A 144,179-nucleotide genomic window follows, 5' to 3' on the forward strand; every position below is an offset into this window, starting at 1 on the left:
TATGTAAATGTATTTTAATGCACACTTTTCATTATTTTGTAAAATAAAACTATGAAAGTTGACCTCTTGTGAAAAAACTAATAGGGGTTAATTATTTCAGTTTCTATTATTACAACAGTTCTGACTGATGTTCAGTTTTGTGTGTGTGTGTGTGTGTGTGTGTGTGTGTGTGTGTGTGTGTGCCAGTCCTGGGACTTGAACACTATCCCTGAACTTTTCTGCTCAAGTGGAGCCATGGATCTACTTCTGGCTTGTTTTTTGTTTGTTTGTTTGTTTTGGGGGGTTTTTTGGTAGTTAATTAGAGATAAGACTCTCATGGCTTTCCCACTCCTGCTGGCTTCAAACCACAATCCTCAGATCTGAGTCTCTTGAGTAACTAGGATTACAGGTGTGAGCCACAGGTGGCCTGGCTGATGTTCAACTTAAAAAAAAAATTAGTCTTTTATTAACTAGAATTATTTTTAACTTATAAACATAAAATATATACTTTAATATGTACTATATGATGCTTCAGAATGTATACACATTTTGTAATGTTTGTCACATTAAATATGTGTGTCCTAGAAATTATTTCATTATGGTGGAAACATATCACAATCCTTTCTTCTAGCACAGCCTCTAATAACTGCAATTCTAATTTCACCTTGTATGAGATTAACTGTTTTTATCTTACATATATATCACTTATTATTTTTCATTCTGATCCTGGTTTATTATACTTATCTCCAATTCAATCCTTATTGTCACAAATGACAAGATTTCTTCTTTTACATGACTGAGGAATATTCTACTGTGTATGCCTCACATTTTCATTATCCCATTATTTGATAGACACAGGTTGATTTCATAACTTGGCTAGTTTGAATGCTCTGCAATGAGCATTGGCATGTCGATGTCTCCTCACATAAATTCATTTCTTTTATTACACTCTAGTGAGAATGCTAGATCATATGTAGTTCTGTTTTTATGAACTTCCTATTTTTCATAATGGCTGTACTAATTTGCATTTCCAGTAACAATGTATGTTTTGTTTTTTGAAAATAGTCATTCTACCTAGAGTGTGGATTTGCATTTCCTTGATGAATGGTGACACCGAATTTTTTTTTTCATATAGCTGTTGGCCATTCATGTTTTGTTTTGAGAAATGCCAATATTAGTCTATTAGATACTTTTTCATTGATTACTGGGGGGGTTGCTATGAAGTTGAATTTCTTATACATTCTCTAATCACATATATAATTTAAAAATACTATCGCTCACTCTATATGGAATTTCTATTCTCCTTTGGTTGTTTCCTTCACTGAACAGATGCTGTTGAATATGATGTAATCCTACTGGTCAAATTTCGTTTTGTTGTCTTACCTTCTGGATGCTATCAAAATCATTTCCCATTGCAACGTCCTGGAGAATTTGCCTATGTTTGGTCCCTATGGTTTCATTTTCTCATGTCTTTTGTTTTTAATACTTGTCGGTCGTGGGGCAGGCCTGGGCACTGTCCCTCAGCTCTTTAGCACAAAGCAAATACTCTACAACTAGAGCCACAGCTCCACTTCTGGTTTTCTGAGTGGTTTATTGGAGATAAGAGTCTCTCGGACTTTCCTGCCCGGGCTGGTTTTGAACCTCGATCTCAGTCTCCTGAGTAGCTAGGATTACAGGCCAGAGCCACCAACACTCAGTGATTGTTTTCAATCCATTTTTGATTAACATTTATGTATAATGAAAGATAGTAGCCTAGTTTTATTCATTTTCCTGTAAACATGCAATTTTCCCAGCAACATTAATTGGAAACATCAGTCTTTCTCCAATGTGTATTATTAACATTATTGTCAAATACCAATTGACTGTAGATGCGTGGATTTACTTCTAGGTATTTTTTTAAGATAGTACTATATAAAATATATTTGCAGTATAAAGCTTCCTCCTTTCTTTCTTTTTTTAAATTCCTTTATTTCTTTCCATTCAAGATCACTGTCTATTTGGGTTTATTTTGTTGTTGTTTTGTGGAAATCCTCGGACAATTTTTCCATCTTTTCAAGAAAAATGTCCTTAGTATTTTGATAGGGATTGCAGTGAATCTGAAGATTTCTTTCAGAAGTACAAACAGTTTAATTTGAATTAATTTTTGACCAAACCTTTATTATTTCCACTGTGATTTTACTTATATGCTGGATTATGGTATTGCTTTAAATTTAATCTTATAGCTCTGGCAATTGTAGCTACTATAATAAAAAAATTTTCATGTAAAAACTTATAAAAATTTTTCTGTAGGTCTCATGATAGCAAATTAATATTGAAAAACCACTAAAGAATGACTGAGCATACTTCCTTGGTTGCTAATATTATTCACATTATACTAACAATGTTTATGTATTTTAATATAAATTAATTCATTGGTATTCTTGGAGATTTTCCTCACTAGAATTATTTTTTAAAAGAATGACTGAAACACAAATTTCTCACAAAACTATTCAGAAATCTCTCATTTGATCTAAAAGCATTTGAATAAATAAAATTATTTATCTGCAATCCTTTAAAAATTAGAGTAAAAGAACTATGTTAGAGTTTGCTACATAACTAAAGGTTATGTGTTTCAGAAGACATTTATTACAAAGAATTGGCTCCTGTAATTACTGAGAGTGAAAATTTCGCAATCTGCTATCTCTAATGATCCAAGAATGAATGCTGGCTGTGTAATTCAGTTAGACAACAGACACATGATAAAATAGATGTCTCAGCTAAGTAATCCAGTAAGAACGAAAGGAGGAATGTTCGTCTGTCCATTCCCTCCTCACCACCCTTCCCCCCACCACCACTTCCTCAGTTTTGGTGGTGGTTGCTATATTTGGATCTAAAGATGATCTACTACATTGGAATCATATAGTAAAAAAAATGATTAAAACTTGACACCCTTGATATGGTCAAATCGAAGCCAAACTATCACAAAACCAAAATTTTTAGCCCATCTGAGATTCTATTTGACAGAAATTAGCCATATTTTTTAAGATAACATCCAAGTGTGAAAAAAGTATATTTTATCATTTCTCAATATTTGAAAAATGGTGTGCTAACTCAAAAATACGTAAAATTACATATTACATAAAAGTCAGTAGTTCTATTTTTGAGAAAAATGTTTGGCATATGGTTAAATTCTATCATATTCAAATTTTTCCTAACAGTTATTCTGAGAGATCTTAATAATAGTAACAATCAAAAGTAAAATGTTATAGTTGCACAGTTTTGTGGAATAATTATAGTAAGGATTGTAAAGAAAATAGTTTTAGCTTTCAGAATTCTGGTATTCTATGAAATTTTAGAAAATATAAATCATCAGTTGGCATTTTCAAAACAATAAGACATTGTAGAACTAAGTTTTATTTACAAAAATGACATAAATTTTATTATTTAAATCAGCAAAAAAGAAACTATCAAAAAACAAAAAAAAACTAATTTAACAGTTCTTCAATCTCCCTGTAAATCTCCCCATATATACATGCAACTATAGATGCAAACATGCATGTATAGGTGCAGACATGTACACAATGAATATTTGTGTACATATTTACACATGTGCATATATGTATAAACACATATGTACATACACATAAGGGGGACTGAGTGTGTTTGCATGTGTGTGTTTTGTTTTGTTTTTGGTAGCACTAGGTTTTAAATCCAGGTCTTAATATATGTATATATATATTCATGTAAAGATAGATACATATACATAGATGTAAATTTTAGAGACAGGCAAGCAGACAGAGACAGACAGACAGAAAATTTTAAATTAAGGTCTCTAGATGGGCAATGGATCACTTGAGCCAGACACCCAATCCTTTCTAATTTAGTTTTTTTGTTTTAATAGGGTCTTGTAGGGTTTATTTCAGGAAATATAATTGGTTGATTTTGGATCTTTTTTGTTGTTGATTTTTCTTTCTGGGGCTGGCTTAGCCCACACTTCCTATTTATGCTTCCCACATAGCTAGGAGTGCAACTAACACCCAGGTTATTGATTGAGATAGGCCTTGCTAACTTTTTGCGTGGAAGCCTTAGATCCTCTTGATTTCCATCCTCTCTGTAGATGAAGGCATATGTTTTTTTTTTTAATTTCTTTGGTAAAGATGCTATACAAAGAGGTTACATTATACATAAGGTAATGAGTACATTTCTTGTCGAACATCCTTACCCACCCCCTTGTTTTTCTCCCACTATCCCTTCCCTCTCATACTCCTTCCCCCACTTGAAGTTGTAAAGCTCATTTCTGACATAGTGTCTTGTGAGTAACATTGTTGTAATAGGTAATCATTGGTCCTTGTTTCAGCATTTTGTTATTCCCCTTCCCTTCTCCAAGTTAGATACATGTACATACAAGACACAGGGTACTAAAACCAAAGACTATGATTGCCAGGGGTAAACCAATGGCAAAAGAATTAAATTAAATTAAAAGAAAGAACTAGATACAGTACACTGGCAACAACAAGGTCAACAACCAAAAACCAACCTGTTGTTTCCATGTCTTGGAGTTCATTTCAATTAGCATCATTTTGTATGCTCATATGCATATAGCTATTGAGCTGTTATGATTCTCTGCCAGGACTATCTTAGACATATACTAATTATTACAAATGAGGGACACCATAGAGCCTAGGGGTTTATTTTGTTTTTTGTTTTCCATTTCCTTATGAAAGGGGCAATGATAGGGCTGGGAAGGTGGCTCAGTGGTAGAGCGCTTGCCTTGCATGCATGAGGCCTTGGGTTTGATTCCTCAGCACCACATAAGCAAAAAGAAAAAAGCCGGAAGTGGCGCTGTGGCTCAAATGGTAGAGCACTAGCCTTGAGCTGAAGAGCTGAGGGACAGTGCCCAGGCCCAGAGTTCAGGCCCCACGACCGGACACCCCTCCCCCACAAAAAAAGAAAGGGGCAATGATAGAAACATAAAAATCCATTGTGTTTATATACCAAATTTTTTCGATCAATTCATCTCTTGAGGGGCATCTGGGTTGGTTCCATGTCTTAGATCTGGTAAATAATGCTGCAATGAACACAGTGGTGCTAGTGGCTTTAGTGTGGCCTTGCTTGTGATCATTTGGATAAATGCCCAGGAATGGGATTGCTGGATCTTAAGGTAGTTCTATGCTTAGCTTTTGAGGAACCTCCATATGGCTTTCCAGAGTTGTTGAAACAGCTTACATACCAACCAATAGTGTAGTAGCATTCCCTTTTGGCCAAATCCCCACCAGCACCTGTTAATATTCGTTTTCTTGATAATAAGGTCTATGCTTTTGAAGTCACATATAACCAGTAGAAAATAAAATAGGTGAAGTGGCAAAAATAATAGTCTTCCTTCAGATTACAGTGTTTAAATAGACTCCCAGAGAATAGACTGACCTGAGACAAGGCAATTCTGTTCTAGGATTGTGTAAAAGCTATGATGTTGCTGTACTTTTTTTTTTATTGTGAAAATACCATACAGAGGGGTTACAATTACATGGGCAAGATAATTAGTACATTTTTTTTATCAAGCATTGTTGCCTTGATAAGAAGGCAACATTGTTGCCTCCTCCTTTGTTTCCCCTTCCCATCCCTTCCTATCTCCACGTACCCCCCCAGCCTTGCCCCTCTCCCTAGCTAGAATAGCTATAATCAAGAACTCTAATAACAACAGATGCTGGAGGGGATGTGGACAGAAGGGAACCTTACTGCATTGTTGGTGGGAGTGTAAACTTGTTCAACCACTTTGGAAAGCAATATGGAGGTTCCTCAAAAGACTTCACATAGAGCTCCCCTATTACCCAGCAATCCCACTTTTGAGCATTTACCCAAATGATCACAAACAAGACCATACTAAAGCTACTAGCACAACTATGTTTACTGCAGCATTATTTACCATAGCTGCTGTAATTTTTAACTAGAATTCACAGAATTACTGGGTAGAGTGGTCATTATGAAGTTGGATACAAAAATTAATTTTCAATTTGTTCCTGTTGCCATTCCTAAACAACTATAAAGCAATTGTTCTGTGTCAGGGGAAAAAAACAGTAAAAATTTTAACAGAAGCATAGAATTCTCTATTATTGGCTTGCTAATGTTCATTTATATAGAATGAATCATTTAAACGCTATTTACAATTTAAAAAAATAATCTAATTTAGTTTAAACTTTTGGCTACTTTGGAACTAGAATATTTTTGGAAACAAAATACTTGAGAGAGAGGAAGGATAGGCAAATGCAGTCAGACTATTCAATATACCGAAATGAAAATGGAATCAAATAAACAGGGCATGTATGGGGTTAGGAGTGGTGGGGGAGATTGATGAAAGGGGGATACTAATCAAGATGCACTGTACTTACAAACTGATTTTTGAATAGTACAATTACTTAAAGCCAATGAAAAAATACAAAAAAATTAACCACAGTATTTGAAACCCTAATATTGGACTCTAGATATATATTCTATTTACTTAAAGCCAGATCCAATCAAATTTATACTTTCTAGTATCTGAAAATAAAAAATATAAATTCATGGGTTGGAAGGTGACACAGTGGTAGAGTGCTTGCCTTGCATGCATGAGGCCCTGAGTTCGATTCCTCAGCACCACATAAGCAAAAAGAAAAAAGCCGGAAGTGGTGCTGTGGCTCAAGTGGTAGAATGCTAGCCTTGAGCTGAAGAGCTGAGGGATAGCACCCAGGCCCAGAGTTCAGGCTCCACTACCGGACCCAAAAAACAATTTTAAATGACTCTATTAATCATTTTAATTCTAAGTGTGAAATTAATTTTTTAGCAGATTAGCAATTTAATGGCAAATCTTAAAAGATTGACCACTGAGATAGATGTTTTGAAAAATATCATCTTAAAAATTTAATTGAATAATAAATACTCAAAATATTTTACCTATTTTATCTGTATTATATCATAAATTTAATGATTATTTGCTGAGAAAATAAAAGTTTTTATAATAAAACCTGAAAACATTGGTTAGTGATCTAACTAGTTTTCATTTGCACCTTTGGAGCAATTTATGTTTGTTATGGTAAACACTTGTTTTTGAAACCTGTATTTTGAATCTTATACTGTAAAATATGATAAACTTTACTAATCAGCCTTACAATAATTAAATTAGTGTCATTATCTTTACTCTGAAATTTCTCATAGATGTTATGATTTGCTGGCTAGAAAGCATCAACTCTTTTATTACTTTATGTCTTGCTGTGAAGGTATCTGTAAAAACCACCATATCTTGAATGATTCATTTTTTTTAAACAGCAAACAAATCTAAGATTTTCTTTATCAAACAGATCTCAGCTATTTTAAAATGGCATACATATTTAGCTTTGTTGTTCATTTGTATAATTTCTTGTGCTTATAAAATATAAATGGATATTTTTATTTCATACAAATGTTTTGCCAATTTCCTACTTACTCCTGTAGAATTGACATTCTTTTTTTGGAGGGGGGTCCGGTGGTGGGGCCTGAACTCTGGGCCTGGGCGCTGTCCCTCAGCTCTTCAGTTCAAGGCTAGCGCTCTACCACTTGAGCCTCAGCGCCACTTCCGGCTTTTTTCTTTTTGCTTATGTGGTGCTGAGGAATCGAACCCAGGGCCTCATGCATGCAAGGCAAGTGTTCTACCACTGAGCTACCTTCCCAGCCCAGAATTGGATTCTTTAGATAATCTAAAGTGAGAAATACAAAGTTACCTTCCTTTTCAAACTTGATTTCAGTCCATTTCTCATATCTCACCACAAATTGTATTTATAATTTTTAGTAGAAAATCTCCTGAAGAATGAGACTATTTTATACTGTCTAATAAAGAAAAGTTATGCCTCATTCTATTTCAATTGGTATAAATTTTTTGTATGTTTTTATTGTAAAAATAGTGTACAGAGGGTTTACAGTTACATGAGCAAGGTAATGAGTACATTTCCTGTGAGGCATTTTGCCTCCTCCTTTGTTTTTCCCCTACCATCTCTTCCCTCCCACCTCCACAACTAACTCCCCCCACCAACACAAAGTTGTAAAGTTTGTTTTCAACATAGTGTTTTGTACATCTCATTGGTACATTGGGTCAACCTGTATTCCTATTTAAGCATTTTGTTTTTTCCCTTCCTCTTCCCGAATTAGAGAAGTGTATATACAAGATGCAAGGCACCAACATCAAATATAGTGAAAACAGGCATTATACTGTAGGGGAGGAACATACAAAGAAACAACAAAATAATCACATGGTACATTATAAATATATTAGGAACAACAGCAAGCAAGCAAGAAAAAACACTTGTGTACTTACCTTGGGGTTCATTTTGCTTAACATCATCTTATATGGTCATATGCTTTTGACCTTTACTACTTGTCCTACACATGTACTAGTTATTGCAAATAAATGAAACCACGGGACCTATGTTTCTTTGGGCCTGGCTTACTTCACTTAAGTAGAAACTTCTCTGAAGAGGAAATAAGAATGACCAATAGACACATGAAGAAATGCTCAACCTCCCTAGCCATAAAACAAATGCAAATAAAAATACCATTCAGATTCCACCTCACCCCAGTTAGAATGGCTATAATAAGAACTCTAATAACAACAGATGCTGGAGGAGATATGGACAGAAGGGAACCCTACTGCATTGTTGGTGGGAGTGTAAATTTGTACAACCACTTTGGAAAGCAGTATGGAAGTTCCTCAAAAGACTACACATAGAGCTCCCCTATGACCCAGCAATCCCACTTTTGGGCATTTACCCAAATGATCACAAACAAGACCACACTAAAGCTACCAGCACGACTATGTTTATTGCAGCATTATTTACCATAGCCAAGATATGGAACCAACCCAGATGCCCCTCAGTAGATGAATGCATCAAGAAAATGTGGTATATATACACAATGGAATTCTATGCCTCCATCAGAAAGAATGACATTGCCCCCTTTGTTAGGAACTGGACAGACTTGGAAAAAATTATAGCAAGTGAAATAAGTCAGGCCCAAAGAAACATAGGTCCCATGGTTTCCCTTATTTGCAATAAGTAGTATATGTCTGAGTCAAACAGAAAAGGTTAGATAAGCTGATGTTAGGGGAACGAACCCAAGATAAATATTCAAATGTTTTTTTTCCTTTCATGCAATTGTTTCTAACATATTTATAAGATAATTTCTTTGTTGCTTTGTATGTCCCTCCCCCATGTTATAACCCATGCTTTCACTGTATTTGATGTTGGTATAATTTGTGGAGGGGAAGGGGAAAAACACATCATTTAAATAGGGATACAGGTGGACCCATTGCAACAATGAGATGTACATGTCGTTATGTCGAAAAACGAACCTTACAACTTTGGTGGGGGGTGGGGAGGATGATCAGGTAGGCGGAGGGAGGGAGTATGGGAAGGGATGGGAAGGGGAAACAAAGAGGAGGCAACAATGCTTGAGAAGAAATATATTCGTTATCTTGCCCAAGTAATTGTAACTCTTCTGTACGGTATTCTCACAATAAAAAAAAAAAAAAAGACTACACATAGAGCTCCCCTATGACTCAGCAATCCCACTTTTGGACATTTACGCAAAGGATCACAAACAAGGCCATACTAAAGCTACCAGCACAACCATGTTTATCACAGCATTATTTACCATAGCTGAGATATAGAACCAACCCAGATGCCCCTCAGTAGATGAATGGATCAAGAGTAAGTGGCATATATATATGTATATATATAAAATGAAATTATATGCCTTCATCAGAAAGAATGACACTACCCCATTTGTTAGAAAATGGAAAGACTTGGAATCAATTGGTATAACTTTAAATGTTAGAAAACTGTGTATAGTTGATGCTTTATTATTGTAGTCATTGATCTTAAATTAGGTAAAATAGACTGAAAAAACATGCTATTAAGCATATATTACATATAATTGTTAAATATTTAGTTTCTATTATAAATATATTTCTATATCAGATGTATCTAATGGAAAAAATATATTTCCCTGGTTTCCTCAGACATATTTCTAAGATGATTGCCCAAATACAACATGAACAAAGTACCATTGCTTTTTTTTTGTTCTACTTACAAGTGCTGTGAACTCTTTCTTTGAGAGATGTACTTTAACTTTCTTCTTTAGCTATCTTAGAAAATGACACCTTCTGTATCATTATTTTGCATATTTTAAATTATACTGAATAATAAGAGCAATCACTGTAAAGTAGAATGTCATACCCTTTATATATCATTTGAAAACTTTGTGCCTAGATTGTATTATATCTTCTCTTCCTTATCCATTTAAAGATAAGGATTTTAGGATGTAAATAAGGGCGTGATTCTAACACAGTAAAATTAGTGGCTTTGTAGAGGAAGAGACCAGTCTCTCATTTTCTGTCACGTAAGGAAACAATGAACAGATAGTTTTCTACAATTTGCAAAGAGATCACTTGTTCATAATTGCTCATACTTAGTCCTTGATGTTGAACTTTCAGCCTATATTACTGTAGCTTAGTTTATTGCAGTACATATTTTATGGCGCTCAACCAAGCTTTATTGTAGTTCTATTGAAAAGTTATTAGACTTTAGCCCACCAATAAGAAAAATAATCCTCTGTTTTACATATATGCTACTGTTTCTCAAACTTTAAGTTAATCCACTAGTAGCTGAGTAATTGGCAAGGATAAATGTGTACACTCGTGCCCAAAATAATTATAATATCAAATATTATCAACATTTGGAGCTAACGTTACTAGCAACAAACAAGACCATTAACACACAACAAGTATTCATCACGTCCTTTTTAAATGGTTATTCTTCTTATTGTCACTGCCAAATACAGCTATTCAATTTTTTAAAATTTAAACTTTATTGTAAAGATGATGTACACAGCAGTTACAGTTACACAAGTCAGGTAATCAGTACATTTGTTTTTGAACAATGTTATCTCCTCCATAATTTTCTCCCACTTTCCTCCTGTAAATTGTGTTTTTAAAAGTAACATTTGTTCTGTTCAGGAATGATCAAAGCTGAAGATACATCATTTTCTGTGAAATAAATTTTAAGTCAAATGTCTAGCACTAATAACCTTCTGTAGCTTGGGCTTAATTTAAATTTCCCACATATAATAAGGAACCAGCACAAATTTATATATATAGTTTTAATCTTTCACGTTTTCACTCTCATGTAAACTTGCCATTATCATGCCTTCTTTTCTGCCTTTGTTCATATTATGATCAATAATCAAAACGTCTGTTATAATCACACATAATTCAAGGAAAAATACAAGATCCATCTCCTAAGAGAAACTAGTTCCAAAACATGAGGATATTTATTCTAATTTTTCTACTCCATTTGACTAGCAGTGCATAAGTTGAATATTACCAGCATGGATTCCTCTGAATCTTCCATATCTTTATGATTTGATTTAGACTGTAAATCTCTATAGGACTTCCATTCTATGTTCAATTTTGTTCATTAATCTGCTTCCCTGGAACTCAAATCAAAATAATCTATCAGATTTAAATATTTAGTAATTTTTTTCTTTTGTCTTTTAGCTATATCTGATATGGTATTTATTTGCTATTTGTAATATATTATTATGATTGCATTCTTGCTGAATTAACTAAATTGGGGGGGGGGGCGTGCATGCCTGTGCACCTGCGCATGTACTACCCAATCCTGGGCACTGTTCCTGAGCTTTTTGGCTCAGGACAAACTCTCTTCCAATTCAACCACAGCTTTGCTTCTGGCTTTTTGGTGGTTAATTGGTAATGAGTTTTTTGCCCAGACTGGCTTTTAACCATAATCCTCAGATCTCAGCCTCCTTAGTAGCTAGGAGTATAGGCATTAGCTACAGGATCCTGGCTTCAATTAACCACAGTTTAATTTCCAAGAGCTGAGAGTCTTAAAATAGCCTACAACTTGATTATGTAAAAAAATTAATGTGTAAAATGACACATGAAGCCAGGAGCTGGTGGCTCATGATTGTAATTCTAGCTACTCATGAGGCTGACATCTGAAGATCATGGTTCAAGCCAGTCTGGGCAGATGAAGTCTGTGAACTCTTACCTCCAATAAACTACTCAGAGAAGGCCCGAAGTGGTAGAGCAATAGCCTTGAATGCAAAAACGCTCAGGGACAGTGTTCAGTCCCTGAGTTAAAGCTCCAGGACTGGCAAAAAATAAAAATAAAAAAGACATATGTTCAGCCTGAACAAAAAAGGGTCAGAGGTGAAAAGACTGTTTTAGTCTTGCATAACCAACAATCTCTCATATTGAGCAGAATTTCAGTAAATATGTCTAGAGGAGAGTTGTGATACTAGACTATTAAGGTCATAATATTTGTATTCTGAGAAAATGGTCTTTATGGTATTTTGTGATTCCCAGGGATTAGTTATACCTCTACCCAACTTAGTACAGTGTATTCTTTAGCGAAACAGAAATCTCTCTCTCACACACACATACACGTGTGTGTGTGTGTGTGTGTGTGTGTGTGTGTGTGTGTGTGTGTGTGTGTGTGTGTGTGTGTGTATATATATATATATATATATATATATGGAGAGAGAGAGAGAGAGAGCGCTAGCAATGAACTGGCTTATGTGATTATGGACATTGTAAAGTCCACAATCTGCAGAGTAAGGCCATCAAACAGGAGATTCAAGGAGAATTTGGAGAATTTTCTGTTTGAAACCAAAGGAAGTTTGCTGACAGAATATATTGTTCTTTGGGAAGTCTTTATATATTTTACTAAAGGTAATCAAGTTCCAAGTCTGTTTGCTAAAATATTAATTGCCTACCAAAACACCTTCACAGAAGTATCCTGAATAATGAATGTTCCAGCAAACCCTGCTAGGGTATTACATAACACTATCACAGAAATGTTATCACTGAAGGAAATAAAGAATAATAGGAATTACATGCTTTTACTTCAGTCCTCTGGTTCCATGATCTGCCCACAAAAAAATGACTACTATCCAATATAATTCTTCATGGTATCAAAGTTCTCTGAAAACTAATGCTTTCTAATTATATATAAATTGTTTCAATTATTGTAAATATTTGATTATTTAGAATTTTACTTATAAAGACATAACTTTATAATATTTTATAAAAAGAACTAGTAGAGATTATTATTTGTCTTTTGTTGATCATCCTTTAGCTGCTATGAAACACAATGTACATAGGTTTCAGAAACCACATCTCTTAGAAACAGCAGGCAAACAAACATTGGATTCATGTGACTGAAATTAGAGAATATGCCAAACGTATAACTTTGATATGCATAGTGAGTAGGAAGCAAATAGAATAGTATATTTTAATGTATAAAATGCAAATAGGCTATTCAGAAAGATATGTTTGTAAATGCAAGCATTTTGTTAAATATTTGAAGAGATGTAATTATAACTTCATATGTATCTGCAATAAAAATTACAGCTTTGGGGTTGGGAAGGTGGCTCAGTGGTAGAGCGCATGCCTTGCATGCCAGAGGCCCTGGGTTCGATTCCTCAGCACCACATAAGCAAAAAGAAAAAAGCCGGAAGTGGCGCTGTGGCTCAAGTGGTAGAGCGCTAGCCTTGAGCTGAAGAGCTGAGGGACAGCGCCCAGGCCCAAAGTTCAGGTCCCATGACAGGACCCCCCACTCCAAAAAAAAAATTACAGCTTTAGCTTTCTACTGTAAGTTGGTTGTTCTTAAGGAAAAAGCAAGTAGTCCCTTATATTAGTAATAAGCATCTATCTATAAGGTAAATTCAAAAATGTCACTTTCCATTAAAAAGCAGCTACAAAAACTGTATTAGATGTTTTAGGAAAGTAGCCAGAAGCTTTTTAAAGCATGAAGAAATGCCCAGACATTCATGTAGGTAACTTATAATTAAGTAGAGTTTTCCTGGTTTGTTCTTACACCACCAGCATCACCACTGTCATTTTCATAATCAAATACTTACTTGTAATATTTTATAGCATTTTAAAGCAAGTTTAAAGGGCCCAGGAAGGGTCCTAGTTAATAAAATGGAAAAAACAATACTACTGATAATTTTCTTCTTGTCTGTATATCTGGATTTTTCTTACTAGAAAACATTTTGCTTTCCTGAAGGCAATAGGCAACACTGGATAAAACTAAACTACATAACTTCTCCAAATCAGTTCAGGATATTGGTATAAATTCATATTGTTAGATACAATGTAAAGATACTAGAACAATTTTTATTTTTGTCTAATTCTCTTTCTTTCTAAATCATTTCTCTGTTTTCAAGATTAGATTTGGCTGCAAATACTCAAGTCTTCTTATTCTTTTCATACTCTCAAAAAATAGATGCCATGGAATTTGAAATAGTCCCCTTTTTTTCAAATTACTGATTTAACAGAATTAAACTGAAAAAAATACTGTCAATAAATGACATCATAGACAAAATTATCAAATGTTTGACAAACTGAGAAAAAAATACTTGTAATTAGCAAAGATTTAACATCTAGGAGATAAAGAATTTGCAAGTCCATAAGAAAAACTGTGAGAAGAACAACTGAAACAACTGGGAAATAAGGAAAGTCAAATCTGAATTAGCAAGTGTATAAAGAAATCACCAACAATTAACTCTGAACAAATGGGCAAAAAATTGTAGGTAAGCCAGCTATTAATGAAATTTAGATAAGTATATTCTTTATGTAGTTTTATGTGAGTGTATACTGTACATTGTAGAGAGAAATCTGGTAATACTTACCTTAAATAAATATGACCCAGTAAGCTCTTCCAGGGATACATCCCAAAGGAACTCAAGGCTAGGTTCAGAAGGGGACAGGCACAAAGATGCTCATTGTGGCAGCAAGGTAGTTGCAAGAGGCAACTCTTTAGTAAAATACATGTATGCATACAGTAAGATATTAACCAGCACTAGTAAACAGCAAACTAGCATTGCATACAGTAACATGAGTATATTTCTGGATGAGTGGTAAAAATTAAAATTAAAAGTTAAAATATAAAGATTACAAGTAGAGTAAAACCCATAGTATATTACCTAGACAAATTAATAATAAGCATATACAAAATAGTTCTGTATTTATTTCAAGTAATAATATATATCCAAAGGTATCTGAGAGTTTAGGGCAATATAATGGTTCCCCACAGTGAAAATGCTGGCAAAGAGAGATAAAATGGAGAATAAGTGGCAAGATGACATCTTTAAAATACATTTTTTGCATGGACAATTGAATTACATAGGTATATGATATGCAAACAGTGGTATGTACACAGAAAGAAAGAAAGTCAACAAGTATCTTACTAGGCCTTCCGGTGCAATTAAAAATCTATTTGGAATTGTAGTGATAAGTGAGAGATAAAATCATAATAGAACATTGAAAAATTATTGTTCAATCAGGTGTGAGAGTGGGGGTTTTCGAGGTTCCTTCCACAATTGAAAGTCTCTTTTGTAACTAGATAATAAAAACAGAATAATCTATATCACACTGTGAATAAATAAGCTCTCCAGTGGCAGAAGAAAGTTTGCTTGAGGTTTCTCTTTCTGTTTTAATATTTTTTTTCCTTTTCTTCTTATTTTTAGACATTTTTCTTTCAACAGATATCTGCTTTTAGCAGTCACTCAATCTATTTTTGCTTTATGATTGTCCTAGGCCATAGTGAATTATCACTTGTTTATCCCTGAACACCAAAGGAATTTTTATTTTATTTCAATCTAAAAAATAAAACCACTAAAAACCAACTCAAAATTTCTTCCTCAGTCTAGAACATTGCTCAAGAGTCTCTTTTCTCAAATTTTAAGCCCAATATATTTGCTTTCTTACAGATGAAAATTGTTATTATCAACTAATAATATCACTTGCCAACTGAAATAAATTATACACAGATAGAAGATAGAACTTAATTGTAGGAGAGAAGAAAGTTTCATTCATTTTGGTACATGACTGGTGATGAAATAAACAGGAGGCATAGAAGGGAATTAAATACTTGCTGAAAAGTAGAACAGATTAGACAAAAGTTGTCAGAAAAGCACCAAGTAAAGTAACTCACAAGCTAGTCATTTAGGAAACAAAAAAAGGTATGAAAGCAGACTCTCTCTACTCAGGAGTCTGTTCTTGTACCTGCAGAAGACAAAGAGGCTGTATAAGTGTTGTGAGCCTAATACCTGTACAGCACAAAAATGAACATGATTTAGAGTATTAAGATTCATATGCCTATCTAAACACATATTAAACAAAATACCTGAACATTTGAGTTTACATATAAGGCAGCAGGAAGACAAAACACGGGAATAAGAAGCACATTAGACACAGCAATTTAAAAGCAAACTATCATTCACTAATGGAATAAATGTTGGCAAAAATAAAATATGAGACATCTACAATATTAATATTTTAATGCCAAAAATGAGAAATGTAGAACCTACTTTGTAGAATGATTTTGAAAACTGCATAACTGAATTTTTATGAACAAGACCAAAGCATGTTTAATATAATGAAATCTTCATTGCTTCATCATTACTGTTGTTACTATAGATTTTATGTCTAGTAAGGTGTCTTAATTTCAGTTCAAGAATTATAATTTGTAGAGTTAATGGCTTCTCTTTTATATGTTCTGCATTATATGCTTTTTTCTCCATAATGTTCTTTTTGGAAGCTTTTTCTTTTTATTATTGTTTTTCTTCATGTATTTTTATTGTTATTATAAACAGGAGTTTATAGTCATATATTTTATATATATAGTTATATGTCAGATAGAGTACATTTCTTTTGGAACAATGTCAAGAGTTTTTTCTAACTAACTATATATACATATACATATATATATATGTATATGTTGACTGTCTTAGCTCTAAAGAGGTAAAAGGAAATTCTATATATTCAGCCCAGATTAGTGATGTCATCTATACAACTATCAGCTAGCCAGTGAGGCTCAAGAACTCAGCAGAGCAGAAAAGCCACAGTAAAACCAGGGAAAGGATAGAAAGAGGCAATTATTCAGATATGGATGAAGTTTTCTTTACTTCACCCCATACAAAAGATGGACTATATCACAACCAGAAAACAGGCACTTATAGCAACTTTCCAAAGAAAGATAAGACCCCCTCAAGTGTGCTTACTTGTTTAAGCAGTACTTTCACTAAAAGTAGCTTTTTGTGATTAAAATGATTTTAAGTAATTTATAATTTTAATTAAATTTTGACTCTTGCGTCAAAGAACAGTACTGTTTGCCATGGATAATTCAACTTTTCCAAGAAACTTAGTTTGGATGAAATGTGTTAGCTTGCTAAAATGATGAAAATGGCTTGAGGTGTTTGAAAACGTTTTCACTCTGACTGACACGAGCCTCCTCTGGTGTTTAGGTCTCCCTCATCAAGCACAGGTGTGCTAGGACTTCCTTAGATAGCAGGCCAGCAGGCTGTTTTGGTGGGAGGATGATCACGTCCAGGGTAGGCCAAGATTAGAAGATGGTGAGAGGACCTTGTTTCACTTCTGATTTGGGCCCGGGGTTTTATGCTGAGCAAGTTGTTTCCTAGGGTTTAGAGCAATCTCAGTTTCACAATCCCAGATAGAAATAAAACAACAACAAAAAAAGATTTCCCCCTAGGAAAACAGCTGCAGTTCAGCTCGGGGCTGCGTGTGAAGACACAGTGAGGGACACACCGTGCTAAAGTCGGTGACCGCAGTGGGGCAAGCGCGCGGGGAGGACGTGGGCTTGCTCCACGTCGCCCCAAGGGAATAGACGTACTTGCGTTCACTCGTTAAAGAGGAGTTCCTGAGGTGCTGGAATAGTCTACAAATAGGAGAATGACCTGGCTGGAGGCGAACCAAGGCGCTGCTGGGTAGCAGAATGCAGTCAGAGAGGCTTGGGACTCCCGGCAGGGTAACCGGAACAGCCGCGAACCTGAGGGAGCCGGGTTTACACCACCAGAGGCTCGGCCGCGCCTCATAAGCCCCGCCCTTCCACAACCCCGCCTTCTTCTGCTCGGGCCAATAGGAAGCCACGATGTTAGCGGGTGGGAGGCGCGGCCGGGTTGCTACAGCCAGAGCTGGGCGGCGGCGGCGGCGGCAGCAGCAGCGGCGGCGGCGGGCGCTGGAGGAGCGGACTCGCGGATTCGGAGGCGGGGGCGCAATGGAGGGACCGGAAGGTAAGGAAATGAAGGATGCAGGCTTAGGGCCCAGAGCATTCGGGGGTCCCGGATACCGATATTCCGGAGAGGCGGAGGGGGGTCCAGAGCGGCGGACCCCTCCTAGGCCTGGGTGGGCTGCAGCCGGACAGCTCCCCACGCCGAGGAGGGGTGACTCCCGGAGCCCCGCCTCAGCCCGGCTCGGGCTGGGCTCTCTACCCAGCCGGCGCCCGCGCCAGCCCACACGACCTTTCCTTCTGTTTTCTGATCCTGCCTAACTCCCGCGGTCCCGTAGTTAATCGGTCTCTTGGCCAGGTTTTTTGTTTGTTTTGTTTTCCTTCTTCTCCTTAAAAACTGGAGTCTAGGTTGCTGCCCACGGCCTCTCCACTGCCTGTCTTTGCTGGTCCTTCAGGGTGTATCTCCTACCATAAGCCACTTTGCCTTGGCCAGTTGCCTCTGCATAGCTGTTTTCACATTTCTGCAGCATCCTCCATGGGAGAGATGCCAGAGCATCTCCTAAGGAAGTGTCTGTCACTGGCAAGCTGTCCGACCGAGACAATAGGTTTCCAGATGGATTAGATGGTTTATTCACGATGAATTGTGAGAGAGAGCTAGCCTTGGTCCTTCAGCTTTGGGCTTATCCTTGTGTTGTAACTATGACTCCAGATTTTGCTTTGTTCCCAAATCCTTCACTTTTCCTCCATTCTCTTAACACATTCTGTGCAGGGACTACATTAGTTTAAAAACAAAGGAATGAAGGGGAAATAAAAATAGCATAAGCAAAAGCAGTTTAAAGATTTAAATTGTGTTTTATCCTTCGGATGAAGAACAAGTCTTCAGAATTGAAAGATCTTGTTAGGATGTAACTCCTTTTTTTTTCTCCTTTACTTATATTCAGGTCGATGGAATAAAGAACGAGCCATTGAGCGCTGTGTATTGTTAAATGATGCAGAGTAAAATATTTCAGGTTTTGTTTCGAAGTGAAAAGTGATATTTGGTGACTTTTCCAGTGTTCTACACTCACCAGAAAGCAAGTGGCAATAATGAGTTTATTTCATATATTTGCTTTGAGTGAAAGCCTTCATGTTAAGCACCTTGAAAATGACTGATAATTCTGATAATTTGTCAACTTCAGTGTGCTATTTCCTGTGAAGATCATATTTAATTTAAGAGTACCAGTCTGAAGATTTTACTATTTAACGTTTATGGTGAAAGCAGGTGTCTTCATCTAGGTTTTCCCTTACATATCCTAAACACTTTTCTATCTTGAGGATGCAACAAAGAATAAAAAAGTCAAAGCTTTAGCCATTTCAGTAGTCTTTTCATTTTAAGTTGTGTTGACATAACTAGTGAAGCTGTACTTAAGAATGCATTTAGTAATGGAACCCTATTATACTCAATTACAAGGGTGGAGTATGCATGAATTCTATGTGATAAGGCTGTGGGCATTACGGGTTCCACTGATGTATCATGATAAACAATACCGGATTTTTCATCTATTTTTAAATAAAACAATATTATCATTAATGGTGTGTTTTGTTGCAATGAATTAGGTTGAAATACATGAAATGGTTCTCTTTCTGGAAAACAGTAAACATTCGAATATTGGTAATTGCAAATGGTACAAACTAATAAAAGTTTTTGAGAATTTTATGTTGAATGAAGAATAGAGATTTTCTTCCTCCAGGCCCTTCCTGTTCCCCTTACTCATTTTTAAAAATAAATTATTTCATCACATTTGGCAAAGATCAAAACTTTGAATCTTTTTTTTTTTTATTGTGAAAATACTGTACATAGGGGTTACAATTACATGGGCAAGATAATGAGTACATTTCTTATCAAGCATTGTAGCCTCCTCCTTTGTTTTCCCTTCCCATCCCGTCTTTCCTCCACCCAACCCTCTCCCCCCACCCCCAAAGTTGTAAAGTTTGTTTTCAACATAACGTCTTGTACGTCTCATTGTTGCAATGGGTCCACCTGTATCCCTATTTAAACGATTTTTTTCCCCTTCCCCTCCACAAATTATAACAACATCAAATACAGTGAAAGCAGGGGTTATACCATGGGGGAGGGACATACAAAGCATCAAAGAAATAATCTTAGAATTCTATGCCTCCATCAGAAAACTTTGAATCTTGAAGTTGCTATTCATTAATTTATTCATCTGTGTCTTCAGATAATAAACATTCATACAGTGATAGTTTCTTTTCTGTGTTGGAAGTCTCCATCTAATATTTTGAAGGTGTGGGGTTACCTTACGTTTCAGTATCTAGTATGAAATTTTGAAGTTTGCTCAATGTGTAATAGTAGTTGAGTAAATATTGTGCTCTGTGTAATTAGACTTGCATTTCTGTTTGAAACCAGTTACCAAGTTCTGGCTTTACAAGCTTCTGTGAAGACAAACTATAGATTCTTGAAAAGCTCTACTGATGATAATCTTATTCTCTTCTTTATGAGGTTATTATTTGTATGTTAATCATACAAATTATTTTTGATCTTATGGGACTTATAATTCCTGAATTTTCAAAGGTATAAGCATTTATACTGAACAATTTAATTTGAAGCCAAATGTAAGTCTTTGCTTAAAATTGTGTAATTGATAAAAGTATGGTTTGAATATTTAAAGATTTTCCTTTTCACCCAAATGTCATACAGATGTATCCAAAGACAACAGAAGTAGTTTTAGACCTGAATTATAAGCTTTTAGAGAGGTATTATAGAATTAAGAGGTGATAAACATTTTTTAAGATTTCTCTTATATATATATATGGATATATATATCCATATATATATATATCCATATATATATAGTACTTCATTGCCTTCATAATATCCTAAAAAGTAGTTACAACAATGGTAGATATCAGCTGCCTGTTTCTCTTTTGGGCTTCTAAAATTACTAGATCTTAATATTGTCTTCTGAAACTTGATTAGGAGTGGAATTGCTATTTTCCAGTGTAGCATTGCCTGCCTTAAAGGCAGGCAATATATCTCATTAATGTTTCTACTGTGTTTTCCCATAGTATAACTGTATACTAGTTCATTAAATAATTTTTCTAGCATTGTTGTTTGGGGGGGGATGATACTGATTCGATGGGAGATATTTTTTATAGTCAATGCATTGGAAAGGCTTGTATTTTAATTTGTGCTTTGTTTCATTTTAGCTATATGATTTGGGCAGTTATTGAATACTATAATGTCTTAAATTAGATAACATACACTGAGAATTTAGCTGACTGTCTAATGTATTAAACCCCATGTTTATTAGGTTTATTGGGTGAACCCATAGGAGGCATAAGTACTTGAAACAGTCCAGGATAAACAGAGCATATGGTCTATACAGAGCCCTAAATAATCTGAAAAGGGAGAAATTGGAACTAGAAATTGGAACATATATGTATGTATGTATATATATGTATATATGTATGTATGTATGTTTGTATATCTATATATATGTATATAAAATAGGCATTGGAACTAAGGCAAAGATGGGGAAATTGAAAGGAAGGATAGATTTAGAAGTTACTTCTCTTTTAAGAGGAAGAAAAGTTTGAGTGATCGAGTAATGAGTTTGGCTTTAGAAGTGTGTTTATACAATACTTGAAGTATCTGGTGGAAAAGTCTCAGAAAAAAAGTCTCATGGAACTGTAGACATAGACATTTTAGTAGTTATCAAACATATATGACAACAAATGAGTGTAATCACTAAAGCAAACTGTTTAGCATAAAAGAAAAGTTACTTAGGAGAATCTAATGTTTTAGGGTTTAATAGAACAGGAAATTGGAATAAGGAGCACCTTTAAAGAAGTTTAAAATTTTGTCAAAGAGGAATGTGGGAGCAAAATAATTTTCATGGAGTAGGAGGTAAAAAGCTGATAGTATCTCATATTTAAACATAGGTAGCCTAAGCACTCATCTTCTCAAATCCTGCTTCATTTGTGAAACCTAGACAACTTGTGTATAAAATAAATACAGTAGAAGTCAGAAGATGAAGGATTTTAAAAGTTGAAGGAAGTTATCAATGGTTTCTCATGTTATGGAAAGGTCCTATAAAATAATCTAAGAGAAGGCTTCAAATTTGGCAATTATGGTAATGAGCAGTCATCTCTATTTCACAAAATTGTTTATCTCTATTTTAGCACATTTCCCTGATCTACTTCCCAAAGATGTTGTTATGATGTTCTCTTTTACCCTATTCTTTTGTTTATCCATTGTGTTTATCAGTACTTGACATATATATGTGTACACATATATATACATATATGTGTACATATATATACTTATAAGGAAGTTTCACTTATATGCACAATAAGAGATTGACAACAATAATAAAATATAGCAGTTGTGATCATTGTAATAAGAGTTACGAGAATGGAGTCTTTTTTGAAAGTCAAGACAAGTACTTGTATTTTTAACTACAGTTGACCATCAGTAAATTAAACTACATAAATCAAAAGCATGAGTGAGAGAGAGAGAACTGAATTTTTCTTTTTTTGCAGGATTAAAGTTATTAACTTAGAACCTGGTGCTTGATAGGTTGGCTCTCTACTGCTTAAGCCTCCAGTCTGCTTTTTGATGGTTACTTTATTCCCTAGCCTAGCCTTGAACCTATATCTTCTAGATTTTAGCCTATTGAGTGCAAGGATTTACAAGTGCAAACCTTTAAGAGTCCAGAGGGGGACTTTCTAAAGCTGTTTTGGCTGAGGCTATTGTTTTGAACTAGAGTGCAAGTAAAAAGAGAGTGAAGGCTAGGTGTTGTAATATGTAACTTATCCAATGAAATCTTGTTAAGTTAGCTGAAAAGAAAAATATCCTTGATATTTTCAAGATTGATAACAACAAGATTTTGTAAAAGGTCTTGGGAAGAAAATAGTATTGTGGGTGATATGTACTTCAAAAGAGAATTTTGTTGAGTTATGTAAAGGTTAGATTCAGATCAAGTGTGGTGCAAGGTAAGGCTAACTATCAGTAATCAAATAGACATGCTCGCGTTGGGAAGAATTATTCTTGGATTTTAAGATGTCTTTTTTTTGGAGAAGATTCTCTCCTTTTTTATTAAATATACATATCTTTTAAATGTTATGTTTCATCTATATATAATAGCAAATTCTTTCACATTACCTATATTGTATAATAGTATTACACAAGAATAAAATTGTAAGCCTTATTCATGTTCTGAAATCATTATTATCTACTTACAACAGAATCAAGGCCTTACTAGATAAATTTGCTAAGGACAGATTGGCTTCTCCACAGTTCTGGAATGGTAAAATATTTTATTGATTGAATGTTTTCCATTATATTATTGTTCCTTTTGCTCGCTGCTACAATCTTACCTTCTTTGAATAAGAACTCTTGGTTATTTTTTTATATGCATCAATATTTGCTAGTTTGGGCCCCTTAGGAGAGGTTTGTCAGGTAGATTGAACAAATATTAACTCATATAATAGATTTTTTAAAAGTAATTTAGCAAACTTCTTTATTTTATAGAAGAGGAATCCAAATTTTAGAAAAGTTTGATTTTTTTTTTTTGTTATCTAAAACTCAAGTCTTCAGTAAAGACTTTTCAAAAATATTTTTATCTTTTTATTAAGATGATTATGTTTTCTTTAAGCTGTGTATTCCAGGGTAAACTGAACTCATGATCTTTCTCCCTCACCCTCCAGAGTTCTGTGATTGCAGGAGTGACTAATATCTTACTTTTCATTTACTTATTCTTTTTGTGACAATGAATTTAAAGAGATTTAAGTCAATTACATGGCTTGTGTGAATTTCGATTCCTATAATTGGATTTTATCACTTGCTAATATTCTGCTGCTCTTAAGTTGTATGGTTTTTGTTTTTGTTTTTTTATAAAATGGGAGATGATTTGAATCTTAGATTGAGTATTTAAATCAAATACATTATGGTGGCATTCTGGGAGCAATGATTGTATGATTGTATTGTTTTGTCTTTGTGCCACCATTATTACATGGTATGTGCTTAGCAATTACTAGGTGCTCAGTAGGCAATTGGATTATTTTAATGTATCAAACTGGCTTTTCTCAACATTTATTTTTAGTACTCTAGATTGATACAGTTCTTCATATATGCCCCATGTGCTCTACCACTGGCTTATTCCTCAATAGCGGTAGCCTCAGTAGTTAGTTTTTATAAGTAGATACTGAAATGTACTTTAAAGCAAGTAAAGCATGCAATACTTTTAAACATTATGTTTGACAGAGTTTTAAATCACTGCTTAGTATTTAAAGTATTACACAAAAACTGTAAGCAAGTCTAATGGCTTATTCAGCATGTGGTTTCACTTGGACCATCTTTTTAAAAGCATTCTTAGTGAATTTAATGGATTCCACATGGCAAGTACTTCACCTTTCTGAATTGTTGGTGAAGTTATGTGATCCTTATAAATGAGACTTCTCTCCTTAAGTAACCTATCTCCTGATATTAGAGAAGGACAAATCAGGCAAGTCTTAGCTTTGCCATTGTAATGTCCACTGTTAAAGTGCCACTGTACAGACATTGCCTCCCGTTTGAGATGACAAATAGCCACTATTTGCTAGTAAATAGGGCACTGGAGTACTAGAACAGTAAGGGGGGAAAAAAGTTCTTCTGTTACGATATTTGAATATATTCTCTAATGTCTATTTTGGTTCACTTGATTAGTTTTCTGCAAGCTCAGCAGATGCTATATAATGTACATTATGGAATCCAAAAAAATCCATTTTCCATGAGTTAATGTTACTTCTAAAAGAAAATGTTTTTCTATTTGTCTTTCATATAGTAAAAGAATTTGAACCACAGTAAATTAATCAAAGTATGGGAAAATATTACAAGTTAACAAATTACTTTTGGAAATTAAAATATGAAAATAAATTTAGATTTGATATTTACCTAGTAAATAAAATGATAGATTAATTCAGTTCAGTCCTGAGAAGTGTAGGTTTCTATTGCATTTGTAGTATTTGTTATATCCAGACATATCAGATGAATATATTAAGTTTAGTTGAATACCTCAATTTCCTGGTTCACTGAATCTTAATACCATATATACGTAACAGAGTAAACATGGATGTATGTAGTTAATATGACTAGGTGCTTTTGAGAGTCTTATGCTTTCTATTATCTGGTAACAAACAGTGCAAGATTTTTTTTTTCTAGATTCTCTATGTCATCACAGGAGGTCACTTAACCAACGATAATTCTTTAGAGCTATTAGGATATATGTGTGTTCTAAAGTATAGTGATTTACAACAGAGATAGGTTATAAGATAAGAGACATGATTACGTTATTTGGTTACATCATTACAAGAAACCTAGATATTTCCAACTATATCAGTTTACATATTATGGCATGTTGATCACAGCTAACTTGAAGCATTCAGTAATTTTAATAATTTTGCTTATGTTAATATGAAACAAAGTGCTTTTTGTAAGAACTGACAACTTATCTATGAAGCTAACAAAAAATGTAAAAAGATTGAGTTTACAATTTGATCTATAGAAATTATTTATTGTTTTCTGTTTCAGATAATGGAAGTGTTGTCCAAGTTGGAGAATTACTGCCTTGCAAGATTTGTGGAAGAACATTTTTTCCAGTGGCATTAGTTAGTAGACTGATTCTGTGCCTTTTCCCTTCTGGGTTTAATGTGATAATTAATACTCTAGAACAGCTCTTATGGGAAGAACTTAATATGGAATAATGTTTGAACGGTTACTGCATAATATTCTTGTTCAAGAGTCTCAGTTTTATCTGCATCATTTTTCCACAATGTTCTTCTGAACTCCTCCATTTAAGTATTAAATTCTTTGTAGTAAAAGGGAAAATATTACCAGAAACAAACACACTCTGATAAAAACAAACAAAACACCTCTTAAGTACACATAACAATAGACTTACAGATACAAAATGAGATGATACCTAGGATGTGCTTTCAAGTCATTCAGAGGGAAAAAAGTAGAGAACAATGATTAAAATGCTTTTAATTGTTGGGTAGGATGATAAGTAAATGGGAGTTCATTATGCTATTTTCAAGTGTAAAAAAAAATCTAAAGAAAAATGTTTCTTTCTATTAAAAAATATGTTACTTTTAGATATTTGTAACTACTTACCTACAAATAAAAGACTTTAATTGATCTTAATTAAAAGTAGCCATTCAAATAATGAATAATAAAAATTATGCTTTTGTGCCAAGCATCAGTGGCTTATGCCTGCAATCCTAGCTGTTAAGGAACATAGTATATATTTATAGGTGCATTAGCATATTTTTAAAATTTAAACATAAATTATTCAAAATTCATACATTTATTGAGATGATTTATTAGTATTGTTAATAAGCAATGTTGTTGTTGTTTTTTTTGGTCCAGTCATGGGGCCTGAACTCTGGCCCTGGGCGCTGTCCCTCAGCTCTTCAGCTCAATGCTAGCGCTCTACCACTTGAGCCACAGCACTACTTCCGGCTTTTTTCTTTTTTTGCTTATGTGGTGCTGAGTAATGGAACCCAGGGCCTCAGGCATTTACAAGGCAAGCGCTCTACCACTGAGCCACCTTCCCAGCCCTAAGCAATATGGATCTGCTCATTAGTGTTCTGGCTCCACTTATATTCTAAATTATTTTTAACTAAGTTTTGTTAAAGTAAAACTCGTACTACAACTATTTCCAGAAAATAAAAAAAATTAAATTAAAAAATGAAAGTTCTGAGACCAGAAGCTCACCGTGTGATCCCAATTACTCAAGAAACTTTGATCTGAGGATTATGGTTTGAAGCCAACCTTAACTATTAAAAATTCAGAGTGGAACTGTGGCTCAAGTGGTAATGTACTAGCCTTGAGCAAAATAGCTCAGGGACAGTGCCCAGGTCATGAGTTCAACCTTCCCCTTCTTAACAAAGAATGATAAAAGAGAGGAATTAGTGATCAAAAAGGTTCTTAACAACAGTTACCTCTGCTAGCCTTTTTGTAATACTTTAGAAACATCTTTCCAACATGTTTTTTTTTAATACTTTATTGTAAAAATACTGTACAGAGGGGTTACAGTTACATGAGTAAGGTAATGAGTACATTACCTATTGAGCATTGTTGCCTCCTCCTTTGTTTTTCCCCTAGCATCCTTTCCTTCCCCACCTCCCTATCTATCCCCACCCCTCCTCAAGTTGTAAAATTCGTTTTCAATGTAGTTACATTGTTATAATGGGTCAACCTGTATCACTATTTAAGCATTTGGTTTTTTCCCTCCCCTCCCCAAATTAGAAAAGTGAAGTATATATAGATACAGGGCACCGGAATCAAATATAGTGAAAATGAGTTAAACCACTGGGGAAACATACACAAAAGAAATTTTAAAAAATCACATAGTGTACAGTATAAGTACATTAAGAAGAACAGCGACAAAGATAAAACCTCTTGTGTCCCTGTATTGGGGTTTATTTCACATACCATCATCATCTTATATGGTCAAATGTACATAGCTTTTGACCTTTTCTGCTTATCCCAGACATATACTAGTTATTGTACATAAGGAAAACCATGGGGCCTATGTTTCTTTGGGCCTGGCTTACTTAATATAATTTTTTCCAATTCTTTCCATTTCCTAACAAATGAGGTGATGTCATTCTTTCTGATGGAGGCAAAAAATTCCATTGTAGGGTCTGGGAAGGTGGCTTAGTGGTAGAGTGCTTGCCTTGAATGCATAAGGCCTTGGGTTCAATTCCTCAGCACCACATAAGCAGAAAAATCTGGAAGTGGCGCTGTGGCTCAAGTGGTAGAGTGCTAGCCTTGAGCTAAAGAGCTGAGGGACAGTGCCCAGGCCCAGAGTTCAAGCCCCACGACCACCAAAAAAAAAAAATCCATTTTATACATATGTATTATATACACCACATTTTCTTGATCCATTCATCTACTGGGGGGCATCTGGGTTGGTTACATATCTTAGTATAGTAAATAATGCTACCATAAGCATAGTTGTGCTGGTAACTTTATTATACTCTTGTTTGTGGTTGTTTGGGTAAATGCCCAAAAGTGGGATTACTGGGTCATAGAGGAGCTCTATGTGTAATCTTTTGAGGAACCTCCATACTGCTTTCCAAAGTAGCCCAATACATGTTTGAGTTGTATTTTTTAATCATTTTTCAAAGCTTTCAGTTTAGTTTTTACAAATAAACTTTTATTGTTTAATATCTAAGTAATGTTAATGTAAATATTACACCTTTTACAATGGTTTGGAAATAAAAGCTACCTATTCTTGACATATTACTAAACTCATAAACATGGCATATATGATAATACTAAATGGTGATCCACTAACTTCATTTTTTATTATTTGAGGTTTTACTCAAATAGCTATAGTTATACTGCTGTGTTTTAAAGTGAAACTGGGAAGTATGTAAGTCAGTAATTTAGTGTAGTGTATGAGATTTTATGACATTAAGTTAATCAGGTGTGAGATTTCTTTTATTCAGAAAAACTTCCAGATGCATGCAAAAGAAAAATGATGCATTTAATTCACAGTCATTAGTCAATATGTTTCATATAATGGAGAATTGTTTTATCTGATTAATTAATTGAACAAACAAGAGAACTTTATATTGTTCCTTGAATGAATAAATGATTAAATGCACAAACACTTAAAAAAAAGAAAAACCTACAAGAGTAGAAGACTGAGTGAGAAAATTCTAGGTGAAGGAAAGTAGAAAGTTTGAATTCTTGGAGGAAAAGGATAATGTGGAGGAAGGACACAAATCTGGCCACTTTATCCTATTATTTTGTATTCTTTTAATCTATTACTCTTGCCTTGCTTTTAGTAATCAAAAGTAGTCCTATTATATTATCTTTGGTAGTCCCATGACCAATGCATTCTTCTCCATTTGCATCCTTTTTCTAGTATTGCTGAATAGTATTCAGTGAAGACTTTTTTTCACTCCAGAAGTTTTCACTTGCTTACATTATTTTTCTTACTGTTAGCATGTGGAAATGATAGATACTTAACCCATAATAACATTTTGAAAGATTATTTCCCTATAATTTATTGTAGGCAATTTATTTTACCAAGGAAAAAGCAACCTTTTATTTATTTCGGGCTCAGATTTTTTTAATTAGACAGATTTTTTTAAACTAGTATCAAATAGTTTTATAGTCTTGCCTTGTGGAGAAAATAAAATTATATGTTTCATTTCTCCGTTTAACAGAAAAAACATGGACCTATTTGCCAGAAAACAGCCACTAAAAAACGGAAGACCTTTGATTCAAGCAGACAGAGAGCTGAAGGAACTGATATTCCAACAGTAAAACCTCTTAAACCTAGGGTAACTATCTCACTTTTTAAGCAGTATGAACCTTGCTGTTGTAAATATTTTAAAAAATAGATAATTATTCCTTGTGCTAAGATTAAATAATGAGCAAAGTTCTTTTATTTTTTCAGTTTTTAAACTTTCAGAAACTTAGAAATTCTATTTTTATTTTAAGTTTAAATTGCAAAGATAAGACTAAAGTTGTGGCTCAAATTCCATCAATTACTTAGAAGTTTGTTTACCATTGGAGAGTCAGTTGCTTAGCTGTAGACTGGAACTAATTCAAACAAGTATGTTAAATTATTATTTGGCTTTAATTTTTGCTCTATTACTGTCTTTAACCAATAATATAAAATCTTAAATATACGAAAAGGAAAACTTAGCATAAAAGACATTGATGTTGGGCTGGGAAGTTGGCTCAGTGGTAGAGCGCTTGCCTTGCATGCATGAGGCCCTGGGTTCAATTCCTCAGCACCACCTAAGCAAAAAGAAAAAAGCCGGAAGTGGCGCTGTGGCTCAAGTGGTAGAGCACTAGCCTTGAGCTGAAGAGCTGAGGGCCAGCGCCCAGGCCCAGAGTTCAGGCCCCATGACCGGACCAAAAAAAAAAAAAAAAAAGACATTGATGTTTTCTGGAGAAGAGTTTAATCAATTGTTTGGTTACTGTACTGTAGTTGTTTTCTTTTTGTTGTTGTTACTATTAGAAGTAAAGCAGTGAACTTCTTTGATAACCTGTCCGTCTATTTTTATAAATAAATCATTTAAATACTTCATAAGATACAATTTTAAAGAGTCATTTAGTGAAATGGTCAAAGCTAAGTTTTTAAGCAAATCTTTAATCTTACTAATAAAATTATTTAGTAAAATCCTTAAGTGAGTTATGACACATTAAACCTTAACAGTTTTAGATGATTTGAACATTGCCGGTGACTATTGCTTATAATCCAAGGTATTCCAAGGACAGAGATTGGGACTTGCCACCCTGGGACAAAAACTCAAGACCCTGTTGGGAAAAATAAAACCAAAACAGTGTAGGCACCTGGCTCAAGTGATAGAGGTTCTGTCTAGCAAGTACCATGCCACTAAGTCAAACCCCAGAACTGCCATAAAATGTACAAACAGGACTGAAGTAGCAGAAGCCAAAAGAGGAAATGGAAAAAGAAGGAACAGAAAATTGAGCAGGCCAAGTAGCAGAGACTCATAGAAACCTTCCTGATGATGAGAGGCCCAATCTAAAATTTCATATCCTTTGTTAAAGTGGTTGTGGAACTGAGAGCAAGTAGAGCTAGCCATAGTACCTGGTTAATCTTCTAAAGAAGTAGAAGAGGCAAGCACATATCCCACCGGAAGGCCTTATTTGCATAAAGTAGTCTGATCTAGTCCAACAAAGAAGAGATGCATATAACCTCTGAGCCTCTCTCCCCAAACATTTTTTGCAAGTAACTGTCTCAGGAAAATCTAAGTCATTCAGAAGTGAATGATAAGAAAACTTGTTATGTCACATTGATACAAAAATGTACTATGAAGAAAAAATAGAAAAGAGCAGCAATACTTGCCAGTAGGTGAGTAATACTTGGTAAGAAATAAATGAATAATGTGATCATAGATTTAGCTATAAAAGAAGAAACTTTTTAAGAATTTTGCTTTTATAGCCATGAACTGTAGGTCTGTCATTTTTCTTCTCATAACATTTTGTTGCTCCCATAAATCTAGTTGGAGAATGCCTTGTTTTCATTTTCTGAAAGAGTTTTGTGCGGGGGAGGGAAGGTTTTTAAAGTGAATTTTTTAAAGTGAATATGAGACTTTCTCTCTGATATTTGTTTTGGGGTGTGTGTGTGTGTGTGTGTGTGTGTGTGTGTGTGTGTGTGTGTGTGTGTGTGTGTGTGTGTGTGTGTGTGTGTGTGTGTGTGTGTGTGTGTGTGTGTGTGTGTGTGTGTGTGTGTGTGTGTGTGTGTGTGTGTATTGGTGTTTGTGTTTTGCAGGATACTGCTAATTTGAGCTTATCATATTTATTAGCAACAAGTTTCCTTATAGTAACTTATTTTATTTATTTTTCTATGTAACCACTTGATTGTGTTTTCATACTTCGGTAAATTTTTATCACATTTTCTTTAGTTTTGACTTGGCATTTTAAAGGAACCGTGTTTTGACTTTGTTGATCGATGTAAAGACTGGAGACACACTAAGAACAGTTGAATAGTTCAATAATATGATAAAACAATACATTTTGTGGTATATGAACCAGCATCATATTTAATGTAAATAGAATTACCATGTTATATAAATATTCTCTTCTATTTTCTGCAAAGGATATGGAGTTAAATGGCTGTGACTTTACTTGGTTACCCATTTTAAAAAGCAAAACTTAGTTGGGTTCATATGACATGTGATATACTTACAAGATATAGAATGTAATTACAAATAATAGAAGATTTAAAGTTTTGAAAGTGAATCCATGAAAGTTCAAGAAGGAAATATGGGAAATTTTTATTTTCTCATCATATAAATTTAGGCCCAGATAGCTACCTATAAATTCAGAGACCATAAAAGAAAGTAAATGAAGTTTTAAAGTAATTGTATCAAAGAAGAAGAACCTGTAAGGTTGTTGAAGGAACAGAGGGAATACTGTACTATAAAAAAGTTATTTGAAGCCGGGAGCCTGTGGCTCATGCCTGTAATTCTAGCTACTCAGGAGGCTGAGATCTGAGAAATCATGGTTCAAAACCCAGACAGGGCAGAAAAGTCTATGAGACTCTGATCTCAAATAAACCACCAGAAAACTGGAAGTGACCCTGTGACTCAAGTGGTAGAGCACCTGCCTTGAGCTCAAGAGCTCAGGGACAGCGCCTAGGCCCATAGTTCAAGCGCCATGACTGACAAAAACAAAAAGTTATTTGAAAATTGTGTCATTTTAGAGACCAAATTCACAAAATGGGCAGTAAAAAATGATTCATAGTGATGTGAAATGCTATTTGTTAAGTCACACTCATTATAAGAAAAAGCAGCTAGTTAGGTTCACAGAGAAAGGATAATTATTTTCCATTTTTTTGTCAGTTAAAAGCACAAAGTTTGGTAATTTTATTAGTGACGTGATATGGAAAGGTGAGAAGGACCCTCTTAGTGTAGCCACAATGTAACACTTATAGAAGACAATTAGGCAGTATCATTCATAATTAGAATTATAGTTTGAAAGTTCCATACAATAAAATTGCACAAAATTTTTAAAAAATTTAATTTAGCGATGTCATTTACAGATTCTTGTTAAAGAATCTGTGGAAGCAATATAGCACTACCTCAAGTTACTATTCAGTTTATTAAAAATATATTTTAAAACTTTTTTTTCTTTATTTATAGCCAGAACCACCAAAGAAACCATCTAACTGGAGAAGAAAACATGAAGAATTTATTGCCACCATAAGAGCTGCTAAAGGCCTTGATCAGGCACTTAAAGAGGGTGGCAAACTCCCTCCTCCTCCTCCACCTTCTTATGATCCTGGTATATTATTTGACAGAAAATGATAGAATTCCTATACATTTAAGGCATCTTAAAATTCATTCTATTATAATGAGCCTAATTACACATGCACTTTAAGTGCTTTGGTGTAAAATGTTAGTAATAGTCCAGGCTTCAAATCATTAAGAACATAGAAATGTATTGTCTCTTTGTCACAATCCTTTTACTTAAATGTAAATCATTACATCATTTTAAAATTATAATTACCATTGAATGTTAAAATTTGAGGAAATATAGTCACTCAGTTGAATTCTGATAGTTACATTGTTACCTACCAAGTTAACAACATTAAAATTGAATTAACATTCTATACTTTCGTTTATTTCCCAGTGCCAGAATGATGTTTAACAAATGTTGATGTGATCATTTTTAATATTTTATTGAAAAGCTTACCAGCTAATAGAAGGCCGCATAGTAAATATTTTAGTGTTGACATTCCATAAAATCCCTGTTGGAACTGACAACATTTTCATTGTTGCAATATGTCATATGTAAATGAATGGATATGATTATGTTTCAATAAAACTTTTTACCAAACTCAGGCAACGCCTGACATAGATCACAAGACATATAGTTGGCCAGCAGTATTATTAGTTAATTTCAATTTTTTAAGTGTTGTTTCTGGGATAATCCAGCTGAGTTTAGATCTTTTTCAAACTCCACTTGTGGTTTTTTCCATATAGTTCTTTGCTTTGGCAATATTAGGAATTACACGTTGTAATGCATACAGTTAACATTTTTCAGGTATTCATAAGTTTTTGAGAGTGACAGTTTTTCAGGATAATTAGGGCTTTACAAATTTTTTAATCTTTTAAAGACAAAAACAACTTTGTTATTTTGTTTTAAGACTTCTCAATTAGTAAGCAGAACAAACTTCTGAGCTTCAAAACTTATTCATATAAATTTAAAGTGCATTCTCCCTATCCAGAAGTAAACTTGTTGAAATAAATGGAGATTTTTCTTTTAACAATTGCTGAATTTGTTTTCTTATTCCCACTGTCCCATGTAGTTGTTCTTTTATAATGCTAAAAAAATTGGGTTCTGTGTTAAATATAAAGTTTAATTTTAAAACAAATTTAGAAAATATTTCAAGTTACAAACATCTTTTAAACTTGAGTTTCTTATGTTATTGAAGTTGTTTATCAGTACCAAGTTTTGGGAACTCTGAGAGAAAATAAGAGTGTTAAAAGTCCATTAATCTATTTCTCTAATTGAAATGAAATATATAGATGTACTCATATTTCAAATTGTGTTTTAATGTGTTATTACTATTTACTATAATATGTGTGCCTATAGTAAAAATATCATACTATAGAGGTAAAAACAAAATTATAATTTTCTTCTTATTCTTTTTACTGAGTATATGTCTTTTAATTATTTTCCTCAGAATTGATTTAATACTAGCAGAAAGCTAGGATTGTTTAATTGGACTTTTTCTTTAAAGTCTATACTAACCTTAGATAAGTCAAGCTAAATGTTAGACTATTTTTGATTATCAGATGTTATTATTTATATTAGGTATCTTAAGTTACTCTTCTTAGAAACCAGTGATACTTTATATCTATTTCAGGTGTTCTGTTATTAATTTATTCCTGTTTGGGTCTGTTTTAGATTATATTCAGTGTCCATATTGCCAGAGGAGATTCAATGAAAATGCAGCTGATAGACACATAAATTTCTGTAAAGAGCAGGCAGCACGTATTAGTAATAAGGGCAAATATTCTACTGATACCAAAGGCAAACCAGCTTCTCGGGCACAGGTGAAATACTCAACTTAAATCATTTCTACAAATCAATGAGAAAATGTCACTGTCATATATATATTTGTATGTTTATAGTGTCTTGATTTACAAGCTTTTATACTTTTCTCATCTGCTAAAGTAGATACATTAATGCTAAAAAAGTTAATGACTGATTGAGAAAAATTACTTAAATTAATCCACTTAAAATGTACTGGAATAAGCAGGAACTTTGTTGCACTAGCGTTAGTTTAACTAAATCGTAGAAATCTTCATGTTTTCTTTTTGTTTTTTTTTCTTTATGTTTTTAAATTTTATTTTATTGTAAAGATATGTACATACAGGTTACAGTTACATGAGTAAGGCAGTGAGTACATTACTTGTTGGGCATTGTTCCTCCTTCCTTTGTTCTCCCACTATCCCTTTTCTTCCCCACCTCCCACACTTTCCTCATTCCCCCCTCTTTCCTCCCCAGCCTGCAGTTGTAAAGTTCATTTCCAATATACTCTCTTGTGGATATCATTGTTGCAATAGGTCATACTGTGTCATTGTTTCAGCATTTTGTTATTCCACTTTCTCTTCCCAGATTAGACAAATGTATATACAAGTTGCAGGGTACCAAAATCAAGTACAGTGACAACAGGGGATATACCATAGGGGGGAGAACATACAAAGGGAACAAAAACAAAAACAAAAATCACATAGTACATTTAAAACAATAACAGGAAAGACCTCTTGTGTCCATATCTTGGGGTTTATTTCACTTAGCATCATCTAATTTGATCATATGAACATAGCTTTTGAGCTTTTTCTGCTCATCTGATAAAATTATATATGTATACTAATTATTGCAAATGAGGGAGACCATGGAATCTAAATTTCTTTGGGACTGGTTTACTTCACTTAAAATGATATTTTGCCCAAGTCTTTCCATTTCCTAATAAATGGGGCAGTGTCATTCTTTCTGATGGAAGCATAAAATTCCATTATATATATGTGTGTATATATATGTATATATATATGTGTATATACATACACATATATGTGTATAAACATATATATACACACATATATCACAATCTTCATGTTATAATTATTCTGTTTAAAATATTTTCTGATTTGTTATCCTTTTCATTTCATAGGGAATAATTTACTTCTAAAGAGTTGAGGGGGTTCTAGGTATTTCATTGTTTATAATTCACTTGTCTGAGAACCTACTGGACAAAATTTCTACCTTTTAAGTTTTTTATTGCTTATCATATGGTGTTTGTTTTTGAATTTTACATGCTATCTGGAAAAAAGTTTGTGTTCTGCAGTTATTTGGTGCCAAATTTATAAACTCAGGTCAAGGTGTCTGGTACTAGCTAACTTTTCTTCTTGTTAACCCATCAGTTATTGTAAAGTTAGGTGTTTAAATCTTCAGCTGTGATTGTGGCCTTTTCTGTACATTTAGTTTTTTCACTTTTACATCAAATAATTTGATTTTTCTGTTTCTCTTCATATATATAATACATATTATGTATTCATACTTTATAATTTTATAATTTCTATTTCATAAATATAAAATATAAATATGATGCTTAAATTTATATTTAAATTTCATAAATAGAAAGTCTAAAAATAATGCAATATTTATATTTGCATTATATATAATACTTTTTTCTCATTATCCTTTTCTGTATGTGGCCACATTCCTTTTATAAGAATATAACAATTTCAACTTAGGCTATTCTCTATTCCTTATACATTTTTGCATAATTTGGAGTCCAGCTTGTACTTGTGTCTTATTTTTATTTCTTAAATATAATTTGACTGCCATTACCTATTCTCTTTAGTGTTTAGCCCCTTATATTTAGAGTATTTCTTTTTTTATGTGTGTGCCATAATAAGGCTTGAACTCAAGACCTGGGTACTCTAAGCTTTTTATGTTCAAGGCTCTACCTGTGCCACAGTGCCACTTCCAGCTTTTTTGGTAGTTTTATTGGAGATAAGTATTTCAGGCATTCATTTCCAGGTTGGTTTTGAAATGCCATCATCAGATCTTAGGTTTCTAAGTAGGTAGGATTAAAGGTGTGAGCCACCGGCTCCCAGCTACATTTAATGTAAGTTTTGATAAATTGTTTAGGTCTGCTATGCTCAATTTTTCAGCTTGTCAAATCCATATGTATAATTTTTTATTCTTGCACTATTTCTTTCTCTTGTTTTAATGAAAAATATTTTTTATTCTCTTTTAACATTTTTGTTATACTAGGCATAACATATATCTTTGATTTATTCATTTTATGGCTATTTCTATTTACCTCTCATTGTCCTTAGTGCTAATACATGTGTAACTCTACATACACCAGAATACACATCAAGCGTATTGATGTCTGTTATCATGTAGTCTTTGTATTATTGCTTTACATATCATTTTTAAAGAATTGGGGAAGTTAATTTATTAGCACATCTATATATTGATGTATACATATACTTTAAGTTTGTACTGATGTATTCATTATTCTAGTTTGATTCTTTCTTGCAATTCTTCCATGGCCCTTTGGGCTGAAGAAGTTTCTTGAGTTAATACAGCTATGCTGGCAGTGTTCTATGTCTGGTTTTCTAAAAATGCCTATATTTTGTCTTCATTTTTTTTGTTAAGATCCTCTTTTCTGTTGACTTACTGTTATCATGTTTATTTTTATAAGCTTTTTGGACATAGTTATAGTAACTAGTTCTCTGTTATTGTCAGATTTGTCTTTTCTTTAAAAGTAATATAATCATTATTTTGTAGTATCTCTCTGGTAATTGTAGTATTAGGTTATCTTGTATGTTCCTGCTGCCATTTTTTCCCTTCATTCTTAGTTTCTTAAGTACTTACTTCCATGACTATTATAAATTATTGCTATTCCCCTAAAAAAATACAAGCTGGGCACCGGTGGCTCATGCCTGTAATCCTAGCTATTCAGGAGGCTGAGATAGCAAGATCATGGTTCAAAGCCAGCCTGGGAAGGAAAAATCTGTGAGACTCTTATCTCCAATTAACCACTAGAAAACTTAAAGTGGCACAGTGGCTCAAGTGGTAGAGTGCCCAACTTGACCTGAAATGCTCAGAGACAGTGCCCAGGCCTAGAGTTTAAGCCCCATGACTGACAAAAAAGAAAAAAAAAATACTTACAATGTGTTTACTCAGGTGAAGTGCCTTCTCCCAGAGAAGTGTTTAACTTCCACGTATCTAAGAGTACTATCAATCTAGACACATTTTAATTTAAATTAATGGTTTTAGTTTGCACTAGAGCAAATCCACATACTGACCAGATGATTATAATCTCAAATGGGATTATCCCAACAATATCTTTTCTTCTAAGCAAACACTCAATGCTACAAAAATGTTATTTTATATACGTGTTATATTTTTAATACATTCTTGGGCATTTTTAGTTTTTTTGTTAGTGAATTAGCCAAATAGTCCATTCAACCATTTTGTCAGAAATACACTTTTTTCAGTTTCAGTAATTTTTTTATGAATGTAATAATTTTACTTTTATTTTTCCATTTGTCAGTAGTATTAAGCATAGTCTTTAGTATTGACCATATTATTAACCAAAGTATTACATGCTTTTATAATGTATACCCATTCTTCTCCATAGTTCTCTTCTTATGAAAGTAAAATTCTATACCTGGAGAATGTGAGCTTGTCAGTTACTAGTTTGTAATTCATAATAAAAAAAATGATACTGATTTTTTTTTTTATTTTTGTTATTTCAGTATAAGCCTCCTGCACTTAAAAAGTCAAATTCTCCTGGAACCTTATCATCAGGATCATCGCGATTACCACAACCAAGTAGCACTAGCAAAACTGTTGTAGGTAATAAAATCCACAAAATAGGTGTTTTGGTTCCTTTTTAACTATATTGGTAGAAAAGGAAATGAAAACAATAGTCTATTTTGTTCCATTAAATTAGTTAGGTTACTAATTATGTAGAGATATAGATTGTTATTATTTCTAGATAGAAATGAATATTCAATATTTTCTATTTTTAGGTATTTTTTTCTTTAATGCCCTTCCTTGATATTTTTACTGACATACTATCTGTTAAGAATATTCAAACAAATTATTTCATCATTCTTTGTCTATAATATTTTCCTTCATTCCTACCTTGGTTTCTCATTTTTGAACTTGAAAGCTGTTACCAATAGATATTTAGTGGCACTATGACTATATTGACCACTAAAATAGACCTTGTATGTAAATCATAAGATAGAAATTAGCATATCAATAAGCATCCTGTTCCCTTGTAACTTTTGTTTTAAAGAAAACTTTTTTATTTGTTAATTTTTGAACATTACTAAATCACTGTTTCTCATGTCAAGTATTCTGCTTTATGAGATTTCATTTATTATTTTTAAAGCTGTTGCCTTTTTTATTGTAAGGTGTATCTTCAGGTAAAGTGTCATCAGTTAACAACTCTTTGGGAAACAAACTTCAGACCCTATCTCCTTCACATAAAGCAATAGCAGCCCCTCAGGCAGGGTAAGTCTACATTGAATAATTTATTAATGGTACATATTTGAATGATGCATTTTATTTTCTCTGGCCTTTTCATGAATATTTTTATCTAAGTTCATTTTTTTTTACATAATGCTATTCAAAGGCACCCTAATTCCTGTTGAGAGAATTTTAATAGAGTTATTTTAAAGAAACACTCTGGCCAAAAGTTAGTTCCTATAACCCTAGATATTCAGAAGGCTGAGATCTCAGTTCAAAGCCATCTTGGGCAGAAAAATCTGTGAATCCCTTATCTCCATTTAGCCAATCAAAAAAAAGTCAAAAGTAGGTCTGTGGCCCAAGTGGAGGAGAGCACTAGCCCTAACCACAAAAGTTCAGGGATAGCATGTAGGTCCTGAGTTTGAGCCCTAGGACTGCCTCCCCCTCAAAAGAAAAAAATATGGTGGCTTTTATCAAGAACCATAAACTATTCATAATTTGGTTGAATCATTTTTTTGATTGAGAATCTAAGGAAATAACTTGAAATATTCAAGATTTTTATGATAACCATAATTTATTAAGCTCTCTATCAGTTATTGTACTGGGCATGTTGCTTAAACTTGCTCCATAATTATAAAATAACATTCAGAGAAGCAAAGTGATTTATTCAAGGCCACATAATTCTTTTGTGTGTGTGTGTGTGTGTGTAATAAAAATACATAGGGGTTACAGTTACATGAGCAAGGTAATGAGTACATTTCATTGTTACCCCCTCCTTTGTTTTTCCCCTACCATCCCTTTCCTCCCCAACTTCCCCTCCCTCCCCCCATCCTCCCCAAGTTGTCAAGTTCATTTTTGCCATGGTCTCTTGTACATCTCATTGTTACAACAAAATTCAGCATTTTGTTATTTCCCTTCCCCTCCCCAAATTAGAAAAATGCATATATAAGATGTAGGGCACCAGAATCAAATACAGTGAAAACAGGAAAGAACATACAAAAGAAACAAAAAAAATTACATAGTACATTATAAATACATTAAAAACAACAGCAAGAAAGATAAAACCACTCAAGGCCACATAATTCTTAAGAGAAGCAATAGGCTAAGTAAGATCTATTTGAGTCTAAAAATTTTATGCATACTTTTGTTATAATAAGATCAAATACCTCATTTAATATAGTAAATTATGAAAATAGACAAGGCATATTTTACCACTGTAAAATATAAATAAATTTTAATAAAGATGATTTTGCTCTAGAAAGAGAAAAATATAAAGCTCCACATGGAATTTTATATACTAACTGCATACTATAAACATACTATATACACATACTACTTAGTATATACACTTTAATAATGTATATTTTTTATTAAATAGGTTAGATATTAAATAATGCACTGTATTTTCCCACAATAAAATGCATTATTTTAATACTTTGTTCTACAAGCACAGTTACAGTGAACTCCTTTTAGTTCTTATTTCCTATGTGGTTTGTATTGGTAAACAAAAGGTAGCTAATCTTGTTGGGCGCTTCACTCAGCTCTTCAGCTCAAGGCTAGCGCTCTACTGCTTGAGCCACAGCGCCACTTCAGGTTTTCTAGTAGTTTTATTGGAGATAAGAGTCTCACGAACTTTCCTGCTCAGGCTGGTTTTGAACTGTGATCCTCAGAAGTTTTTACTTCTTGACTTTTTTCTTCTCTATTTAGTTGGCTCATTGATGAGTTATGGGAATTATACATATAGCATTTAATTTTATAATCTTTTTTCCCCCAAGTTAAAGAGAATTGCCCTCTGTTTTATAGTTTGTAGTGTTGTTAATTTACAGGTGATAATAAATTACAAAGTAATACTTTTCAGCACTACTGTCACACTGATAGTTTCATCAGTTGACAATAGTAAGTTGTACTGATAACACTAGTTTTAAGTAGGACATGTGATCCTGGATGGTATCATGAAAAAAGGGAGCATACTGGTTTTAGAATTTTGAAAACTAGCTTCATGTATTCTGTGTCATATGTGTCTGGGGATCTATCTGTGTTTCAACTTTACAAAGTTCTTTGACTCTGCTTAGACCTCTACAAGTGATACAAGAGAATACAGAGATGGGGCTAGGAAGGTGGCTCAGTGGTAGAGTGCTTACCTTGCATGCATGAAGTCCTGGGTTTACTTCCTCAGCACCCCATAAGCAGAAAAAGCCAGAAGCGGTACTGTGGCTCAAGTGGTAGAGTGCCAGCCTTGAGCTGATGAGCTAAGGGATAGCGCTCAGGTCTAGTATCCAGGCTCAAGTGGTAGAGTGCTAGCCTTGAGCTGAAGAGCTGAGGGATAGGCCCCACGACTGGCCAAAAAAAAGAGAGAGAGAGAGAGAATACAGAGACCGTTGAACATATACTTTTGTGAGTTGTTATATAATTATAACTCAGTCATTTATCTGTTCATATTCTGATTATTCTATATAAGATATTTCTAACTACTTTCTAAAGAAAGTAATGTTTGCTTCTGGTAAATATGATCACTATATTAACTAGAATTATTAGAGCCATTCTTAACTGTCTATTTAAGGCATATATTGTTCCTGTCTTACTGAAATAAAAATGAAACTTGTTGAAATAGTTTAGGAAGGAGAAAGGACATTGATAGATGGGATGAGATTTGATTGAAATACATGCTATATACCATGTAAAATACATGGTAGAAATACCCCAATGAAATCTTTCCTTTCCCATAGTATAACTAACATGCGCTAATAAAGAAGAAAGCAGGACTGGGAAGTTGGCTTAGTGGTAGAGTGCTTGCCTCGCATACATGAAGCCCTGGGTTTGATTCCTCAACACCACATAAGCAGAAAAAAGCTGGAGGTGGCACTGTTTCTCAAGTGGTAGGGCACTAGCCTTGAGCTGTGAGGGACAGCACCTAGCCCCTGAGTTCAGTCCCCATGGCTGACGAAGAAGGAGAAGAATTGTTGAATTAATAATTTGTTTGTTTCCATTGATAGACTATACTAAGATCCATGACAGAGACTAGAGTGCCTGACACATGAATATATTGTGAACTTTTAGCAAATAGAAAAATGATCTAGTACATTTCTCAAATTTATCCTGTTACCAAACCATTGTGGTCCTGCTGGAAGTAGAAGAACATTTGAAGTTTGTGTGGCAACCATTTTTTTCATTTACACAATTGATTCAGGTCTTCAGTTTGGTCCATTTTAATCAGGGACACTGCTGATCTGTAATAATTAATCTGTATTGGAGTCATGACACAGGAAAAGTAATCTTAGTATTTGGATACTGTCTCATATTTTGGTAATTAAATTGTAGACAATCAGTGAGCCAAAGTTAGTAGACTTCTTTTAAGAGGAAAACACACCCAAAGGAGAAATTTCCCCTTATTATAAAAGATAATATTCTTTAATTGTGGGAAAAAATTGTAAACTGTGAAAAAACTAAACTATTAAATATTACCACATTTGAAGTATGTCAAAATTCACACACTTGTGTCTTGAGAACTTTCTTTTCATAGTTACAAATTTAATATATATCTCAAATCATAGATTTCAATAGCTAAAAGGTCACCTTTCAGATTTGCGTTTCTTCCCTTAATGTGAAAAAAGTGTTTACTTTGAAGATGAACCGTAGCCAATGAGTTGAAATGAATAAAAATTATTGAAGATGTTTGTATCAGGGAGCTAACTTTGTCATAGGACTGAGATACTAAGTTATCTGTGATGGGTTAATACAATCAAAAGTAGATATCTGACACATTTCAACATTTTGAATATGTCAGAGTGATACAACTACAAAGGTTCACAAGATACACTTGGTAAATGTTCTCTCCATGATGATTTTGTGAATAATCTTTTAAGTATATAGTTTTACTCTGCTTGATACAGTCTAATTTTTAGCAGATCAGAGTATGTATGACGTATTTCCTAAGATAACTCATTCTTGATAACTCTCATAGATTAATCTGTTTCTATATATTTTTTTTTTTTGTCAGTCATGGGGCTTGAATTTATCACTTGTGTGCTGACATTGAGCTTTTGTGTTTTTGTGCTCAAGGAGACCATTACCACTCTACCACTTTAAGCCATGCTCCACTTCGTAGTCTGTTTCAAATCAGGAATAGGTTGATAGCATTGCCAAATCATTCTTCTTTTCTTTTTTATTGTGAGAATACCCTACAGAGGAGTTAAAATTACATGGGCAAGATAACGAGTACATTTCTTATCAAGCATTGTTGGTTCCTCTTTGTTTCCCCTTCCTATCCCTTCCCAAATAATTCAGCAATGACTATTTTAAAATCTGTGAAAGTATTGTATAAAATTTTTATTTTTATTGAGATTTATAAGCTTTGTTTTTTTGAGATCTATTAGTTTTGGTTTTGATATATAGCAGCAGATTGTAGCAGAACATGAATTTTAAGTGATTTTAGCCCTGGGATAACATTTAACCTAAGAAACATTTGAATTGTGTAGGACTGGAGGTGTGGCCCAGCATTCCAGCCTCACATGCAGGAGGCCTTCAATTGAAATTTCAGTATTATCATCACAAAAAAGAAAAATCAAACATTTGAATTGTGTGTATACACAGTAATACATAGCATCATTATACATGCACTTACATTGAATTTCTTTTTTTATTATTTTTATTTTTTATTAAAGTGAACTTACTGTACAGAGGGGTTACAATTACATGGGCAAGATAATGAATACATTTCTTATCAAGCATTGCAGCCTCCTCCTTTGCTTACATTGAATTTCTTAACCCAACTTTGAAGTACAGATTATAGTTGGAACCTGCATCTCAATATGTTTCTAAAATCTTTAAATATAGGTAATGCTCCTGTAATAATGCATACATTTCCATTAGATCCTTAAGATCTTTATAAGAGTATACATACTTCCTTTCACAAAATGAACTTTGTTGATTCACATGTAGTAGGGCTGAAGTACTTTTTGCAATAGTAAAAGAAAAATCTGTTTTAAAATTTTAATTCTTTGCTTAAATTTTTGTTTTGTTTGTGATGTTGGAGATCAAATACAGGTGTAGGCAAAAATTTTCTTAATTTTAGTCTTTTATACCTTATTCACAAAGCACATAGTCTTTCAAAGATAACCACTATTTATGAAAAATAATGCTAATTCAAAGAAAAACCCTAGTAATTAAAATTACAAATAGATGATTTTTTTTCAGTAAGTTTTTTACAAAGTAAAAGGAAATTAAAACCTTTTAGTCCCAGACATTGTAGAAATCATGTTTGATGAATGTTTAATGAAGGCAATTTTAAATATTTAATCACTGTGTATGTGCCATCTCCGGCTGAATAACTAATCCTAATAGTCATAAGAAATAATTAGGAATTAATAACATTTCTTCACTTACAACATAATGCCTGTTAATGTAGAGGCAACTGAAATAACAGTATGTATAATCTAGGAACATGAACAAACTCTTTTGGACACTAACTTCCATAAAAAACAAGTATCAGTTCTCTATCACTATGTTAAAATTAACACAGTGTTTGACACATAGGAGGTGCTCAAGATTTATTGAGTTACTGAATGAGTAGGAAAAAAAGAATGAGCAAATATCCCTTTAAAATAATGTGTTTTAATGGTAAGCAATGATATAGTATTGAATAGTCATTTACGACACTTCTGTTCCTTAATTTCCTCTGTTCCCTGGTAATGGTTATATATGGTTCACTGATTTGGTTGATAGAGAACAAGTACTACTCTGTTGCACAATGGATAGCTCATTGAACTTCTAGACAGACGGAGAACAAAAACTATACTGCATACCTGTAGTTTGTCCTGGTACCTTCTAGCTATAGCTGTGTAAAACAAAATTCACCTGGGGGCTGGGAAGGTGGCTCATTGGTACAGTGCTTGCTTTGCATGCAGGAGGCCCCAGGTTCAATTACTTAGCACCACATAAGCAGAAAAAGCCGGAAGTGGCGCTATGGCTCAAGACCACTAGCCTTGAGCTGAAGAGCTGAGGGACAGCACCCAGGCCCAGAGTTCAGGCCCCATGACAGACCAAAAAAAAAAAAAAAAAAATCACATGGCATAATTATTTAACATTGCCCATGTGATTTCACATTGATATTCACATTTTTTTCACATGGGTAATAATTTTTCTTACATAAGTTTCATGAATTCACTCTATTATACAGGCATCATAAAGATATAAACATTATTCATTCAATTCTTATTTTATATTTAGAATTTAAAAATTCTCCAGCAGACAGAGTAACAGAGAGAAAAAAAATGACAAAGGTTCTATAGCATTTGTTTAGATCTTCATCACAATTGAAGAGTGGCCTGAAGTTAGAATTTACAGATGTAATAATAGCCCTTATATGAATTCTAAGAATTCTTTTTTTATTTCTTACTCTGTCAGTCAGTAATTAAGGAATATGGGTAGATTTCTGAAGAATCAGAATGTCTTTTTCTAAACAAGAAAAGAAATCTTTATGTAATGAAACAAGCAGTAGCAATCTCCTTATGGGTACACCTTTATATATTTTAATAGTAAGATGGACAAGTTAGGCCCTCCACTTCGAACTGGAAGACATGTGCAAAGGTTGTATGACAGTGATACAAAGTCAAACAGTGCCTTCAAAAGACATGAGTTATTACCCATTTACAAGTAAGTATTTGTAACTCAGCTTGGTTTATCTTTTCAAGTACTTTCTTAAAGGCTTTATATCATAGAATACTGTTAACTTTTAGCGTCTTATACTTAAGTAAAAATCTTAGCTTACTCATCTTTAAGCCCAAAATTGTTAAGTAACCTTCCAGGACTAAGTATTTTTTTATTGTTGAACATTTTTGTTTTAATACTTTCTTAGATAATTTTATTCCATTAAACTAATGGTTTTAATACCATCCTTCAATGTTTTTATGAAGGATCTTTTTTATGTGTAATAGTTTTGAAAACAAAAAGAGGAAAATTATCTGTAATATTACTAAATAATCTGCTCACCACACACAAGATGAATTATCATGGCCAGAAAAAGAAAGATTTTTAGAAAGCACTTAATTAAGGAATTTTTAGGCTTTTTGTGAGATTTATAAATTCCACTTGAAAACAGGGTAAAAATATAGTGGTCCCAGAGACAATCTAGTTTTCTCTGGCCTAGGTGACCAAGCACTGAGTATGACAACATTCATTTTTGAAACTCTCCCATGAGTCTTCACAGTTTAAAATAACAAGTTGAACTCGTACTAAATTCGAAAAAAAAATAGTTACTTTTTAAAAATATTATGATCTCTATATGAAATACATTAACAAATGTAACTATATGCAGTAACATAATGGGAAGTCTTTAATGTACAAGAAGATACATATACATGCATCTATATCTGTCCATACACACATGCGCGCACACTCACAGACACTGGGCTATTTTTGTCTTGAAACTACTACTATTGACTTAACCTTCTGAAACAGATATCAGAGAATACCATAATTAAGCCTCCCTTTTATTATTTGATCTATAGCATGCACATTCCAGATATGGAAAAGGGTGGGTGACACTTTTCAGACTCTGTCTAGAAAGTAAAATGTTTTTCTTATTTTTATTTTTTTATTATCTTTAAATAGTTATACAAAAGAGTTTCAATTCAACATATCAATTCATGACTACTTGCATCTTAATCAGTGCCTCCCCTTACAGAAAATGTTTTAAGAATTGAGTCTTCCCAATCTCTTCAGAATGGTTCTTGACAGCTTCTACTACATAGCAGATGTTACTAAAAGCAAATAATAGACCTTTAATATCACATTTTATGTGAATAACTGTTTTTCACTAATCATAATCATGTTAAACGGCTTTATGTGATTGTGATATGGTAAAAGTAGTAGTCATGTGTATTCATTGTTATTTATATCATCTATGTGAAACTGGTACAATTTCTCTAACAGGATGATTTAAAACTTACAAGAAAAGGAGGAAAACATATTTCCTACTTAAATGCCATTGTATGACTGATTTTCTTTTAGAACTTAAACTCTAAGGGCTAGGAAGGTGGCTCAGTGGTAGAGCGCTTGCCTTGCATGCATGAGGCCCTGGGTTTGATTCCCCAGCACTACATAAGCAAAAAGAAAAAAACCCGGAAGTGCCGCTGTGGCTCAAGTGGTAGAGCACTAGCCTTGAGCTGAAGAGCTGAGGGACAGCGCCCAGGCCAAGAGTTCAGGCCCCGCAACTGGACCCCTCCCCCCCAAAAAAAAGAAGAACTTAAACTCTAAGAAATATGCTATTCTACTACATTTTATATAATCTTATGATAAAAAAGTAGAATAAAACTTCATGAATGGACTTGAAAAATTATTTGAAGGAGAATAGGACATCCCATCCATACACCAAAGTGATTTTTTGTTGGTAGAACTAACTACTCAAAGCAAACACTCTGAATTGAATATTAAATATGAAATTTAAAGTACATCTCACTTAACTTGAACTTGAAGTACTAATAACTTTGAAATAAAAATATCTCAAGACAAGTTTCTCCAATGTGGGATTGGTAGTGTATATCTAGTATCTGTAGTCCCAGCTAATCTGTAGTCTGTGTTGGAAAGATCAATCTAGGCAGTATATTGAGAACCCATCTTTATTTTCTTATTGTTACTATAAAGGTGATGTACAGAGGGGATACAGTTACATAAGCCAGGTAATGAGTACATTTTTTTCCTCCCATCCCCACCCACCAGTTATATTTCATTTACCACATAGTGTCTAATGAGTACCATTGCTCCATTTGTTCACTCTTTTTCCCTCCATTTGTGTCCTCCTTACCCTCCCAAAGACAGAAAAGACAGAAAACAAAAGCAAAACCAAAAGGGGAAAACAAGCCTCTTTTAAAACCCATCTTAGAAAGTTTAAACTTTGAAATGACTATAATATTATCTAAGATTTGAGAGACAATTACATTATATGCAGTACCTAGAACTATATTAGTCATGTATTTGACATGAACATTTGAAAAAGTCAGTTACTATCTACTTGTATTTTGGAAGTAGTTACTTAAACTTTTAGGAGAGCCTCCTCAACTTTTCATATTAATGGGAAGAATTTCCCATTAATTTCTGAATTTCTGAATCTTGCAGTGTATTAGCTGTCACCTTAGGTAAGTTACTCAAGTGTGTGGGGTTTTTTTGGTCTTATTTATCTCATCTGTAAACTGAAATTATCAATTCTTACCTCTTAGAACTGTGTAGGAAGAAATTCACATGTGCAAAACAATTAGAAAAGTATTTGGTATTTAGTTATCACTGTTATATAAATGGTAGCTTACAGAGCAGCTTAATAGTAGTAACTATTAATAGTAACAATAATAGTAGTAGTATTATCAACGATACTAAATGTTTACAAAAATTTATGTTGCATAAACTTCCTGTATGTGATCATTTTATTAATCAGGGAATTCGGATTCAGAGAAGTTGACTACAATCACAGAGCAGTCAAGTAGCAGTTGGGAGTTGAATCTAAATTCCTATGAATCCCAAATCTTCAAATTCAAGTGCAGTGTCATAAATATTATTTAGCTTTCTAAGTTGCTCTGGTTCCTGAGGTTTCTCTATAGGAATTCAGTGCTGATTCAGCCTAAAGTCTCCCTGATATCAGATAGCCCAGGCTGTCCAGTTAGTGAAATAAATCTTTAAACAAAAATTATGTTAACTTTATAATTACTTTTTCTAAGAATTTTCATAACTTATTAGCCTCCAAAGTGGTAGGTAATATTTCTTTATGACCACATCCCATATACCTAGGATGGCAATAACACAATACAACTGTGTTTTGGGGACTTCTAACTATAAGACCTTTGAAAAAATGATTTAACTTATGAATTTAATGTGAAACGTGTAAATATTTTAATTGACATATTTATTATCAGAGTATTATTAGTAAATGCAAGCTGCTTTGGTTGACCTTCAGTATAAATGTCTACCACTTGTTTTCAGATTTAAAAGAGTTTGGATTTTAATCTTTTGTACTTCTCTGCAGCCTCTAATTACTTTTTTATTACACAAATAGGTAATTTGAGAAATAATTGATAGTCTTTCATCATGTCTCACCTTCTCTCCTAGAGCTAACATCAAACCTCGAAATTCTACACCACCCAGTTTGGCAAGAAATTCTGTGCTTATGAACAAAAGAAAAGCATATAGTGATAGCTCCGCAATCAGGTATGTTTAGTGCTACCATCCTGAACACCAGAATGAAAAAAAGTTTATTTATTTAGTTTTCCAAGTCTTCTGTGCAAAAATAAGTAATCAGCTAAATTCACAATCTGAATTTTTTTTGTTATCTGACTTAATATGACTAATATGTTATACTACACAAAAGGAATATTGAGGAGTTTTATTTCCCTACAGCTTGTAGTTATGTAGTTATAGCAGCATATTTTAAATGCTTAAAAACATTGTTCAGTAGTGCTACAAAATACTCTAAGGAGTATAATTTATAGTCATTGAACTTTTGGCATTATGTTTAATATTTCTTAACATTGGTATATTCGTATAAGTGCTCATTTCCTGAGATGTGCATGCTGTGGTATTTAAATTTATTTTGAAGTAGTTTTGTATTTATTTGTTTGTTGGTGGTATTCTGGGCCTTTCCCTGCAAAAACGCTACCTCTTGAGCCACATCCCCAGTCGAAGTAATTCTTACATATTTCACTGACAGTAAAGCTGCTATGTTATCCCTTGACACTTGTTCTTGATTAGTGTTATGACTCCTAATTAATTTAATACTTGATTTGTAGTTTATATGAATTTACTGTAATACCTAACAGTTTACCTCTTGTTTCAGAAAATTGTTGTAATTTCACAGTCTATCAGAATAAGAATTATACAAAAGAAGATATATAATTATTTGAATCTCTATAGCTTTTAAGTAGATAGTGGGTTTTCATTGAAAATCCAGTGATACTTGTATCAACTCTAACCTATTTGTATGAAACAATATATCTAGATCCGAGAGCCCTTAGTGTTTTTTAGTTCTACCTTTGTAGAAAAACTATACTATTTTCAATAGTGTTACTTTTATAAGCCTGTGATTTAAAAATTTCCTTCATGGCAATTTTTAAAGTCAATGGCATGTTCTCAGAAGAATAGTGCCCAAGTAGCTGCTTTGCCAATGAAATAATAAAAAAAAAAATAGTTTCTTTAGTAGTCTGAATTTCTTGACTGTCTGGCTTCTGTAATAAAATACTTAGAAGCTCAAATGTTTTATTTAAACTTTACTTTGGTGCGTAGTTCTTCAAGCATTTATTTTACCTTCACTGCTGTGTATTGTTAATAAAGCCTATGCTACTTGGGGATGCAAGGAACTTACTATTTATTTGACTCATACTAATTTAATATAATAAGATCAAAGTAAATAATAAATAATGGAAATATCACTGCATCTCCATAGTACTTTTGGACAAGGAGAGAGAACTAGAACCTGACAACCTCCATCTGTAGCCTGTTTTATATTTCTATCTCTCTCTTTCTCTCTTTCTCTCTCTCTTTTTCTCTTTCTCTCTGTGTCTAGCTTTCCCTCTCTCTCTCCCTCTTTCTCCCTTTTTTACTTTTTCTTTTTTTTTGTGCTGTACCTGTACTTGAACTCAGGCACTGTCTACAAGTCTTTTTGCTCAAGGCTAGTACTTTAGCATTTCAGCCACAGCTCCATTTTCAGATTTTTGGTGGCTAATTGGAGGTAAGAATCTCATGGACTTCCCTGGCTGGGCTGGCTTTGAACTGCAATTTATTGTTTTCAGTGTTAGGGCATGAACTAAGCCTAGGTGCTGCCCCTGAGCTTTTCAACTCTAAGCTAGTGCTCTACCACTTTGAGCCAAAGCTCCACCACCAGTTTTCTGATGGTTAATTGGACATGAGTCTCACTGACTTTCCTTTGGTTTCCAGCTCAGATCCTCCGATCTCAGCTTCCTGAGTAGCTATCATTAGACATGAACCACCAGTGTGCAGTTATGAACCACAATTTTTATATCTTCTCCTAAGTACCTGGGATTACGTGCAAGAGCTATTGGTGCCCAGCTCTAGTCTTTCTTAATAAGATGGTTTTTCAGGAAGGACATTGTAAATTTTAGTAAATGACTATACATTGAACAAGATGGAAAGTCTGACTGCATTTGATCATTGACATTTCTTCTAGTGGGTGCAAATGTAATGTCAGACCAGTTGGAATTATTGTATTTCCAGCAAGTTTTTTTTTTTATTATTTTGTTTTTGTTGGTTTTGGGTTTTTTTTAGGGGGAGGGACAGGAGAAGGAATCTGGTACTAGGGCTTGAACTTGGGTCTTCATGCATTTGTTTGGCTTTTTTGTTCAAGGATAAAAGACTAGCATTACCACTTGAGCTATACATACTCTACTTCTGGCTTCTTTCTGGTTAATTGGAGAAAAGAGTCTCATGGATTTTTCTGCCAAGGCTGGCTTTAAGCCATGATCCTCTCGCCTTAGCCTCCTGAGGAGCTAGGATCACAAGTGTCATCTAGCCACCAGCGTCAGACAGCAGTTTTTTTTTTTAACTAGAAGAATATTAAAAGTGACATTTTAGTTATTTTTATTATGTTATGTCCTTCAGTAGTTCTGTTTAATTAACTACCAATATGAACCTTTTCTCCACCTTCTTCAGGCCAGATGGAGACTATGCATCTTCACTTAATGGTGGAAGTATCAAAAGCACTGAAGGAAATTCATCTGGACACTTACCTAAATTCTGTCATGAATGTGGGACAAAGTACCCTGTAGAATGGGCAAAGTTCTGCTGTGAATGTGGCATTCGAAGAATGATTCTGTGAACAGAATCCCAAAAGAACAAATTCCAGCTTCAGAGCTTTATAATTATTGCTGCTTGGACAGCTAAAGCACTTCCTCTAGTTATTTTGTGCTGAAACTGTTCAAAAACCTTGCTCCCATAATTTTTGAAGCATAATTCTTTGGTTGTACATATGTATATATATGTTGTACATAATAAATACCTGATATCCCAAGCTGTGCAATTCAAGAAAATACTCACTTAGCTATCAGAAAATAGTTCCATCTTATTACCGTGGGTATTATTCATCTTTTGTTGTTAAAGCACATTCACTATACCTCCACAAATACTCTTACCTTTAGCCCTTCAAGCTTTAGGATAATCACAACTTTGAGCAAACAATAGGATAAACATTGTTATTATTGATGCCTGTCTTCAAATAGCAGGATGGGCAACTGTGGATTTTGTAATTGAAGAGAATGTTTTAATTATTATCAGTTGATAAGTCATATTCCTGTTGAACTCTTGACAACTAGTTTTATGAAATACCTTAGGTTTATATTACTCCGAACTTTGTAGATTATTAATTGTATAATTTATGTTTCCTCCATCCTGTAAAAATAATTATGGATTTTTTTCAGAAACACAATACTAAAATTACAATGTATCTTACAACTGAATATTTTTTTCATTTCTGTGTTATTTCCTAGATGTTACTGTTTTCTTTTTCATAATCTAAAGAATAGATTGAACTTCCAACATATTTTACAACATATACACAAAAAAATTGTATTTTCTGTTCAATTCGTTGACTAAAAGAATCGATCATTGTTACTTTCAGTGTAACATAAAGTTGGCTATATGTTTCTTTGATGGCTTGTACTACTGTAGTCAGTAATTCTTTAGTAGTTTATGATCAATCAGACTTGTTAGCTTTATCTTATTATAAAGATACAAGCAAAAATTTTATGATGTGTTTTTCCTAAAAGATTTATGTTATATATTTTCTAACCTCTTGTTTGTGATTGATCACAGTAAGGATCAGTGTAGAAATGTGTTGCTTGGAATTTTATTTCTCTGAAATGTATGTAGTTTGTTTTATTTTGTTAGTTTGGGCAGGAGTTATAAGCCTAGTGGTATAGTTATAATCATTTTACTTATAATTTTCTGCTGTTTTTAAAATCAGTTTGGTTCCTAATTGTTCTGTTCATTCATACTGATAAAATAATGCAGCAACTCAAATAAGTTACAAGGAGTTTAGAAGACTAATGTACATATTAGATTTCCATTTGAAAAACTTCTTTTTATACTAATTATAAATCACATGAAAAGGAACTTTTGTGTGTATATGTGCTGATAATGGGACTTGACTCAGAGACCATCTTCTTCTTGCTTGCTCAGCCCATTTTTCTTGTGTCTGCTGCTCTACTACTGGAGACACTTCTCCAGTCTGGCATTTTGCCAGTTAATTGGAGAGATGGAATCTTACAGTTTTCAGACCTCTTGAGTAGCTAGGATTATAACGAACTTTTCACTCTTGTTTTATCTAGGAATGAACACTATCTTTCAAGCATATATTTAACACTACATAATCTTTTTTTTTTCTGCTCAAAAGAGTGAATAGATACATCAGTTTAAATAAGACAAATTGGCACATGTTTGTTTCTCAGTGAATTTTACAGTAGCAAGTAAATGTTAGTATGTACTACATGGAAATGACTTTGTAAGGAATCAGCAATCCCAGAGCCCAGAGATAATTATAAAAAGTAACATAAATATATTTATGTCTTATGAAACATGACAATGTATTTAAATGCATTTTCTATTACATAATTTACTCTCACATTGATTTGTTGTGCAATAGTTTTTAAACAATCTTCCTATGCATCACCTATTTTCATTTGTATTTATTTGCACAGGTATTTGTCGGTGTGACTGAATTTTTAAAAATGATTGTAAGCTTAAAATGTAAAAGTTGCTTCTAGATTATTCTGAACATTTTTAGCTTGAAAATGTAGGATTATTGTGACTGCTGTTTGTCCCTTATTATGTTTTTTTTTTATTACAGATACCTTCAATTTAAACCAATAAAGACATAAAGCCTAAAAATTCTTGTTATTTATTAACATCTATTAGACAAAGAAATATAGGAACACACTTGAATGTAAATAAGATATTTGAAGTAAAAATTTTCATTTCAGAATGAAAATGTATCTTTACATTTTTTATGCCATCAGGTTTTTACATTTTACTGAATTGTTTTAGTACTTTAAGGTACTCTTAAATGTTTTTCTCCCAGGTTTTTGTTTTAGACATAGAATAATTTTCTTTACACTCAAAATTTAGAAATTGAACATAGTATCATGAAGGTTGATTGGGAGTTTCTAGGTAAGTATTCTGTGATTTAATGGCAAAATCTGTTTACTGTTAACATTAAATCAGGCAATATTTTGAGTTTTTATAAAAAAGCTCTTTATGGTGAAAAACAGACTATACATGTTTCATTTGTACTTGGTTTTGCTTAGGCTAAAGGAGTAAAAGCTGAGAGGATGAAAATGTTATGCACAGATACAAGTTAGTGCAAGTCCTAGGTATTTATTTATTTGCCTCAGATATCTAAATATTTTCTATGGTTAATGTTCTTAGTACATTAATTTTCCAACTGATGATGTTACTGAGTAGAGCCACGATATGATTACCACACATACTATTTTCACTTAGATATATTTCACTTAAGTTTTCAGGATGCTCATTGTTTAAGTTCAGATACACTTAGTTTATGTGTGAATTGTGTTTTGCCACTAGAGGGTGCTTTAGGATAATTTAATATTACTAGCCTTTAAAATAACTAAGTAATTTTATTATTTTAAGTGTCAAAATTATTCTACATAGTTATTTTACCAATACAATTGTATGTTTTTGCTAGCTTACATTGGTTATGCAGAGGAAGATTTCTTTGTTACCTTTCCATACGTTTACAGTGTATTCCAATTTTATCTTAGAATTTTTGGCAACATGCCATTTAAGAGATTAACAAAAGTCATTCTTATGTTGTGATTTTAGTAATTTATATATTGATACTTTAGAAATCTAGTTTAACTCATCTTGGTCACTAGCATGGTGATAACTGATATTAATATTTAATATTTATGTCTCCCAGTGTTTTATTAGCAGAATTGAAGATATATCAATGATATCACTAAGTCATATTACCAAATAACTGAAATATTACTTTAACATGTTATCTAAGTTGCATAACTAATTCTATGGGTTATATTCTTTTTTTAAAAAACTAGATTCCTTCTCAACTTTTTCCACGCCCCCCCCCCCTCCCAATTTATCTAGGCTAACACATGAGGTATCCTCTACTTAAGTAGGAGTCAGTAAATAATAGTCAGTTAGAATAGGAGTCAGGTAGAATAAACTAATGTGTGAAATACTAAAAATTAAAGCTTTATGCTTATAAATCTTGCTGTTCCTTATGTATATATGAAAAAAACTTAGGTTTGGCAATTATAGGTACACCTATTTTGTTATCTTGTTCTTTTAATAGTTCCATAGATTAGAATTTGGTCAAAATATGGGCTGACATGTTTTACAACAAAATTTAGAAATAGAGTTGAGGGGGGAGGGAAGTGGGAGAAAATGAGGGAGGGATAACACTGTTCAAAAGCAATGTACTCATTACCTTATTTATGTAACTAACCCCTCTGCATATCACCTTTACAATAAAATTTAATAATTACAAAAAAGAAATAGAGTCACTGATAATCTCAGCAATTAGGAAGCAGAAAAATTAGAGGTTCAGATTTTGAGGCCAGCTCAGGTAAGAAGTTAGGGACACCTCATCGCAACTGATAAAAAGCTGATGTGGCAGTATACTTTGTCATCCAAGCTATGTAGAAACCCTAAAACAGGAAGATGTCAATCCAATCAGTCCTAAGTATATTTTCAACTTCCATCCCCCAGAAAAAAAAGGGATAGGGCATGGTTTAAATGGTTGGTAGAGTACATGACCGACAACTACAAGACTGAGTTCAACCCTAGTACCATTAAAAACAGCAATCAGAAAATTCCATTTTTTTAAATTTTTCAGAACGTTTTAATTTTTTTCTATTGTTGTAAAGGTGATAGAGGGGTTACCGTTTCATAAGTCAGGTGAGCAATGTCACCGTACAGGACTAGGCATTCACACATGGTGAGACCAAAGGAGGATACTCTTAGGGGAGGAACCCAAAGGTGCAGTGCCTCTGAGCATATAAAATAATATGTATTGAAATTAATTCTCAGAAATGGAAACAAAGGTTTTAGGTTTTTTTCCTTCCTTTTTGTCTTGTAAATTCCAGACATTTTAAGAACACAAACCTATATGGTCATGTCATATCTTTATGTTCTCTGCACCTATGATATTCCTTTTTGAGTAAACTTATAGTGTAGAAGTATTACTTGGGGATTAACTGAATTTAATAATATAATGGAACACAATATTTCATCTTTTACTAAATAGCTATCTCATGTTTAGCTTTTCCTATAGACAGTAGACAAAAATCATGTATTCTTTGAGGAAGATAAAATAGTTCAATTTATTTAAAGTATAATTTAAAATAAGGTACTAAGATAAATCTGACAAAGTCCATACAATGCATGAAACCTATAATAAAGCAATGGGAACCTAAGGGAAAATTTTAACATTGTCTAGATTTACCATGAAAACCACAGTCATTCTGGAGAAAGAAATTGAGATACCGATTGAAGTTTGCACAGAATTTGGAAGAGTTTCCCAAGAAGTAAGAACCTAATCTTGTGAAGATTGCCTCTCTTTATAGAGAGCCATAAAACTATCTGACATACAAAATAGAGTATGTGTTTCTGAAAATTTTTATAGTACAGTTAATGAAACGTTCTTAAGCTGGCTGGCAGTAATGCAAAAAACTTCTATTTCAATTTTCCATAGTTTAAGAGATTTGGAAAAGTTGATTAATTGGTACTAGGTTTTAGGAGAAATATGGTTGCTGTTCTGTTGCCCAGTGGGTAACTTCTACAGATCACAATATTGTAACAAATATTTCTAAAAATAAGAATTGTGAATATTTTCCCACAAAGAACTAATAAGTTTGAAGAAATAGTTCTGTTTTAAACATTACATAAAATATGTATACTAATGTATACTATGTATACTAAAACACTAAATGTTTTAACTAAAATATGGTATTATCTGGTGAATTCAAATGATGTAATTCCTTAGAAAGGCTAACTTAGCCCAACAAAATAAACACCAGGAAATGAATACTAATAAGGTATGAGGTGGAGTCAAAGGGCTGGGGGAAATGAAGAAAGGAAGGTGGAGAATGGAAGTCAGTTCACGTCCTACAGGATTAAGAGAATTAAAGGGAGGAGGAGGACTCAGAAATGGGAGAGAATGAGGAAAGGGATAACATCAATCAAGATGTGTTGTATTCAAAAATTGCTTTGTCAAATTGGAGCTCGTTTGTACAATTGAAGATAATAAAAAATTATAAAATAAAGGGGCTGGGCAACAGTGGCTCAGCCTGTTGAGTAGCTTATAATCCTAGCTATTCAGGAAGCTGAGATCTGAGGATCATAATTCAAAGTCAGTCCAGGCAGAAAACTCTGTGAGATTCTAACCAGCAAAAAGCCAGAAGTAGAGTAATGGCTCGAGTGGTAGCATTGAGCAAAAAAGCTAAGGGAAGTGCAAGTCCTTGAATGAAAGTCCCAGTACCAGCAATTTTAAAAGCCACACAAAAACACAAAAATGGCACCTCAGAAAAATACACAATCTTGTGTACCAACTTAAAAAATATATTAATCTAAAGAAGTATTTTCTTAAAGGCCTATTTTAAATAAGTAATTCAACAAATAGCTTTTTTTTTTTTGTCGGTCGTGGGGTTTTAACTCTAGGCCTGGGCGCTGTCCCTCAGCTCTTCAGCTCAAGGCGAGCGCTCTACCACTTGAGCTACAGCGCCACTTCCGGTTTTCTGGTGGTTTATTGGAGATAGGAGTCTTACGGTCTCTCCTGCCCGGGCTGGCTTTGAACCACAATCCTCAGATCTCAGCCTCCTGAGTAGCTAGGATTACAGGCGTGAGCCACCAGCGCCCGGCTAACAAATAGCTTTTCTATGAGTCAATAATATATTAGTCATATTAACCTTGTATTAATGACTTTCACATAAAAATGGTATTATTGTATAATCACATTTTGGAAATGCTGTATTTGTGCTAAACTTTAAAATCTATATGAATTTACAGAGCAGTTGGTAATTTTATGAACTGTGAATCTCCAATTCATAAATGGAAAAAAATGATATAGCTTCAGAACTCAGAAAACACCCATTTGGGTTTCTTGGGCTACACTTTAGAAAATTTAAATCATTTACATGCATAGTTGAGAAATATTTCATTGAGACAAGACTGCAAGTATAGAATTTTATGAAAGGAAACCCAAGATTATTATTAACCTGCCTTCTTTGCCTCTACTTACTTTGCTACTAGTGGCTAGGAAAGAATAGAAAGGAAAATACAACTGTAAATATAACAGGAATTTTTCCAAGCACTTAGCACACAATATTTGTTGAATATATTTTTAAGTATAAATTTTCTGTACAACACAAACAACTGATTAAAAACCAAGGAAAATTTTACTAACTCCTAGTGAGCATTAGGAAAATTTCTCCCCTCATTTTGCCATAATTGGAGAATGTTTTTGAGCATCTTTATACAGCCTTCAAGCCTCCAGTAATTTCAAAGTCCTTGTTTTCTGAGGACCTCCCCATAGCACCAGTTGACAAGAGTGGAGCATACCAAATAGTTGAACATCGTTCATAGTAGAAACACAACCTAACTGGAAAAGTACATCTGAGTGAAAGAAGTTAAAAATCATTTGCTTCTCACCAACTAGCTTTCTCTTTTTTCTGGAGTGAATGTTAGTAAACACAAAATAAAATAATGAAACTCCATGGGTATAGGGAAGTGAGAGGGAACAGAAAGGTGTTGCTGCTCTACATTTGAAGTGCTGCTCACACTGTAGATCAAATAGAGTTGCAGTTAAATACATGGAGATGAGGTTGTGAAAGGACAGGAAAGATGTGAGTTCAGCAAAGCACAAACTGGGAAGTTTTTGTTGCATTTTTGCCTTCCTAGAGTAATATTTTCACTTACAACTAAATGAAAATAGTAAACTTTTATATTTTTTTGAAAACAAAGATTACCAGTAATAACAGATTTGTGCAAAGATATCTTTTACAAGGCTAAGAATTTACATCCAGAGTAATTTTCCTACTCCTGTATAGGTTTAGGGACCTGATTTCCATGTTGATTTTTGTTAATATAAGTATGAAAAATCATATATTAAATAAAAATGGAACACCAAGTGGTTAAATACTAAAGTTTTTCCTGTGATTAAGTGAATCTCACAGTGTTAGCACATAGGTAATTTATTGTCAAAGACGAATTGTTATGCAAAGTAGACAACTTGTTTTTAGTATTGTATGAAAATATTTTTATATACAGATGTATCAAAATTAAATATATACAATCCATTAATTAAAAGGATAACATATATTATCTCTCAAAATACACTTCCAAATTTGAAAACTTATTTTATTATACATAAATGAAAAAACTTTACTACTGTTTAGATTTCTTAAACCGAATGTCTTTCTATTTTTTGAAAATTTTATTTTCATCTTAAGTACTTTATCATTTTCTGAAGGCACTGTGGTATAATTCACATTTACTTACATGTCTTGTTTTATCACTTAAGTATCTTGAGTTTTTATGTTACTGCTTTAAAGCATTTGACTCATTCTTGTGAATATTTTCTACATATCACTATGAGCTCTAAATATCTGAATTGTAGAAGGTGGCAATTTCCATTCTTGCTCCAGTACTTGGATGTACAATGGGCAATAAAATTACCTTCATAGTAAAACAGTTATAATTTTGTATTCTTACAACCTTTATATACTTTGTAGATTTTATGTCTTCTGAAATATTTGAAGAAGTTTAATTAGTATTATTGAAAAGATGCTTTACGTGAGTTGTTTTATAAAATCTGTACAGTTATACGGACTGCTATATGTTCACATACATATGAAACGGTTGTTGACTAGGAAATAATTTTCCATTGTTTATGTCCATCTTCTAGTATGAAAATGTAGATTTCTCAGTTGCTCTAATCATCATTTTCCAGGATGCATCCAGCAACTTACTCCAATTACAAAGGCAAATTAACTCTTGTAGGATGGAACTTCAGGACTTATGGTTTTGTGCTGCCCATCAAAATTTTATTCCAACAAGTTTTTATCTCTTCTAATAGTCTCTTAAGGAAACATGGGTCACTCTTTTTTTTGTCCTTTTTACTTTTTTCTTCCTAGAGAAATAAATTGTAAATGTTTTAATTTTATATTTTTAATAGCATACTTAAAATATTCAATCTTTAATTTCCATTATAATAGGGTATATTGAAATTTTCATCTAAAGGAACTGGAGAAATTTACATGCCATTTTACAACCCAAGATTTCTGGTCACAATTGCGACAATTGACCTGTGCTAAATTGAAGGTTGGTTTGTTTTAAGATTTAGCTGTCATTTTCACACTACTACAGAGGACATAAGACTGTTTAAACATATTTAAGGTGATTTGTTTTGGAATACTCGAATATTTTAATATGGAAAAATAAACTTTTTTGTAGAAGGGATAATTAACAGTGAAAGTATTTAAATTGTTTTGGAAAAAATAGCTGATTGAACTTGTACCCTAGAATTTACCCCAAACTACAGCAGATTTCTACCTCCTAAACTAGTGTTTCTAAGCATCTGATAACTTTTTAAAAAATGAAACTGAGCAATATTGGAAAGTGAATAAATGAATCTTGGCACAGACATATGAGGAGGTCACCCTGTAAAGACTACTGTATTTCTCTGAGAGGGGAAGGTGTTTTCCCATTTAGATAATAAGCACTTAATGAGTATTTTTTAAGTCAGGTATTACATGTAGTACTTTACAAATTTTACTGAATTTTTTGTTTACTAACCCTTTGAATTTGATCATTTCACCTCACTTAACAGATGAGGAAACTAAGCTACCAAGAGGATAGAAAGTGCCAAGTATATCAGGTAACTACAGTGGCTAATCTGGAATGCGTCTGTACAGTTGGCTTTTTGACTTTGCATGTTATTTGGTGAAGTCCCTAAAGTGGAAAATAACAATAGTGATAAGCATTATATTAAGCATGTAAATCATTTGTTGTCATGTTATGACAGTAAATATTTTCAACATCCTAAGGTATAGATATTATATTTTTATTCACTTTAAAGTTGAGGAAATAGTTGTCTCTGGTCAAGAATATATCTTGTCAATCCTATTGTCTTTAGTATATTACTTTTATTAGAAAAGTAATTAAAATTTAGGCCTATAAATATCAAAATTATTACAGCAATACTGATTTCTCCTTGGGAACCAGATGAACAAGTTTGTTCTAAATGGAGACTCCGGGGCGGAGTAAATACATCTCAACCATAATGACCATAATCACTTAGATCTCTATGATAATGGGCATCATCATCCATCAGAGAATGGTAATATACAGCACAATAGTATTTTATATTTTGTTCACAATAGACAGTCCCAGCTTACCTTACGGCTGGTGCAGTTCACTAGAGCTAATGTACCTTCTGAAACTTTTGATAAATGATCTTCGAAATCCTCACTGATATTCATGTTATGAAATTGCTTCAACTTGCCAGCAGCACGATTTAGAAAAGCAGCTTTCTAATGTAAAGGGGAAAAAATCGGACTATGATCCAAAGGAAATGTTAAGAAATTAGAACTTTCTCAAGGAGCATAAGGCAAAAACTGTAGTGCTAAGTAACGCCCCACACCTCCACCTCAGCTTTCCATTCCAGTTAATCACGTGACTGACAAGTAACAGGATTGAAATTGTTTAGCTCCTAGGCAACAAGTTGGACAACATAAAGTGCCTAGTACTTGCTTTAATTATTGTCTGACTTTGAAACTCTCTTTATCATGTATGTGTGATCTATCACTTAAGGGTGAATATTACAAGAATTATTCACATTTATCACTTCAGGATAACTGCAGGAGGTTTCTTCAAGCAAAATTGAGTGAAGGTATGTGTGCTTTGGTTCTTAATGATTTCATTTTTTTTAATATTTTGAGTTATGGAGGAATAGCTGGTAATTAGAAAAGAGACAATAGTCACTTAAAAGGTGTTTACTCCTAAACAATATGTAAAGTAAGCAATTTAGAATAAAGAATTTATAGTTTTAAAATGCAATGACATTAACTCCGCAACTGTGAGTCTTTAAAAAAAAGAGCATCAAACAGCAAATCAGTTTCTGCAGGAAGAAACACGTTATTGTTTTAAATTTAAGCAAATAGTGAAAGAAGTAAAAAAATGCCTATAAACTTAATTATACTCATGACTTATGTCTGTATGTATGCTAGCAATCATTTTAACCAGACTTTTCCTTCATAAGAAATTTAGAAAAAAATTATTTTTAATTCAATTCTTCTAGTATTTTCAAGGTGAGAAATGTTGAAATAAAAGAAAATATTATGTTAAGGATAGAGATATTTGTAAAATTTAAGAAATAACAGTGTAATTTAATGGGTTAATGACAAATATATCGTTAGAACCAAAAATGTTATTAATATATTAATTTGAGTCCAAAAAGTTAAAACTTTTAAAAAATAAGGTTTAACTGAAAAATAAACTCCAAATAAATAAACTCCAAAAATAAACTCCAAATCTTTACCTTTGTATCATCACATGAATGCTTTTTAAAAAAGTTTGATTCATTATTCAGACAATCACTATCATTTCCTATTATTTTGACCTGTAATAAATATAAAATAATTTTGTTAAAATGATGTCTCTTCTAATGTAATTTAAAACAATCTCATAGTATCCTATATTTATGTGTTCTACTTTTGACTTATTGTACTTAGAGGCATACAAATAGTTTTCCATTTGAAGAATACCATTATATATATATATATATATATATATATATATATATATACAACTGCCACACATATATAAAACACCTTTCAGACTCATAATTTAGTAGTGTATTACCTAACAATTGGCATATATACAGAAATAAAAGTTCTTATTTTAGAGGTAATACTAGATAGATAAAATGCTGTAAAATTTCTATTCAAGAAGTAGAGATGATTTTAAAGATTATTCCATCAAATGTCCTGCTACCTAACAGAGAAAGGAATTTACATTAAAATGAAGGAAAAATACCTCTTGGTAGAGTTAAGAATGAAATTAATTATACAAAATTTTAGACAATCTAATTTTTTCTGGTGTGCTTGAGTTAGAAATTTGAATATATTATTTATAGTTAAAAACCAGACTGCTCATTTCTATATTATTTCTGAGGAATGTAGTACAACAAAGTTGGCATTACATGAATCAAGAATTTCTTTGGCAGTCTAGGAAGAACTTTCTAAGGAAAGTTCTTTTTATAAAAGATGTTATACTGTCTCTGTCCAGAAAACTAGGATGTCCATGCTATCAAAGTTTCTAGGAGGACTTCAAGCAATCTATCAGGCATAGCGAAACTTTTTTTCCCAAGTGCTATTTATGTATTTATAACATCAATTGTGGGCCATACAAAATTATCAATACAGGCAGATGGCCATAAAGCAGCCATGCCTCTCCTGTCTTGTACCAAATGATTTCTTAGCTCTTTCATGCCTCAATGATCAGATGTTCCCGTCACTACCTGTTATTAAAGAAAGGGAAGTAGTGGAAAGATAGGGTTGCTTCTAATTTTCACTTGCCTCTCAGATAAGTATGCATGACTCTTATTACCTATGAAAAGAATAATTGGTCTCTGGGTTTATCTTGTCTTATCTGCAGGTAGTTCTTTATTTTTTTAGTTCTGAAGGTAGTTCTATCTAAATACATTCTTGTTTCACTTAAGAGTTCAATGTTTTCTAAGTGTGAAGTATTCTGCAAAACTGTACTTGAAAACAAACTTTAGAAAACAGGTCTAATTTCTGTGCCATTTAATAGAAAGGACAGTCACTCATACCCTTAAATACATTTACAATCACTTCCTATCTTTGGAAAAGTATGCTTTTGGAAAGAGAAGATTAATTAGTGTCAAACAACTGAGTTATACTATAAAGATATAAAGTGCAAAAGATACATTTTCTATAATGATCCTCAAATTGCCATTATAAAAATTCCTGAGATCATAGATAAGAGTACTATTGTCTATTCATTTTCCTATTGACTTCTCTTTAATCTGAAGAAAAGGCTAATATAAAATTCCATTTGGTAAAGCACATAATATTTGATTTTCTGCTGTGCCAGCTTTCACAAAAGTAGGGAGACTAATGCATAGCTAATCAGCATGTTTTCCAATTTACCAAAATATTGTCTGAGAAAATGTCGTGGAATTACTGTCAATTTTTTAAAATATTTCCTTATATGGCATAATACTTGAATATTGGAAAAACATTATTGGTTAGCTTCAGGATATTACGTTCATTTTTATCAGATCTATAGAAAGGAAATGTTGCTCCAATTGTGTTTGCCTAATGTTTTTTTCAGATTATAAAGGCTTTACTATGCCCTTAAAAGATGGACCTCTGTAAAGGCCACAATTACTATTAACTAGTTGAATTCATAATTTATGAATACATTTAACATAGGCAAATAAAAGTATCAATTAAATTGCTTTCTGAAATTACATTCAAGCCCTAACAGAAGAGCCACTAGAAGTAAAAATTCTTGCAGTAGAAAAGAATCTTAAATGCCTATCTCCTGATTTAACAAAAAGTGGAATTATTTGAAAGTTAAAATAATATTGTTTAGGTTATTGGAATCTATTGGAATCACATTGATTTAAGTTGTTCCTAAATTAATGTCTCAATTTGAAAAATTAGATCTTTTATTGTAGCATAGTTTTTCTATCTATAAAATTTTATTATATATTTTGTCTCTTTTTAGAAACACTAAGTATACATAAAATTTTCTATTTTATTTTGAAATTTATATTTATGATTCAAAAAATTGTTCATTTTGTGTATATTATTTCATCATTTCTTACATATGTCTGTTTAATGGGCCTTCTGTTATAGATACGTGTGTGTGTGTGTGTGTGTGTGTGTGTGTGTGTGTGTGTGTGTGTGTATGTGTGTGTGTGTGTGTGTGTGTATATGTGTATCCTGCAGCTTGAACCCTGGGTGCTGTCCCTGAGCTTTTGTGCTCAAGGCTAATGTTCGACCAGTCAAGCCACAGCTACACTTCTGGCTTTTTTTTTTTTTTTTGGTAGCACTTGGAGATAAGAATCTCTCTTAGCTTTACTGCCCAAGCTGGCTTCAAAAAACAATCCCCAATCTCAGCCTCCTGAGTAACTAGGCTTATAGGCATGAGCCACCAGCACCTGGCTTCTGATATGTATCTTTTCTTCTTCACTTTTTTCCCTTGAAATCCAAGAACTCATGATCAGTTTTCCCGTTTGCTGTTCTCTGATATTATGTGGATTTTTGCTCTTTTTCTCTCTCTCTCTCTCTTTCTCTCTCTCTCTCTCTCTCTCTCTCTCTCTCTCTCTCTCTCTCTCACACACACACACACACACACACTCTGTACTAGAAGAGGCAATCTATATAATGTTTAGTATTTTATGAACTTACAATGCCAGAGAGATTTTTCCAGCCCATTAAGTGGACATTATAACTAATGTAAAATGTGCAATTAAATAGATCCATTTAGATTCATGATTTTAAGTTGGAATCTATATACAATTTTGGAACATTTTTGAGGACTCTAGGGTAACAGTATTCTTTTAATTTATTTTATTTTTTTCCATATTTTTGCCATTTGTTAATTTTCCTTTTTAGTCTATTTTCTACAAATATTTATTGAGATTAAATGAAGACTAAATTTCACAATACTTTGGCATAGTTATACTTAGCTAAAGTCACAAAAACATCTTAACCTTCACAATGTTATTCATCATTATCTTAATCTACAAAAATTATGAATTCTATGAACCTTAATAAAACTATTTCTTACAAATCAGATGATATATACACTTCTTTCCTTTTGCTTAGTATCAGCTATCCCCTCTTTCTCTATACCCTATATATAAGGGTACTTGTATAATGGTACTTGTGATAGCATTTAATTCACCTGGATAATGCATATAAACTCTCTGATTTAATCCCATTTTCAGACTCCTAAATAAATTAGAAATTTATTTTTGTGTGTCCATTATTTAGCCGACAACAAAGAAATATGTTTCAGTACTGACTGATGATAGGTTTGATAAAAGACCTTCTTTTGGCAGTGATTCTTACTGAATTATTCCCCAATATAGGCTTGTGATATACTTGAAAAACTGAGTTTATCACCTTGTACTCTACTTTGAGTGTAAACATCTTGTAGCACTTTGTGTTCATTATTGTTCATTATGTTATATTGTATAATATAATAATATTCTAATCACAATGTATTATATTCACTATTCATTATTGTGTTCATTTTATATCTACTATTACATAATCATCTGCCACTAAACATAACATAAAACAAACATTATGGTTATTATTGTGGTTTAAAAAGTTTGGAGGTGCTCAAATAAGAGCATTTTTTATGAGAATAGTAAAGATGTTGGCCTTGTCTATATTCACTTGAGCCTGACTAAGATAAAGGATCCAATCCCAAATGTGTTTCATTCATACAACTATTTCAAGAGATCTCAATGTCTTTACTGGATGAGCCTATTTCTGGTATTAATACAAGAATACATGTCCTTTTTGTACTCCATCTCAAAAGGTAGCAAGACTTAGTGAACAAAACTGATCTAGTAAAGCTGGTGGATCATGGTCTCTACAGCCTACCCAAGCAAAAATTGAAAGTAAGAAGGATAAACTATACTTATTTCTGACAAAGTAGAGATCAGGAAGATTAATTTATGACAGGAAAGGAAGTGATCCATCAAAAGATATCTCAAGGTTAGATGTGGTGAATCATTTGTATAATCCCAGCTACTCAGGAAGTAAATACAACAAAAAGGAATAGGGGCATGGTCAAATGATAAAGCACTTACCTACCAAGAAGGGGGTTCTAAGTTCAAACTCTATTACAACCAAAATAAAAATATCATTTGTAAATATAAATAGGCTGAGCATTGTTGCACCAATTTCAACGATACTACTGGCCATAAGGAATTGATAAGTCCAGATACAATAGTAGTCAATGACTTCAATACCCCACTCTCATCATCTAGACAAAAATTTAACTAGATATCTCAAGCAAACGGCAACGTAGATCAAATGAACTCTTAACAGATATCTACAGAATATTCCATTCAACAGCTTTTTAATATACATTCTTCTTAGTTGCACATAGAACTTTCCCTAAATAGATTATATTTTAGATTACATGTTTAAATAGGGATACAGGCAGACTCATTGCAACAATGAGATGTATAAGATGCTATGCTGAAAAACGAACTTTACAACTTTGGGGGAAGAGGGAAAGTGTAGTTGTGGAGATGGGAGGGCAGGGATGGTATGGGAAAAACAAAAGAGGAGGCAACAATGCTTGATAAGAAATGTACTTATTACCTTGCTCATGTAATTGTGATCCCTCTGTATAGTATTTTCACAATAAAAAGAACTTACTAAAGGGGCTGGGGAGGTGGCTCAGTGGTAGAGCGCTTGCCTTGTATGCCTGAGGCCCTGGGTTCGATTCCTCAGCACCACATAAGCAAAAAGAAAAAAGCCGGAAGTGGTGCTGTGGCTCAAGTGGTAGAGTGCTAGCCTTGAGCTGAAGAGCTGAGAGACAGTGCCCAGGCCCAGAGTTCAGGCCCCACGACTGGACCCCCCCCAAAAAAAAACCTTACTAAAAAATAAAATATTACATGGAAAATCATATAAAATCAAAAAATAATTTCCTATATCTTAACAGGTCAAAATACAATAAAATTTAGCAATTAATAGAGAAATAGAAAGGCTATATGAACATATGGACATTGGACAACTAACTTCTGAATGATCATTTGGTCATTGGAGAAATCAGAGAAAAAAATTAAAACTTCATAAAATCAAAAATGAAAATGCAGACTCACCTACAAAATCTAGCAAAAAACAGTTTTAAGAAGGAAGTTTGCAGATACACATTCCTACATTAAAAATTTAGATCATTCTTAAATTAATAAGCTAATGCTGGATCTCAAGCTCTTAGAAAAACAAGAAAAGCCCAAACATAAAATAGAAGAAAATAATAAAGACATGAAAAATTAATGAAATGGAGACTAATGAAATGATTCAAAGAATCAATAAAATATTTGGTAAACAAAACAGACAACAAAGTAACCAAAGAATGATAGATAAGACCCCAACTAATAAAACTGAGATGGGAGTGGGGGATAACAATAAATAACATTAAAATTTGGAGAAAAAGCATATTTTGAAAAAATACTTCAATGAATCAGAAAGTCTAGGAGAAAAGAATAAATTTCTAGACACAGATTACCCATTAATATCAGAGGGTGTAATATTAGAGGGTATAAAAGTTTCAACATATTTACAACAAGGCATGACACTGAAGAAGTACACTGAAGAAGTAATAGTCTTTCAACAATTAAAAGTCTAGGACTAAACATTAACTAATCATCATTACAAAGCTTTTGAAGAATAATACCAAAATAATCCTTAAACTGTTCTATAAGGTAGGGAAAGCGGTGCTGCTGAGCTCATTCTACAAAAGCCAGCATTAGCCAGATACCAAAACTTGATAAGGGCACAGTAAGAACAAGACATTGTTGACCAATCTCCTTAATGATGATAAGCCTAAAAAGTCATAATAAAATGCTTGCAAACTGAGCACATCACATAAAAAAAAATCATGAGGTTAGTTTCATTTTAGTGATACAAAGATGGTTCAAATTACCCAAGATGAAAAACATAGTGAAACACAAAATTAAGACACAGAATACAAGACAAAACTCACAATATTCTCAAGAATGTTAGAAAAATTCTTTGCCAAGTAGCTAGAAAGAGGGAACATAAATACCTGAAGAAAATAAACAATATATTTGATAAACCTATACTTAAATGGGAAAAAATGAAAACATTCCCTTTAAAGTTAGGAGTAATACAAAGTGTGTTCCTTTGCTACCTATATAATAATATTAGCCATTTACCCAGTCTTGGACAAAGTTGTATATACTTTAAGTTCCTTTTTCTGGGAGTAAATTGTTTTCTATTGATGGGATTTCTTCCCATCTTTACTAATGCATGTGGTAATACACAATGTGGCTTTTTGTGTTAGTTAAGGTATAGTTATGCAGCATGGGGTTAAGAAATATTATTTCATGAATTATATGATTCAACAATTGACAGATTTCCCTGGATAGCATTGTTCAAATTAGACACACTAAACAATTATTGAAAACTTGGTGTCATATCCACCTGCAAGGTCAGAAATCACAAACGTATGTAGGTCCGACCCTTGGTTTATAGAAATATTATTGTATACATAATATAGAAATATTATTTTACTTATGAGTACAATGCATCTTGATTAGTCACCTCTTTCAACATTCTCACAAATCCATCCCTGGCCAACCCTTTACCTAATTCTTCTTAATTTTGTAGGATATACATTGCAGTTTTTACTGCATTCTCCCTCTCTTCTCCCTTTAATTTGCTCCTTTCTCGATGATCCCACCTAAACCCTTTTGAGTACCCATTTCCTAGTGGTTTATAGTGCTAAGCTTTGATTTTTGTCCTTATAAGGACAAGTTCTCCCTTGAATATGCCTTTTTCAGTTGATATATTTGTATACATTTGCATATTACTTAATATATTACTTATAAGTTTATACGCTAACTCTAGCTTCCACAAATAGGGGAAAACATGCATCCTTTTCTCTCTGGGCCTGACTTACTGCACTTAACATAATTGTTTGCAGGACTTTCCATTTCTTTTATTTTTTTTCCTATTTTTTTTTATTGTGAAAATACCGTACAAAGTGGTTATAATTACATGGGCAAGGTAATGAGTACATTTCTTATCCAGCATTGTTGCCTCCTCCTTTGTTTCCCCTTCCCATCACATATTTATAAGATGATTTCTTCGTTGCTTTGTATGTCCCTCCCCCACGGTATAACCCGTTTTCACTGTATTTGATGCTAGTATAATTTGTGGAGGGGAAGGGAAAAAACAAATTGTTTAAATAGGGATACGGTGGACCCATTGCAACAATGAAATGTGCAAGACGTTATGTCGAAAAACGAACATTACTACTTTCCATTTTATTTGTTTGTTTGTTGCTTTTGTTTATTTGTCCATTGTGGGGCTTGAACTCTGGGCCTTAGAAGCTGTCCCTGAGCTCTTCAGTTCAAGGCGAGCCTTCTACCATTGAGCCACAGTGCCACTTCCGGTTTTCTGGTGGTTACTTGGAGATAAAGAGTCTCATGGGCTTTCCTGCTCAGGCTGGCTTTGAACCACAATCCTCAAATCTCAGCCTCCTGAGTAGGTAGGATTACAGGCATGAGCCACCGGCACCCGGCAAGGTCTTTCCATTTCTTTACAAATGGTATAATATCATTCTTTCTAATGGATGAGTAAAATTCCATTATGTATATATACTTTTTTGACTCGTTTGTCCATTGAGGGGCATTTGGGCTGATTCTTTACCTTGGCTAAAGTGAATAATGCTGAAATAACCCAGCAATATCACTCCTGGGGATTTGCCAAAATATTATAATTTCTTAATTATCTTACTGTATTGCAATTCTTTATTCATGAATATACCTTTCAAATTTGTGAATTTCACAAAATTAGAACTCAATTGATAAGGTAGTTTTCTTTATATTTTTGTACATTATTTAACAGTTTACTTACAACCACTTACAAGTATTTCATAAATGCATGCACAATTACATTGCAAGCACAAGATTCAAGGCTTTGACTCAGGTAACCCTTTTGATGAAGTAGAACTCCTTCATTTTGCCTCCTTAAAATCTATTGCTGTTTCAGTGTCCTCTTAAACTTATTCTTTTCCTCTTTCACTATAGTTCATAAAGTAGAACATATTTATCTTTGAATTGGCAGATTTCAATTAATACACTTTAATAAATGTTTAATTAAATGCCATTATATAATAGCAGTTGAGATTTTATATAGAGATCTGAAAAAACTGATTTCAAAACTCAATTCCTGTACCGTGATCACCTCAAGAGATTTTAATCACTCATCCTTCTTAAGCGCCAATGGCTACATACTATTTTAATGTAATCCTCAGTTAGCTAGTGTGCCAAATGTGAATTTGAAATCACCTAGTGCTTACATGTTTTCCATTTAAACTGCCTTACATCTGCCCTTTTCTTTTTTCTTTTTTTTTCTTTTTTTGGTTCTGGTCGTGGAGCCTGAACTCTGGGCCTGGACGCTATCCCTCAGCTCTTCAGCTCAAGACTAGTGCTCTACCACTTGAGCCACAGCGCCACTTCCGGCTTTCTTTTCTTTTTTGCTTATGTGGTGCTGAGGAATCGAACCCAGGGCCTCAGGCATGCAAGGCAAGCATTCTACCACTGAGCCACCTTCCCAGTCCCATTACATCTGTCCTGAAGTGTCATACAGAATGAAAATGTAGTTTATTGGTCGGAAAATATAATTCTAAACATGTCTTCATTCAGGAATAGCAAGCAAGGCAAGATAGGCTGCAAGGGTTTTTATCAGTTGTAAATAATCCAAAGTTTATGAAAAGTCATTGTTATAACAACATTCAAGAAACTACAGCTCACATGATAATTTTACAGTGCCACTGATATGATCTGTGTGTTTATGTCAATTTCTACATTGAAATGTTAACCTCAAGTTTATGGTATCAGGAAGTAGGGCCTTTGATAAATGATAAATAAATTTTGGGGGGTAGGTTACTTATCAATAAAATTGATACTTTCCATTAAAAAAAATCTCACCTGAGAGTCCTCTTTTCACATCTTAACATGCCAAGTAAGCAATTAGGAACATGGACTTCACTAGAATCCACCATGATGCCATCTTGATCTTGGTTCTCCTGCTCATTAACCCCTAGTCTCAGTTACATTGATTTAGGCTCGGAAATAACCAAACAGGTCATTCAAGAATACCAAGATCTTTACACTATAGTTTTAAAAAAATAAGTATTTTAATGTAAGTCTTGTAAAGTATATTAATTAATTCAGTCAAAAATACTTCTGAACCAGATGCTAGTGCTCATACCTGTAATCCTAGATACTCAGCAAGCTGACATCTGAGGATCATGGTTCAAAGCCAGCCCAGGCAGGAAAATCTGTGAGACTCTTATCTCCAATTAATACCAGAAAACTGTAAGTGGAGCTGTGGCTCAAAGTGGTACAGCAAAAAGAGCTCAAGGACAACACCTAGGTCCCAAGTTCAAGCCATATGACTGACCAATTTTTTTTTAAGTTAAAACTTTTGAAAAAGATTCATCTGTCTTCAATATATTGTAGATGTTGGGGAAACAGTGATAAGACACAGTATTTGCTATCATGAATAGAATAATTTCAGATAGTAGTAGAAGCCACGAGGGAAAGAAAAGAATAGAATAAGGGAGAAGACATATCACTCTGGTTCTATTTAAAAAAAAAAAAAGGAGCTTAGCAGTTGACCCTTTAAGTTCATTTCTGCTTTTTTTCTCTTGCTTGCTTGGATTTGTCTAATCTTCCATGTCTTCTTCCCTTCCCTTCCCTTCCCTTCCCTTCCCTTTCTTTTCCTTTATCCTTTCTTTCCCTTCCCTTCCCTTCCCTTTCCTCTCCTCTTCTGTTCCTTCTTTTCCCTCTCTCTTCTTATTCCACAAAAAATGAGCAATGTTCTGTCAGTCCATTCTAACATGCAAATTTTTTCCTGTAGTCCTTATACTTAATGAATTTGTTTGGGATAAATAATTGTGTGTCACATTTTATATCCTTCACAGTGTGATGACATCCCATCATCTTTTCCTTTAGGATGTGGAAAATCTGAAGCATAATTTGCCCTAAAATTTTTTGTCCATTCTATCAGAAATATTCTTCCTTTATCTTGTAATTAGTGAATGTTCTAGGATGTGTTAATAATCATTCTATATCAATCTTTGTAAGCCATATTCCATTTTTCCTATTATTCTCTTCCCTTCCTTTAGGGGAAATGTTTTCTTTATCATAGCACATTTTAATTTGCCATTTCATGGGTCAAAATTTACAAACTGATTCGTTATTGTCTCTATTAATTCTTTTGGCAACTGTTTTATATTTGTTCCTTTTTATTATGAGTAGAGTAAAACTTTCATTTTGCTATATATTCTTCATATATTATTAATATATATTATTAAGTATTTGTCATAAGTAAAATAAGGAAAGAGTATTTTTTTATTTCAGCATGTTTATTGGGTTTTACAAAACAATTTTAACCTCATTCTATTCCTTTATCATTTCATCTTTTGTTGAAGTCAAATGAGCATTTCAAAAACTATGCTCAACATATGAATGGGAATTATTATCTCTTTTTAGAAATCTCTTTCAGAATGGATTCTTGTATATGTTGTTTCTTTCATTCTTATTTACCTTTGCCACTGTGTATCTGTATGCTAGCTTTCTTGTTTTCACCTTAAATAGATCATATTGTCTTAATATTTGTCTCTATGTCTCATAATGCCTTCCTCACCTCTCAGAGTCTCCTCTAAGCACTTAATTTTAAATTTTATAAATAATACTATACGTATTTATAATACATTTTAAACACATATGCAATGATTAGCTAATTAATTCTTGTACTACCTCCCACACTAATGTTTTGTGATGCATGCACTGAACATCCATTCTTTTAATTTTTCAACTATAATTTTTTCACTGCAGAAAGACTTGTTGGATACTGAAAATAAATTTATGTGAGAATTAGTTCTGGGCTCTGTTGGCTTATGTCTACAATCCTAGGCACTGGGGAGTCTGAGGAATGTGAGATCTGGAGGATTGAGTTTTGAAGTCCAGAACAGGTAAAAGAGTCCTTGAAACTCATATCTCTAAAATAATCAGCACAAAGGCCTGGAACTGTGCCTTGTTAAAGTGCTAGACTACCAAACAAACCTAGTAAGCTTAAGCCTGGAATTCTAATCCCCAGTTCTATAAATGATGGTGATGATGATGATGATGATGATGATGATGATGATGATGATGATGATGGTGAACAAGATGGATAGATAGATAGATAGATATTGACTTGGCAAAGTTGGACTATATAAATACAATATATGAACAAATCTTCAAAAGTATCCTGGACTGTTAATGATGTACCTAAAATAAAAAGGAAGTTGAACAGGTGCTAGTGGCTCATTCAGGAGGCTGAGATCTGAGGTTAGTAGTTCAAAGCCAGTCCAGGCAGGAAAGACTGTGAGACTCTTGTCTCTAATTAACTTCTCCCCAAAAGGCTGACAGTACAACTGTGGCTCAAGTAGTAGGGTGAACTAGTTCAGCAGTGAAACCAACTAGACACTATGTTCCCTCCCCAAAACTTTTGGGGGAAATGTTGGGAGGGGAAAAACTGGTAGAGAATAAGGGAGGAGGTGACACTGTTCAAAAGGAAATGTGCTCTTTACCTGACTCATGTAACTGTAACCCCTCTGTACATCACTTTGACAATAAAAAAGAAAAATCTCAGGGACAGTGCCCAGTGACCTGAATTTAAGCCTAAGGACCCAGGCGCTCACGCGCACGCACGTACACACACACACACACACACACACACACACACACACACATTGGAGTGCTTCCTAGGTACCATTATGTCACTGCAGATTTTGTAAAGGCAGCTACTCCCTTAGCCCTTATGTTCATGTGGTAGCTAGAGGAGCTGAGAACTTTCAATAATAATTGGTAAATGAATAAAGAACAAAATGACATGATCAGACTTTCCATCTAAGTTTTTCTGGAAACTATACAATTTGTAAATGGTGGAAAATATGGAAAAGAAAAGGAATTCTCATGAATTGCTGGTGCATTTGTAAACTGGTACCACCAGTTTAGAAAACAATTTACCATCATTTAATATTATTGTTACAGAGTTTAGACATTGTAACAGGAGTGCAGTGTTAGCTCATGTTTTAATTTCCAGTTCCTTAGTGAGATAATATTGAGCAAGTATATACTCTTATTTGCTAAGTAAATTACTTGTTGGCAGAGCATTTTCAGATCTTTTGTAGCTGTTGAGCTTTACAGTTTTCAAATATTTTTAATGTAAGTCCTCTATCAGACACTTTTTACAGACATTTCATCCTAGTCTTTAGCTTGTCTTTTCATTCTATTAACAGTGTGCCAGTCTTCAATAAATAAGAAGACTGAATTATCAGGGTTGTTTTTTTTTTAGTAGATTGTGTACTGTTTGGCTTATATTATAAAGTCATTATAGTGATTTTATAGTTTTGTGTTTTGCATTTGTCTAATCCATTTTAGGTCGACTTATGTGAAAGTATAAGGTCTCCTTTGTTTTGTTCTGTTTCTTTGGAATCAATCGGTTCAGCATCATTTTTGGAAAGTTTTACTTTCTTCACTGTATCATCTTGTCAAAGGTCAGTTAAGCATATTGATTTGTGTCTTTCGGGGGATGATTTAGTTCTGTTGATCTGGCTATTCTTTCATCAGCATTTTGCTGTTTGATTACCATTACTTGATAAAAAATTATCATATAGTAGCAGTTTTTTGTTAATCAGTATTGTATTGGTTATTTTGATATTCTACATTAACTTTGAGTCCAGTTATAAATATCAGAGAATAAGTGTCTGGAATTGATTGGAATTGAAGTGAATCTACAGTTCAAGTGAGAAAGAACAGACATGTTATATATATTAATTGCATATTATATATTATACATTATTATATAATATGTTATATATTATATAATATATTATTGTATAATATATCAATTGCATATTAATATGTTAATATGCAATGAATAACTGTTTTCAATTTTATCTGTAATTATAATTCTTTTCTTCAGATTATTTTAGTCTTTATTTTTAACCTTTTTACTTTCCTAAGGCAGAAGCCTAGATTTATGTCTTTCCTAATATATGTATTACTATTCTCACTGAATCTGCTAATTCTTGAATATAACGTTCATTTCATTCAGTTCAAAATATTGTTAGGTTTTTAGAAATTTGTGTTTGATTAATATATCATCTAAGGTTTTATATTGTTTGCTCTCCAGGCATTCTGAAGTTTTCACTCAGTCTTGTTTTATTTATTTCTTGTATAATTGTTTTCATTTGAGAACATATATACATATATGTATGTGTTTTTTTGTTTTGTTTTGTGTTTTTTTGTCAGTCCTGGGTCTTAAACTCAGGGCCTGGGCACTGTACCTGAGCTTCTTTTGCTCAAAGCTAGCACTCTACCATTTGAGCCACAGCGCCACTTCTGGCTTTTCTGTGTATGTAGTACTGAGGAATCGAACCCAGGGCTTCATGTATGCTAGGCAAGCACTCTACCACTAAACCATAATCCCAGCCTGAGATTATATAAGACTTTAGTTTTTTAAGATTTTAAAATGTTTTTATGGCTCAGAATGTGTTCAGAGCTGGTGAATATTCCCTGTGATCTTGAAAAACTTGTATTGTTTTGTTGGGTAAATTATATTGAAAATAAAATCAAATCAGATTGATTCACAACACTTTTCACTTTAATTATATCCTTACTAATTTTCTGGTTGATGAATTCAGATTTAATTATTGATAGAAGAAAACTGACATTTTAAAACTTTAATAGGGTATTATTTCTCTATGTAATTTATCAGAGTTTGCCTTTCTGATTTTGATGCTCTTGTGTAATGTGCATATACACTGAGGATTCTAATGCCTCTAGGGGAATTAATCATCTTATTATGCAATACCTCTCTATCAGTGATAATCATCTTTACCCTGAAGTCTGCTTTGTCTGAAATAAATACTCCTGATTCAACTTTGATTTATTTGTGTGTAGATTTATATTTAAAGTGAGCTTCTTATTTTGTTTTATTTTATTGTTAAGATGCTGTACAGAGGGGTTACAGTTACGTGGGTAAGGCAATGAACACATTACTTGTGAATCATTGTTACCTTTCCCTTCCTTCCTTGTTGTTGTCCAACTATCCCTTCTTGCAAATAACACAGTTGCTCCTTTTTTTCTTAAATCACTCAGTTTTGACATCTTTTGGTTGGTGTATTCTCCTCTCATTTTTCAAACCTTAAAACTTATTCATAAAACAAAAGGTCTCAGCCCTTAAATATCAACTTATTTCGCTTATGTGCAGATAATTCCTTCATGGTTTTTTATTATATAGATAAGAAATGTGTTTTACACTGTAGTCTAGCTTGACATAATAAAAAATTTTAGTGTAGTCAATTTAAACAGTTTAAGGTAACTAAAATGATTTAAACATAGTATATTTAGACATAGTTTTAAAATAATACTTGACTAGAATTTGATCCTTTTTCAGCCATTTCTGTTAGCAAACCATCCATGTGTAAGGCCAAAATCCATAGGTATCAAATGTAAGGTCTGCTCCTGGATGGCTAGCAGACTCCACCCTCCTTGCAGCAAAGTCTCCATCCAGTAACTGTGTTCCCTAGGCAACTGGCACACCTGGAAGAGGTCACATCTGCATCCGCTGAGGTCACATCTGAATTTGATGTGGCCACACCTTTCCCCGCCCATACCCTAGATAAGGTCTAGCACAGGCCCAGGCTCTCGCTCTCTGTTCTATTCTAGCTCCCTCTCTGTTCTATTCTAGCTCTCTCTCTGTTCTTTTCTTGCTCTCTCTGCTCTTTTCTAGCTCTTTTCTCTCTCTTTCCTCTCTCTTTCCCAGCCACATGGAGTGCCAACCTTGCCTGGTCCCAGCAGGTCTACTGAATAAACCTACCCCTTACCTGAATACCACGTGTGTACTGGTGCTGTTCTTATTCGGCTACCTCTTTTTAAAAACCTAACATAAATGGTTACATCAAGGAAGGAAGAAATTAAAGTATTAAGAAGAATTGTTTTTAGTTTTAAAGAGGAGACAGTATTCAATTTGAATTTGGGAAGAATAACTTGTGTCATTTTGGAGGACAACTGAACTCAGTAGAAAATGAGTCAGGGGCCTACTGAAAGTTCTGAAAAATCATCCCAGGGAGATCTAAGGACTATTTGCCCTAAGACTTGGTAATAGAAGTAAGAATGAATGACTTACCCAGGTGTTGAAGAAATAAACTGGGCTAATTAGATGATGTATAAGTTAAGAAGTAAAAGTGTCAAGGACAGTTCCATGCTTTCAATATTGAGGGACTATGTAGAAGCTAATACAATGTCCTAAGGTAGAGAATAATGAAGCACAAAAGTTACTATTGTGCATGCTGTGTCTTGGTACAGCTGGGTAGATATTTTCAGTTTTAACTAAATGGTTATAGAATTCATTCAAGGACTACAGTTATTAATCATTAGCTATCCTAAAGAATGAAATTAAGCAGGCAATTTCATTTGTAATAGTGTCACACATGTAAAATATTTAGAAATAAATTTAATGAGAGTCACAAAATTTATAGTCTGAAGATGACAAAACATTCTTGAAAGGAATGAAAGGAAATCTGGATGAGTATGAAGCCATCCTGTGTTCATGGATCAGAAGAATTTTAAGTATTTTAAGAAAACTATAGTCTTATAGTTCTTCTACAGATGCAGCACAAAACCACTCAGCATCCCAGCTGACATCATGGTGGTTAAGTTGATTTTAATGTTCACTGTGAATTGCCAGGGAACTGAAATCACCAAAGCAGTCCTGTTCTACAAATTATCTACATAGTTTTCACAGAAATCTAGAAGATTTGTAAACCATTTGTACACTCATTTGTAAACCAATAAGTCTAATTTTCAAATGATTCATCAATTTCTCTCCTAAGCATATACTCAACAATGTTCCATGAAAACTTCCATACCAATGTTCATAACCATGTAATTTTTAATAGCTCAAAGTGCAAACTTCAAATGTCCAACAACTGATGAATAAATAAGTTGTTTATTAAAATATAAAGAAAATAAACTACTGATTCATATGATAACATGGACAAACCTTAGGAATAAAATGTCAAAAATGCCAGTGTAAAAGTTTACATATTGTATGATTTCATTTACTAAAATGTTTAGAATAGGCAAGTCCACACAGACATAAAGCAGATGAATTTGCCAATCACAACTAAAGAGAAATGGAAAATTAATGCCAATGGGCACAGAATTTCTTTAGGGGTGATGAAAATATTTTGGAATTGGAAAGTGATAATGAATGATTATGCCACTTTGGAATATACCAAAAGCCACGGAACTGTGTTCTTTAAAAGAATTAAGTCAGCTGGGCATCAGTGGCTCATGCCTGTATTCCTAGCTACTTAGGAGGCTAAGATCTAAGGATTGCAGTTTGAAGCCAGTCCAAACAAAATCCCCATGAGATCCTTATCTCCAATTAACTACTAAAAAACTGGAAGTGGAACTGTGACTCAAAATATTAGAGTGCTAGCCTTGAGCAAAAGAGTTCAGGGACAGCATCCATGCCCTGAAGCTTCATGACCAACACATAATGGAAGAACAAAAATTAAAACATTCAATGTCACTAGAAATGTAGAGAAATGTAAAACAAAAAATAGAATTTTTTTCTGTTGCCTTGGCAGATGACTTTAAAAATAACAAAGTAAAAATTTTGCAAAACTTACAGGAAGATGATCTCATACTACTGTGAAAATTGCAAATAGATCCATCTTCAGAAAATAGTAATTTGGTAATTTGTATCCAGAAGTTCATTAAAATAATCTAATTTAGTCATTCTAATTCTAGGTATCTCATCCATATTTGGCAAACTATATACAGGGAGGCACCTTACAAATTTGTATAAACCTATTCTTCTATTTACATTAGAATTAACGAATGAATTTATTTTAACTTGGGCTCTCTTTAGACTCTGGACTCATCAAAACCAATGACAATGGACAACAGTGTGAAATGTAAGGTGAACTATGAACTTTGTTTAACAATATTGAATCAATACTGGCCCATCAATTTCAAAAAATGCACTCTGATAATGCAAAGTGCTAATAGGGAAAATCTTGCAGAGAGAAGAGGGATACATGGAAATTCTTTACTCTTTGCTCATTTTTTCTGTAAATTATAATTTGCTCTAAATATAAAACCTAGTTATTAAAAAACTTTTGTTGCAATAAATTAGTGTACAAAATTATATACTGTATAGAATAAAAATATGCACATGCTTATAAAGATACAGACACACATTCAGATAAAACTACGTTTCTTTGCACCATAATATTTAGATAGAATACTCTTGTTATTGTACATCTCCTAAAGGATATATATGCAGGGCTAACACAGTATGTGGATGAAAAGAAAATGCATGTAGTGCTGTAAAAAATGTGAAAAATGTGGTAGTAATGGGTCTAAAGTATATATTGGAAGTCTAAGGGTTTCGGAAATGTTCATTTTTTTTTTTATTGTAAAGATACTATACAGAGGGTTACAGTTACATGAGTGAGGTAATGAGTACACTTCCTCTTGAACGGAAATGTTCATTTTTGAAAGACAAAATGAGGCCAAGTATAAATCATAGTTGGTAGTTTATTACATTGTATTCTGTAGCTATTTCTCATCCTTGTGAAGAAATGCAGATGATGGATAATGGATTATAAAACTACTTACCCTGCTGAGCACCAGTGGCTCATGTCTGTAAGCTTAGCTACTCAGGAGGCTGAGATATAAGGATAGCAGTTCAAAGCTCATCTGGACAGGAAAGTCTATGAGATTTTTATCTCTATTAACCACCAAAAAGCCCGAAATACAGCTGTGGCTCAAGTAGAGTGTTAGCCTTGAGCAAAAAAGCTCAGAGACAGAGCCTAGGCCTGAGTTCAAACCCCAGGACTCTAGGACCAACACACACACACACACACACACACACACACACACACACACACACACACACAAATAAAACTAACATAACCAAAGTATATTTCCAATTTCCACATAACCAAAAATGTAAAGAAAATAAACACCTACCAATTTATCGAGGCTGATGACTATAACGTTCTCAAATGCTTTACCGTCTATGTCTTTAATGTGACAATCAGAAGAAGTTACTGGCAACAGAACAAGGATCAAGGGAGGAAGTCCAAAGATATACCTAAAAGAAACTAAATTCAACAGTCAATAAGAATGACTTAAATTTTCTATGAGGTTACATTTGATTGCAGTTTTACAAGAAGCTTATCATTTATTTCTCTGTGTTTTTTTCTTGTGGATTTGATGGTTGAGCTCAGGACCTGTGCTTTCTCAGTGAGTGTTTTACCACTTCAGATTTATCTCCACCCCTTTATGAGTTGTTTATTCCTTGGGTTGATACTAACTTTTTGCCCAGCTGGCCTGGGACCATGATCCACCTACCTATCTATTCTTCCTGAGTAACTAAGATTACAGAAGAGTGTCATTGTGCCCCTTTTGTTTGTTGCTGTGGAGGTCTTGCTAACTTTTTGCCCAGCTTGGCCTCAAAACCATGCTCTTCCTGTCTGTAATTCCTAAATAACTGGGATTATAAGTGGAGGCCACTGGATACAGTGACCAAAAATTTTACTCTAATATTTGTGTGTGTGTGTGTGTGTGTGTCAGTCATGGGGCCTGAATTCTGGGCATGGGCACTGTCCCTGAGTTCTTTAGCTCAAGGTGAGTGCTCTACTACTTAGACACAGCACCACTTCCATCTTTTTCTGCATATGTGGTGCTGAGAAATCAAACTCAAGGTCTCATGCATACAAGGCAAGCACTCTACTACTGAGCCACCTTCTCAGATCCTATTCTAATAATTTTTTAAGTTCAGCTTTGTTCTTGGATAGTGTAGGAAGGACCTTAAAAACTTGAAATTATGGGGGCTGGGAAGGTGGCTCAGTGGTAGAGCGCTTGCCTTGCATGCATGAGACCCTGGGTTCGATTCCTCAGCACCACATGAGCAAAAAGAAAAAAGCTGGAAGTGGCGCTGTGGCTCTAGTGGTAGAGCGCTAGCCTTGAGCTGAAGAGCTGAGGGACAGCACCCAGGCCCAGAGTTCAGGCCCCACGACCAGACCCCCCCCCCCCAAAAAAAAAAACCAATAACAACAACAAAAAAAAACCTTGAAATTATGTAACAAAGTAGAATAGAATTTGGGGTTTAGGTTTTATCTGCTTTTTTTTGTACTTTTTATTGTAAAAATACTATGCTGAGGGGTTATAGTTACATGAGCAAGGTAATGAGTACATTTCCTATTGAGCATTGTTGCCTACTTTTTATATAGAAATTACTCTTAAGGAACATGAGGAACAGGTGTATTGAATGCTCCAGAAAGACACATGAGGGGATACTGGCAGGTTAGTTGATTTGATTTTATATTGAACATCCCTTTAAGAAAAAAAATTCAATAGGTAAGGAGGTACTGCACAGCTTTCAAAGTTACACATTGTTGAAATTTTATGATGTTATACAAAACCATAGTCCACTTGAAGGAATATCTGGTTCCTTCCTGGAGGCAGTTCTGTGGGAGGTCTACTCCATAGAATTATGGTCTTTCTTTCCAATGATGCACCATAAAGGATTTACTTCCCCAAATTCTTGCAAAGTCAACGTTGTACTTGGGATTGCTCTCATCTTTTCACTTTTCTGTATGTGTCCCCAAATCCACATTCTGTTTAACTCCACCTCTGTTCAGCCTGTTGTCATGTTAGAAAAAAATAAATGATTTTTGTCTGTTTTTGGTAACCCTTCCTAAATGGGGGCAGTTGTTAAATTAAGAATGAAACTGCAGGGCACTGGTAGCTCATGCCTATAATCTTAGTGACTCAAGAAGCTGAGAACCAGCCTGGAAAGGAAAAGTATATGAAATTCTTATTTTTAATAAGCTGGAAATGGAGCTGTGTTGCAAGTGGTACAGCACCAGACTTGAGTAAAAATGCTAAGTGACAGTGCCAAGATCCCAAGTTCAAGCCCCAGCATGGGAACACACACACAAAAAGAATGAAATTGCATATTGTATCATTTGGGGCAGTCAATATATACTAGATGAATAGCCAGTAATGTGTCTTTCTGTGAACTGAGTTCTGTTGACGATACACGGTTTGTGCTCTTTCCAAATAAATTTTATTTATACTCCCACTTTTCAGTGGAAGACATTTCACATGCAAGTCTTCTCTAATTGAAAGTACGAACAGGCTTAGCACCCGTGGCTTATTCCTGTCCTATCTACTCAGGTGGCTGAGGTCTGAGGATTGTGATTCAAGGCCAGACTGCACAGAACAGTCTATAATCCATCTCCAATTAACAGAAACAATACGAGACTCGAGGCATTGCTCAAACGTAGAGCATCAACTGAGTAACTGTGAGGCTCCGAGTTTACATCTTGATTTCCCAAAATGTACAAACACCACTTCTTCAAACCCAAGTAACAACTATTATGACCATATCTTTAAGCATGTTAAGGATATTATAAAGGACATGAGGATGTCATCAATTGTATTAGGAACTATCATATGAAAATCAGTACCACTACACAGTCAACTATGATCTTTGGTGACCCATGTTTTTGTTAAATATAAAAATGACCAGGATTTTTATAAACATAAAAAGTAGGCTAGGTAGAAGTTATAGGGAAAACATTCTCACTTCTCATCTCCATATGTGAAACATTCTCACTTCTCATCTCCATATGTTACTAACACTTGTCACACATGCATACACACATATATATGTATATGTGTATATACTCTTTATAACATATAATCATATTGATCTTTTGAATGAACCATTCTCATATAGTATTCAGCTTTGACTCTTTTCTACTACCATTCTTTCCCCTGGAGATCTGTATCCTTAAATGATGATTAATTGATAAATTGCCTCCGAGCTACATAGATTTTATAGAATCATCACTTTGTGGTGTCTTAAAGCTATACTTTGGGAGGAAAAAAAATAATTCAGGGCACATTCTTTGATGAAATGTAGAGAATAGAACATATAATTAAATAATGGGATGAAAGTAAGATAGTTTTACCATTTATGTTATTTTAGAGATCATCTCTTTTTTTTGTTTTGTTTTAATAACAATTCCTTTGGAGTCTTCTCTATTCAAGTTTTGAGAAATAAGTGCTCCCTAGGACCTGGAGGTATGACTCAATGGGAGAGTACCTCTCTAGCAAGCATGAGGCCTTGAGTTCAAATGCCAGTATCATTTAAAAATATGTGTAAGTAAAAAATATGTATAAGTGCTTCCCAAGTTTATTTCAATGTAATGTTGGATAGTATTTCTCATTTTAACCTGTGATGAGTTAGTGGAGAATTCATGGTCTTTTTATGTAGTACATAATATTTCAATCTCAAACATACTTTGCTTCTTCAGCATTCTTCTGTTGCCAGTGTTGTTTACTAAGTGAGCTTCATGTAGGCTATAGCAATGCAAAGCAATCAGGTTTGCAGGATGGAGACTTGGAAGTTGTGTTTGGTATGATTCATAATTGTGTAACTGAACAGCAGAATTTTAAGCTTCATTTACTTAATTTCTAAATGCAATCTTTAGTTCTCAAATTCTTCAATTCTATGAATTTTACTGCTTATCCACAAAATCTATTTAGGTTTTAAACTGCCTCTGGGACAATTCTATAAGCAAATCTATAATGTAAAGGGCCCTACCTTGTCTTTACGAGGTGAACTTTCTTCTGTAATTGCTTTTTTCCATATTACATATAGAGAAACATATTAAGACTATCTGGATCGAAAGTACTATCAAAATGGTCATAATGGGATAAGGACTGAATTTTACTGTGTGTGTTATTTCATACTGCATAGACTCCTAATTCTCTCCTCCCCCTGACTTTCCATTAGGTCATAGAAAAGACAAAACCATAAGCAACAATTGAGGGCAAGTATGTGCTTGTGGAATTGTCTTTAAGTCTCCTGAAGGGATTGAAACTGGAGAATTTGTTTTCAATAGGGAATTTGGTTAAACTAGAGTGGCTGTTGTTTAAAAATTCTTGTTGGTTTTTAATTTAAGCCAAATAACACATTCATTCCTCTGCTGCTTAAGTTATGGGGTCAAAGTGAACATAAATAAATTAGTCTTTAAGGTCCACTAAATCTAGCCTTTTATCAGTTTTTCTGATAAAAAATAGCTACTGAATGTCCATCACATAAAACCTAGTTTTACTGGGAATTTAATTCCATAACTACTCCATGTCACACTTAGCTACAAGTTATCCCTATCTTACAGGTGGAAAGCGTGAGGCCCAAAGAACCTTTTCCCCCAAGTTACTATGTATGTAAAGAAGAGCTAGAATTCATATATAGTTGCTCAGAATAAGGAGTCTAGAAACTTGGCTTTTAGTTACTGAGATATACTGCTTCCTATAGAAATAACTGTGTGTGTCAAAGGAAATATAAAAACCCATTTTCCTCTGTACCAACCTCATGAAGATACTTCCTGGCCAAGTTATGAAGCTATCATAGGCTCTTATTTTTAGAAAAAAAAGACACTAAATAGTATCTGGCCTTATTTACATACCCTTTATTTCCAGGTGAGAGGAAAAACTCTCTTAAAAATGAATGTGAATATGATATAAATTGATTTTATGGAAAATCCTTGCTGGTTTTAAGATATCCACACACAGATGTGGTGCCATTTTTTAATTCAATGTTCCTAATCATTCTCAGTTTTCTTTCTTTATTGCTATTATATTGTTTTGTCCTCATATAGAGTGAAATTAGCCTCACCAGACAGCCCAGTTGGGGACCTCGCAGAGAGTCTTCATCTACTTCAATGTGCTCCCCCCACCAAAATAAAGGGCACAAATAGTCTATGGCCAACCTTGACAGAACTTAAGCTTTTGGAGAAATCTATTGGGCTAAAAATGAAAGATACTAAATATAGCAATAATTATTAGCAGTTTAGAGTTTTAATATATTGTGTATATTGATAATTCATGATGCCTGACTAATATAGATACAATTCAGGAAATAAAAGCTCCTTATGAAAAGTATATGGCCTTGCTTTCACCAGCAGTGCACCAAAAAGCAATAATTTCAGGAAAATCGTGTTACAAGGAAAACCGAATAGCCTCAAATCTGAATTCTGCATTAAACTCCTGGAGGATATTCCTTACAAAGCTTCCATAATCGGGTACTGCCACATGCACTCCCCCTTCATTTTGTCAGTTTGGGGATCTTTGCTACCTATGAGAGGGAAAAAATAACTCTTGATCTGAATAGCCAGGAAGGCACACGTTGCCCTCTTCCACTGCCCTGTTTCTTGAGGAAGTTCTAGCGTAACCCGCCCGCCCTCCCATTTTCCGCAGCAGATCCTCTTAGACCTCTTTTTCCTCTATTTTCTTCTTGCATTATTATTATTATTATTAACTTTTTATATTGACCACAGTTACCAATGAAATCCAGCTTATGTCAAGTTAGCGCCTGTCCATTTTAAACCGTTACTCTGAGCAAAGACATAATATATAAAATCTCATCGGGGTCTGCAGAATTTAGACCCAGGCCTATTTAAGCCTTCATCAAGTAGCCAATATGTTCGTTAAGAATAATTTTTTTTTTTTTTAATCTGGCTTTTCTTAATGCCAACCCCTAGGGCTCGGGTTCCCAGCAAAAGGCGCAAGGTACAGTCCCCGTCGGAAACTCCCAGCCTCGCAGAGGGGAAAAGACGGGGTTTTCCAGAGACTTGTCCCCGAGGGATTTAAAAGAGCGTCCCCAGGGGAGCTTTGCTTTCAGTTCTCTCGGAAGTTCGGAGCTGCAAGGACTCGGCTGCTCGCTGAACCCTGGCTGTCTGTGAGTAACCTGGCCAGACCAGGAGCACGGGAGGCTGACTTGGGCGCCCTGGGGGTGGAGGGAGATCCTGGCTAGGGACGCGCAGATGGACTGAAGTTGGTAGCCCTTGATTACTCCATCCAAGGGAGCTGCCTGCAGGCTTGCACCTACAGGACGCTTCCCGCTGCCGGGCGCAAACGGCTAAGGGGCCACAGTACTCAGGCGCAGGTAGTGGCTGACCAGGGGAGAGGCAGTGCTCTCTGCAGGTCCAAAGTGCAAAGGCCCGGCGATTCCCGGACGTGCCTAGGCGCAGGAGTGGGGTGGGGGTGGGGGGGCAGCGCTTCCCGGAGTTCCCGGGCGTGCCAGGCGCGCGCCGACCAGCGCGCCCGGGAGAGGAGCGCTTACCATGGAACATGGTCTGCAGGAGGCGGGCGTAATCATGATGACCGCAACTGCAGCAGGAGCAAGCTCTCACCACCCATAATCACTCCCAGGATTCCGGTCTTCCGAGGAATTGCCACAAGCGGGGATGGGCAGGGCAGGCTCTGCAGCTGGTTCCTTTCACCCACGCCGCGCCGGCTTGCATCCATCCCGGGAGGGGCGGCACTCATCACTGCCCAGCTCCGCGCTGTGCCTTTTCCATAACTTCCGTAGGATCAGCCTGCAGTGTACTTTCAGTTTCTACTTTGTGATTGGTCTGCAGGTTCAACCTTTGGGTTTATCCTCTGAGCCACTGCCGCCTGTAACTGAGAACAGGACCAGGGAACTGTGCAAAATTTCAAAGTACTGACAGAAGTAAACAGCTGGTCTTCTGATTCAGGCCAATGTTTCTTTGTTCTTTTTTTTTTTTTCTTTCTTTCTCTCAGATGATCCTTTGACGCCTTGGCAACACTGAGTGACTGGGCGCGCAAACCATCAGTTGTTCCTATGTCCACGGAAGTTCACAAATGTGCTGGGCAAAAGCTGGGCTATGCCAAGCAAACGCCACCAAGGAGGCGTCGCCGCTTTCTGCCGCGGATGTGTCAGGCGCTGCCAAGTCATCTTGTTAAAAAAAAAAAAAAAAGGAAGTGAGGAATGATTAAGAGGGTCACACCCTCTGCCCCTCCAACCTCTCTACTCAGTTTCTTCCCTGGGTCTTCTGTACGTGCACCTGCTCAGGTAGAATCTTAAAGAAAAACAACTCTGTGGTCCCACCTAATCTGCTAGGTAAGTGCTGTCTGGAGAACCAAACCTCAAGTTCAGTCGAAGACTTAGGCATTAATCATACTATTAGGATTGCGTTTTATATGAGTTGGCTAATAAATCAAGCTCTCCATTTTGTCTCTTTGTTACTGAGGTATTATCCTTCCCCCTCCCCCCCCCCCCCAAAAGACTGAGTTCCCTAGGTATTTCCTACTTTAGCTTGGCTTTTGATACTCTGCATAAACCCTTCTTAGGACAGGTGAATAATGCAAACCAGTCATTGTTACATAGGTAACAACAATGGCTATCATTCATCTAGCATTTTCATTGTGCCCATTATTTTAGGAAGTATTTTGCATGTATTGCCGCGGGCAAGACTTCCGATGAAACAGATCATTTTCTAGTCTGCACTTTACATTTGTGGGAACAGAGACTTCCTTAATTGACATGCCAGAGTTTACTTAGCAGAATTAGGAAAAACGCCCCCAATGTCTGACTCCCCAAATCCATGCTGGGAGCCTCTGTGTTGGAAGAGCCAGGGAATACCTCAGTCATGAAGAACTTGATGCCAGGAGGGCTGTTATGTCATGTGGGTGTGTCTTTGCCCTGCTGTGAGGACCTGAGGAAAGGTTTCTGGAGTTCATGACCTCTGAATTGGCACTTGAAGGGGAATGAACTTGGAGCTGGTGAAGAGCTCCTCATTCTGTTATAATGTAACAGTGAAGAGGCAAAAGGAAGGAAGGAGAGAAAAAGAGAAAAATAAATTAGTAAGACAAAGAGGCCCAAGCCTTCAATTTCCATATTGATTCCTTTTTAAATCTTGCTTCAATCTGGAGACTAGTTTTGTCAGTTATCCCTGCCAGGTGACTGTGGAGACTGCCTAAGGGATCTGTCAGCTTTCCCACAATTCCAGAGCAGCCAGATAGCTGATTATACATCTCAGCATCTGGCCACTCTACTGTGTAAAAAGTCCTCAAGAGCCTGTGTGATCTAGGTTCTGTCAACTTTCTTTAAAAAAAAAAATTCTTTACTGCCTTCTTGCCTTCCTGCCTGCCTTCCTTTCCTTTCTCCTTTCCTCCTTCCCTCCCTCCCTCTCTCTCTCTCTCTTTCTTTCTCTTTGTCTTTCAAAATCTTTGGGTAGTTGTACAAAGGAGGTGTCATATAACAAAGCATTCTCAACATTCTCATCCCCTTCAACATTCTCATCCCCTTTTGACCCAACCTTTGCAGAATATATAATGAGTTTTTCACTGCATTCTCTGCTTTCATTTATCTTCCCCTCTCCCCTTGGCCCCACTACTTCTACTGGATGTACCCATTTCCTGGTGTGGATTTGGCTGGATTTTGACCTAGTCTTTCTAAAAGATTATACTGTTGAGTTCTCCATAGGGTCTATTATACTTCAGTTAACCCATATGTAGCCACTCATGTGCCAGCCATTGTGTTTACCTATAGATTTATAGGCACCATCTAGCTACCACAAATGAAGGAAGCCATGAAACTTTTGTTTTTCTGGATCTGGCTTACTTCACTTAGTATTATTTTTTCCAAATGTTTCCATTTTGTTTGTGAATGTTATAATATTCTTTCTAATAGATGAGTAAAATTCCATTGTTTACTTATAACACATTTTCTTGAGTTATTCATCCACTGAAGGGCACATGGACTGATTTCATATGGTGAATAGTGCTGCAATGAACATGGCTGTGCTGATGGCTTTACTGAAACCTTGTTGTCTTCTTTTGGATAAATGCCACCTTTCCCCTCTTGGTACCCATTTCAATCAAGTTCACTATAATCCAACCAGACTGGCCTTTCTTCCTTATGCCCAGGCAAACTTACTTCCATGTAGAAGGTATCTAGCACATGGTTGGCATTCAGTATTGCTGAGTGGCAGGATGGGAGAAGATGATAACATGAAAATGCATGGAGGAATATGTGTGTAAAAGAATCTATGTGAAAGCAGAAAGAAAATAGAAAGAAAGAGAAAAAGAATAAGGAAAATAGATGAGATTAGGAAACAGAATGGAGTGGGGAAAGTCAAGTACTTCCAAAAATTTTACTGCAATTTAGACAGGGAAGGTAAGGAGTAGACAGAGATAAGGTTGGGATGACTATGTTAAAGACAGATTCTCTAATCAGACAGGGTGATGGAAGTAGGCAACTAACTGTTTATAGCTTGGACTTGTTACTTTATTTTATTTTTCTGTGGTTAGGCTTATGGGGGCAGAGTTAAAAACTATCCATCAAGAGTATTCAAGACAGGAAATCTGTCTTCCCTTCTGATGCAACCACAGAAAGCCTGGCAGAATAGGAGCATGTACATAAGCAAACTTTGTGGAAAGATGAAGAGTTCAGGCATGGGATACAATCTACTTTTTAGATTGTATCTAAATGTGGAGAATCTCTTTGTGAGAGAAATTCAGAAGCATTGAGAATGTTTCTGGATATATGAAAATGGGCATATCATAGCAGCATGAAGTTATGAATGAGTTCTATGAAAAAATTATCATCACATTGAAAAAAACTTCAATGCTGTTAGTTGCTGCTATAGTCAACTGAGAATTACAATGTCACAAATAACATTCAATAAGTATTCAAAATACTGATGATTTAGGATTAAAGAAATAGATTAGTTCTTCTTCATTATTATAAGATTAATGAATTCTGCAGAAAAGCCCCCAAAGAGACAATGCAGTATATATATAGATAGATAGATATAGATAGATAGATTATCTATATCTATCTATCTATATCTATCTATCTATCTATGGATTGTGTTCAATAAATACGGAAGGAACATTACCAGAATGGTGAATGTAGCTTAATAGAAAGATTGAAATAAAATAACACGATGTCAACAAAAGAGAAACCTGTTGAAGTTTAATATTTAATGCTTTACATTCATCAATCAAAATAATTATCATTAACCTGAAAATATTTTCTTGATTATGATCATTTTACCCACTACTATAATCTGAAATATGAATTCTGTTTTTATCCATGGATATTTGCTGAAGTTGCTATGATTTAATTAATTGTTATTTTTAATTTTTTTTTTTTTACTGGTCCTGGGGCCTGAACTCAAGGCCTGAGTACTGTCTCTAAGCTTTTGTGCTCAAGGCTAGTGCTCTATCACTTGAGCCACAGCTCCACTTCTAGCTTTTGTGTGATCAAATGGAGATAAGAGTCTTAAAGCCTTTCCTTCCCTCCTGGTTTTAAACCATCCTCAGATCTCAGCCTCCTAAGTAGGTAGGATTAAACATGTGAACCACTGGCACCTATTTTTAATCAAAATACTTAACATGTTACAAACCCACATACAAGACACACACACAGACACTTTAGCGTGCACACATACATATATATTAGAACCATACAATTTATGTGTCTGCACAAGGTCTTGGGCTTTGAATGGTCCCTCCCTGGTTTAATAATGTACGGTTGCCACCTAGAAATTCTCAATTATTTTTGTTGAAAGGAATTCTTATTTTCACTTTTCACTGGGCCTCACAGGCTCTATCACTGGTCATGCATACCAAAAAAACATGTTAACTAAGATATAAAAATAACAATGCATAGCTTTAAGGTGGTTTCAGTGTACTGAAGAAAGCAGTTATTAAATGTATAATTTCAGAAAAGAAGAATACTCTATATAAGTGATACGTCACTTGAGCCAGGAATTCAAGGAAATCTGAACCTAATGTATAATGAAATTTGAACGTCAAATGGAAAAACACATTAATGATCTATAATTCTAAATCAGATCTGTTTGATTTTCCAGCCTGAGTTTCTTCAAAATGAAGTCTGAATTTTATTAAATGGTTAATATGTAGTTATTTATATGGTCATTTATTCTAGTTATACTCTCAAAGTATAAAAACAACACAATGCTAAATTTAAGTTGCTAGTATTTTACTTAGAATTTTTAATTATGCATAGAATTAGGATTTAGTTGTCCGCTATGCATATTCAACTGAGACTGGGCTCATTCTGTAAAGAGTTCTCTAACATGGACTTGAGAACTACAATGTAGGTGCTTAAGTATTTTCCAAACTGTTTGTTACTAGAAGACTTAGCACAACTCATACTTGTTCCATGGTATGAATTCCAGGCATGGATAAAACTGTCAGTTCCAAGCATTACAAAAGTAAGCATAACACGATTTGTTCTGAAGGTTTAATCAGAATGTGAAGAACATTGTTGGGAAGTGTATGTCAGCACATCAGAGATCCAGAGTCATGCAAAAAATAATGAAATTACCCAGACAGCATGCTAGAAGAGAGAAAAGAAAACTCCTGCCAGGAGGAAACTTGAGACGCAAGCACTGCAAAACCCACCAACAAACCCAACAGAGTGGCAGCAAAATTGGAAAGTCAGCAGTCGGTGTCCCAGAAGGCAAGAAATAGTGGAATTTTAAAATATATTAATCAGTACTTTCAACAGTCAGAGAACGGTTGAGCAAGATAAAGAAAATTTAGTGTCCACTAAATTTGGCAGTGTAGAGATTGTCTATAGCCCACAAGACAAGCCTCTGAGAAGAGAGGTGTAGATAGTGTGGGGAGAAGCACATAAAGTGAGTGGAGAGCATTTCAAAGATGTTCAGTAGTGATAAAAGAAATACATACATGGGCTGAAAAGCATGAAGATATAATTTAAGCTTTCATTATTGAGGTCTTGAAAATGTTAATAAAATGAGATTCTACTCAAGGAGGCAGGAATAGAATTAAGAAAGTAAAGATCCCTGTTATTTTTTTATATTTTCTCCATTTTACTTTCCTCTGTAAGACTTTAAACTCTGCAATCAGAATTCATTATATATCTAGTGCCTAGTTTTATGCTACTTATTGAAAGGTCTTTTATGACACTAGAAACATTGCTGAAATAAGTGTTGGCTTAAAAACTCCACTTAGTGTTAACAGATAGCAGCTATAGCTTACCTGAGCTTTGTTTTATATGCTAGATTTTGAAGAGACTATGTCCTTAACCACATTCTTTATAGATGATCAGTTACAAAAAAATTACATATATGACACTTTTCTTTACACAAAGAATTTGAAGTAAATGGAAAAATATTTTGTTGAAATCCCTTGATAGGTTTCCATTGTAATATTTGGTAACTTTGTGAGGCTATTTAGTTGCTCTTATGATCTCTAGAGCAGCAATACTTATGTCTCTTTCAACCTAGAATTCTCTGCAATCAACAAAATGCCTGTCAAGTAATAGACTATGTCCTGGTGTAACCTGAGGAAAGGGAGACCCCAGACTATACAAGTCATGTTTTTCCTATAGCGATATAGTTCTCTGAGTAAAGCTGCATTCACATACAGGAATGTTTCAACACTAACTACTGATTGGCATTGCTATATCTATGGTTCTGGCAAGGCTATCAAAATTCTAATATTTTATAGAAATTTAGAATACTTTCCTAACATAGAAGGCTGTCTTGTTTAAGTCTTTTTATTGATAGATTAGAAAATTAGCCCAATCACCCATTAATGGCAAGCCAGGTTTGTTTGTGCATAGTTGTTATTGCCTAGATCTCTTGAGACACTCATGGACTTATATACATGATATGGAATGACTAAGTGTGTTACAGTAGTGAATTTAAATGTACAGTGATTTTTTAGGTCCCTCCCCCAAGTTTCTAGAGTATTGCTTTGTACTGAGTATTTGAGTATTTGTACTGAGTATTGGTTCTATGTTCATTAGGAGCCAATTAAGAGGTATAGTAAAAGCCTGGAACTATCATCAGTGTAAGAAGAATACAGAAATTCGAATTTTCAAGGGACTAGTAATAAGCCATTGAGTTTGACACATCAGATAATGATTTCTTAAAACAGTGGAGGAAAGAATCATATATTTCTTGAGCATATAATTTATATTCTTCTTAACTTGAAGCCAGGTGCTTTGATTTCTTTGTATTTTATTTATTATGTTAGCAATTCTGCTGCCTACTTAAGAACCTTTTTAATTATGGCTCCATTTTTGTTAGAATTTTTGTTGTTGTTAATTTTTATTGATAAAGGGGATGTACAGAGAGGCTACAGTTACATAAGTCAGGTAATGAGTACATTTCTTTTTGAACACTGTCACCCTCCCTCATTTTCTCCCAGTTTTCCCTGCCCTACCTCTTTCCAGTTTTATGACCATTTTTCTGAACTTCTTCAGCAAGACATTGTTTTAACCAATGAAATGGAAAATGTTCTATTTGCTGTTGTGTGCACTTGAAAAATGATATGCTATGTAATATTCATTCTCTGAGATCTTTAAATATTTAGTTCAATTAGAAAAATAGGGTTTGATTCTTATTCTAAACCAACACAGATTATAAATTGTCTATTCTAAAATAAATTTATGAAATCATTCCCTTTATCAAAAACAAATGTCTCTCTATATTAATATATTTGAGTGCTTTTAAGCTTTTCAGTATGTATTTCCCTCTTTCTTTAGATGTTTGTATAACCAAAAATAATACCAAATAATACAGAAAGACAAAAACAAAAGACAAAAACAAATATGAGGTGCACACGAGTACTGACTATTCAAGAATGATCCAACAGTCAGTTGAGATTAGAGATATTTTTAAATGATATAAAATGATGTTTATCAAAATGAATGCCAAGAAATGGAAACAAGAGATTTTTGTTACTTTACCCCCACCCCTTTGTTATTGTTTGTTATTTCTGTACTTTTTGTCTTGTATGTAAATTTATGTTTTGGGTCTGGATAAGGGAGAGCACAGAATAATGGGACAAAGGGTGAACAAACACAGCAGTGATACTCAGTAGACATTATGTTGAAAATGAACTATACAACTTGTCGGGGGAGGAGGGTTGGGAGAGAAAAACTGGGAGAAAAAGAGGGAAGAGGTGATACTGTTCAAAAAGCAATGTACTCATTACCTGACTTGTGTTACTCTAACCTCTCTGTACATCATCTTTGCAATATTTTTTTAAAGAATACAAAACAAATACCAGAATACTGAATCTAGAAAAGTAACAGGAAATATCAAGTAGGTCACATTCATAGATTGATGGCTGTTATTTTACTCTTGGTTGGAGATCACAGTCTTATGATTTTAATTTTCTTTAGTTTCCTCTGAGTCTTTTTAGTCCTGATGACCTTAATGAGTTTTTGTGGTGTTGCCTGAATTTGACCTAGTACGTTCCTTTTTCCTTTTCTTCCTGTAAAATCTTTATTGAATATTCAACTGGAAAGGGGAATACTGTAAACAAACTTTTTGGCAAACCTTAACAGTAGACTTCTTTGTTAATAGTTCTCTTTTGGTAATTTCTTAGTGTGTTGGTCCAACTAATTCAATATGCCAAACAAGGAATGCTGCTTTTCTGTGTTTCTATACTGCCTCAAACAGTATACATTTCTAAAATATATATTTGCCAAGGTAATGAGTTTCTTCTGCTTTAATGCATGAACAAAAGTTTTGCATAGTTATCTGTTCCCATAGTATATATGTTGCTAGAATATAAGGCCAAATGATGCAGAATGGTAATCACTTCAGTAATAATTTTACTCTTCCATTAACTTATGAGGTTCCTTGAAAAGTTTTCAACTGCTTACCATGATAAATGTGCTGTACACATCCTATGAGAGTACATATGGCTTTCTTGAACTTTATTAAGTAGGTTCAACTTTATTCCTGGGTACATTTAAGAATGACCTCTAAAAGCACTCAAGATTTTCCCAACTCTAAATAATCTGTTAAATTCAACACCTAATTATTCAGGTAATCTTATGAGCTACACAATTTTCTAGGTGATCAATCTCTATCAGTATTCAAAGTATAAAAATAATTTGTTTAATCACATTCACATATTAGTGGAAAATACAGGATATATAATAAAGTAGAACTCATATAAAATGTTAGACATTTATTAAATTATATGGAAAACATATAGAATTTGTTTTTGGCATTGTGAAAAGAGTACTGTGAATATAAAATGAACTCAGTGAGCAGTAGAGATTTTTCTAAACTTTTTAAATTGCTGTTTTAAAGGTTATGTACAGAGGAGTTACCAGAACTCAGGTAATCAGTACGTTTCTTATTGGACAATGTTACCCCTTCCTTTACTTTCTTAGTTTTTCCCTCTTGTCCTCCCACCATGCTGTATAATTCATTTTCAGGTTAGTGTCTAGTGAGTACCACTGATGCATTTGTTCACCCTTTGTCCTTTCATTTCTGTGTACCTCTTTCTCTCCCAAAGACAGATAAACAGACAAACAAGACAAAAGAAAAGAAAACAGAAACAACAACAAAGAATCCTCTTGTTTCCATTTCCTGGAGTTCATTTCTATAAATATTATTTTATATGATCAGATGCACATAGGCATGGAAACTTTGTGTTCCTCCCCTAAGAATTTCCTCCTTTGGTTTTTGTGTGAATGCCTAGAATCTTGTACAATTTATCATGTATTTTAGAGCTTGCTTCCACATATGAGGGCAATCGTTCCATTTGCCTCTCTGAGCTTGGCTTACCTCACTTAACATGATCGATTCCCTGCAAATGACATGTTATTATTCTTTAAGTGGCTGTGTAAAATCCCATTGTGTATAGGTACCACGTTTTTTATCTACTCATCTATTTTAGGGCACCTGGGCTGTTTGCGTAACTTGGCTATTGTGAATAGTGCAGCAATAAACATGAATGTGCAAGTGTCCTGGCTTGTGTTGTTGTGAGTAGATGCCCAGGAGTGGTATGTCTGGGTTGTAGAGAAGATCTATGTTTAGTTTAGTTTTTTTTTTTTTTTTTTTTAAGAACCTCCAGGTGAGCAAGAGAGCTTTAAGGCAAGATTATAAAGAGGCCATTGGATGAGTCATGGATATGTATATAAGAAATACCTCCTGGAAGCTGAGCACTGGAATCTCTATTATCTTAGCTACTCAGAAATCTGAAATTTGAAGATCACAGTTAGAAACTAGCCCAGGCAGAAATGTCTATGAGACTCTTATCTCCCCCCCCGCCCCCAAAAAAGGAGAAGTGTAATTGTGGCTCAAATTTTAGAGCAACAACCTTGAGAAAAAAAGCCAAGTGAAAATATAGGGTACAAGCTTCATCATTGGTACACATGCATAAACACACACACACACACACACACACACACACACACAGATACGAAAGCAAGCAAGATGTAGCTTGTCTGCATCTAGGCATACTTCTTTCTCCTTCCTTTCCAATGGATATGGCTAATTCAGCATAGCTTACAGTCAGGACTTCCATCATGTTCATTCCTTACCCTGTGGTACCCTGGCTGCTTTCCACCATGCCCAACATTACAGTGGATTAGCGACTAGTTCCTGATGATATTTCTACTTCAAAAGCCTTTTTAAAATGATAAAAAAAAAATAACACATAAAGTTCAAGAATTTTAAAATGGAGACAAAAATTTTAAAAAGTGAAATTTTATCTATTTTGCTTCTAACAACCACACTGATATCATACTGCATACTTTCTCTCTGCACATATAAATGTTCATGCAAATATATTCATATATGTACAATCCAAATAAAATAAAACTGTTCCTCTTATTGCAACATGTTTTGTAGGACATCAGTCTTTATATTTATATTTCAGTAAGTTATTGCCTTATCTAATTTCCTAGATGCTCAAATTTACTAAATTAAATCCCAAATGTCCATTATACTGTAACTGTGGTTTATTTTATCTCCTTATTATACTAAAAAGCACAATCTGGGCTCTAAACATGTTCACTACCTAGACAGAGATCTCAGTGGTCATTACTAGAAAAATATGAATTATCATTGTTTTTCCCATTTTAAGAGTTTACCTTTTCTCATTTAATTAAAATTCATGCTTTGATTTCTTATCTTTTCTTAAAAATAAAAATGACTCCCAGTTTGTGGTCATTTGGATAAATGCCCAGAAGTGGGATTGCTAGGTCATAAGGGAGCTCTATGTGTAGTCTTTGAGGAACCTTCCTACTGCCACACTAATGCTACCAGCACACCTATATTTATCTTAGCATTATTCATTAAGATATAGAACCAACCCAAATGCCCCTCAGTAGATGAATGGATCAAGAAAATGTGTTACCCTGAGTATTTTATACATGTTTATCTGGACTAGGGAAGGGAAGGGAAACAACAAAGGGGTGTGACAAAAGACAAAGGGAGAAGAGAACCTACACAACAGCAATACTCACAAGACAATATGTTGGAAATGAGCTATATAACTTGGGGGTGGTTTTGGAGGAAGAGGGAAAGAGGAAAAAAATGAGGGAAGGGGTAACAAGTTAGACAAGAAATATAATCACTACCTTACTTATGTAACTGTAACCTCTCTGTATATCACCTTGACAATAAAATTTAAATTAAAAAGGATTCCTCCTAATATCATGAACTTACCTACTTACTTTTAATAGTAGGAGTTTACCAAGTTATTGTAAATTATAACCATTACATCAAAAATAGAACTTCTAAGAGAAGATTGACCTGTCCTTAGAGTTCTTTTCTGTCTCTTAAAAATGTCTTTCTAGGCGCTTTTCTGTAGCTGTTCTCTATAGTTATAGCTCAATTTTTCCATTAATAGTTATTTGACAAGTTTAATACATGGTTAGGCTTATTTGCTTCCAGTTGTTTTCAATGTTTTTTTTTTTTTCCTTGAGATTTGGTTATATAGAAATGCCTAAAACAGAAAGTTTTGTGTGGAGTTTTATTTGTTTTTTTATCCCAATTGCTAAATACTTTCTTCATATTGGAATATGAAGTTCTTTGGGGGAAGAGCTGTATAATTTATAAATGATCTATAGTTTTAAAGTTACTTAGTTTGGATGCACTTGCAAGTCTACTTAGGGTACATTTTTATTTGACTTGTCATATCTGAATCATTTGACACTTTTATTATTTTGTTATTTTCCTTTCCTATGTTTCCACTGACAACACTTTGCTAATTCGTTCTTATTTTGCAGACTTACTCATCCTTACCCATTCTCTGTCTATCCTAATATTTCTATTCCTCAGGGTTCCTCCCTTGGCACTATGCTCTCATGATGCACTTTCTGTGTCACTTCATCAATTCTGAGGCTTTAACTACAGTTTTACCAATGCTTCACACATGCATTAGCTACCTAGTGGGACCTCAGTTTTCAGCCTTGTTATCCATACTACCTGAACTTCTCAGTGATATCTCAAATTCAGCAGATAAGAACTTGTATTGATTTTCTACTTTATTCTCTCCACTCTGTATCTTTCCCAAATGTGTACTTTAATATTCTATTCATCTCCTAGACTCTAAACCTAGGAAAAATAGATATTAATTTCTCGATAGTAGCTACTGTATCCTATTTTACCCAATCTGGCTACCTTTGTTTGGGTTTTGGTTTTATCTCTCTTTGGTAAAAAACCTCCCTATTAGGTTTTCTCCAGAACAATGTTGTCACTTACAGTATTTCAATGAAAGTCCATTTTTATTATGAGGGTATGTTTCATTTGCATCTTATAGCATACAAAGTCTTAGTGATTCATTGCCTTTTCCTACCATCCTCCAATACCTGATGTTCCACCAGGTATGCAACCCTCAAGATTCTCCAACTTTCAGACTGCCTTAAGTCTTTTTATGCCATCTTTTTAGCCTAAAGAACTTTCACATTTCAACCTACAAGTTAAGTGCAAGTTTAATTTCCTCAGGGACATTTTATCTAATGTCCTTGTATGAAATAACGGCTTTATTTCTGTCAAATGCCTATTTGTTATGTTTTGATGGCTCTAAAATGTTATCATCTCATAGTGAGAAAATTGCAAGTACAGACTGTTATTCTGTTTGTGATACCTTGGAAACCTAGCATCATGCTTGTTAGGTATTTGATGTATGTTGAATGAATGGATGATTTCTGCTGTTTCATAATCACATGATCAGACTTTTACAGGTTCCAAGACACCTATTTTGTTTGTGGTTTTACTCTGAATATTTAGCATAGTCCATGGACATTAAGGGACTCAGTAAGATGGGGCTCGGAAGGTAGCTCAGTGGTAGAGTGCTTGCCTCGCATGCATAAAGCCCTGGGTTTGATTCCTCAGTACCACGAAAACAGAAAAAACTGGAAGTGGCATGGTGGCTTAAGTGGTAGAGCACTAGCCTTGAGCTGAAGAGCCAAGGGACAGCGCCCAGGCCCAGAGTTCAGGCCATGATCAACAACAACAAAAAAAAAGGGACTCAGTAAGAATATAACCAGTATTATATTGGAAGAAGATAACTGGTAATTAGGGTATAGGTTAATTGATTATCTCACTTCTCAGAAATTCAGGTAGACTGACTCCACCCTTTAGATGCATCTAATTTTTGAAAAGTAAATACACTATTATAACTGCTTTATATGTATATGACAACAGTTGCCTACTAAGAGACTTAATGTCACAGACTTAATACAATATGGATTGATTACAGTGTAGAAAGGAACAATAGTTTCTTTGAAAAAAATTTCCTCCAGATTGATTCAATATCAAGCAAAAGTGTGTGAATGTTCTATGGTGAAAAATAGACTTGGTAATGTAGGACTGTGAAAAGGAAGATAACTTAGTTAAATATGAAACAGACTGTTATATGAATCCTTTAAACATCTTTCTTTAAATAATTGTATTAAGTGAACATGCTTTCATTTTAATGTAAGATCAACTGTAGTTAATTTATTCTCTTATTTCTTCCTTCGAACAAGACATTTTAAATAGAAGAGAGTGGCTTTAGAAAGTATTTTAGAATTGTTTGGGTTTAGTTACACCATTTGATTTATGGAGTTATTTGGTTATAGCAATATTTGTGATGACTAACAGTGGTTTCTAGATGGCCCTGTAAATAGTTTTTGTAAGTGTCTTGGCACATGATATGTTATATTGCATAAACTGAGTCCATAAAATATGTTATAAAATAATAAGGGAGTTGGTTTTGCTGTTGATTTGAAATTTGTGTTTTGGACAGATTTATAAAATACTTTACCTGATTTTGATAGGTAATCATTGGATAATACTCATAATATAATCATTGATGAATGAGTGGTAGTTTCTTTAAAATTAATGTGGTTAAACTCCTCTTTGATGTCCTTTGTATTTAGAATCTTTCAAAGTATGCCATGTTACTCATATTTCATAAAATTTTGATCAGGTAGATTGATCACAGGAAAAATAAACAATTTATGATGAGATAGTTACACATTAAAACAATAATACAAGATTCAAGGATAGTGTTAGTACAAGTTATAATATTTCAACACCCTAGAAATTTTATATGTCAATGATTTTATTTATTTTTATTATCTTTAAGTAGTTGTACAAAAGGGGTTTCAGCTCAAAATAATCAATTTATGAGTATAATGCATCTTGATCAATGTCACTCCTTCTAACATTTTTATACCTTAAAAATTCAAAACTATTTTATACTCATGTTACCGTCCTTGAAAATATTGCTCAGAAGCTTCTCTTAGAGCAGGCTTCAGGAACCCAGTATATTAAGATCCTTTTTATTTAGTAATGGGTTTGGTTTTTCTCCACATTTTTAATTAGATTAATTAGTTGTCCAAGGGAGATTTATTTTGACATTGTGAATATATACATTCAATCTATCTTGAGCAGTCTCATTTTTCTTTTACTCTCTCTAATCCAGCACTTCCCCAAATCACGGCAAGCTTCATTGTTCCATTTTTATACATGTACATAAAATAATTTGATAATATTATTTTTCCTTCATCCTCTCCACTCACCCTTCTCCTCCCACTAGAACCTCTGCCTGGGCAGGACCTGCTTTACATTCCTGTCATTAATTTTTAAAAGTGCAAAACAATTTGGAAACAAAAGCATTTTGACACTCGGACAAATAAGAATTAATTTTTGATCATAAACTCAAATGCCCGCAAAGCCAGTTAGGCACTGCAAAGTGAGTACATGGAAGTGAGTACCCATGTACTCACTTTGGTTAGAGAACTCCAGCTTTGTCTGATGGATGCCGAATGCAAACTCAACGTTCTCTGGCTTTCCAGTCTTGCAGGTTTAATTCAAAAATTGAATACTTTTATGGACTTTCCCAAGTTTCAAATGTTGGTTTAAGTTTTGTAAATATTTGATATACAATCTGCTTTAGAATAATTCCTATTCACAGTGCTTTTACCCTGGGCAAGTTCTACTTGAACTTTTAACAAATTCAAATTTCTTCAACACAAACAACGAATGGGAGCAGTTGAAAATGTCTCATAATCTTCCCCCCATAAAAGAGAATTTCCCTCAACTTATCATTTATAGATATTGCACAGACTATTTACTGACATGTTCATTGTCTTGTCTCAAACTGTAATATAAGGAAAATATAGGGACTAGAAATGTGGCTTAGTGATAGAATGCTTACCTAGCATGCCTGAATCCCTGGGTTCAATTCCTCAGTACCTCATAAATAGAAAAAGCCAGAAATGGTGCTGTGGCTCAAGTGGGAGAGTGCTAGCCTTGAGCAAAAAGAAGCTCAGGGATGATGCCCAGGCCCTGAGTTCAAGCCCCAGGACAGGCAAAAAAAAAAGATATATTTCTTCCACCAATGTTTCTTTAGTTTGTAAACTATTTGTGGTCAGATAATAGGCTTTTAATATATAGCCATTAAATGAATTAATGTCCAATAGGTAGCCAAGTACACTGTATTGGGGGAATAACTAAAGAACTGGGACATTTATCTATAATAAGAAAAGACATAGTAGCAATACACCTCATAGTATGCTGGACTTGGCTTATCCTGACCTTTGAAAGTAATTGTGTTCCTCCTTTCTCATCTCTGCTTCCAGAATGTCCCATTAGTAACTTAAAGTTATCCATGGTGTGGTTCATTCACAAAATAAATCAGCAAATGATACAAATATTGCATCATTTATCAGGATGTCGGTGGATGCAACAAGTGTGAGAGAATTTTCATAGAATTACCATTTAATATTTAGAGTCTTCTAACAATGGAATGGCCTGTCTCACCAAGTATTTTGTACTGTGTTAGAGATTAACTTTTTTGTATTTGTGTGTGCCAGTCCTAGGGCTTGAATTTAGGGTCTAAGCACACTGTCCCTGTGCTTTTTTGCTCAAAGTTTATACTATTCCATTCAATCTACAACTCCACCTCCAGCTTTTTGGTGGTTAATTGGAGATAAAAGGCTCACAAAATTTCCTTCCTAGGTTGGCTTTGAACCATGAAACTCAAATATTGGCCTCCTGACTACCTGGGATAATAGACATGAGCCACCAGTGTCCAACTGAGATTAATATTTTGAGATTCAATACCATAGAATCATAGAATTTCTAGGACATAGGTCATGTTTCTCCTTTAAAAATTCTGTCCTTTTTCCTGTGGCTACTTAAAAAATTATTATCTTTAAGTAGTTGTACGAAAAAGTTGTCATTTAACAACACATTTTATGAATACAATATAACTTGATCAATGTCACCCCTTTCAACATTGTCACCAGTCCCTCCCCTCTCCACATATATTGGATTCCCCTGGCTGCTTCTGAGAGTTTTTTTTAATTGTCTTAATGTTCTAAAAGTTTTCTTATTTAGATTTATGGATCATCTTAAACCTATGGTTTGGTATCTTTTAACAGTTATAGAAAAACCTCAGCTATTATTCAAATAACATGCCTTCTAATAAGTATCCTATAAATGAGTTGTTCTACTTTTTCATTGCACTTTAAAGGTCTCTTACCATTTGCACCAAATTTCTATCCTGTTGTCTTTGGTATGAGGCAAAGTAGTCTACTGCTTACCAGGACTAGTTTAATTATTTCTATTCTTTCTGCCAGATTATTAATAATTTATTAATGAAGTTAATCAAATGATAAATCATACTGAAGTAGAGGTTTCTTCTGATCTGTTTGAAAGAGGTAGTTGGTTTAAGATGGGAAAACCAGAAGGTTTAGAGGTATAACTCTTCAGCATGCAGACTCACCCACATGTGCCTTAGTTTCTGCTCTTTTCTACTATTCTTCCATTCTGCTGGATATTTAAAGCTCACTCACTCTTTCACGTTCTGTTTTGTTTTTTGTTGTTGTTGTTGTTTTCAGAAAATGCAGTGTCAGACCTTTGTAGAGGGATGGGAAGTGGGATGGCAGCAGTGACACACCATCTTTGTATGATAGAGCTTGGGGCTGGGATCAAGCTAAGCTGCATAGATATTTGTCTCCAGTGTCTTGTATTTTAGCTATACTTCTGACTTTCATCTTCCACAGAATCCAAAGAAAGCCTTTCTATTCATAGCAACCCATTTTCTTCTAACTTGTTTTTTTTAACCTCATTAGGCTTTTTAAAACACCTTTCTTCCCTCTGCTAAACTCAGTTACCTTACCTCAGTATTACATACAGACAAATCTCATCTGGCATATTTACTCCTATTCTCACTGGTTTTTGTAAAATATTATCATTTTTATTTCTTTAAAATTTGGCAAATTTATAGTCATAACAGAAATAAATGTGTGTTCAATCTGCCCTGGTTTATAAAGAAGGTGAGATAAAGTTTTTAACAAACTTTCTAAGCAATCCCATTCATCTCCTGTCATGTTTTTCATGACTGATTTTATTCTTCTTTTCAGATGAGTGTTTTCAATCCAATGTCTATACTACTATTACTACTAGAGATTATATTAAAATATACCTTTAAGTAACTTATTAAATGCTAGTCATTTTTTTGAACTTGGCGTATTTTCTTATTTAAAGCTTCGACCTTGCAATGAGTATCAGACATCTATTGCTACAATAATGCTGTATAATAAGTTATTCTGAAACTTAAGATAATGAAAATTACAAATTTTTTCACAAGTCATTGTATTTATTTGGGTTAATTCCCCTGTGTGCTTCCTTGGATGAGAGCTGAACATGTAAGATGACCTCAGATAGAATTGCTTGGGAATTCTCTATTTGTTCATTCATTTTTTTAAAGGGGATTATTCCATGGTCCGAGCAGGGTTCTAAGAAGAAAGAGTGGAAACTTAATGCTTTTTATACTCTAGCAGAATATACACCACCACCTACTACATATTCTAAGCAAGTTGAAATACTGAGCCAGATACAATGGGTAGAGAACAAATACTATTTCTTAATGGGAAAAACTACAAAGTCAAAGTGATCATTTTAGGAGAAGGGAGGACATTTCTTTTCATTTTTCCCATAGATGCACATTGTTATTCTCCTTATGTTACAATAAATGGAGATATGAAGACACTAAGTAACACACCCAAGGACATTGACAAATGCAATAGTAGAACTATTTTGGATTTAAAATTTGACAATCTAGTTTCAGTCTTTGTTCTTAACCCCTAAACTATGCTTTCTCTCTCTCAATTGAGATATCAAACTACTTGAAAGAATAATAGAAGAGAGGCAAAGAGAAGAAAACAATTTTTAAAAATTCTACATAGATAAGAAGGAAAAAGCAACAACACAAAGGAATATCACTGCAAAAATGTGGCACTATAAACATTGCTCCCTTTGTGAAATCAGACAAGGTCTGCATGGAGCCTGGGTAGTTTTTTTGGTTTTTGTTTTGTTTTGAATTTGAATTTTATTGTAAAAGTGATGTACAGAGGGGTTATAGTTATATAAGTAAGATAATGAGTACATTTCTTTTTGAACAGTGTTATCCTCTCCCTCATTTTCTCTTACTTCCCTTCCACTGCTCAACCCCACAAGTTGTAAAGTTTACTTCCATTATAATGTCTAGTGACTATCACTGTTGAATTGGTTCACCCTTTGTCCCATTGTTTGGGTGATTCCTTTTCCCTTCCCCAAATCAGATAAACTTATATACAAGACAACTGATACAGAAAACAAAAAACAGTGACAACAGGGAATAAACCAAAGGAAAAAAAGAAAGAAAGAAAAAAGAAATAAGTGCAAATAGTACAATAGAAAAAAAAAAACCTCTTGTTTTCATTTTTTGGAGTTCAGTTTGATAAGCATCATTTTAGATGGTCATATGCTATCTGGTTATATTGAGCTATTGTGATCCTCTCCTAAGAATATCCTCCTTTGTTCTCACAGTGTGATGCTTACAGTGCTTTTTAATGCAGCCTATGTTTCTTTGGGTCGAGCTTACTTCACTTACTATAATTTTTTCCAAGTCTTTCCATTCCCTTACGAATGGGGCATTGTCAGTCTTGCTGATAGAAGCATAATATTCCACTGTGTGTATGGATAGATAGATAGATACATACATACATACATACATACATACCTAGATACCTAGATACATAGATAGATACATAAATAGATAGATCACATTATCTTGATCAATTCACCTATTGAGGGGCAAATAACCTATCTCTTAGCAAATAATGCTGCAATGAACACGAGTGTGCCAGTGGCATTAGTGTGGGCTGGTTGATGGTCATTTGGGTAAATGCCCAGGAGAGGAATTGCTGGGTCATAGGGGCACTCTATGCTTAGTCCTTTGAGGAACCTTCATACTGCTTTCCAAGGTGGTTGAACAAGTTTACACTTGCACCAACATTGTAGTGTTCTCTTTTGGCCAAATCCCTGACAGCATCTGTTATTATTAATTTTCTTGATAATGGCCATTCTAACTGGGGTGAGGTGGAATCTCAATGTTGTCTTTGTTAGGTGCTGGGGGTGGGAGGGAATGGCCCTTTCCCCATTGATTGTTCTTCCTGGGTACACATGTGGCCCCTTCCCTTGAACAACCCCCCCCCCCCAGCATTCCTAACCCAGGTAATTGGTGTACCTGGGGGCAGTGGGAGGTCCCCAGGCTCTGAGGACTTCCCTGGGGCCACACCTCCTTCCTGTCCTCTCCCTATATATCATTCTCCATCATTAGTTCTACCCCTTGTTTTTCCCCTGGTCCCCTAGCAGCCTTTCCCTTGCTGCTTTCTCTTTCCCACCTTCCCTTCCTTTTCCCTTCCCCTGTATCCCTTGCACCCTGCAATCTTCCATCTTGTGCAGACTAGCAATATGCTCTCCCTTCCAATAAACTCTTTTCTGCCTGAACCATGTGGTGATCTCCTTTCATCCAAAACTTAGTCTTGATTTGCATTTTTTAAAGGCCAGAGATGTTGAATATTTCTTCATGTGTCTATTAGCCAGTCTTATTTCTTCTTCAGAGAGGTTTCTTTTTAAGTCTTTAGCCCACTTGTTGATGGGGTTGTTATTTCTGAGGATTTGTTTGCAGTGAGGTTTAATTTTTGAGGTCTAAATATGTTTTTTTTTTTTTTCTTTTTTTGGGTCCGGTCGTGGGGCCTGAACTCTGGGCCTGGGTGCTGTCCCTCAGCTCTTCAGCTCAAGGCTAGCACTCTACCACTTGAGCCACAGCGCCACTTCCGGCTTTTTTCTTTTTGCTTATGTGGTGCTGAGGAATCGAACCCAGGGCCACAGGCATGCAAAGCAAGCACTCTACCACTGAGCCACCTTCCCAGCCCCTCTATGTTTTAGATATGAGGCTCTTCTTGTCTGATGTAAAGCTAGTGAAGGTCTCAAAAGCTGTGGGCTTTCTATTTATCTTGCTATCTACATCCTTTGCCTATGCAGAAACTCTTCAGTTTGATGCAATCCCGTTTATTTAGCCTTTCTTTTATTTGTTCCTGGATCTTTATTAAGGTTTTGACCTGTGCCAAGAAGCCACGGTGTTGCTCTTATCCCTTCCTGTAATATTTCCAGAGTATCTGAACTTACACTGAGGTCTTTGATCCATTTGAACTTGATTCTGGTGAAGGGTGATATATAAAGATCTAATTTCAGTTTTCTACACATGTATAGCCAATTCTGCCAGCACCATTTGTTGAAGAGGCTGACTTTCTTCCATCCTGTGTTTTTGGCTCCTTTATCAAAGATTAGATGGCTATATGTCTGTGGGTTCATTTCTAGGTCTTCAGTTCTATTCCATTGGTCCTTGGCCCTGTTAATATGCCAAGTTGTTGTTATAGCTATGGCTTTGTAACAGAATTTAAAGTTTTGGTATTATTATTCCTCCAGCACTGTTCTTTCTGCTAAGGATTGTTTTTGCTATTTAGAGTCTTTATTATTCCATATGAATTTTTGGATTGTTGTCTCTATATCATTGAAGAATGTTGTTGGGGTTTTGATGGGTATTGCACTGAATTTGTAGATTGCTTTGGGCGGTATTTCTATTTTCAAAATGTTAATCCTCCCAATCTTGGGCAGGTTTAAAGAGAGAAGTATGCTATAAAAGATTATCAGCTTGCCACAGGCTATGGTAACTCCTCTTTATCACAGTCCCTGGAAGGAGTTCAAAGTATAAAGGACAACAAAAATGGCAACAATTCCTCCCTCCCATTCACATAAAGGATGAAATCTTGGAATACAGCTTTTGCATCTGGGCCCAGTGGCTCACACACAATCCTAGCTACTCAGGAAGCTGAGATCTGAGGATTGTGTTTCAAAGCTAGCCTGAACAGGAAAGTTTGTGAGACTGTTATCTCTAATTAACCACCAAAAACCAGATGTGGAGCTGTGGCTCAAGTGGTAGAATGCTAGCGTTGAGCACAAAAGCCCTGAGTTCCAGCTGCAGGACTCACAAAACACAAAAACAAAAATGAAAAACAGGTTTTTACCCTCAGCTGAAACAGTTTAAATTTTGTAGTGTAGATGACTAAGTTTGTTCATGAAACTAAGTTTGTCTAAGATACAAGATATGTACATGGAAAATGATTGTTCCTAGATAGGTTGTTATTGTTCTAGGTTTCTGTTTGTTTACAGTTCTGAGGATCCAATTTATGGACTCAAGCTTTCTTTTTTTTCTTAATATATATATATATATATATTTTTTTTTGGGGGGGGGGTCCAGTCATGGGGCCTGAACTCTGGGCCTGGGTGCTGTCCCTCAGCTCTTTAGCTCAAAGCTAGTGCTCTACCACTTGAGCCACAGCACCACTTCTGGCTTTTTTTTTCTGCTTATGTGGTGCTGAGGAATTGAACCCAGGGCCTCATGCATGCAAGGCAAGCGCTCTACCACTGAGCCACCTTCCCAGCCCCAATATATATTTTTTATTGTAAAGATACTATACAGAGGGGTTACCGTTGCACCAGCAAGGTAATGAGTCCTTTATTTTTCCCCTACCATCCCTTTCCTCCCCACCTCCCCAACTCCTTCCTCCCCCTCCCCTATCCCCGTCCCCTGCAAAGTTGTAAAGTTCATTTTAAACATACTGTCTTGTACATCTCATTGTTACAATGGTTCAGCCTATATCCTTATTTCAACATTTTGTCATTTCCCTTCCCATCCCCAAATTAGAAAAATGTATATACAAGATTCAGGACATCAGAATCAAATACAGTGACACCAGAAGCCCCTCAGTAGTAGATGAATGGATCAAGAAAATGTGAGATATATATATAGGAGTTCTATACCTCCATCAGAAAGAGTGACACCGCCCCATTTGTTAGGAAATGGAAAGACTTGGAAAAAAATTATATTAAGTGAAATAAGCCAGACTCAAAGAAACATAGGTCCCATGGTTTCCTTTATCTTCAATAACTAGTATATGTTTAGGATAAATAAAAGAGGTCAAAAGCTATGTACATATGACCATATAAGCTGACGCTAAGCAAATTGAACCCCAAGATAGGGACACAAGAAGTTTTATCTTTATTGCTGTTCTTTTTAATGTATTGTAATGTACTATGCATTTTTTTGTTTGTTTCTTTGTATGTTCTTCCCCCATGGACTCAAGCTTTCTAGGCAAGTGTTTTTTTACCACTGAACTATACCTCCAGCCCCTATAAATGGAATGTCTAACTTTTTACTTACACTTTTATTATTTCCTATAACATCTTTCTGTAACATCCATTTCCAGTTTTGCTACTTTTACTGTTATTGGCAGTAACCAGACTACTAATATGCATATTTTCAGCTTAAAATTATTCAGTAATCCATATTATATTCAAAAATAATCTTAATTTCTTAATGTTTATTGCATGACTTCTTTTTATCTTCTCCAACTCACCCAGCATTTATCTTCCAGGTAAATACCTTGTAAAATTTCAAGTGCATCATACACTTTCACATCACTTTTCCTCTGCTCACCTTTAACAACAAATATCCTAACACAGGTTCTCTTCCTCTTCCCCTTTCTCCTTGCCTCCCTATCTCCCTTTCTTCCTCCATTCCTCTGTATCTCCCTCCAGCCCTCCCTCCCTTCATCCCTCCTTCTTTCCTCCCTGCTTTCCTTCTTTCCTTCCTTCCTTCCTTCTTTTTTTCCTTCCTTCTTTCCTTCCTTCCTTCCTTCCTTCCTTGCTTCCTTCCTTCCTTCCTTCCTTCTTTCCTTCCTCTCTCTATATCTCTCTCTCTGTGTCTCCCTCTCTCTCTTCCTCTTGTCAATTTAAGAGATGGACAGTGCTAGAATTGGAAGGACATGTGACCAATACCAATCAGGTGACAATGAATAGAAGTGACAGGTCTTATTTCTATACCAAGGCAGAAAAACACTATGTGACCCTCCAGTTTTCTCTTATAACTCTTCTTTTAACTCATCTAAGAAGGGCACAGGTTCCATGTATAGCACTTTTAAATTGAGAGGTACTTATTAGTCTAAGTAACTATATGAAGCAATACACCTATAAATTCTGCATTAAGCTTGATGTATGAATAATAAATGAATTTTTGTATTAATTTACTGAGATATGAGAAACCATATAGTACGACACCATAACTTAGACTACCATAAAATATTGTGTTGTGACATTAATACTTATTTGCATCATTATTAGTGAATTCAAGTTTTCTTCTACTTCTTGGACATTTATTGTTATCTTCAGTTTTTCTTTGATAAAATTTCTTCAAGTATTTTGTTTACATTTCATGATGCTATACAAATTAATACATAAAATATAATTATATGCAGGTTACATTAATTTTTATATCATTGTTGCTCAAAGTGTTTACAGTTACTTAATTGCTTTTAAATGGTACATTTTAAAACCCAAATTATTTTTTATCATTTTTGTGATAAGAAAGACCTTGTAAAATACAACATTCACTATTCTCTAGTCTACTATCTTAAAATATGAAATTATATAATCTATTGTGGTTTATTTTTTATCATATTGTCAGATATTATTCAATTATCTAAATACTTACTTGACAACTTCAGTAGAGTGTTTTTGAGTTATTGTTTAAGCTACCTTTTTAGACTATTAAATATCCATTTAATGCATTCAGTGACTTGTCCTTCCCCGATGGTTTATCTGCAGAGAACATCAAAGAAGGCCAGGCAGGAATCAGGAGCCTTTCCTGTCACAAGGGGAAACTTACCATTCAGTGATTTAATTGGTCATAACTATAGCTGGAAGCTTCTCTCTCCCTTTGTAGAACTTCCTCTAGCATCTTATTTCTTCTCTTAGTCATACAGTACTTCTCACCATATTCTACATGACTTTTAATTAAATTGGTAAATGTTTTTTTCCAGGCCAGTAGGAAATAAGCTTATTGTGGGGGAGAGGGGTTCTTATCGTTGAAACATTGACTAATTTACAATCTTGGAAATGTTTCCTATGCTTGGAAATAAACACTACAGATAGTGAAATATCCAGTTATTCTTCAGTTATATGCTTGTGTTTTCAGATGTTTATTAGATTGAAGCAACTGACTTGAATCAAGTTTATGTAATTCTTTAATACAAGAGTCTAGACTCTTAGATGCTCTTAGACTGAGATTCTATGGTTTTCAATTCAGTTTATTATCAGCAATGTATCTGAGTAATGATGGTAGATTGAGAGTCATGTCTATGTGCATAGACAAGCAAGAAGGAAAGGGAAGGAAGGGGACAGAGAAGATGCAGGAGAGGAGAGAAGAGAGAGGTGAGAAGAGAGAGAAGACTAAGACCAGGAGAGAGGAGATAGGAGAGAGAAGGAGAGAGAGGCTAACCAGACAGGTGGTTAGAAGGAGGTTTATTGCCAAGTCATTAGTCTTTGGCTTTAGTAGCCTGTCTTCTCTTTCAGGAGATAAATACCGCACCCTGCCTTACCTGACTCACCTTGAAAGTAACTTTCCATGCCTCCAGTGTAAAATGTTACTCAGGAAAAAAAATGAATGTGAGTCTTAGTTTTACCAACTCAGAAAGCTGCTGATGGCAGCCACAACACCAGAATTCTGGTAATTCATTGAAAACATGTGTTCCTACATTGCTAGTTCAAAATCCTACTATTTTGATTTCTTAGGAAGCATCCATTAGAGCTCTATGTGGACTTGCACAATTCCATCTTGGCCTAATATCAAACACAATTAAAAACAATTAGTATTAACTTTAACATTACACTCTTGTAATTTCCCTCCTGTTTTAATATTCAAAGAAACTGAAAAAATATATACAAAAATGTCTTGTCCTTTGAGAATAAGTCTTCCAAACACAGACCAAGTCATAATTCTAACCTCTCAAGACATAGACCAATTATTTAGGTCATTTGACTGCATTTCTCTAATCTTTTATCTTTGGAAAATTAATTATTGATTGTCAGCCATTTCCAGGTACAGTAGTAGATTATGGGAATATTGGCATTGATCAAAAGAAGAAATACCTATATCCTTCTGGACTTTGTATTTTGGTATGGAGATATAGATAATAAAATATAATTAATAATTAAATTCCAAATATCTAAGGCTATAAATATTATACAAATTAAGTGAAGATTTTAGGAAAATATCCAATGGGTAATGGGCTTTAGTGACAGCAGACTTCCTGCTGTCAACAAAGAATGAACACTACAGGCAAAAATAAATGTGAGAACATTTTTTGTAAAGAAGGGGTATTTTTTGCTTCTTGGAAAAATGCAAACTTGAGTTGGAGGTCTTTTAAAGACTCTTAACAATTCGATGAATGACTAAAGTAGTATTATCAGTACAGTTATATTGGGGTAAATTGCTGGTTTAAAGCATGATCCTCAGATATTAGCTTCCTGAGTGCTTAGGATTCAAGGCATGAGTCACAGACACCTGTCAGGCTTTTAAGTTATTGATAATAAAATTAATATATTATTTGAAATGAGTATAGAAAACTGAAAAAGAAGACAATGGAAAAATCATACGTGAAATCTCTCAAAATAACATTTTTCTATACTTAGAATTATTGAAAAATTGCTATTGTTAATGAAATATATTTAATTAGTAGTTTGTTGGTATAAGAAAATCTGTTTAAAGACAGAAATTTCTTTACTGACTGTGTATGCTAGATTATCTCATTAAATTATTTTCATCAATATTTAGTCAATATTTAGTTTTCTCAAACAGAAAACTATTTTATCAGCAAATAAACTAATTTAACACATTCAGAGGCCATATTTATAGAATTTCTCCCTTCAATTTAGTATACCTCATATTTTTGCCTGTTTTTGGTTGGTCATGGGGCTTAATACCTCCTATTCTTAAAAACAGTTTTAAACAATTTCTTTAGCTCACATTCTAGAGCAAGATTAATAATAATATTGGGAGGAAACATGTCTGGTTGCTAGTTTAAGCTTTCTAAAACATATTTTAATCGTCTTTATTAAGAAGTCCAAAAAATGTAGAAGAGGTGTTTGGTGATTTATTTTTGGTACCTACAATGATTACAGAGTACTTCTCTCTTCGTCTATTAATGGTAATCATTCTGTTAACAAACTTAGCATTAAATGATTTCTGCATTCTTAGTGTGAGCATCATTGCCAATGTTCATATGTCTTCCCTTCCTTTTTAAAATTATCTTTATGTAGTAGTACAAAGGAGTTGTCATCTCACAGAGCAGTTTATGAAAACAATATATCTTGATAAACGTCATCCCTTTCAGCATTATCACCCATTCCTCCCCTTCCCACCCTTCCCTCATTTTCTTTATACATTGAATTCTTTTCTGCATTTCCCCCTTCTTTTCCTCTTCATTCGTCTGCCCCTTTACACTTGACCCCACCACACCCTTTTTGAATATCTGCTTCTGGGTGTTTTATTTTGCTGAACTTTGATTTTGCCTTTCTAAGAAATTACATTATATGCAATCTCCTTTGAATCTACTGTATTTCACTTAATACATCTGCATATACTTGCATACCACCCAACTTATTTACCTATGAGTTTGTTACCTAAATCTAGCTTCCACATAGGAAGGAAAACGTGGATCTTTTGTCTCTGCAGGTCTGATGAACTTCATTTAACATAATTTTTTCCAACTTTTTCCATTGCTTTACAAATGGCACAATAGCATTCTTTCTAATAGATGAGTAAAATTCCATTGTGTAGATATACCATGTTTTCTTGATCTGTTTGTCCATTGGGCTGATTCCATAGTCTTGGCTTTGAGATTTAACCTCACCCTAGCTAGAACAGACATTATCAAGAAAATAAATAACAGATGCTGATGAGGATATGAATGGAAGGAAATCTAATGTACTGTTGGTGGGAATGTAAACTTGTTCAACCACTCTGAAAAGCAGTATGGAGGTTCGTCAAAAAATTAAATAAGAACTATCCTATGCTCAGCAATTCCACTTCTGGGCATTTACCCAAAAGATTTCAAACCAGGATACAGGAAAGCCACCAGCACAACTATGTTTATTGTAGCACTAGTCACCACAAAAATGTTTATATTTTATTACCAGTGTTTACTGTTGAATTCAACTTGAGATTAATTTGTTTTATTATTATTTTATTTATTTTGACTGAGTTTTTTTAGAACTACATTAATTTTATATGATAGAATATTAACCCTTTCCTCCATCCTCTTTGCTCATAATTCTCTGAAATCATAAAGAATTCTCTATGATTTGTTTTTATATAATAACTTTATCAGTACCTTCTTCTATTGCTGATTTGTTTTGAGATGGTGTGATTTATATAATTTACAGAAAAAATGTCTCTCAAACTTTCACACACGTAAGCAAATAATTTTATATTTTATGGAGTAAACAACTTCCCTGGGAACTGAAAATAAAGGAATTATGTATAAGTATTAGTTTATATTATTTTATAGACTTATAATTCCTTGTCATTATAATTTTTACTACTTAAAGATAACAAGAATACAAAATATAAATAAATACAAAATAATACTTATCTAAATGAACTCCAGGAAATGGAAATAAGAGAGCTTTTTTTTTTTACTGTTTTTTATTTCATTTCTTTTTGTCTTGTTTGTCAATATGTCTCTCGGAGTACAAGTTGAGGCACAGAAATGGAAGGATAAAGGGCAAGCAAATGCAGCAATTGTATTCACTGGATACTCTGTTGAAAATGAACCATATAGTGGGTAGAATGGGAGAGAAAAACTGGAAGAGAACAAGAAAAGGGGTGACATTACCCAAAAGAAAATTTACTCTTTTCCTGACTTATGTAACTGTAACCCCTGTGTTTTTTTAAAATAAATAAATAAATAAGAAAAAATATTTGCCTATTTTTTCTTCTCTTCCCTGAAGTAACATTTAACAGAATAAATTATATTAATATTTTATATATTCTGCTTTTTCCCATACGTTTACAATGATTTTTTCCTCAAACTGAATGGTAACACACCTTAATCCTAGCACTCAGGAGGCTGAGGCAAAAGGATAATGAGTTAGTGTAAGGCCAGGTTAGAGTACAAACAACAACAGAAATAATAAATGAAAATGGGTCTATAGTGAAACACAATGGTCTAATTTGCATGATAAATATGAACATCTATTGAAAAGCAGTAGCAATACACTGAGAGACAGTTAATTTTTCTATATTTTCTAGCTTAAGACAGTCACAGGAGGAACTCTCCTCTTTTAAGGCTACCTGCATTTCAAGCCATGTTCCCCAATGACTAACCCTGAATGAGAGTTGGCAAAATTTGTTTTACTTAACTTCCCTGAAAACTGCACATTTTCAGGAAATGGAGTTGCACATCAACTTTAAGTGTTTTTCTTAACACTGATTTAAATTTACTGCATTTGGTAGTAATCCCTGCCAAAAAATGTGCAATATATTGTTGGAAATATATGACTAGTTTCAGAATTGATATACATTTCCTTAGTTGGCTTTGTTTTGTGTTATATTTGCAGATACATCTTAGTTTCCAAGAAGACTTTATTGATGATTTGCATAAGAAACCACTGAGTTTTTCTCTTTATATAAATACAGATGAGCAATGCATCTATACAACACTGTGTATTTGAATTGTGAGACAGCTAGAATCTTTTGTGTCCATTATAACAGTGTGCTTCTAACAAGCTAGATATAATTCATGCTAACAAGTAATGACAAGTAAAGCTTGTCATGGTCAAATAAATGCTAATAACACATGCAAAACGAAATAAACATGATGCTTTACCTAAGGCCATTTAAGTACCATTAATAGACAAAATAGAATTACAATTCTTCCAGGTATACAAAACATGCAAAATTTTTCAGAACACTGAATTCAGATAAAATTCAATGCTTCCACTTATTTCTTTAAAGCATCACAAAGGAAAATTAAATTAGTATAGCAGTCTATACTAAAATTTTGCTATAACAGCATCATTTTCAAATGATAGGTAAAAGTTTAGAAGACAGGATAGATCTTCTAAAAGCTTTGCAAAGTTAAACATAAAAGTTATCCCTACCTCCTCTTCTCTCCCCTTTTAAATTTCTCAACAGTGAAATTCTTGACCAAATATATAGTAAAACTATGCATGTAGCAAATGCTTGCCCACTATGTGTAACAGAACACGCTTGATTTGTATTCTCATCTAATATGAATGGAAAAATTAATATTACAAAGTAATACTTTCATCCTCTGATTTTTAAATAGTGCAAGAATTGAATAAAGATTGCATCATATTTTCCTGCAATTAAATCTATGGACTAACATTTAAAATATGCTCTTACATCACAAGAATGTGTTGAAATTTATTGCGAGATTTGTTATGAGTTCTGAATATTTCTAAATTTATGATATTACATAGTAGATTAGCTTTATAATAATATCACTGTCATTGCTTTCTGTCATGATCTCTTAAGTGAGAGAAAGAATTTTCAACCAATCTTTGGAAATTGCTCTGGGTATGCACTGCAGTGTTGTTGCTATTTGGCATACAATATGGTTTGGATGTGCCACTCAAAGTTTATGAGTTGGAAAATTAGTTTTAACAGTGTTGTGAGGTGACATCTCTGTGGGCTGACAGAACTGGAGGGCTTTGCTGATTCTAAAGGTATGCATAACACAAGAACTTCTACTTCAATTTTAGGCAGTGACTTATTACCTAGGAATTCATAGTTGATAGGATATTTGGGTCAGACTTACTCTGCATGGTTTTGTGATAGAATGAACTCTAAGGCTTGTGCTTGAATGACAATATTTCAGCTGGTGCTATACATTAGACCTGCTGACATCTTGTTGGAAGACTTAGAGTGAACCATAACTAGGTCTGGGGACACTGACTTTGTTGTGAATACTGGCCCAGGAGAAGCTATAAGAGGTAAGAAAAGCACCTAGAACACTGAATCCATCTCATTCCTAGTTCTGAAGCGTACACACCAGGCAACACAGCCTTGCAGTTCTACAGGCTGAGCCTGGCAAGTTTAAATCACATTGAAACTGAAAAATGGAAATCCAGGAAATTAGTAATTCCTCGAGAGCCATGTTCTGTAAGCCATATCCATAGCATAAGAAATATCCACACAAAAGAAGGGACTGACAAGTAGTTTATAATTTTGATGGAGCTAGACACCTGGCTAGGGGTCAGAAAAGCCTTCATGTTCCATCAGAAAACCCAAAAATTGGCAGAAGAACTAGAAGTGGCAATCAGCCATGAGTCCTAACACATAGGGAGATCTGTGTAGGACTTGGGCTGTAGTTAAATGCTTCCTGACATCTATCTGAACACTCAATTCCAGCATTCAGCATTCATGGCAGTGCCCTATAGAGGAGAATTGTGCAGATAGGACTTGGTACACACAGGCCCATGAGGTTCTCCTCAGAACTTTTCAAGGATCAGAAAGAAATCTATCACAAACAGTATCTCACATGCTGAGTACTCTCAGAACAAACCCAGAAGCTATGATTACAGGTGACAATCATTAGAGGAATCATTTGAGGACTTGGAATTGTGGCTAGTGTAGCGTCTCTCATTTTGTATCTCTTGGTTTTACTTCTTTTTGCCACTATTACATTTGTCCCATTGAATCAGCACTAGTAAATGAGATGCATGTAAAGATCCCTCCACAAGAACATTGAGCAAGAAGGGGAGGAGAAAGCAAACCAAGGAGAAGTGTGCCCCGACTACTTACCTGGAGTTTGTAGCTTCTAGCTACAGACATAATTTAAGTATATCAGGGATTGGGACTCTTTCAAAACATTATGTTCAAAATCTCTGTGTGAGGTCCAGACATATTCTTCAACTCTTTGGGTGATTATAATACTAATATATGAGAATAATAATATATAATAATAATATATGAGAATAATACAAAGGTATGGAAAATGTATCAATGTATAAAAACTACTTGGATTACACACACACACACACACACACACACACACACACACACACACACATTCTATTGTTTGTTCATTTAGCTGCTACATTTGCACACTGTGAAACTTTAGCCAAAGTATGGTCAAGTGAGTATTAGTTCCTGAGTATTTGTAGTTTGTGAGAACAGGGAAGATGAGTTTGAGAAATTCTAGGTAAAATCTAGTTACCTTGATTGCTTCCTCTTCATTTTTTTCATCTTCCCTCTTGTCTTCTCTATTCCCTGTTCCTATTTACCCTTTCTTCTACCCATTTTCCCCACTCTCTTCTTACCCTTTGTCATTCCCAGTGGGAAGATATAGTATCAACTATGTCTCAAGCTAACTTTTCTGAGAATGTGTTTTCTTCTCCAAGAGTCCATTGGCAGATGCCCCATGGATGCATACTTGGAAAAGCGTACTATGGGTGTGGGCTAGGAGAAAATATGGTAATGTCTTATAGAGGCTGGGTCCTCACTGCTAGTTGCTGCTTCCTTCTTTTACCAGCACTTGATCTTGGGTGCTCCTCAATCTGAACATTGTTCTTACTTTCCTCCTTGATTAGACAGCTCAATAAATACTTACTAAAATTATTCTCATACTGCACATCTAATGGTTTAGTAGAGTTTTCCAATGCAGGAGGAACCCCAGGTTATATACAACATTTGTGAGACACATAATCATTTTGTGCAATGTTGACTATAAAAACATCTTAGCAAAATAAAGATGAGTGTGTAAATGGATACCTTTATGCAAATATACATGGTCTCAGCATTGAAGTGCAAATATATTTCCATCATATGCCAGTGTTTGACAATCTCAGAGAATGCTCAAATATTAAGAGTTGATCTGGCAACCGTAGGATGATGTATTTTCCTATATTTGTGACCATTTCTCCATGAAACTTTCTTACCTCTTAAAATACACTCATCAACATTCATTTCAATCAGTTATACAGGAGGAGATGTGACTTATACTCCTCTTTCTCTCACTGAGGTCACTATCCTGAAAAAGAAGCATGAAGTATTTGATGAAGACTGATGATTAGAAGTAAGAGTCTTCACATTTTTCCAGAAATAAGAGTCATTATCTTTCCTTCCATGTCTCTTCTAGAACACCCAGCTCAGCTGCCTCCTCATTCAATGCTATGTATATCATCAGTCAAGGACATGTACTTGACAATAAGCCTTGACTAAGGTAACTTCTGATGCTCCATCCATCATCACAAAAAGGCTGATCAGGTCTACTACACATTTCAGTGAAGAACTAGGGCTCTTAAAGAACTGTTTAAAGAAAGCTGGTAATAGTTTAGCACTGGTCAATGGAAAGAAGAGCTGAAGAAGAGCCAAAACATAAAATCCATTCTTTTATGAGACTAGAAGAAAATGATGGAAAAATAAATTATTTTCACAAAGAAACCTTAAAGTTATGATTTGTCTATGAATATTTAAAACAAATATGGTATAGCTAATAAAATTACTGGTACCACCTATTGATTATAATAATCAAAACATTATCAGCATCTTAATTATTCTTAATGTCATTTTTATCGACATTTAACCACTTTGGAATTTTTGTCCCATTTGTGAACCTCAGATTGTTTTCTATCTTTGTAGGTTTCTTCCAAGAGTTTTGTCTGCATTTTAAAACTGTGGTATTAACTATGGAATATTTGTTTTTGACTGATATTTCCTTCTCTGGTTATTATTTTGCCAGATGGTTTTCAATCACATCATCAGAGATTGTTGTGGTCAATGTGACTCAGAGTTGAGTAGCATTACCATCATCAATAGCATTATCATACCAAGACGGGAATCCTATCAGGAAGAATCATGACTTCCATATTTTACAGGAAGTTATTTTAATGCAGATGACAGCCTTCTATTTAAATTTTTGTGCATTATGGAAATAAAATCATTTTACCTTATACCACCAGAGGGAGCCCCCAAATCTATGGATTCTAAAAGGAAATAAGAAACAAATGGAAAAATTATGTTTTATAGTTGACAAACAAAATTTCAATCAGATATACTACTTGACTTAAAAGTATACATAGATCCAAACCAATTGATCATTGGCAACTTCAACACATCATTGACACCTCTGGAGAGACCATCCAGTCAAAAGCTCAGGAAAGAAAGCTCAGACCTCAATAATTGCATTGACCAACTAGACTTAACAGATACCTATAGACTAAGTCACCAAAAAGCCTCAGAATATATTCTTCTCAGTAGCCCATGAAACGTTCTCTAAAATAGACCATATATTAGGTCACAAAACAAATGTGTGCAAATATTAAAAAACTGAAATGATTCCCCACATCCTGTCAGGTCACAAAGGAATAAAACTAGAGCTCAATAGTAATAGCCATCACAGAAAGCCCTCTAACTCATGGAGACTGAACAAAGTATTGCTGAATGATCAGTGGTCATTGAGATTTGAGGGGAAATTCAAACATTTCTGGAATTTAATAAAAAAGAAAACACACAATACCAGCTCTGATGGGATACAGAGAGGGCAATACTTCTGAGCTCCTACATCAACAAATTGGAAAAGTGTACTGATGCCCTTCAAGCTCCTTGAAAAACAGCAAACAAATAACTGAAATTAAATCATAACAAACGAATCCGAGACTTTAAAAACATAGAATTAAGAAAATAAAGATTTGGTTCTTTGAAAAAATTAAAATTGACAACCATTAGCAAATTTGACTAAAAAAAAAAGAAGAGAACATACCCAAATTAGAGACAAAAATGAGTACATCACAATGAAAATATGCAAGATTCAGGGTATTCTTCAGGAATACTTTGCAAATTTGTTTTTGCAAGGGGGGGGGGTCGGTTATGGGGCTTGAACTCTGGGCTTGGATGCTGTTCCTGCGCTCTTCAGCTCAAGCAAGCTCTACCACTTGAGCCACAGTGCCACTTCCAGTTTTCTAGTGGTTTATTGGAGATAAGAGTCTCACAGACTTTCCTGCCCAGGCTAGCTTTGAACCCCGATTCTCAGATCTCCTGAGTAGCTAGGATTACAGGTGTGAGCCACTGGAGCCCAGCCTACTTTGCAAATCTTTATGCCAACAAATTGGAGAATCTGGAACAAATGGAAGCATTCCTAGAGAACACTGATATACCCAAACTGAATCAAGAATATTTAAACCAACTAAATAGACCCATAACAAGTAATGAAATTGAAATGGCAATAAAGGACTTCTCATCCAAGAAAAGCCCAGGGCCAGATGGATTCACAGCTGAAATCTATAAGCCCTCAAAGGAGAAGTTTGAAAGGAGAGCATGCCAATATTACTCACACTTTTCAATGAAATAGAGAGGGAAAGGTCACTAGCAAACCATGATCACTATGAAGCCAGCACAATTCTCATCTCCAAACCAGAGAGGAAACCATCAAAGAAAGAGAACTATAGACCCATCTCTTTGATGAACATCAATGCAAAACTTTTCAATAAAATTCTAGCCAACTGACTTCAACAACTAACAAAAAAGTCAGGCACTAGGATCAAATAGGATTCATTCCAGGGATGCAAAGCTGGTTCAATATATGTAATTCAATTACTGTAAAATTCAGCATATCAACAAAAGCAAAGACAAGAAGCACATGATCATCTAAACAGATGCAGAATATTTGATAAGATTCAACACACTTCATGGTAAAAAGTCCTGGAGAATCTAGAAATCCCTGGAACATTCCTCAATATAATAAAAGCTATATATGACAGACTTACAGCCAGCACTATACTTAATGGTGAAAAGTTAAAACCCTTCCCTCTAAAATCAGGAACAAGTGGACAAGAATGTCCACTCTATCCTCTGTTATTCATCATAGCGCTGGAATTCTTAGCAAGAGCAATAAGGAAAAACAGAAAACCATAAAGGGGATCCAAATAGAGAAAGAAGTATTCCTCGTTGCAGATGACATGATTCTGCATTTAAATTCTATAAGCCGGAAAGTCCATGAGACTCTTATCTACAATTAACCACTAGAAAACCAGAAACGGCACTGTGGCTCAAGTGGTACAGGAAGAGTGCAAGGACAGCTCTCAGGCTTAGAGTTCAAGCTCCACGACTGGAAAGAAAGAAAGAGAAAGAAAGAAAGAAAAAGAAGAAAGAAAGAAGAAAGAAAGAAAGGAAGGAAGGAAGGAAGAAAGAAAGAAAGAAAGAAAGGAAGGAAGGAAGGAAGGAAGGAAGGAAGGAAGGAAGGAAGGAAGGAAGGAAGGAAGGAAGGAAGGAAGGAAGAAAAAGAAAGAAAGAAAGAAAGGAAAAGAACTCCATATATTTTTCACCAAAGCTACTTAAGTTGATCTGAAACTTTGGCAAAATAGCAGGGTATATCACCCTGCACCAGAATCAACTCCAAATGGATCAAAGACCTCAAAGTCAAAACAGATACCCGGAAAACATTACAGGAAGGAATAGGAGAAACTCTAGGGCTAATTGGCTCAGGCTGAAATTTTCTTAATAAAGACCCAGAAACACACCAAATCAAAGAAAGGTTGGACAAATGGGATTGCATGAAACTGCATGGCAAACGACATAGCTAGTAAGAGCAATAGAAAGCCCACAGGTTGGAAGAACTTCACCAGCCATACAATGGACAAAGGTCTCATATCTAAAATATAGTTAGAACTCAAAAAATTGAATCCCCCAACAACAATCCTCAAAGAAACAACTGCCCAATTAATAAGTGGGCTAAAGACTTAAAGAGAGACTTCTCTATTTTTCTTTCTTGCTATTGTTTTCAATGTATCTAAAATGTAGTATGTGATTTTTTTGCTTCTCTTGTATGTTCTTTCCCCATGGTACAACCCCTGTTTTCACTGTATTTGATGTGGGTGCCCTGCATCTTGTATATACATTTTTCTAATTTGGGGAGGGGAAGGGAAATAACAAAATGCTGAAACAAGGATACAGGTTGACCCATTATAACAATGAGATGTACATGACACTATGTTGAAAACAAACTTTACAACTTGGAGGGGGTGGGGAGAGTTGGGGAGGTGGGGAAGAAAGGGATTGTAGGGGAAAAACAAAGGAGAAGGTAACAATGCTGGATAGAAAATGTGCTCATTACCTCACTCATGCAACTGTAACCCCTCTGTACACTATTTTTACAATAAAAAACAGAAAAGAATGGCCAATAGACACATAAAAAAAATTCAACCTCTCTAGCCATAAAAGAAATGCAAATCAAAACAACACTGAGATTTCACCTCACCCCAGTTAGAATGGTTATAATCAAGAAATCTAATAACAACAGATGCTGGAGGGATGTGGCCAAAAGGGAACCCTACTGCATTGTTGGTGGGAGTGTAAACTTGTTCAACCTCTTTGGAAAGCAATATGGAGGTTCCTTAAAAGACTACACATAGTGCTCCCCTATGACCCAGCAATCCACTTTTAGGCGTTTACCCAAACAATCACAAACAAGGCCATACCAAAGCTCTATGTTTGGTCTTTTGAAGAACCTCCATACTGCTTTCTAGAGTGGTTGAACACATTTATATTGCAACTAACAGTGTAGCGATGCTTTCTTTTGGTCACAACCCAAGCAGCAGTTATTGTTATTTTTTTTGACTGGGGTAAGGTGATATCTCACTGTTATTTTGATTTGCATTTCTTTTATTAAGAAAAAAGTAGCAGAGTATAAAATCAACCCACAAGAAAGAAAGAAAGAAAAGAAAGAAAGAAAGAAAGAAAGAAAGAAAGAAAGAAAGAAAGAAAGAAAGAAAGAAAGAAAGAAAGGAAAGAAAGAAAGAAAAAAAGAAAGAAAGAAAGAAAGAAAGAAAGAAAGAGAAAGAGAAAGACAAACCAAGGTACTTGAGTTGATCTGAAACTTTGGCAAAGTAGCAGGGTGTAAAATCAACCCACAAAAATCAGTAGCTTTTCTGTATGCCAACGATGAGAAGAGCAAGACTAATAGCAAGAAAGCTACTCCATGTGTAATAGCCTCAAAAACAAAACAAAAACTAACCAACAAAATGAAAGACCTCTGTCTGAAAACTAAATATCTGAAAAAAGAAATTGAAGCAGATTTAAGGAAATGGATAAACCTCTCATGCTCCTGGGATAGGAAGAATTAACATCATAAAAATGGCAATAATGCTGCACAGACCAATTTACAAATTCAATGTGATATCCATTAAATCCCAACAATTTTATTCAAAGAAAGAGAATGGGATTCATACGGAATAATAAAAGAGTCTGCATAGAAAAAATAATCCTTAGCAGGAAGAACAATGCTGCAAGCGTAGCAATACCAAACTTCAAACTCCTCAGAATAAGAAGTAAGAATGCTCAATAGATACATGAAGATATGCTCAACATCTCCAGCCATAAAAGAAATGCAAATCAAAATAACAGTGAGATTTCACCTTACCCCAGTCAAAAAAAAATAACAATAACTGCTGCTTGGGTTGTGACCAAAAGAAAGCATCGCTACACTGTTAGTTGCAATATAAATGTGTTCAACCACTCTAGAAAGCAGTATGGAGGTTCTTCAAAAGACCAAACATAGAGCTTCCCTATGACACAACAACCCTACTCCTAGACATTTATCCAATAGAACAAAATGCCACACTAAAGCCACCAGCATAACCATGTTCATTGCAGCATTGTTTACCAGAGCTAAGATATGGAATCCACCCAGGTATCCCTCTGGATAATGGATCAAGAAAATGTGGTATACATGCACAGTAGAATCTACTCATCCATCAGAAAGAATGACATTGCCCCATTCAGAAAAAAAGGAAAGACTTGGAAAAAAGTTGTATTTAGCAAAGTAAGCCAGATCCAAACAAACACATTTTTCATGGTTTCCCTATTTTGTGGTAGCTTGAATGAATGTGCTTTTAACTCTACAAGTAACACAAGTAAACATACTGAATGACTAACACACACACACACACACAGAGGAACTTGATAAATTATATGTCTCTAGACAGTCACACATTGAAGCCAAAGGAGGATAGGTATAGGAGCAGATCACAAAGGCTTAATAGCTATGTGTCTATGATCATGTACAAAAACATTTTATGAAATGAACTCCAAGAAATGGAAGCAAGAGATTTTTCAAGTTGCTGTTGTTGCTTTATTTGTTTGCTTTTTCTTTTATATTGTATGTTAGATTGTTTGTCTTTGGGAGGGTAATGTGGGAACAGAAAATGTAGAACAAAGTGTGAACAAATACAAAAATAGTGGTATTTACTAGACACTATATGGAAAATGAACTGCACATCTTATGGGTGGGGATGGGAAGGACAAGCTGGGAGAGAATGAGGGAAGGAATTGTACTCATTTCCTGTTTCATATAACTATAACTCCTCTGTATCTTACCATTGTCGTAACATAAACATTTTTTCAATTAATTGTTCCATTTTATTGGGCTTCCACTAGTCTCTGAATGTAAAGTGTAATAAATCTTGTTCTACTACACATGACATGCAATTTTAATTAACTGTCCTTATGTAATAGTCTGTTTTATGATTTTTTTAGTTTGAGTCAATGTTATTTTAGTACTATGTTTTACTTTTGATTGTATTGACTCATTCTTTGTTTTTAAGACATAATTTAATTATATTCTCTTTACCTCCTGTCATTTAAGTACCACCTCTCTTGTATTTTTACATTCTCAAATTTATTTTTTCTGTAACCAAAATTTCAGTGCTCACTACATCTGTTTTGATCCATTACCTGACTTGCTACATTACTGAAGTTTATTGAAGACATGCTTTTACTTCTACACAACATAATATCTTTCATATTTGGAATAGGGCTTGCTGCCTTATACAGCCATGACAAGTAAGATGGGTGTGATATTGACAGGTCATATCTCCTTTCCCTTGTCTATGATTTTATTTTTTCCCCAAGAGAATGAAATTCTTTCATTTTCCCTCACAAACATTGTGTCGCTGTGCAGTGGAAAAAGAAATTATCCAACTACTGCTGGCAGGAAGAGCAAGTTTCTAAAGGGCTGGCTGTCTTCAGTTAAGATAAACCCCAGAAAGATCCCCCATCTGAATAACAAATGTCATGTAAGTTATATATCTTTGTAGTTTGCTGTCTGTCTGTCTGTCTCTCCTCATCTTTTTTCCGTTTTAACCAAACTCTAATTGTTATAATTAAAAGAACTGCATTTTAAGTTTAGACACATTGTATACACTTTGCCACAATCAAAGAAGTAAGCATATTCAATCACCTGAAAAACTTCCTTGTGTTCCACTCTTATGGGAAGAACACTTACTTTAACAAGACAATTCTAATGAAAGACAGTGCCTGCAGGAACTCTGTTTATTTATTGCTTCTGTACCCTACTCTAAAGTGCCTCCAAGTTTTCTCACAGAATAATGTAATCAACCCTGTTTTGTGGCTGTGGAAACTGTGGTGCACAGAGGTTAAGCAAATTACCCAAGGGCATGGAACAGATGAGTGAGAAACCTGGGAGCCAGTCCAGAACTCTAAACTGATGGGTTGATATATTCCCTTGCTTCACACATCTGCAAGTTGCCGGTGCACTTCTCCCCTTCTTGTTTAGTTAAAACCTGCTATTTTAATTGTCATCTGTGAGATAAGTAAGTGGTATTTCACTACCATCTCTAGCTAGTATATGGTCTCAGCAGAAAACAAATTATGAATAATGACTAGAGATTCATTCAGTATCAACATAATCATCCTTTCTTATTTCTGTTGCAATCTCACTCTCTCCAAGCTGCTTACAAACTTATGCAACTTGTCACCAAAATGTTTGAGAACAGACATTGAACAAACACTTAGCATTTTGAACAAAGAAAAAATTTATTGTAAAGGTGATGTACAAATGGGTTACAATTACATAAGTCAAGTAATGAGCACATTTCCTTTTGAACAGTGTCACCCTCTCTCTCATTCTCTCTCAGTTTTTCCACTTGTCTCCTTTTCCCCCTAAGTTGTATAGTTCATTTCCAACATAGTGTCTAGTAAATACCACTGCTAAATTGAGTCACCCTTTGTCCCACTGTTTCTGTGCTTCCCCTTCCCAAATCAGATAAACTTATATACAAGACAAGGGGTACAGAAATCCAATTCAGTGACAAAAGGGAATAAACTAAAGAACAAAGTAAAGGAAAAAAAAGAACCACAAATAGTACAATAAAAATACTATTGTTTGCAATTCCTGGAGTTCATTTTGGTAAGCATAATCTTATATGTTCGTATGCACACAGTTATCATGCTATTCCCTAAGAATATCCTCTTTTGGTCTCACTGTGTGAATGTTTAGTGTGCTTTTTAATTAATCATGTCCAAGAGTAATCATTTGTCTTTTTACTATGCATTGGGTTTACTTGTAGATTTATAGGCACATTCTAATTATTACAAATAAGGGAAACCACGCAGCCTATGTTTCTTTGGGTCTTTGGCTTATGTCACTTAATATAATTTTTCCAAGTCTTTTCATTTCCTTATGAATGGAGCAATGTCATTCTATCTGATGGAAGCATAGAATTCCATTATGTATATATACCATATTTTCTTTTATTCATCTATTGAGAGGCATCTGGATTGATTCCTTATCTTAGTTATGGTAAACAATGCTGTAATGAACATGGTTGTCTAGTGGCTTTAGTGTGCCCTGGTTTGTGGTCTTTTGGCTATATACCCAGTAGTGGGATTGCTGGGTAATAGGGGAGGTCTGTGTTTAGTCTTCTGAGGAACTTCCATACTGCTTTCCAGAGTGGTTGAACAAGTTTACATTCCCATCAACAGTATGGTAGTTTTCCCTTTTGGCAGCATTCCTGCTAGCATCTGCTATTTTTAGTTTTCTTGATAATGGGCATTCTCACTGGGGTGAGGTGGAATATCGATGTTGTTTTTATTTACATTTTTTATGGTCAGAGGCTTGAACTTAGGGCCTGGGTGCTGTCCCTAAGCCTTTTTGAGCTCAAGGCTAGTGCTCTATCACTTGAGCCACAGTGCCACTTCTGTGTTTTCCTGAGTGGATTATTGGAGATTCAAGTCTTAGGGAGTTTTCTGCCTGGGCTGGTTTACAATCCTCAGAGCTCAGCCTCCTGAGATTACAGGTGTGAGCCACCAGCATATGGCTGAAAGGTTTAAGTTTTTGATCCCTAACTATATTCTAGATATGAACCTTTGATGGATAGCTAGTAAAGATCTTTTCCTATTCTGTAGGTTTTCTATTTATCTTGCTAGCTATGTGCTTTGCCCCTGCAGGAACTCTTCAGTTTGATCAATTCCACTTATCCAGTCTTTCTTTGACTTGTTATGATTCTGGATTTTTACTTAGGAAGTTTCAACCTATGCCTAGGAGCCCTAGTGTTTCCCCTATCCCTATATTTTCAATATATCTGCTCTTACATTGTGGTCTTACTCATTTCATGTTCACATAAATCTGTATTTTATCTATATATATGTGAATAATGAAAAAGCTATTTGCAAATAAAATAAAAATATTAGATAAAGTCATCACGTGAACTGTTTTGCATAAAGCACAGATGGTCTTTAATATATCCTTAATTCCTTGCTTCTTTTTGGCCTTTAACAAACCAAAAGAGCTTACTTACCTCTAAATCTAAGAGGCTGAAGCAATAGTGAGGTCTCTGACACAAGGAGTATCAGTCAATTTCCCTCTCTCAGACTGATGGCCAATGCTTTCACAGCTGCCTAAGATTGTGTACAGTAAATCTCTGCAGTTCTGTGGTTTCCCAATACATGAAGCATCCCAAGTGTTACTTTACCCCCAATCCTTACCCCCAGTACTCCACTGCCCCCATCATACTTCCAAATAAAGGCACAGGGCTGGGTTCCTATGGATCCCTTTTCACACACACATTATACACAGAGGCATACAGACACATAATTGCTGTCTCCCCAGCTTACCACAGGGGGCAGACACTGACTAATAACGTGTTCAGAAGAACATATTCCTAAGCAAAAGCAAGAAGAAACAAGATGTTTTTATGAAGGCATGTAATAAAGTGAAATGTTTAAGAACATGTTTCTCATGTCACCTTCAATAGCACATTACATGAAATCTTAAGACAGGGTTTATTTCACTTATGCAAGAAATAACCAACTCTTCATTAATGCTAAAACAAGAACTTCAGGATAAGCCAGGGTGATTTGAAACTGTTCTTCAGTATAACCTGATGCCAAGCGACATTAACCCCAAGATAGGGACATAAGAGATTTTACCTTTCTTGTTGTTATTTTAATGTACTTATAATGTACTATGTGATTTTTTTATTTCTTTTGTATGTTCATCCCCCATGATCTAATCCCTGTTTTCACTGTATTTGATTCTGATGTCCTGCATCTTGTATATATATTTTTCTAATTCAGGGAGGGGAAGGGACAAAACAAAATTCTGAAATAAGAATACAGGCTGACCCATTGTAACAGTGAGATGTACAAGACACTATATTGAAAATGAACTTTACAATTTTGCAGGGGTGGGGGGCTGGGGAAGAGTTGAGGAAGTAGGGAGGAAAGGGGCAGTAGGGGAAAACAAAGGCGGGGGTAACAATGCTCAATAGGAAATTGACTCGTTACCTTGCTCATGTAACTGTACAGTATCTTTAAAATATATATATTACAAATTTAAAAAGAAACAAAAAACAAACTCTGTATTGTGTTCACATTTTTTATATTTTGCATTTCAAAGTTAATAATTCTATGACTGTTTCATTCAGATGTCCCAGATTTGTTATAACCCAATATATGAACAATGCATTCCTTCTAAAATACCTTTCCCAAAGTAAAAACATGAACATCAGTTTTAACTTTTCATGCCAGTCAATAGATTTTATTTTTTTTTACAATTCTCCTTTTTTTTCAACTCATACACATACATAAAACCTGAGCAAACCTGCATAAAGCATTTATATTCTCAATGAGTTGACCTATGAGCAAAATTTAAAACTCTCAAATTAATAATTGTTGAACACAGATTTTTCTGTTATCTTATCTACTTGTTTTAAGGATAGTTCTAACAAGTATGAACCCTAGCGCTCACCTATTGAGGTTTGAAATTTAGTTTTCCTACCTACTGAATTATAATAGGCATATTACTTAATGTTTCTGTGGTTTATTTTCTCACTTATTAAATAGAGATAACAATAGTCCTCAGATTGAAGTAGCTAGTAGCTGTAAATTAGGCATAATTTAAATAGAGCATATATTGTTTGTTGAAATCAATAAACAATCTTTTTTTTCATAGCATCAGTATGCTAGATCAACATTTCTGTACTAAGGATTGACCTTTTCCCCTAGTACAATCCAGGCGGCTTGTATTAGAAGTCAGTTTGTCAGTGAGATGAATTAGGGAGCGGTCTGGTCCTACAAGATAGTGCTGGCAGCTTTTCCTTGTGAATCTGATGTGAAATAGAGGGAAGTATACACATTCAGTGCTTCAGAAAAGGATCTAATTGGTTACAGCCATGAGCATTTGATGAATGCTCACTGATAAGTAGAAATAATTATTTGCAACGTTTTCACATAAGCACAAACAAACCACACAAGCATTCTAGAAGATAAAATAAATATCACAGAAACAAAACAAATGGCATGTAAAAAGGAGTAAATTGTTTTACCCTCCTATTATCTGATTCAAATATGTAATTTCAGTCCATACTTATAAAATCAAAGAACAATTTATTTGGTTTATCCCATCTGAGACCTCCAGATATTTCTTAACTTAAAATGAACATATATCAATATTTTAATAGTACATTTCTGCTTACTAGAAAAGTCCTGTAGAAATACCATTACGTTTTAATCAGAAACAAGAGATAGTTTTGTTATTTTGCTTTTTTTTCATTTGTGGCTGTTTCTGATTTCTGCACCTTTTGTCTTGTATATAGTTTATGTTTTGGAGAGGGTAAGGGAGAGCATAGAAATGGGACAGAGGGTGAACAGAGGCAGCAGTGTTACTCACTAGAAACTATGTTGAAAATCGACTATACAACTTGTGGAGGAGGGGCTTGGGAGGGAAAAACTGGGAGAAAATAAGGAACCAAGGGACACTCATCAAAGAAATGTACTCGTTACCTGACTTATGTAACTGTTACCCCCTTCACACAATAACAATTTAACAAACTGCAATTAAGGAAAAAGATTGATACATACAGGACAAATGCAGAGTGTGTGTTTCTTGCTTCTTTGTACAACTCAATATTAGGGGAATACCACTCATGGTTTTGTTTATAAAGACAAGTCGAAAAGAGAGTAAAAGAACACATACTTAACTTCAAGTTAATTGTGCAGAATCCAAACTTGTAATCCTAGCACATGGGAATCTAGGAAGGAAGACACAGAGTTCAAGGACAGTTTGGTCTAGAAAGTGAGGACCTGTTCCAAGCAAATAAACCAACACGCAAACAAAAACCATGTCTGTTATTTCTGTACAAAATTTAAAAAAAGAAGCTAAAATTGTGTGCTGTGGAGTAGGTGCCATCATAATTTTAACCAACAGGATTTTGCTGTCTGATAACTAAGTGTAACCCATATAATTTCTCATACACTAAACAATTAATAATTTCAAGTAAATTTTGTGGCTTTGTAGACCTTAGTCACCCATGGGCAATTCTAAGTAATTGAAAATTGCTTCATTTAAGTGAATATATATATATATATATATATATATATATATATATATATATATATATATATATAACTAGTCATTCTGTAATTTACACATATGATCTTAATTAATCAGGAGGCTAAGATCTGAGGATTGAAATTAAAAGCTATCAGGGGTAAAAAAAATCTGGTAGATTCATGTTTCTATCAACCAGCAAAAAGCCAGAAGTAGAGATGTAGCTCAAGTGATACGTGAGGACTAGAGTTCAAGCCCCAATGACAATACAAATACAAATAAAATAGTCATGATATTATAACTGGGGTCTTGTCAGATGTTAGGACAGAGTAAGATTAGGAATAAAGGCTCCAGGGTAGTATCACTGAGGTGCAGATAAGTTTATCTGATACTATCTGAGAGAGTTCTAGTGTTCCTGGCACAGAGTCCAATTCAAGCAAAGAGGTGGCAGCATGACATATAGTTCCTCACATAAGCAGTCTCATGGATCCATGCCTACTCTTTGCTATGGACAGCCAAGCAGTGGTAGGCCACATCTTGTCATGGTTTTCTTCCTTAGAGAAGATAACACAGAAGAAATGGGAGAGAGGAAAAAGTCCTACTTGAATTGTATCAAAAAATCTATTACCCTCATTATTTCCTGGGGACAATTGTACCTTTAACCTAAAATTTTTTTCTTAATACTCAAAATTATGTCAATATTACATCAAAATTATTCCTCCATATCTAAGTGTTAAGAAGAAAAAAACAGAATAGTACATTTTTGTGAAAATGTTATCACTACAAACTCTATACTCAATCAATTATTGGCCATGAACGTTGGCAACACAAAGGTCTTTTCTCATATGCTAACTCTCAGAGAAGATACTGCTCACGTTCACTTTTGAAGAAACTCACCACTTGATGAAGAGGAAATTATTAGGTCATTTAATCAACTCAGATGCCTATCAGTGGATGAATGAATCAAGACAATATGATATACATACACAATGGAATTGTATGCTTCCATCAGAAAGAATAGTATTGCCCCATTCATAAGGAAATGGAAAGACTTGGAAAAATTATATTGTTACATAATCAGACCCAAAGAAATATAGGCTGCATGGATTCCCTACCTCATTTGTAATAATTAGAATGTGTCTATGAATCTACAAGTAAACCTAAATGGATGGTAAATGACAAATAATTACACTTGGACATAATTAAACAGTACTCTGAACATTCACACAAAGAGACCAAAGGAGGATATTTTTAGGAGAGGATCACAACGGCTCAATAAAATCAACGTGTATATGATCTTATAAAATGATGTTTATCAAAATGAACGCCAAGAAATGGAAACAAGAATTTTTTATTGTATTATTTGTGGTTCTTTTTTTCTTTTTTCTTTGGTTTATTCCCTTTTGTTGCTATTTTTGATTTCTGTACCCTTTGTCTTATATGTAAGTTTATCTGATTTGGGGAGGGTAAGGGGAAGCACAAAAATGATGAGACAAAGGGTGAACCAATTCAGTAGTGACACTCACTAGACACTGTTGGGAATGAATGGGAATGGGAGGAGAAATACTAGGAGGGTATGACACTGTTCAAAAGAAATATACTCATTACCTGTCTTATGAGGGTATGACACTGTTCAAAAGAAATATGCTCATTACCTGTCTTATGTAACTGTAAACCCTGCATCACCTTTACAGTATTTTTAAAAATAATAATTAGGTCAGATCACAAAAAATGAGTAAGTATGGTATAAAACAACATTTTTTGTTTTGATCAATAACTGCACCATTCATGAAAATGTGAAAAATAATTATTTAAATAATTATTTAGATTGTGTTTCAAGACTCCAGATTGTTTTTATTTAAATTAAGCAATAGTATAAGGCTGGTGGCCAGAAGAAAAGAGCTAAAGCAAGCTCATTCCTCATCTCATGGGAAGAAATTAGTGGGTGGCATTTGTACATCACTACAGAAATTAAGGGAACAGCATAGCTATTTAAGGAAAATCAAAATAAATAGAGCATTAAATGTACTGATGTCACTATGATTAAATATTTTATGTAAAACCACCGATGTAACGAAGACTAAACTCAATATGACAACAGCTAGGCTAAACTTTGGCCCTTCCAAAATGTCAAAATATACATTATATACAAAGAAGATAGCAAAATATGCAAACAGTAAAATGCTTTACAACAGTATACTTCAACAATTTAAAACAATTAGAGAAAAGAGTGGAACTTCTAATATTTACTAAATATAATCCCAAATCAACATTAATATTTGCAAAAAAGATTAAGAATAAACATACAAACTCAAGACATATACACCAAAGTGTAAAGGAAAAATTACCTAGTATCGACATATGCAGAACAGAAAATTCTAAAGAAAAAAAGGGAGAGAGGTGAAACAATGTAATTATTTAAAGACATATACTGCTTTCTATTTTTGACAAAACATTTGATATAAAAAATAAAGACATAAAATAATAATTGCTAGGTTAGATTACTGAGAATGTATTTCTTCCTTTAAAAGTATTTCACTCTGTTCATTTTCTTAAAGTATTTACTCTATATATAGCAAAGAAATTCTAATAAATTTTCCATGAGGAAATACACAAGTCATGTTTTAGAACAGCACTTCAACAGATCTCAAAGGAAAGAACTCATAGCTTTTGAGAACAAGCCTTTAGAAACTCTTGAAATTGGAATTAGAACTTCAGAGTTTCTATTTTTAACAAAAATACAGAAGTCAAAACCTGAAAAGTATAGCACAGTGTACATTTTCATAAAGGTTGAATACAATAAATATGTCAAATAAAATCTAATGGGAGAGGATCCTTGAAGGTAAAAATAAAGACTCAGAAAATGAGTTGGTAAATAAGATTGAAACCATGACCCCTCCAAAGAATAGTTTCATACAACAGTTCTTCTTCTCAGGAAACCAGATCTAGGGCTTGGGCAAGAAGGAATTTCTAAATGAAGCCCTAAAAAAAGTTGAAAATCAAAAGGCCTAAAAATCACAACAAACCCCTAGATAACAAAACACAACAAAAGTTTTTTTTCTGAATAAAGATAAAACAACAACAAAAAAAAAGCATATGTGTTTTGGCTTCTACTTTCACTGAACAAACAAACACCAGAAATACTTCTACTGAAAATTTCTAACCACAGTGGCGTGGAGGTCAAATTTACACTACTCATATGCTTTGGGGAACCACAAGCTTAGAAATAAAATTAAGTTGCTTTATCAAACAAGATATAGTATGAATAGGAAAACTCAAGTGAAATGAAACAGAAAGGAAGAGCAAAATCAGTGGCATGAATTAAGATAATAGATTATGGGAAGAAAAATGTAAACACTCTAAGGAAGGATGTATTTACCTCAAGCCTCATGAGAATCCCACAGAACAGGTCTCTGAATATGAACTCATACTCAAAATAAAAAGATAGCAAGAAATTAGCCATACTGAATGAGAACAGCTGCAACATAGAAAATAAGAGAAATAAGCATGTGAGGAAATTTGGACTAATAAAAAACCAAAGGAACTTATAATGAAAAATGTATTGAATATATGTCTGCTAGGAGTTTCAGTAGAAGAGAACTGAAACAATGAAAGAAGAATTATTTAAAGAGATAACACCTAAGATTTCTCCATAATTGATTAAAGGCAGGAATCCTTGTCTTCAAAAGCATAAATGAATTTTAAGCAGGCAAAATGAAGATGAAATCAATAACTAAATGCATCATACTTTCCCAATAGAATAGTAGAAGTAAAAGGATCTTTAAAAAGCTATAGATAAATGAACCTATACATGAATAAAAACAATAGCAAATACCTTAAGAATGCAAACCAAACGAGAGCAGAAGATACTTTCAAAGTATTACAAAATTAATTGGGCATTTTTACTGCATGCTAAGCACATAAGTAAATGTTACCAAGAATACTTTATGTATGTAAAGTGAAACATTTACATTTGGGGGTAAGCTAATCACATATAAAAATAGTGTGAAAGTTGAGTAATTGATCAGAGATAAAGTGTTTAAAAGGTATTTTTTGTTGTTGGAAAAGAGAACAGAAAAAAAACAATGTAAATTTAAAACAATGTACATATCAAACACTTTAGAAGCAAAAGTATAATTTAGGGTTTAAATCCATCATTTGAGTCCACAAAGTATTATATTATCTTCCCTAATTCTAGACCCACGTCAAGTCCCAGAATAGAGCCTATTAATTGGAGGATAATTTGAGAATTACTCACAACGTAGCTATCTACCATTAACATCTTTAGCTTTACCAAAAGAGAATTGAAACTAATTACTGGGTTAATATACAATGACAAAAAATAATCATCTAGACTTTTCAGGAGTTGACACAAATACCTATGGATTCAAATTTCTAATGTCAAATTTATGATAATCAGATAATAAATGGAGATACGTACCTATTTTGAACCATTCAGTTCCTAAGGTGTCCACCTACACACTTAATGGTTATTTCTCTAGGTCCTGAATGTATAATTGGAAAGGATGGACATACATGACATTTGTCAGAATCTATGGCATAGGATGTAAGGCTATCATGCTAGGAAAGATAAGTAGAAAGTGCTAGAATTCTGCTCCTGCCAGGCCTTATGCATATAGTATTGAATTTCCTGAGTCAAAAGAAACATTGAACTCCCTCAGGGAATTGTGAAAATGAGTGCAATAGAAAAGGGCTCAATATGTAGGGAAGCTATTTGCATTCCCATCGCCTTCTTGTTGGACCATACAGAAGGTGATTAGTCTATGAAAAAGGCTGCATTATTTTGAATTTCATCTGGTTACAATTTCAATTGCAGTTGATGTTCCAGGTTTTGATTTCTAAGTAGGTCTTTTTCTTAGAAATCATTACCAACCACCACTTTGAAGAATGATACAGGATAGAATGGACTTAATGATTGAAGTGAACTTGAGATTTTCCAGGCTAGAGATAAAGTTACCAATGCTGATACTCTTCTAAGTGTCCCTCAAATACTTCTTTAAATTTTATTTTATCTTACTGATTTTTACATTCCATTGATTTAGTGCATCTTTGTTTAAAGCTGCCAGAATTTTTTTTTCTAGTACAAGGGACTGAACCTAGAGATTTGTCTTCCTAGGATTTCATATAACTATTTTCAGGCTGCCACTGCCTACTTTGCCTGAATAAACATAGAGAAGTGCCTAGGAATTTAGTTTCTCCATTTACTACTGAATGACAATAATGGAAGTATAGAATTTCTAGCTTTTTGCCATTAGTCTTAGCTGAAAGTCTACAATCGTTTGTGGAATGAGGTATAAGTTTCTACAGGCTTCCGTCTGAGAATGGTCCCTTGGCTGACTGACTCCTTTCCTCCTTCCATCCTTACTGTTTATCCCCAGTGAACATTCTCTTTAATTTTTTTTGCACATGAACCTTTCCCTTTGCATCTGCTTTTGAAGAAGATACCAGATACCAGATAACCCTGTTAGAAATTTTGATGGAAAAAAGATTTCATTCGTAATAAATTGACAGCAAAAATTGTGAAATACCTATGAATAACAAGATGAAAGAAACTATAAAATGTTCATGAGCAACTTTTACAGAACACACAAAAATGAAGAGATAGGCTGTTAACTTATATAAGAGGATTAAATGTCATATGAATATTTTCTCCTCTTTTGTATAAAAATTTCAAAGCCATTCCAAAGGGATTCTATAACAAATCTGGAAGTATTAGCAGGCAATAATAACTATGCACAGTACTGAGATTACCATGTAAAAGTGTTACTGACAGAATGTTATTAATGTTACTTCTAATAAACTTGTCATATACATACATCTACATGTACATATTAAACTACACTGATGTTTATAGGTATTGTTACAGTTTCAGTCTAAAATATTTTCTGAAGACTCATGTGTCAAAGCCCAGGTAGCCAGCTGCTGAACTTTTGAGAGGTTATTAGTTCATGAGGGTGGAAACATTTTCAAGAGACTCATCCATTGATAAATGAATAGTGGACTGGGCTACTACTTAGAAGATGGGACCTACTTGGGAGGAAGCAGGTCACCCTGGGTTTGCCCTCAAAAGGCAGATCTTGACTCCAACTCTCCTTTTGCTTTTTGCTTACCATGGAGTAGACACCTGTGCTCTATCACACACTCAATATCATAATCTGACTTACCTCAGACCCAAAGCAATAGAGAAAGCCAACTGTGGAGTGCAAGCTCTGAAAGTGTCAGCCAAAATAAATCTTTCCTCTCCTAAGTTGTTTATAGCGGTTATTTTGTCCCAGCTGTACAAAATGAACTCAGTATTATTAACAAATTGAAAGTAAAAGGACTTTTGAGAAAACACATCAAAAAGTACAAAGTAGTTCATTTTGAATGTAGTGTCTAATGAGCACCACTGCTGCATTTGTTCACCCTTTCTACTACCATTTCTGTGCTCCCTTTACCCTCCCCCAAACAGGCAAATGAACAAACAAGACAAAAGGAAATGAAAACACAAATCACAATGAAGAAAACAGAAACTCTTGTTTTTGTTTTTTTCCACTTCCTGGAGTTCATTAAGAGAAATATTATTTTATATGGACAGATGCACATAGTTATTGCACCTATGTGATCCTTTCCTAAGAATATCTTCCTTTGGTCCCACTCTGTACAAATGCCTATATCCCTATATAATTTATCATGTCCAATTGAATCATTTTTCTGTTACCACTCATTTTGTTTATTTGTAGATGTATAAGCACATTCTAATTACCCCAAATGAGGGAAATATGCAACCTATGTTTCTTTGGTCTGACTTACTTCACTTAATATAATTTTTTCCAAGCCTTTCTATCTCCTTATAAGTGGTACAATATCATTTTTTCTGATGGATGAGTGGGTGAGGATGGGAGGGAAAACCTGGAGGAGAGCAAGGGAAGGATGACAATGTTCAAAAAGAAATGGATGTTTTATCTGACTTAGGTAACTGTAACCTCTCTGTACATCATCTATACAATAAGAGTAAATAAATTTAAAAATAAAAACCATAAAGAGAAGGACATACTATTAATATTTGCAATAATGACAGAAAATACTACTTTGAACCAATACAACAGTGATACAAGACAATATGTTGAAATGAAATTACAACTTGGGGGGATTGGAGGCAGGAAAGAAAGTGGGAGAAAAAAGGAGGAGAGGGTAGCAATGTTTGACAAGAAATGTATTCACTACCTTATGTATGTAACTATAACCCCTTTGTACATCACCTTGATAATAAAATTAAATTAAAAAATTAAAAAGTAGAATATATTTTGCTATCTTCAAATAGTTATACAAAGAAGCCACTATTCAACAAAGAAGTTTATGAATACAATGCCTCTTGGCTTTTAAAAACCATATTACATATACATTTCTATAGTATGTACACACATTATACACAAATATTCACAATTCTGAGTATTATTTACAGAGTTACAAAGAAAAAAATCGTATCTGAGTGAGTTAAATTACATGCTCAAAGACATATATGCAGGGATTTTAGAGTTGAGACTTAAAACTAGGTAATTGTATTCAGATTCTAGCTATTTAGCCACTTTTCTAGGTATATTTATATGATAACATGGCCTTACCAAAACCAGAAAACTATTAGGATTCATCAGAAGTAGGCAACATTGTCATATGGAATAAGAAATTTCTACCAAAACTGGCATTTCAAGATTGACTTCAGAAATGACATTATACAAACTATTACGTATTTGTTTACATTTTCTGGTGAATAGTGCTCTCATGGTTGCGGAAAGGTGACTCATTTGGAGGCCTAGCTCCCATGCTTACTAAACCCACCTGTTTCAGGAGCTTGTGCTGTGCCAGTTGTCTCTGTTTTCAACTGTCATCCTGTATGACCAGTCCTAACATATGTTTAAAAACTTGAGAACTATTTTTGCTCTTTATCTTTTATGTCCCTTATTGTCTAAAAACAATGTTAGATATTTCTTAATTTATTAAGCATTAGGTCAAATATTAAACAGTAGTTGTCTTAGTGAAGCAAATGTCTTCACTCTGATACAGAGTGGAAGGATCAGAAAATTATGCTATCTGACATGTTATCATTACAAGCAGTTTAGTGACCTACAGGAGCATCATGAACATTTAACCTGTCAACATTTCAACCATCCATTTTGAAATGACTCAGTTATTAAATTTTACCTACCATCTTGAGAACTTTTGCAATCACATTTTTCAAAAACACAGCACTGAAGCAAAGTATATTTTTATTCAAGTCATGTACCATGACAATACTTTCCTTTCCAAATATATCAGATATTATTCTTATATTGACCATAGTTTTCCTTTATAATTTATTTTATTCTCATTCAAAATTCATCATCTTGTGCATGTTAGCTGAAAATAATAAAAACAATAATAATTTTAATTATATCAATTGAGCATAAAAACTTTACTCATTAATACATACATTGTCCACTACATTTTAGTATCTTATTCATTTATAGAGATCATTAAGTGTTTCTTTTTTTTTTTTTTTTTTTTTTTTTTTTTTTGAGGTTATGAGTACACTTCCTCTTGAACATTGTTACCCCCTCCATTGTTTTCCCCCTACCATCCCCTCCCTCCCTCCCATTTTAGTATCTTATTCATTTATAGAGATCATTAAGTGTTTCTTAATATCAATGGTCTTTGCATAACTCAAAAGAGAAGATAATTAATGGCCAAGTATTACATCAGTTAGCATATTGACATTGCCATAACCTGTGAGTAGGAAGAGTGGAGATTAGAAACTCAGTTTCCTTCATCTGATCATCTTGAAGCCAGATTCTTTGAAAATCAAGAAGAGATAGAGTTAAATACCACAACAGAAACAAATATGATTTCTGTTTGTTACAGAGGGAGGATTACCAATGAGTGTGATGACTGCATATCGCTGCTGATGAAAAATGACCGCCAGAAAGGATGACATTCTGGGAGGAAATGGAAAGCAGACACATAATTCACAATCCAGACACTGAGAGAGTAGACTCTGAATGACAATAAGCATGGAGGGATATGTGGGCGGCAGAGTGCAGTATGGGCTGGCTGTAGGCCTGGAAGAAAGGCAATGGCATCAGGCTCTGAGCACATTTCATCAGCAGAAAATGAAGAGCCTCTAAAAACATGAAAGATTACTTATAGAAAAGTGATGAAATTGTTTCCAGGAAGAATAATTAAGAGAGACACTTTGACATAGGAAAAGATAGTGTTACTTTGTCCCCATACTCATTCAATAAAATTTGAACCTAAATTGAACCTGGAGTTTCATAAGTAAACTTTAGAGAATGTATCTAATTCTTGTGTGTGTGTGTGTGTGTGTGTGTGTTTATTGAACATATAAGAGAATAGAGTCTCAGAAAGGCTAAGTGACTTTCCAAGGTCAAGCTGAGACTAATGTTCAGATTTTTGAAATGTAAGATTACCTACACCTATTTGTACCTTAGATACTAATATATCACCCTCATCTTTTAGCATAAATAAGATATTGTGCTTAGGGGAGAGGCTAGTATTTATTCATATATTCCTTAAATCAATTCAACACCAAGTGTTTATTGCATGCCCACCATGTGTGAGCAATGTTAGGTAGCTATGCAACCTGGGTTCATTAGCTTTCTGTCGCTGTGACACAGTAGCTGAGATAAACAACTTACAAAGAAAGATATATTTTGGCTCATGGTTTCAGTCATGGAGTTTGCAAGTGGCTGAATAGACATTTAAAACTGGGTTTGAATTTGAATTTCAAGCCTTTGTCATTTCAGTAGAATGTCTTTCAGGTGTTCTTGATGAATAGGTAGGTTTGTACCAGAAAGAAATTGTGATGGAAGGCATTTGGGGACACAAAAGTCTCCAAAAGAAGAGATGTGAGAAGACAATTTGGAAAATTTGTTTACAGGTCATGGAGGCTCACTGCTCTGTTAATCATAAAACAACTGACTGATTTGTTCAGTACACTATTTTATTATGAAAAAATGTTATATATTAAAATCAAGAAAGAATTCCCCTTTTTTGAGAATCAAAGATTTAATATTTACCTGTGCCTATATTGCTCTGAATTATAACGGACATACTGAGTACAGTGCCATAGTTGCTGGAAGAGAAAAAAAAAAAAGCTAACAGTATGGAACAATAAGTTCTGCTGGGACTTTAAAATTCCAAGGATCCTATCTTTTCTGGAAGAAATCTCTAGCCTGGGCAAAAGGTGAAAGCCTTTATTTCCCTTTCTTCTTCATTTTTACCCTCTTTTTAATTATTTTAATATTATTGTACAAGAGATTTCAGTTTAACATGCCCATTTATGTGTGCAATGCACCTTTATCAGTGCCACCCTTTCCAGCATTCTTTCACAGCACAGCATTATTTCTAAAGAAATTTCTAAAGCAAGGTAACTACATATCATCTATGATCCTATTTTTAATACTATTTGATTTCTTCTGATTATCAACAGGAAAATGCAGTTGGATGTTAACTGTCTAAAAATATGTAATGTCTTTTTTTCAGAGGAAGAAGTTATCAGAAGACTCGTTGATAAAAGCAGCCATTAGAAAACAGAGAATGTTTAAGGAAGGAGAGAATGTATGTCATAAAAGCTCTGGATAGCAAATCTCTGATTGAGAGCTGTCTGAGCAAAGTGCACATTGTCTCCATTGACTGTGAAGTTACTGTCACTAACATCAGTCCTGTGCCTGGAGGACCAGTACTTTATTATTCCAGGAAACAGTCACTGTAATATGTTAAAATGTATGTGAAAGAACTATAAGATTGGCAAAAGCAAGTAATGTTTTTATTTATTTATTTATTTATGTTGGTCATGGGGCTTGAACTCTGGGACTGGGCGCTATCCCTCAGCTCTTCAGCTCAACGCTAGCACTCTACCACTTGAGCCACAGCACCACCTCCAGTTTTCTGAGTGGTTTATTGGAAATAAGAGTCTCTCGGCCTTTCCTTCCCAGGCTGACTTTGAATCGTGATCCTCAGATCTCAGCCTCCTGAGTAGCTAGTATTACAGGCATGAAACACCACGCTCAGTGCAGTAATGTTTTTCATGAAAGTGAAATGTTCACAATGTGAGCATTTTAATGTTTTGCATATAGATGTTAGAATTTTCATAGCTATTCAGTTATTGTTTAGTCATCAAACACATTTCTAAGTTCCCAATACCATAATGTGTACTGAGAACAAAGGAGTAAAAAATGAGCATGTCCTGTTCTCACTGATTTTACAGTTTAGTGGAAGAAACAATTGGATGATTGAACAAACATCTGGATCACAAAGGAAATAAAACAAATTCCATTGGTGAGAAACAAATTCCATTCAGTAGGAGAGGAGACAGTGAATGGAAAAACAAGTAAGGCTGAACTACTTTATATGCACTGATGAAATTAAGAGCAATAAAACCTATTGAAAGGATTTTTAACATTTTTAAGGGATGAGGATGATAAAGGAGACTAATGAAGAGGACCAGGATGACCAGGGTACATTTTATACATGGATGGAAATTTCCAAATGAAACCTCCCTTGTACAATCAACATATGCTAGTAAGATATCTTTAAAAAAAAACTTCAAATTTAAATTCAAATATATGTGATAACCTGCACTATTTGAAATAAGGGTAGAAATACAAGGTAACAGGAAATTTTTAGTTTAATCAATAAATACTTTTGATATACTTGTCTTAAAATTTTACACAAAAATAGAAAGCTAAGTGGGATATACTCAAGCTATAAATATGACATCAGTGTGGGTTTATAGGCATGAAAGTTCATGTCCAGTCAATGATGAGTCTGAAGTTCCAGGACTATGGAAATCTTAGTAGTAAGTGATAAGAACAAAGAAGAGTTGGGGCCAGAATTTATTTATTTATTTACTCATTCATTTATATATGTATGTATTTATGTTTTGTCCGTCCTGAGGCTTGAACTCAGGGCCTGAGCACTAGCCCTGAGCTTCTTTTGCACAGGCTAGCACTCTACCACTTGAGCCACAGCACCATTTCTGGCTTTTCTGTTTATGTGGTACTGAGGAATCAAGCCCAGGGCTTCATGCATGCTAGGCAAGCACTCTACCACTAAGCCACATTCCCAGCCCCAATGGCCAGAATATAAATGATATAAAATATCATTCCAAAAAGTCTGAATATTTATTACGCACTGGAAAGCATTCAACATTTTTGAGTAAAGAGTGCCAAAGCTATATCTTTATTTTAGAAAAATAACGTGATA

At 34.3% G+C, this 144,179-nt stretch overlaps 2 protein-coding genes across 4 annotated transcripts; one reads left to right on the plus strand and one right to left on the minus strand.

Annotated features, from left to right (window-relative positions):
• Positions 1–18,016: 18,016 nt before the first annotated feature.
• Zc2hc1a (zinc finger C2HC-type containing 1A) lies at positions 18,017–53,513 on the plus strand. 2 transcript variants are annotated; one of them, XM_042680707.1, is made up of 10 exons: positions 18,017–18,078; positions 25,585–25,661; positions 29,238–29,354; positions 32,691–32,832; positions 34,462–34,610; positions 38,337–38,436; positions 39,003–39,102; positions 45,592–45,708; positions 49,150–49,248; positions 51,703–53,513. In XM_042680707.1, exons 1-10 carry the CDS (start codon positions 18,063–18,065, stop codon positions 51,866–51,868), a joined length of 1,083 nt encoding a protein of 360 aa, XP_042536641.1. In that variant the 5' UTR covers positions 18,017–18,062; the 3' UTR covers positions 51,869–53,513. The 2 variants fall into 2 exon arrangements, with proteins under 2 accessions (XP_042536641.1, XP_042536642.1); XM_042680708.1 differs by lacking the exon at positions 45,592–45,708.
• A 5,804-nt stretch (positions 53,514–59,317) lies between these two features.
• Il7 (interleukin 7) lies at positions 59,318–87,907 on the minus strand. 2 transcript variants are annotated; one of them, XM_042680709.1, is made up of 5 exons: positions 87,111–87,907; positions 80,939–81,072; positions 62,624–62,704; positions 61,482–61,616; positions 59,318–60,214 (listed from the first exon to the last, which is right to left on the minus strand). In XM_042680709.1, the coding sequence occupies exons 1-5, from the start codon at positions 87,118–87,120 to the stop codon at positions 60,101–60,103; spliced, it is 474 nt and encodes a 157-aa protein (XP_042536643.1). In that variant the 5' UTR covers positions 87,121–87,907; the 3' UTR covers positions 59,318–60,100. The 2 variants fall into 2 exon arrangements, with proteins under 2 accessions (XP_042536643.1, XP_042536644.1); XM_042680710.1 differs by lacking the exon at positions 62,624–62,704.
• Between the last annotated feature and the right edge of the window lie 56,272 nt (positions 87,908–144,179).

The sequence above is a fragment of the Dipodomys spectabilis genome, unplaced genomic scaffold, assembly GCF_019054845.1.
Source record: "Dipodomys spectabilis isolate Male_0828 unplaced genomic scaffold, ASM1905484v1 ptg000063l, whole genome shotgun sequence".
In the NCBI taxonomy this organism is placed as follows: domain Eukaryota; kingdom Metazoa; phylum Chordata; class Mammalia; order Rodentia; family Heteromyidae; genus Dipodomys; species Dipodomys spectabilis.

Coding starts and splice junctions, on each gene's coding strand:
- Zc2hc1a (XM_042680707.1), top strand. Junction 45,709..49,149: donor GAGTTATTACCCATTTACAA/GTAAGTATTTGT, acceptor CTTCTCTCCTAG/AGCTAACATCAAACCTCGAA. Junction 49,249..51,702: donor AGTGATAGCTCCGCAATCAG/GTATGTTTAGTG, acceptor CACCTTCTTCAG/GCCAGATGGAGACTATGCAT.
- Il7 (XM_042680709.1), bottom strand. Junction 62,705..80,938: donor TCATCAGCCTCGATAAATTG/GTAGGTGTTTAT, acceptor TATTTATTACAG/GTCAAAATAATAGGAAATGA. Junction 60,215..61,481: donor TGAACTGCACCAGCCGTAAG/GTAAGCTGGGAC, acceptor TTATTTCTCTAG/GAAGAAAAAAGTAAAAAGGA.